Raw genomic sequence first — 144,179 nt, 5'->3', positions numbered from 1 at the left:
AGGCAATGCTTGAAGCCATGGGTGTGCACAAGGAAACAGGGAGATCATATATGGGCAATTATTAAGAACTTGCAAAATAGCAAATTCTACAATGACATGTGACAGTAAAAAGTTAATTCTTGTGAAGATGATAAGAAACTAGTCCAGTCCTTTGCCCTTTCTACCTTCATATCTTATCCACTTCACTTCCTTACCCAACAGCAACCTCCTTCACTGTTTCTTTATGAAAAGTATTCCTGCCTATTACTCTAAATCACCTCAAACAACCATTCTGTCTCATCTGGCAGCAATCCCAAATTCAGCCACAAACTGGATGCAGTTGTAGCTACAGGTCACAACCCTCAACTCTCGGTGGCTGAATTGTTGATTAAGTTAGGCATGAATCTCTCTGTGGAGTTAAAGTCTTTATTTTCCTTATGTTATACCTCTTTTGAAATGTCTGGTGACTCTTTGCTGACTTCCTGCCTTGTTGACGCATTAGCTCAGAATTGGTTTTGCAGCTATGGCAAAAGAGAGAAAAATTATTACGTCTGTGTCCTGAAATTAAGCAGACAATGACTCCTACTGGAGTATAAAAATAAAGATGAATATCCACTCAAGTCAAGAGTTTTTTATTTATTGTTCACACAGCCATACCCAGAGGACTGCAGGGAGCTGAGCTTGGGAAGAAAACAGTGGGCTCACTTAGGGCCACCTTACAAAGTGTGTACAGGCAGCAGGGATCATTTTCCTGGGAATGGAAAACATGCTGTACTTAGGGTGTGTTTTCATTACAGAAAGGAATGAACCTCAGTTAGGATACATAAAATTATCAGGAAAAAATTGTAGAGGGAGATGAAATAGCTCTGTTGAACTGCCATCTCATCTAGCAACAGCCCAGAAAAGATGCTAAATATGTTTCTTTTTTATTACTCTCATTCTTTGTGTCCTTCCTCAAAACCCAAATCACTAACTCAAAATTTCTTATCACGCTTGGGATTCTTAAGTGTCAGGATTTTAAATACTGCAGCAAAGCTCACAGCTTATCACATCCTCTTTCTTTTCATCTATTTATTCATTTTGAGAGAGGGAGAGTATGCACATGCATGCCCATACAAGCAGGGGACGGGCAGGCAGAGAAAGGGAAAGAGAGAATCCCAAGTAGGTTCTGCACTGCCAGTGCAAAGCCTGACTCAGGGCTTGAACTCACAAAACCATGAGATCATGACCTGAGCCAAAATCGAGAGTCAGATGCTTAACCGACTGTGCCACTCAAGTACCCCAGCCAAATCTTCTTAATTTATCTAAGTGGCATACTTTCCTTCTAAAAATTCCAGTTAAGTTCCCACCCATGTACTTTCCCCTGTACCAGCAGTGTATTCCCTTCCCATCTACAAGGAGAGGGGGAGAAGGGAAGAAAGGAGATGTATAGAACTCATAAGTACAATGTCAAGTGAAATAATCCAGACACACAGAAAGTGTGTGCTATATGATTCCATGTATATACAGTACAAAAGTGAGCCTGAAAGAGTCTACTCTGTTAGAATTTAGAATAATGATTTACCCTTTGTGGAGGAATGTGATTGGTAGCGGCCTAAAGGGGGCATAAGGGGTCCTCGTGACATTTCAGATATTGATCAGGATGCTGACGATGAAGGTCAGTTCCAACTGGCAGAAATTCCCTAATCTGCGCACTTAAAGCATGCCACCTTTTCTATAAACACATTATACCTCGTTAAAACTCTTTTTTTTAAATTTTTTTAATGTTTTATTTATTTTTGATACAGAGAGAGACAGAGCATGAGAGGGGGAGGGGCAGAGAGAGAAGGAGACACAGAACCGAAAGCAGGCTCCAGGCTCTGAGCTAGCTGTCAGCACAGAGCCTGACGCGGCGCTCAAACCCACGAATGTGAGATCTGACCTGAGCCGAAGTCGGAGGTTTAACCGACTGAGCCACCCAGGCGCCCCTAAAACTCTTTTTAAAAAGGGAAATAGCATTCATCTTCATGAACACTACTACATGCAAATATTGTGGGAAATATTAGCACCCAACCTTTAAGGAGCAGTCTCCACATACCAAGCACTGTTCTGAGCTCTTTGCTCATTCAGAAATTAACTCATTTTTATTCTCAATAAAGTACTCTATGAGGCAAGTACTAAGGTTGCCCCAATTTTACAGATGAAGAAAATGAAGTTTAGATAAGTCATTTGCCCAATGTCACACAGATTGAATATACTGGAGTCAGGATCTGAAAACCCAGGTTGTCTGACTTCTGGGTCTATACTTTTTTTTTAAGTTTATTTATTTATTTTGAGAGAGAGAGAGACAGCATAGGTGGAGGAGGGGTAGAAGACTCAATGCATAATCTTTATCAATAGTGATTGATGTAGTTGATGTCGAGAGGGAGACAGAGAGAATCCCAAGCAGGCTCCACACTATTACTGCAGAGCCCGTTGCAGGGCTCATGAACTATGAGATCATGATCTGAGTTAAAACCATGAGTCAGATGCTCAACCGACTGAGCCATCTGGGCACTCCAGAGCCTCCCCTTTAACCACTGCATCTTGTGTTGGAGAAATTCAGATGCTGAATCTTAGTGGGGGACCTGAATTGTCCCAGGTCACACTGTGACCACAGATGGCATCTTTCCACCTTAGGCTTTAACTCCCCTGTAAAATGAACAGGCTGAGCTAGCTGTTCCCTGCACGGGACCACAGGCACATTGCAGGAAGTCTACCATTTCTGGCTCTTAGCCACATGGCAGCTCCAGCAGGTCCAGGGCTCCCTAAAGGATGGACGGTCTCAGCGAGAGAGAGAGAGAGAGAGAGAGAGAGAGAGAGCGAGCACCTCGAGTCTCTTTCTGCTCACCAGGCAGGCATGCACTGACCAGAGAGTCAGCTTTATTTATGGAAAAAATGTATGGGGTACAAATCAGAAGTGGGAATTGCCTTAGACAATGATTTCTGATAACAAATTCTTTGGTATGTAAAAATTTCCCAGAACATAGATTGGTAGAAGACTCATGCATAAATCACTAAGTCCCACCCACTGGGCCAACCACGCTCTTGACCACAACAAGTCTCTCCACTTGTTTAGTTTACAGACTATAAAGTGCTTCACAGTTTGACTTCTAGGGGAAACTGATGTAATTTCAATCATATTTCAGTCTGTTCACTGATCCATCTATTCAGTTTTTTCCTTTTTTCTTTTCTTATTCTTGAATATAGAAAGAAAATATTTGTATTTTCCACTTTTATTAAAAGATTTTTCTTTAAATTTTTTCTATATTTTTTACTTTCTTATACGTTTTAAATTCTATTTTACTTCCATTGTTTTATTTTATTCTATTGTATTCATTTTTTCAAATTTTCAAATGTTTTCCTTTTTTCTTTCTTTTTCTTTGTTTTCCTTTTTTCTTTTTGTTTATTTATTTCTGAGACAGAGGGAGACAGAGCACAAGTGGGGGAGAGGCAGAGAGAGAGGAAGACACAGAATCTGAAGCAGGCTCCAGGCTCTGAGCTGTCAGCACAGAGCCTGATGCGGGGCTCAAACCCACAAACCATGAGATCATGATCTGAGCCAAAATCAGACGCTTAAACAACTGAGCCACCCAGGCGCCCCTTTCCTTTTCTTTTCTTATTTTTACCTTTTTTCTCTAATCTACCAAGCTCCTTTCAACAACTAATCCAAAACATTCCTAGAATCTAGCACTCTTTATCTGATTTTTTGGTGTTGTTCTTAATTTTTAATTTTCTTTTACTTTATTAATTCCTTTTCTTCCTTCAAAATAACGAAATGAAGGAATTGACCCCAAAAGAAAGAACAGGAAGGAATGACAGCCAGAGACTTAATCAACATAGATACAATCAAGAAGTTTGAATCAGAATTTAGAATCACAATAATAAGAATAGGTGGGGTTGAAAATAAATTAGAATCCCTTTTTGCAAAGATAAAAGAAGTAAAAGCTAGTCAAGATGAAATAAAAAATGCTATAACTGAGCTACAGTCTCAAATGGATTCCACAGTGACAAAGATGGATGAAGAAGAGCAGCGAATCAGTGATATACAGGACAAACTTATGAAGAGCAATGAAGAAGAAAAAAAGAGGGAGACTAAGGTAAAAGAGCACAATTTAAGAATTAGAGAACTCAGTGACTCATTAAGATGAAGAGAGAGAAAAAGGGGTAGAAGGGTTATGTGAGCAAATCATAGCAGAAAACTTTCCTAACTTGGGAAAAGACACAGACATCAAAATCCAGGAAACACAGAGGACTTTCATTATATTCAACAAAATCCAACCATCAACAAGGCATATCACGGTCAAATTCACAAAATATTCAGGCCAGAAAAGAGTCATGAAAGCAGCAAGGAAAAAAAAAAGTCCTTAAACTACAAGGACAGGCAGATCAGGCTCACAGCAGATCTATCCACAGAAACTTGGAAAGCAAGAAAGAAGTGGAAGGATATATTCAATGTGCTGATTTGGGAAAATATGCAACCGAGAATTCTTTATCCAGCAAGGCTGTCATTCAAAATAGGAGAGATAAAAAGTTTCCCAGGCAAACAAAAATTAAAGGAGTTCATGACCACTAAACCAGCCCTGCAAGAAATTTTGAGCAGGACTCTCTGAAGGTAGAAAAGATGAAAAAACAAAACAAACAAACAAACAAACAAAAAGCCAAAAGTACCAAAAGCAACAACGACTAGGACCAGAGAACACCACCAGAAACTCTAACTCTACAGGCAACATAATGGCAATAAATTCATATCTTTCAGTACTCACTCTAAACATCAATGGACTAAATACTCCAACCAAAGACATAGGGTAACAGAATGGAAAAGAAAACAAGATCTATCTATATGCTGTTTACAAGAGACCCATTTTAAACCTAAAGACACATTCAGATTGAAAGTAAGGGAGTAGAGAACCTTCTATCATACTAATGGGCAGCAAAATAAAAATGGAGTAGGCATACTTATATCAGACAGTCTAGACTTTAAAATAAAGACTATAGAAAGAAATGAAGAAGGGCATGATATCATAATTAAGGGGTCTATCCACCAAGAAAATCTAACAATTGTAAACATTTATGCTCCAAACGTGAAACATCTAAATATACAAATCAGTTAATCAAAATATAAAGAAACTCATTTATAATAATACCATAATAGTAGGGGACATCAATACCCCAATACCCCACCTACAGCAATAGACAGATCATCTAAACAGAAAATCAATGAGGAAACAGTGGCTTTGAATGACATACTGGACTGGATGGACTAAAACATACATTCAGAACATTTCATGCTAAAGCAGCAGAATGCCCATTCTTCTCCAGTGCACATGGAACATTATCCAGATAAATCACATACTGGGACACAAATCAGCCCTCAACAAGTACAAAAAGATCAAGATCATACCATGCATATTTTTAGACCACAATGCTATGAAACTTGAAATCAACCACAAGAAAAAAATGTGGAAAGATAACAATTACTTGGAGACTAAAGAACATCCTACTAAAGAATGAATGGGTTAACTAAGAAGTAACAGAGGAAATTAAAAAGTACATGGAAGCCAAAGAAAATGATAACATCACAGACAAGAATGTCTGGGACACAGACAAGGCAGTCATAAGATGATAGTATATAGCAGTCCCAGCCTTCCTAAAGAAGGAAGAAAGTTCTCAGATACACAAGTTACCCTTACACCTTAAAGAGCTAGAAAAATAACAGCAAATAAAATCCAAAACTAGCAGAACACAGGAAATAATAAAGATTAGAGCAGAAATCAGTGCTATCAAAACCAACGAATCAACCAACCAACCAACCAAACAAACAAAAAAACCCCAGTAGAACAGATCAATGAAACCAGAAGCTGGCTCTTTGAAAGAATTAACAAAATTGATAAATCCCTAAACAGTTTAACCAAAAAGAAAAAGGACCCAAATAAATAAAACCAAGAACAAAAAGGAGAGATCACAACCAACACAGCAGACATAAAAACAATAATTAAAGAATATTATGAGCAATTATACACCAATAAAATGGGCACTCTGGAGAAATGGACAAATTCCTAGAAACATATAAACTACCAAAAGTGAAACAGGAAGAAATAGAAAATTTGAATAGACCCATAATCAGTAAAGAAATAGAATTAGTAATCAAAAATCTCCCAAAAAACAAGAGTCCAGGACCAGATGGCTTTCCAGGAGAATTCTACCAAATATTTAAAGAGTTAACACCTATTCTCTTGAAACTATTCCAAAAAATAGAAATGGAAGGAAAGCTTCCACACTCTTTTTGTGAAGCCAAGATTACTTTGATTCCAAAATCAGACAAAGACCCCACTAAAGAAGAGAACTATAGCCCAAGTTCCCTAATGAACATGGATGCAAAAATCCTCAACAAGATACTAGCCAACCAGATCCAGCAATTCATTAAAAGAATTATTCACCACAACCAAGTGGGATTTATACCTGGGATGTAGGCCTGGTTTAATATCCACAAAACAATCAATGTGATACATCACATCAATAAAAGAAAGGACAAGAACCACATGATCCTCTCAATAGATGCAGAGAAAGCATTTGACAAAATATAGCATCTTTTCTTGATAAAAACCCTCATGAAAGTAGGGATGGAAGGATCATACCTCAAGACCATAAAAGCCATATATGAAAGACCCACCACTAATATCATCCTCAAGGGGAAAAACTGAAAGCTTCTCCCCACTAAGGTCAGGAACATGACAGGGATGTCCACCCTCACCATCATTATTCAACATAGTATTGGAAATCTTAGCCCCAGCAATCGGACAACAGAAATGAATAAAAAGCATCCAAATCAGCCAGGAGGAAGTCAAACTCTCACTCTTCACAGATGACACAGGATATAAAATCAATGCACAGAAATCGTTTGCATTCCTATACACCAATAATGAAGCAACAGAAAGAGAAATCAAGAAGTCTATCCTGTTTATAATTGCACCAAAACCCACAAAATACCTAGGAATAAATCTAATCAAATAGGTGAATAATCTGTACACTGAAAACTATAGAAAGGTTGTGAAAAAAATTGAAGAAGACACACACAAAAAAATTGGAAAAATACTCCACGCGCCTGGATAGGAAGAACAAATATTGTTAAAATGTCAATACTACCCAAAGCAATCTACATATTCAATGCAATCCCTATCAAAATAACAGCGGCACTCTTCACAGAGCTAGAACAAACAATCCTAAAATTTGTATGGAACCAGAAAAGATCTTGAATAGCCAAAGCAATCCTGAAAAAGAAAACCAAAGCTGGAGGCATCACAGTCCCGGACTTCAAGCTATATTACAAAGCTGTAATCATCAAGAGAGTGTGGTGCTGGCACAAAAACACTCAGATCAATGTGACAGAATAGAGAACCCAGAAATGGACCCACAAATTATGGCGAACTAATCTTTGATGAAGCAGGAAAGAATATCCAATGGAATAAAGACAGTCTCTTCAGCAAATGGTGCTGGGAAAATTGGACAGCAACATGCAGAAAAATGAACCTGGATCACTTTCTTGCACCACGCACAAAAATAAACTCAAAATGGATGAAGGACCTAAACATAAGATAGGAAGCCATCAAAATCCTCGAGGAGAAAGCAGGCAAAAATCTCTTTGACCTTCGCCACAGCAACTTCTAACTCAACACATCTCTGGGGGCAAGGGAAACCAAAGCAAAAATGAATTATTGGGACCTCATCAAAATAAAAGGATTCTGCACAGTGAAAGAAATAATCAGCAAAACTAAAAGGCAACTGATAGAATGGGAGAAGATATTTGCAAATGACATATCAGATAAAGAGTTAGTATCAAAAATCTGCAAAGAACTTATTAAACTCAACACCCCCAAAAAACAAACAACCCAATTAAGAAATGAGCAGAAGATATGAAGACACTTTTCCAAAGAAGACATCCAGATGGCTAACAGACACATAAAAAGATCAACATCACTCATCATCAGAAAAATACAAATCAAAACCATTACCACCTCACACCTCTCTGAATGGCTAAAATTAATAACATTAGAAACAATGGGTGTTGGTGAGAATGCAGAGAGAGGGGAGCGCTCTTGCACTGTTGGTGGGAATGCAAACTGGTGCAGCCACTCTGGAAAACAGTATGGAGATTCCTCAAAAAATTAAAAATAGAACTACCCTACAACCCAGCAATTGCCCTACTAGGTATTTATCCAAAGGATACAGGTGTGATGTTTCAAAGGGACACAGGCATCCCAGTGTTTACAGCAGCACTATCAACAATAGCCAAAGTATGGAAAGAGCCCAACTGTCCATGGATGGATGAGTGGATAAAGAAGATGTGGTATACACAATGGAGTATTACTCAGCAGTCAAAAAGAATGAAACCTTGCCATTTGCAACTATGTGAGGGTATTATGCTAAGCAAAATTAGTCAGTCAGAGAAAGACAAATATCATATGACTTGACTTATATGAGGACTTTGAGATACAAAACCGATGAACATAAGGGAAGGAAAGCAAAAATAATATAAAAACGGGGACAGAGACAAAACATAAGAGACTCTTAAATGTGGAGAACAAACAGGGTTGCTAGAGGGGTGGTGGGAGGGGGGATGGGCTACATGGGTAAGGGGCGTTAAGGAATCTACTCCTGAAATCACTGGTACACTATATGCTAACTAACTTGGATGTAAACTTAAAAATAAATAAATAAATAAATAAATAAATTTTACAAAAAAGAAAAAGTTAATAAAAGCCTATGCCATTAAAATGGGGCTTCACTAGAAGGTTGCTGGGATACCTCAGAAAATCAAAACAGGGCTGCAGGGACTAGGAGGTCAAGTCCAGGGAAGCTTGGGGACAGGAGCCTAGTTTTGGCTTGTATGCGGTTTTGGTGGCCATAGCGCCAGCTCTGGTTTATGACTCTAGAAAACGTTTCAATTCAAACATCTGTCGTTGATTGACTATATTCCCTGAGCCTCTTAGTGTGAAATCCTGAGTAGATACGATTGATTGCTAGTCATCCAGTGGATCATATTGGCTCCCTCTGAGTGAGCCTGTAGCTGGGATCACTGTCAATATGTCAGGACGCACCATCTCCCTCTCTCCTCCCCTTCCGTCCCTGGATTTGTGTCACTTTTGCTGACAGTTGCCAGTTCCCCAGGGCAGGCCTCCGGGCGAGCCAGCTGGCAGCCATCACCCACTATACAGCCCCATCTGTGAAGCTTTCGGCCAAAGTGCCTCCAGGTCACAGCCCACCTTTCCCCAGCTACTTGCCCAGTGTCGTGAGCCCCACCGTGACCCAAAGGCCACCTGCAGCTTCAGTTCCTAGATGTTGCTGCCTTCCTGCCCCATGTACAGGGGTCTCCCTGCCTTAAAGCATTGCACTGACCCTGGAAGTATGCTCAGCTCCCTGGTAGGACAGGTCAAAGGTGCCACAGGAGCCACCCTGGACCAGTGAGAGACGGGGTCACAGAAGCCATCCCCAGGCTCCTCATCCCACAGGGGACATTGCTCAGATGCATCTTATCTCATCTCCCAGAGGGTCCCCTTTGGAATGAAGCCCTGGTTGTCCATGGCCTTGACCCTCTTATTGACTGACCCCTTCATGGCTTTTCTCCCTTCCCACCCCCCAGCCCCAACGTGACTCCAGGAATCAGCTCTCAGAAAAGCTATTTGCACCAAAATTTGTCTCGTTTTGACATAACTCCTCCCCAAAACACACCTTTAATTCATACCAAAAAACAAGCCATCAAATAGAGAGATCACTAACACTTCATTTCACACAAACACACAAGTTCAAATATAAGAGGAAGGGCAGCCTTCAATGGCCTGACACTGAACCCAGGGGCACTGTGCCCACAGGGGGAGCCTGAGGCTGTGATGAGCCCAGGGTGCAGGGGTGGGGAGTGCAGGTTCAGTCTCTTTTCTCCAGAGTTTTCATACATTGTCCATGACTTCCTTGGATTCTTTTAAACTCCTCTAAGGCTCTCTTTGGGGGAGGGGCGCTATAGGAGTGGGGAAGGTAAGGACTATAAACTGTCCTTCCAGCGAGCCTCAGGTGCAGCACTTACTGATTTCTGGGCAAGCACACCCCTGGCTCCCAGGCTCTCTGGCCCAGTGGAACCGGAGGGTCTTACTAGCCTTCAGGGCCTTCGGGAAACCCTCTGCTTCTTCCTCCATCAAACCAACTGGCCTCACCTGCAGGACCAGCCCTCTGTTGTGCACAGACCAGTGCCGAGGCGGAAGAACAAGGGGCCTCAGCTGGGCCCGCCCGCGGAGGCCTCACTGCCCACCTGCACAGAGCTACTGAGAAAATGCGACACCACCTGCCACCTCGGTCTCCCTTCCTATTCCTCAGCATCTCGCCTTTGCACTTACCGTTCAGTCCTCCAGCTTTGCATCGTTGGTTCAACTCATCCTTTCGTATCAGCTCCACAACGCCTCTCCTGGAGAGGCCTTGGCTGCAGATGGCTTGTAAAGCGGTTCCAGCCGCCCGCCGTTCCCAGCTCCTCCTGGTTCACCTCCTTCCCGAGCACTTAGCACCACCTGAAGGGATCTGGTCGCTGCCTTTCTTCCTTTGTCGTGTGTCCCCAGCCCAGCTTCCTCCTTAGAGCTCCAAGCAGGGAGCTTGCATAGCTTATTTCTAGCACCTGAACTGTTACCTAGTGATGGGCGGAGTTCAAAAACGGCCCCCAAGATTCCCCAGCCCTGGGGTCACATGTATTCTCTCAGTTCTGCCATCAAACACGTATGTAGGTGCTGCCATGAACGGGCTTGGTAGATTTAATTAAGGTAAAATAAAAGGAGTGCAAGAGGGTGAGCCTGACCTAAGCACATGAGCCTTTAAATCCCAGTCTAGAGATCAGGTACAGAGAAGTCAGGGTGAGTCACAGGCCGAGGGTTCAACACAAGGAAGATTCTCCATGATTCTGGAGATGGAGGGGACATGTGTCAGGGAACGCAGACAGACTTTAGGAATGAAAAGCACTCCCGGCAAGACGGTCAGCAAGGAAACCAGGACCGTGAGGGTCTGAATTCTGCCACAAATATACAAGCCCAGAAGAAGACTCAGCTCTGGATGAGCAGCAGCTCTCAGGCCCCCTTGATTTTAGCCTTAGGGGACTCTGAGAAGAGAACCCGGTTCTGGCATGCACAGACTTCAGACCCATGGAAATGGATGTTGTTTTAAGCCACCAAGTTTGTGGTAATTATACGCAGCCATAGAAACCCTACAAGGAACATTTTATTAAATGCATAAAAAATGATCAAGTGTCAGCTTTTCAGACTCACTAACATTCCTCTACCACAGACACCAGGCTGACTATTAAACTATTGTCCCTGGGAGTGCCGGGGTGGCTCAGTCTGTTAAGCATCCAACTCTTGATTTGGCTCAGATCGTGATCTCACAGTTTGTGAGCTCAAGCCCTGCATCAGGCTCTGAGCCGCCTTGGGATTCTCTCTCTGCCCCTCCCTGGCTCACTCTCTCTCTCTCAGAAAAAATAAACTATTGTCTCTGAGCCCCAAAGCCACCTTTCCTTGCCTCTTCTGCGATGCTGGGCTGGATCAGATGCCCCTGTGTGGCTGTGTTGGGGAGGGGTGATTTCTAGAACAAAGTCAGGAAGGAAGAAGGGACCACGGGCACCCACCTCAATCACTGCCACCCAAATACATTCAAGTGGCTTTTTGAAAGTGTTTCTGTGCCATCCTACGACAGACACCCCAGCACGAGATGCTTTCCCTCGGAAACATATTCATCATCAACCCAGGATACTAAGTCCTGATGTTCTCAGAACATTTCTCCAGGTGAACAACAGTTCCCAGGACTGGGATGGTGGGCGGGGAGGGGGCCAACAACAGGATCCTGTTCACTCTTCTGGAAAGAAAACGTGAGCCATCCCCTTGCAAGTTGAGAATTCCCTAAGAGCAAGGAGGGTTAAAAAGTGAAACACTGCCACCTACCGGATGGAAAAAGCCTGCAGAGGAAATTCAAGCCACTCCAGCCATTCAGGTCCCCAGCAGCCCTCTGGGCTTTAAATAGAAACATCTGGGCTTTAAATAGAAACATCAGCACTTTGCTGGGGTCCTAATGCCAGCACTCCAGGGGCATGGACGGTGACTTTTCAAACACCAGCAAGAAAATAACTGAGAGATCAAGTGAAAAGAAAAGTTCAGGGGCGCCTGGATGGCTCAGTCAATTAAGCCTCCGGACTTTGGCTCAGGTCATGATCTCACTGCTTGTGAGTTCGAGCCCCGCGTTGGGCTCTGTGCTGACAGCTCAGAGCCTGGAACCTGCTTCAGATTTTGTGATTCCCTCTCTGTCTCTCCCCCACTCACACTCTTTCTCTTTCTCTTTCTAACTCAAAAAGAAACATTAAAAAATTGTTTTAATAAGAATAATATAAAAATTTTAAGCGATTGTGTAAGCCATGTCTGATGGAGATCTTAAAATATGTGTACACCCCTGACTGCTGCCACAGTAGGAATAGTCTAGGGCAGCAGTTGTCAATTGTTTTCGTCTTAGAACTCCTTTATACAATTGAATATAATATTTATATTATAACATTAAATATAATATTAAAACTTATTGAGGCCTGCAAAGGGCTTTTGCCTGAATTCATTATGTTTATATCTATTGATATTCAGTAGAAATTAGAACTGCGAAAAATTCTGAGCATTTTCAATTCCGTTAAAAATATAATAAATCATTACATTTACATAAACATATTGAATAAAAAATGACTTTATTTTCCAAAGAAAAAGTACTTTAGTGAGAAAATTAGCATTGCTGTAGCCCTTGCAAATCCCTTTAATGTCTGGTTACCAAAGGCAGGTGGAATCTCACGTGCTTCTGTATTTCATCTGTTGTGAGACGTTATTTGGTTGGAGTATATGAAGAATACCTCACGACGAATACGTATTTGGGAAAGAGAGGAAGTAATTTAATGATCTTTTCAGATAATGGCAGATATTCCTTTTTTAAAAAATTGTCTTTAAGTTTATTTTTTTCTTTGAGAGAGAGGGGCAGGGAAGGGCAGAGAGAGAAGGGGAAAGAGAATCCCAAGCAGGCTTCCCACTGGTGGCGCAGAGCCCAACGTGGGGCTCAAACTCAGGACTCGAGACCATGACCTGAGCCAAGATCAAGAGTCAGAGGCTTAACCCGCTGAGCCGCCCAGGAGCCCAGATCTCCCCGTTTTACCACACTGCTGACGGGTCCGCAGGGGACCCAGGCTCAACAAGCTCTCACCGCCTTAAATGTTACCAGTCACATCGCCACGAGGAAGAGAGGGTCCCAGAGGATCTTGCACTGACCATGACATCTCCTGTCTGGCGCTGACACAAGTCAGTCACTTCTACTCAGCACTGGCCAGACACGTCAAATGCCCCCGTCCAAGCACACAGCACGGGACCTGTAATCCCGCTGAGCCAGCAAGGGCGGCCTGGAAGTCATGGCTGATTAGCTCTGATGGCTACAACAGCTGCATTTCTAATAAATTTTAGAAATTATGTATTATTATTAATTGTTAAAAAAAACAATGAAAACTACCCAAACCAAATAGAAGGAGATATGATAAAAATTAAAGCCTTCTTAGCTAAATCAAACACTGTCTCCAGAAAGAATTCTTCTAGATTCTTTGAAATCTTTTCCTGCCTACTCCATCCATAACTATAACAAGTTTATAACCCCTTTTGGTCTCTTCAAATGAATTCAAACACAACCCTACAACTTCTTATTTCGCTTAACAATATATTATAAAAATATTTTCCTGTCAGTACTTATTTCTTGGAAATGGGTAGAGAGCACCTTTGTTTTCCCCAATGTTCTAGGGAAGAACAACTAAGTTGCTATTTTTAAATTTTGTAAATTAATTAATTTATTTTTAATGTTTATTCTTCCAAGAGACAGAGCATGAGCTGGGGAGGGGCAGAGAGAGAGGGAGACACAGAATCCAAAGCAGGCTCCAGGCTCTGAGCTGTCAGCACAGAGCCTGACGTGGGGCTCGAACCCACGAATGAGATCATGATCTGAGCCGAAGTCGGAAGCTTAACAGACTGAGCCACCCAGGCGCCCCATTTTTTTTTCTTAAAAGAGGTTTTGGGTTACAAACATAGCAGGCACAGAGATGCAGCCCCACAATCTCCCTCTGAGCTGTCCAGCTGCAAAGAGGGTGGCGGTCTGGCAGCCTCTAGCTATTGGTTCCTTCGGAGTCAGCCTCAGCTTTCCATCCCGGGTCACAGTCTTCTCAGGGCGGCCACAGCCTATGACCAACAAGAGGAAAGAACATCCAACAGAGACAGAAAGGGCAAGATGGCCGCTCCAGCCAAGTGTAAGGACAGGTACATGCCCTCATGTCCCTTTTGATCGGCCACTCCTCCCTCCACTACACCCACCACTACAGTAGATTCCTGAGGGTGGAGTTCTTTGTCCCCTTAAGTAATAAACAGAAACAAAATATAATGGGGCTGGAAGAATTTCTCATTTAAAAAAGTTAAAGAACATTCTGCCCTCCTCCTCTTGGCAACCAGCCACTAACCCACAAGGAGAATGAGAAACAGAGAAAATCACCAATAAAACAGAGGTTTGTAACCAAACCACAGCACAAGAAAATGGAAAGCAGACAGTTCGGATGGGCAGATGGCTGCAGAGCCAGACTAAGGGGAATCCAGTGGAAAATAGAGTTCATTATAAAGAGCATTGACTCCCCCAAATTGCACCTCTTTCTCATCCAACTAGGATGCTGAGGAGAAACGGAGTCAGAAAGGCTAAGGTGGGGTAAGGCACAGGACAGAAGAGTATAAACTTGACTCCACCTTCCTTCCCAGATGACAGAGCTTGGTAACTTTGTTAATAATGCCTGAGCAGGAGAACTTGAAGTCTCCTCTTGAGCCTCTCCTCAAACCAGAAAAAGCACAAGTCTCCCTACCGCACCATCATCACGGACATTTAACACTGTTCAGACCCAGAAAAAACACCTACAGATCTGGACAGCTGAAAGCAGCCTAGTAAAAAAAAAAAGTGGCTTCCTCCTTCTATGAGTCCCAGCAGCCAACACGCCCCACCCTGTGCACACGACTGCCCCAGGAATCCCGGGGGGGGGGGATGGCCACCTTCGCATATGTATGTGATCACCAGCTTCTACAGGAAAACCTCCAGTGGCACAAATGGAAAATTGGAACGCAGAAAAGAAAGAAAGACAAGGCAGAAGGCAGAAGAAAATATCAAAAGAAAACTAGAATTAATATCCTCATGGTGATAGGGACCATATGGTATCCTCTATACAATAGATGTTGGAACTTAAAGGGACACTAATAGCTATAGCTTACCCACTTTCACTTCTATATTATACGTCAGCCTGGGAATGTGACACATCATTTGTTCTTTCTTCTATTGACTTTCAGATTGTTTCTCGTCCCCTCCATTTTTTTTCTGTTAAAAATAATATAAACAATGCTGCTACTTACCTTCTAAGAGATTTTTAGGGCTAGGATTGCTGGATTTCGGGATATGTTAATTCACAACTTTGCAAGATTTTATTAAACTGTTTTCCAAGGGTGCCTAGTGACTCAGTCAGTTGAGCGTCATACTTCAGCTTAGGCCTGCTTCGGATTCTGTGTCTCTCTTTCTCTCTGCTCCTTCCCCACTCATTCCCCACCGCCCTCCCCCCACCTCTCTCTCTCTCTCAAAAATAAATATTAAAAATTTTTTAAATCGTTTTTTAAAAAGTTTGTGCCCTGTTGTACCCCAGCAGCAGTATCCGAGAGCCCCCACGGAGAGGCTCTTTTCCATATGCATATCTGGGGTGTCTTATCTTACAGGTGTCTTAAGTACTCTAAATCAGCGACCACGTCACATCATGGTGCCATCTCCTCTCTCCCATATTCAGAATACAAGGTTTCCAGAGTCGAGGAGGGGAGACAGGCATGGCTTCCTTCACTACTATGCTAATAAGCCATTTGCAGCACTTTTGCTTTCCATCTGCAGATTTTGGGCTTCCCAGGGAGGAATGCTTCCTCTAGCGAGCAATACAAAGCCTCCACGGAACTGGTAGTTGAGGCTGCCACCTGGCCACCTTGCACTTCTCATGTCCTTGAAAGAACTGGTAACCGAGGGTTGGGGGGTAGGTCATTGAACAGGTCAAATAACTCTGGTTAACCACTGAGGGGGAGCTTCTCTCCCTCAGCCAGGCTGTGCGCTGTCCTCAGAGTCTGAGTCACCGGGGACCACCTCCCTGCTCCTGGGGGGTCTCCTTAGTGGTCAGCTTCCTGACTCCCTGGGGCTCCTCCTTCATGCTTCTAGGTTCTGGTAACGCTAACCTCTTTCCAGGTTTGCTTCAGACCTGGGGGTGCTGGAGCTCCTGCAGCTATTAACTCTGTTATTTCAGTTTTCCTTCCCCCCCCCCGCATACTGTTTTACTGACTCCTTCTATTATCTCTGTTAAAATAATTAATGTGGCTCTGAGGGGTGCCTGGGTGGCTCAGTTGGTTAAGCATCCCACTTCTGCTCAGGTCATGATCTCACGGTTTGTGGGTCAGAGTCCCATGTTGGGCTCTATGCTGACAGCTTGGAGCCTGGAGCCTGTTTAGGGGTCTGTCTCCATCTCTCTCTGCCCTCCCCCCCAAATAAACATTAAAACTTTTTAATTAAAATAATTAATGTGGCTTCTACTTCCTAAATAAACTCTGATAAATAAAGTTCTCCACAGAAGTGCTGCATAAATCCATACAACCTCATTGCTAGAAACTTTTATGTTGTTGCCAGATAGTAAATATTTAATTTTTGTTTATTCCTGGTGAATATACAATTGATTTTGATCTGTGATTATACATCTACCCATGTTACGCTTATTATTTCTAATAACCTACCAGGTTAACTTGTTTTCTATATAAAAGTATACTATCTCTGGATAAAGGCTGATTCATTCTTTCCCAATCTTTTTTTCTTCACTGCTAGAACCACCCACATTTGATTTAATAAAGGTAGGAATTATAGATATCCTAATCTAGTTGCTGGATTCAAAGGGAACGCTTCTAACACTTCACCATTAAAATGATGTTTGCTGTAGGTTTCTGGTAATACATCTTATCAGATGGAGGAAGTTCCTTTCTACTCTTACTTTGCTAAAAATTTCAGTCTTTTTTTCTTCAATTGGGTGTTCCATTTTATCAAAATCATTTTCTGCATCTATTGAGATGATCATAGAGATATATTTTAACTTTAGTGAGATGAATTGCATTAATAGATTTGTTAAATGAGCCCTACATTCCTGGAAGAAGGTCAACTTGCTCTATTATATTTTGTAAATTTCACAGGGGTACAATTTGCTAAATATTTTGCTTACAATTTTGCAACTATATTCATGGGTGAGATTAGACTGTAGTTGGCCTTTCTTGGCCGGTGCTTCTCTGAATTGCCCTCAAGATAATACAAGCTTCATAGAATGAGTCTTCTCTCCTTTTTATTTAATGGAAGAATTTGCATCAATGGAAATGATCTGTTCTTTGAAAGTTTGGTAGAACATATCTATAAAACTATCTAGATTAGACGTTTTCTTCATAAGATTTTAAATTACTGATTTAACAGTTACAGGACTATTCAGGTTTTCGGTTTCTTCCTGAATCACAGTTTTACTATCATTATGTTTTTATAATTTTGTCAATGTCTTCAAAGCTACCAACATCTATTTTCATACATATGTATTTTTTTCAAGTTTTATTTATTTTGAGAGAAAGAGCAATTGGAGGGGAGCAGAGGGGAGAGGAGAAAAAGAAATCCCAAGCAAGCTCTGTGCTGTCACTGTGGAACCCAATGTGGGGCTCAAAACCATGAACCTGAGATCCTGATCTGAGCCAAAACCATGAGACGCTTAGCCAACTAAGCCACCCAGGCACCCCAATTGTCATATATTGTTATGCCTTTTGAAACTCTACCAGGTCTACGTTGATGACCCCTTTTTAATTCCTAATGCTATTTTGGATTCTTCTTTCTTAGGATTAATCTCATTTGTCTTTTGGCAGCAGGATTCCTGTTTGTATTCTTGTTTTCTAACTCATTAATATTGGGAGTTAATCCTTTTATAAGAGAATTCTCCTTAAATGGTCCTGATTTTAATGTGTCATCTGCCTCCATTTGAGGCCCTGACTGATATACTACTGTCCACAGCCAATAATGCTTTTTGTCTTAAGGTCTACTTTGTCTTATGTAAATATCAGATTTCTTTTGGTACCTAGTTTCCTTTTCTATCTTTTCCATAATTTCACTTTTAACCTTTTTGTGTTTTTAGGTTTTTAGGGTGTCTCCCATAAACACTATTTGACAGGTTTGGGAGATATGGGATGGAACTAACAATTTTTTTTTTAAAGTTTGCAAGTTTAGTCAACTTATATGTACTGTGATTCCATGAATTTGAGCTGTTTCACCATATTTTTGTTTTTTAATCGACTTGTTTTTTCTTCTCCTCCCCCAACCTTTTTGATTTCCCTATTCCATATTTCCCTTACACCTGTTTCAAAGTTATAAACTCTATTCCCTTAGTGTTACTCGTATTTTATCATGCAGAATCCAAGTAATTTCTAGCTACTTCCATGAACCATGTTCCATGGAATACATGTTCCATGGGTACTTCCATGAACCGTCTTCACAGAACCAATCAATACATCACACATTGTTGCAGATACTCAAATTCCATACTTGCCCCTTTTATTCTCAACAATTAGCCAGAGTGACCAAATAAAAGGCCAAATTGTGTGCCTTTCTGCTCAGAACCTAGTGATTTCACACTTTAGTCCAAGTGCTTACAATGGCCAGTAAGATACCAAACCTTCTGGCCTTTTCTCCTACCAGATTTATTCAGTGGTAACCCTAGCTTCTTTACCCAGTCTTACCACGTCTTGAAGCTCTCTGGACATGCTAGGCATGCTCCTACCTGAGAGCCTTTGCACCTGCAGTTTCCTCTCCTTCAAGATGCTCTGGAAAACAGTGTGGAGGCTCCTCAAAAAACTATAGAACTCCTATATGACCCAGCAATAGCAGGGATTTACCCAAAGGATACAGAAGTGCTGATGCATAGGAGCACATGCACCCCAATGTTCATAGCAGCACTGTCAATAGCCAAAACATGGAAAGAACCTAAATGTCCATCACCTGATAAATGGATCAAGAAGATGTGGTACATATATACACAATGGAGTATTACATGGCAATGAGAAAGAATGAAATATGGCCATTTGTAGGAAAGTGGATGGACCTCGAGGGTGTCTTGCTAAGCGAAATAAGTCAGGCAGAGAAGGACAGATACCGTATGTTTGCACTCATAGGTCTAACAGGAGACCAGGAGAAACCTAATGGAGGACCAGGGGGAGGGGAAGGAGGAAAGAGAGCTGGGGAGAGTGAGGGACACAAACCATGAGAGACTATTACATACTGAAGATGAACCATGGACTGAAGGGGGAGGGGGAGGGGGAGGGGGGAAGGGGGTGATGGTCATGGTGGGGGGCACTTGTGGGGAGAAGCACTGGGTGTTATATGGAAACCAATTTGAAAATAAACTATTAAAAAAAAAAGGGCTCTTCCCCAGATGCCTAGATGGCTCACATTCTCATTAAGTCTGTGTGTAAATGTCTCCCTCACTGAGGTCTTCTCTCACCAGTTACTGATGAACTAGAATCCCATTCCTTGGTGTTTCCCATCCTCTCACCATGGCTTTTTTTCCCATAGCAATTACCTTCTAATGTGCTGTTCTATTTTGTTTACTGTCTGTCCCCACTAAGCAGAATGTAAGCTCTACGACATCCAGAATTAATGCACTGACCCATCCCTAAGAATTAGGACTTTTGCCATCTGGTAAATGTACAGTTAAGTGTTGGGTGTGCAAGTGAGAGAACATTATTTACTCTTTAAAAAGTGTAACGAGCAGAGTATGAACTCTAAATACAATTTCTCCTGACTCACATGCCATTATCTTTTGGGATTATGGTCCTGTTTCCTTACTTTTCCAAATTAAACATTTTTTAATTTTTATTCAGAAAAAAATAGAGATTAATCAGCATTTTAATCAAATCTTTGCACAGTGCAGTCTTCCTCATATTGCAGGAATTCCTTCTGGAATAGTCCTTCTTTATTTGAAAAAAAATTTTTTTTGAGCTGAATCTAATGATAAACTCAGGAATTTGTATTTCAAAATATAGGTCTTTTCACCATTGTTTTTGAAAGATAGTTTTTGCTGGACTCATAATTGAAGGCTAATATTTTTTCTGATATTTTTGTGATATAATTGTTTCCTAAATTCATTATTGATACACATTGGATTCCTGTACCTCCAGATTCCTATCTTTCATCTGCTCTGGACAATTCACAAACGTTTTCTCTTTGGAGTCGACCTCACATCATCTTTTTACTTGCTTATTCTGATCCCACTGACTAAAAGAACAGTAAAGGAATGCAGGCATACCTCAGAGATACTGCAGGTTCCCTTCCAGACCACAGCAATAAAGAGAATGCAATAAAGTCAAACGGATTTTTTGGTTTCCTAGTGCGTGTAAGTTATGTTTACATTATACTGTATGTCATTACACATAATTAAGTGTGCAACAGCGTTCTCTAAAAAAGTACATATCTTAATTAAGAAATGCTTTATGGTTGAAAAATGCTGACCATCATCTGAGCTTTTAGTGACTTGTAACCACTGATCACAGATCACTATTACAAACCTAATACTAATAAAAAGGTTGAAATGTTGAGATAACCTGACAAGGGACACAAAGCAAGCAAATGCTGTTGGAAAAATGGTGTCAATGTGGTCTCAACACAGTTGCCACAAACCTTCCGTGTGTAAAAGATGCCTTGCCTGTGAAGCACAGTCACGTGGGGAGCAGTAAAACTGGCTATGCCTCTACCATGTATACTAAATGCCCAGAAGTTCAATAATTTAGATGAAACGGACCAATTCCTCAAAGGGCACAAACTTCCAAAACCCACTCAAGAAAGAAATTGCTAACTTGAATGCATCTATTAAAGAGACTTGACTTACAGTTCAAAACCTTCCAAAAACAGAGAACTTCAGGCCCAGGCAGTTTCACTAGCAAATTCTACCCAAATCATACTAAGATATTACAAAACCACAAAACAATATCCTTCAGGAATACTGATATAAAAATCCTCAATATTAGCCAATCAAATCCAGCAATAGATAGAAAGGATAATCCATTGTGACCAAGTTGAATTCATACCAAGAACATATGGCTGATTAAAGATTCAAAAATGAATCTGTGTAATTCACCATATTGAGTCTAAATAAAAACAAACCATATGATCATCTCATTGAATAGTGAATACACTATAAAATCCAACATCTATTCATGATTCAAAAAACTCCAAACATCTAAGTAGAACTCGAAAGTTAACTTCTTTAATCTAATGGTCATCTACTTAAAAATCTACAGCTAAGGGGAGCCTGGGAGGCTCAGTGGGTTGAGCATTTGGCTCTGGCTCAGGTCATGATCTCACGGTTTGTGAATTCCAAGCCCTGCCTGCATCGGGCTCTCTGCTGACAGCGCGGAGCCTGCTTTGGATCCTGTGCCGCCCCTGTCTGTCTAAAGCTCACTCTCTCTCCCTAAAATAAGTAAACATAAAAAACTTTTTTAAAATAAAAAAAACCTATAGTTAACATCATACTTAATAGCTAGAGATGCGATGCTTTCCCCTAAGATGGGCCAACAAGGCAAGGACATCTGTCCTCTCTTCCTATTCAATATCATACTGATAGTCTCACAGTGAAATATGCAAGAAAATGGTACAAAAGGCATAGAGATTAGAAAGAACAAAATGTCTTCATTCATAGACATTATTTACGAATCATCTATGTGGAAAATAAAAAATCTACTTAAAAAATATCACTGAGTTTGGCAAGACCAAAATGTACAAATCAATCATATTCCTATACAAGAGTACTGAACAATTTCAAATTGATATCTTAAAAAATTTCCAACGGCACACAAAAAAATGAAGCCCTTATGAAGAAATCTAACAGAAGATGTAGTTTTTCTGGTGAAACCTCTAAGAGTAACCAAAAAGGAAGTTCTAAATAAGTGGAGAGATGTTGATTAGGGTGTCAATTCTCCACAGCTTGATTTATAGATTCAGCAAAACTCTGAATAAACCCCTGCAAGCCTGTGTGTAGACACTGACAAGCTGAGTCTAAAATTTACATGGAAAATCAAAGAACTGAAAGAACCAGAATCAATTAAAAGAAAAAAAAAAAAGAACAAAGTTGGGAAGACGCCTACTATCCAGCTTCAGTGCGTCGCTGGAAGAACATTGATCAATGGAGCAGAAGAGGGCCCGGAAGCACACCACACAAATGTCAACTGTTTTTTGTGGTTTTTTTTAAACAGCTTTATTGAAGAACTTACATAGTTTGATAAAATTCACTCGTTTCAAGCATACAATGCAATTATTTTTTGGTAACATTTCCAGCACTCCAGAAAGATGCTGTCTGCCCGTCTGCACTCACCCCCCCATTTCCACCTGCCGCAACCACCAATCTACAAACTGACGTTTGATAAAGGTGTAAAGGTAGCTCAATGAGGAAAGGAGCGTCTTCTCCAGAAATGGCGGTCTATGAACCGGATGTTCATCTGCAAAAACAAATCCTGACATATATGTCACCCCATATATTAATATGAGCTCAACATGGGTCAAAGACCTACACATAAAATTATAAAACTTAAAAAAAATTTTCTTAATGTTTATGTATTTTGAGAGAGAGAGAGAGAGAGAGAGAGCGCAAGCAGGAGAGGGAGAGAGGGAGACACAGGATCCAAAGCAAGATCCAGGCTCCAAGCTGTCAGCACAGAGCAAGACATGGGGCTTGAACCCATGAACCGTGAGATCATGACCTAAGCCGAAGTCAGATGCTCAACCAACTGAGCCAGACTGAGCCACCCGGGTGCCCCAAGACTATAAACTTTCAAGAGTAAACAGGAGGGGCGCCTTCGGCTCAGATCATGAGCTCACGGTTTGTGGGTTTGAGCTCTGCATCCAGCTCTGTGCTGACAGCTTAGAGCCTGGAGCCTGTCTTCGGAATCTGTCTCCCTCCTCTCTGACCCTCCTCTGCTCACGCTGTCTCTCTCTCAAAACTAAAAAAAAAAAATAATAAAAGTAAACAGGAAACATCTACATGACCTAGGGTTTGTGAGGAGTTTTTAGGCAACAGCATAGAATGCACAATCCCTTAAAAAAAATAGGCCAGACTTTATCAAAACTAAAACGTTAACAGACGTTATTAAGAGAAAGAAAAGACATGCAGATTGGGAGAAAATATTTGCAAAACACATCTGACAAAGGAGTGGTATTCAAAGTAATATACTGAACTCTTAAAACTCAGCAAAACCTGATTTTTAAAATACGGACAACTCAGCAAAGAAGACATATGGCGGGTAAGCAAGCATATGGAAACGGAGATGCTCAACATCATTTTTCCTCAGGGAAACAAATTATTTCAGCCAGAGTCACCAGGCCACAGAAGCCCTCACTCACCGCTGGCGGGGTGCAAGATGGCAATCATTTCGGAAGACAGGGCGGCCATTTCTTATAAAGTCAAATGGGAACGTACCAAATGAGTCAATAAACACACTCGTGGCAACGCAGATGTGTTTATAGGAAGAACCCGCACATGACCGTTAAATGTTAAACACACCTTGATACATCCACACGGCGAAGTTCTCAGTAACAGAAAGGACAAGCTATTGATTCACATGACACCACAAATTTAAAATGCGTCTGCACTGCTCTTATGAGAGATTAAAAAAAAAACCCTACAAATGGCACAACCTATTTACCCATTTACTTGACATTTTAGAAAAACCAAAATTATAGAACAGAAAACAGAAGAGTGGCTGTGAGGGGTGGGGGCTGAGTACAAAGAGGAATTTGCGGGGTGAGGGGACTGTTCTGGATGGTGCAGACATGCTGGTGGGCGCATAACCATGCACTTGTCAAAGGCCACGAAGAGTGGATTTCACCGTATGAAAAACTCAACAGGGATGTCAAGAGTCCCCAGGTGGAGTGCACAGTGTGACAGGTAATCTGTTTTACGAACGTATCACATAACCTCAACAAAGGAACCGGGAAATAAAGGGAGCTGAACTAAGTTACTGTGGGAAACGGTAATGTGAGCACACACTGTAAAGCCAAGGACAAAACAAGGACTTGAACACTGAATTCCGTTTGCTGGTCCATTTTTCTCACGGGTACAACTTAACTATTCTGAAACCACTTTTTAAGTATGCTAAGGTTCAACAAAAAGCAAGTAAATTGGAGATAAAGAAGTCAGGATTCTCACTCTCAGAGAAAGAAGTTACAAATAAACATGGAGGCAAAACCTTGCAGTGCCGGCTGAGAGTCGGTATACCTGAACGTTTACTATATATACAGACAGATCTAGAAATAATTACGGACGCGTACTACACATTGGTTAGTGGGCATATTTGTTATCTCGTAGCACGTTTCACTGAAAAACCATGGCAGCAGTAGCAGGGAGCACATCCAACACCCAGATCTTTGTTTCTAATACCATTCTCCAGAGGTGCCTGGGTGGCTCAGTCAGTTAAGCGACCGACTTCGGCTCAGGGCATGATCTCACGGTTTGTGGGTTCGAGTCCCGCATCAGGCTCTGTGCTGACAGCTCAGAGCCTGGAGCCTGCTTTGGATTCTGTGTGTGTGTCTCTCTCTCTGCTCCTCCCCAGCTCACATTCTGTCTCTCAAAAATAAACAAACATTAAAAAAAAAAATACCATTCTCCAATGAAGGAAACCAGGGCTCCTTCAAGAAATAGCTAATTGTAAGGGTTGGCAGTCAGATAATACTTGGCAGTGCCAGAAAGTAAAAATATGGTCTTAAACAAAATGAGCGCATGTCACTAGAATTCAGGAGCCAACCTCAAAGAGTTCCCAAAGCTGAAATAATTTACACAGTAAATAACAACAGAACTAGATTTTAACCTAAAGTATAAAACAAACAGCCACACTCACATACTAATATACACAATATAGCCTGGGGGCTAGACTTAGTAATTGATTCCAAAGGAAAAACAAGTATGGAAAGGGAAAAAATAAAGTGGAAAGACCTAGTAGATACCAACCTAGTGAATGAAGGAACACCACCAGTAATGCTCACTGACACCGTGTACCCGGTATTATGCACTGCAGAAGGCACATCACCTCTGTGCTGTCCTTGCTGATAGAACATAACCTCAAATCTCCTCACAAGAAAACGCCCGACAAACCCACATTAGGGATCACTGTACAAAATAACCAATCAGTACTCTTCATGGTGTCCAGGTCGTGAAAGACTGAGAAACTGTCACAGACTGGAAGACACAAAGGAGGCATTAGTGACTAACTAAATGCAATGTGGTGCTCTGGACCGCTCCTGGAGCCGCGGAACGACATTAGCGGAAAACAGATAGAAACCAAATCAAGTCTGTGCTACATGCAGTCAACAGAACTGTCCTAAGGTTAATTTCTGAGTTCTGACAGATACATGCCAGTTTACGTAAGGTGTTAACAACAGGGGAAGCTTGGGGAAGGGTACGGGAAACCTCTCTGGACTATCTGCAGCTTTCCTGTAAACCTGAAACTATTCTCAAGTGAACAGGTCATTAAAAAACATGAGGGAAAGCCACAGCACGGAGAGCATTTAGTACTGAGGTGCTGTATTTAATACTGAGAAAGGGACTTACAGATTATATACACATTTTCACAGTAATGTGATCAACACGACAGTTTATTTGTAAACATATTATGTGTCAATAATCAAATTGACAACACTTTATACATTTTGTTGTATAATATTAACATCATACCAGAAAACAGTCCACTGTACTCACTTACAGTTTTGGTTCTTTAAAATCTTTAAATACAAACTGTGTTTGAAACACTGAACATAAAATAGAAACATGAATGGCAGAGAAGATTGAATATACATCAAGTAAAAGAAAAGTGATATTCCCCCCAAAAAACAAATACAAAATCATCTGATCACATACTTAAAATGAAGGAAAGAAAGGAATCAAGAAAACCTGGTATGTTTGTAAATGACATAAAGTTGTATTTCTTTAGACCCACCTGACAGGTGAAACTGAACCGTGCTAAATTCTATGTCCTCTGTGATTTTTCATTTTCTCTTGGTTTCCAAAGAATGTTTTCCATGGTTTAAGCTACATTAAAGGGGAAATCGAATAGGGAGGTAGCACAAAGCCAAATGAAATTACTTTAGAATTCCTTCGTAGGTCTTCTTTGGCAAATAATAAAGTCTGTATTTAAAATTTAACATGTCGCTGAACTGAATCAAAACTCATAAGATTTAGGAGATGAATCTTTACATGAGTTAACACATGAATGAAACAAAGCCAAGTTCATAAAGCAAAACACAAAAATGGCTTTTCCATTTTACTAACAGCCTACGAAGCAGATTCTCCCTCCTTAAACATAATGAGAGCTTTTCAGCTGGGAATCGGAACCTTTCCCCATTCACAGCAGAGACCAGAGTTGTCCACATGTTTTCCAGTAATTTCCCTAAAATTCATGATCACTGTTAGGTTCTATTTCTTCCTCCATTATCTCTCAAAGGTGATACAGCAGCAAATCACTCTCATATTTTAAGTTTTCAATTCACCACCAGCTGCGTTCACTGCCAACAACTACAAGTTATCGGATTCTTTATTAGTGTACATGTCATTACAGTAGGCTGAGACTGTTAATACAGGAATAAATAAAATAACTACAGTTACTATAAACAAAGCAAATGAAAATGAGACTAAAGAGCCCTGATCAAATAAAACACTTACAACGTTCAGTTGAAAAACTGTAAAAGTTATATACATACCTAAGAGCACTAGGAATGTACAATATCAATTACTGGAAAAATAAATGAGTGATTCACAGTCGTAAGAAATTATTTTAATATTAGTATGTATTTTCCTTTTATAGACAAACATTTATAACATACACTTGATTTCTACCTCATGTAAGACAAAGTAGAAAACTAAACGTTACTGCACTTACCCCAAACACAGCACTGACTGTGTGCCACAGGGAACCTGTTCCAAGAGAATTCAGTTCTATAGGTAGGCCGTGATACTGAATGCAGGGTTATGTTAACAGTTTTAAGAAAGGCATATATTTCCAGAAGTATGTTAAATACACAAATATCAGTTCTATAAATAACAAAAAATTATCAGCAAAATGTTTAGGTTATAACATTCCCAAATTTTCTAATGCCTTAAGTGTTTTAGATCTATGTTGTTTGACCAGTTAGTTTGGTTACAGTTTTAACAAGCAAACCGTTATCCTAGGAGAAGAGCTACACTAAACTAGAACACTGCACAGATTTCCCAAGGAAGGTAACTTAAAAAAATCTGGAAAGTGATTCCAATTATTCTAATTAACATTTGAGATCTAAGAGAATTAATGATTCAAGAAACATTTTGAAATTACTCAATTTTTCTTTATCAGTCCCTCCAAAGCTATTCACATAAATCTAAGGTCCAGGTTGCCTAAGAATGTCTTCAAAGTAGGTTTATCACCAGAGTGTTTTGATCAGAAGACAGCCTTAATTCCTCTAAATATGTAATTCTAACCTAAAATCACAATCCTTGGTTTTTAAACACCAAATTCGATTTCATAACAATTCATTGGTAAAGCTACTCAACAAAAAATGAGGGTGAAAACGTGCAGCAGCCACAGTTACAAGAGTGGAAAATAAATTCTATTTTTCCATAAAGACTCTATGAAAATATAAAGCCCAAAGTGAGTGACGACGGAAGTCCACATATAAACGTTGTTTAAAAATAGAATGTTTTCCAAAGCTTCTCATGAGATGTCAATGTATACTCATAGTCAGAGTTAAGACCTTATAAATCAAGGTTAAGTTATACATAACTATGCTGATTTACATACTTCAACAACGTTAACTCATATACATAATTTACAGACATCCACGGAAATTCTTAATGCCCCATCAGATCATCTCTCAAAACTGATGTTTATTGTTTTATAGTCTTGCTACTTTTAAGTACCAAGAAGCCTTTTCAGAGGAAGAGTTCCACCTCTTCCCATGATCCCCTAAAGAGTAGGTAACAAAATATAAAATTAAACAAGATTTATGTTTGATAAACTAACATATAAAATTACCACCGCAATATTCATAGTGACTGCTTAGAAACGTAACAGTCATCATAAAGCCTATAAAGTATACCCTCAGTTTTATAAAAGAAATGCAGATTGTCTCAAGGTAAAAAATACAGTGCAGGCTGCTAAAAAGCTCTTTGTTGCATTAGGAGGTGCAGTGCTGAGGAAAACTTGAGAAAACATGAACATGTTCCCCAATCTTTTCACGTCAGTTAACATGAAGTGCACTGTAGCAGCAGGGTGCTTTTTAGTGGCTGGCACTATAAAGCTAACGTTAAGAAAAAAAAGGCAGAAAGTGTGAGCAACGCATGGTGGAACCAAATTATTGCAAATGGAGATTAGCAACAAGAAGCGAGGAAGGTGACCGTCCACTCCATTCTGATAGGACGCCATCTTTAAATATTAAGTTCTTTGCAGGAAGCGGAACGCCCGTGTCAGCACAGGACGACGGTGAAGGCACACTGGACAAGCTGGCCTCCGTGTGAACATCCAGTGTGGAAGCACCTTCCTACGAGACCAAGGACAAGAGAAAAAAACCCCATATTCAACACTTTACCAAACCACGGAACATAGCGAGTTATAAATACAGACTTTGCTTGCCCGACAAATGTTTCTGGGAGGCAAAGCACTGTTGGTGATGCAAAGACCTACCCCACAACCCCCAAATAATCAATGATGGGTATTACTGGATGCAATAATGGCTGACCCAAGTCACACCATGATAAGTGCTCACAAATAATAACAGGCTAGGAGACTAGAGGATAAGAAAAAAGTTAATCCTTAAACAATCTCTAAAAACCCCTCCCGTAACATTAAGAACATCAGAACACTCTGTAAGTCCCACATGTAGCACTGAGCACAGACCTCTCCCCAGGACTCCAGGCTCAAAAACATCCACCGATCTGACATCGCTCTTGGATGTTTCCCCATATACTCCCCACTTACCATGTCCGTGACCTTAATTCTCCAGTTCCTGCCAGCCTTCCCCACTCCACACGTGAAGCTAGTCCAGAAACAGGAGACTCATTCTTGAGTCTTTCCTTCCTCACCACACCCTCAATCTTCTCCTCACACTGAATTAATCGGGTTAATCCATCTACATCCAACATGTATCCCAAACTGCTTGATTCATTCACGATAGCCCGCTACCACAGTCCAGGCCAGCGGTCTCCAAAGTGGGGAACTCACTCCAATGTAGGCCATGGGACTGTAAAAATCTTACAAATCCTATATCGACTATTACATCCTGACACAATTTCTATTTTTGTGTATATTTTATAAAATATGTAGTTTGATGATGTAACAGTATATGTATGTGCAATCAACTTTTATTATGGATACATGCAAACTTTTGGGGTATTTTTAATGAAAAGGGGAGCTCAGTTACCCAAATTCTCACCTCAGCGATTTTTAAAAAAAATTTATTTTTGAGAGACAGAGCATGAGCAGAGGAGGGTAGAGAGTGAGGGAGACACAGAACCTGAAGCAGGCTCCAGGCTCTGAGCGATCAGCCCAGAGTCTGATGCGGGGCTCGAACTCATGAACCACGAGATCATGACCTGAGCCAAAGTCAGCCATTTAACTGACTGAGCCACCCATGCGCCCCTCACCTGGGCTATTATTATAACAGTCTCCAAACTACTCTTGCTTCGACCCTTATCCCTTTTTCATCTGCTCTCTACACAGGAACTAATTTTTTAAAACAATAAAAAATAATGTCATTTCTATTTAAAAGTCCTTACCAACTGGGGTGCCTGGGTGGCTCGGTCCATTGAGTATCTGACTTCGGCTCAGGTCATGATCTCACAGCTCATGGGTTCAAGCCCCACCTCCAGCTGACTACTGCCAGCACAGAGCCTGCTCTGGATCCTCTGCCCCCCGCCCCCACCCCTCCCCTGCTCACATGCCCTATCAGTTCAAAGTCTTTAAGTAACTTCTCTTCACACATTTTGCACCTGAGCATAAAATTGAACTGCTCTGCATCCTATAAAGCTCTATGCAAATACCATCTGGATTTTTGGAGTTTTGTTACCTGGAATGAGTGAACAAAGTTAAGGACTTGTAGAGAGAGTTTTCTACTGGAATGTAAGAGGTTCTGAAGGCTGAAAAAAAGGGAGGACATTTTAAAACAATTATAATTTTAATGGCAAGAACAAATATCTCACAATAATTTCAGCAATTTAAATGCATTTATATATGTAAATACATTCTAATCATATAAAAATTTTAAAACATTTTTCAATGGTTCTCATCAATGAAATTTCTGCCAGTTTTAAGAGTAGGGAGTTACCAGTGCATAAAAAGACCATTCTGAAATAAAAAGCCATGTATAAAACTAAAACTGAGAAGTTTTTGTTAGGAAGAGTTTAAACTATTAGCAAATATCAATGTTAAACAAAAGAGAACTTTTAAAATGAAAATTCAGGCAGATACAAATAGCCAAACTAATTTTAAAATACCTGACATTTCATATGCATTAACCCACCTAAACATGTAAACTGGTGACAATTCTGGTGGCAATCTTTAAAGCTGTTACAATGTTTCTACTTTTTTTATTCATGTATTTTACGATCAGAGAATTGTTTAAATTATTTGTTGATTAAGCACTTTTAGTCTTCTGATACTATATTAAGCCAATTAAATGAATTACTTATAATCCAATTTTGTTTTCTAAAAGAAGTCCAGGGGACCTGTGGACATGAGTTCTCCCAGGAACCCTACCATGACAATGGGCTTCAGGAATGTCCCCTTGTGCTCAAAAAGTCACAGAACTTTTATAACACTGCCTCTTAGCAACTGCTCCCGACGGATCAGGGTAGGCATAGGAGACAAAATCTACGTGCCGTTCTCTGAGAAGTAATACATACTCATTTTAGAAAACATGGAAATTGAAGAAAATTTAGAAATTCGGCTCTCATTCCACCTTAAGAGACAACCACTACTTACATAACATAACTCAAGTGTGGTGTGTACAGAGAGTGACAGTAGTGAGGAATGTTCTAGACACGTACATACTACAAACACTAGGTTTATCATCTCATCTGAGCATGCAAATTTTACCATGCCTTCACCAGAGTGGGTAATTAAGTCAACATAACTAAAATTAACCAAAACACATGTCCCAGAGGTTTGCATCCGTCAGATTTCTGAGGTGCTGAAGTTTAATTTTGAAAAACAGAGCAAAACCCTTAAACTAGCAATCTTTATTCAATCAACAAATACACTCAAGGCAATTACCATGCTCATGTGTGAAATGAAAGAAAATACAACGTAGCAAATGAGAGCCTAGAAGTCTCACAGCTGAAAAGATGACAATGAATACAAACCCTCACCTCTCTTTTCTGCAAAGGCCATGTGTGGCAATTTTCCTACAGACTTTCCGGTTTAATTCAGAACTGAACAGTGGAATTCCAAAGCACAGCTCGAGAGGAACCCAATCCACTTCTGCCGTGGCAGCTACAAAAGGGCAGACAGTTGTTACCGACAGAGGTATTCACATATATTATGACTGACCAGCGTCTCTTAACCGAGGTCCATACATTTTCAGGTTCCTCCCACCCCCGCAGTATCCAGCAATGGGCTTAGCAGGGAAGAGGATTCAGAGGGGTCAGTGAATCTCTGAAACAGGAAAGAAATCTTTATTGAGTACGGACATGCTATTGGGGAGAAGGTACGAAGTTTTCATTAGATGCTCAAAATTGTCTCCCCCCCCCAAAAAAAGACTTTCTAAGACATCTACAGAATGAAAGAATTTAACATAGGAAAAACAAAACTGAAGTCCCTCTCAGGTCATATTTTTATAACGCCTTATTTGTTATTCTAGACATACAAAAATGTTTCCTGGTAAATACTTACTAAAAGGTCCACTGTGGACAAACAGAGCAGACAAACGACATCCGAATGATTTAACAGAAGATTTAAACATCACAAACTAGTCTAAAACTGCAAATGATTCTTAAAGCCTTACCAGAGTTGTGTTTTGTTGCCGAATCTAGAGTTGCTTCCTCAATGACCATTTCAAATGACTCTGTGCTCCCATTTACATCTGAGCCAGAAGCCAAATCAGGTTCTCCTTGTAATTACAGGACATACACAATATTAGGATTTAGTAGTTGGCACAAGTGGTCCGTAAATCGTTCCTAACAGAAGAGAAGACTTCAACAGCAGGAATGACAATGGAGAACAATCAACAGTCTTCAGCCTAAAGCAGTTCCCAACTAGGGGGCACTTTTGTCCCCCAAGAGACCTCTGACAACGTCTGGAGACCTATGCGGTTGTCGTGAATGGGGACAGGGATGTTACTGGTATCTAGGGATGCTAAACGTCCTACAATGTGTAGGACAGTCCCCACAACAAGCAATTATCCGGCTCAAAATATAAATGGGGCTGAGGTTGTAAAACCCTGGCCAAAGGAAACAAGGACTCAAAGGGCAGAACACTTTCACTTAGATCTTTACCGAAGTCGCTTCTATCCCCATGGAAATATGCAGTGTGATCCTGTCATTCCTCTTCAAAGTTGTTTGACTCTTCGTATCTTCCAGCACAGAAGATCCTCCAAGATCTCCTGATGTGACCAACTTCTCTACTCTCATTTTCTACTACTTTCCAACAAATTCTTTCTTTCTGCCAAGATGAGCTACTCTACTGCCTGATTCCCTCTGCCTGAAAGACTGCTACCCTCCAAATACACAACAATCATCTTTCATGTGCCCAAATCCTCACTTTTCAAGACTGACTTCAAGCTTTACCTGCTCTAAGAGGCCTTTTTTGATAGCGCAGGTGGGCTGAGATCTGCCTTCTCTATCCCACAGCAGCACACTGAGCTGAGGCCAAGCCCTACCACACACTTAACACTACACAGCTGGCTGGCTTGCTGGTCTCCCTTTCTAGGGTTTTATTCCTTAGGTCTTGCTAATTCCAATCTCTCCAGCACCTCAGTAGGTACTCCATAAATGTCAATGGAATGACAGAAAACAGGACTGTAGCAGACATGCTTCAAATGACTGCCTAACCCAGACCCCTGTTTGGAATATGCCCCTGTGATACGTGACAGTCAACTGTTAAAATTTACTCAAATCCTCTGGCTTAGGTAAAGGACCAGGGGTGGGTATTTAACTCAGAGGGAGCCAATATGATCCACTGGATGACTAGCAATCAATCGTATCTACTCAGGATTTCACACTAAGAGGCTCAGGGAATACAGTCAATCAATGACAGATGTTTGAATTGAAACGTTTTCTAGAGTCATAAACCAGAGCTGGCGCTATGGCCACCAAAACCACATACAAGCCCAAACTAGGCCAGAACAGAAACAATTAGCAGGCGAAGGTGACTTGTAAATGCATTTTTTAATTAAAAAGAAAAAGGAGGGGCGCTTGGGTGGCTCAGTCAGTTAAGCATCTGACTTCGGCTCAGGTCATAATCTCACAGTTTGTGGGTTCAAGCCCCACGTTGGGCTATGCGCTAACTGCTAGCTCAGAGCCTGGAGCCTGTCTTCAGATTCTGTTGTCTCCCTCTCTCTCTGACTCTCCCCTGCTCACACTGTCTCTCCCTCTCTCTCAAAAATAAATAAAAATATTAAAAAAAAAAAGAAAAAGAAAAAGGAAAACTAACTGTTGTCAATGTGCAGGACAGGTTGGAGACAGAAGGAGAAATGAGGTCAGGAAGGCTAAGCAGGAAATGGCTATAGTAATTCACGACTACAGTATTGAGATGCACACTAGAATGACAGTTACAGAGAATTTAAAAAGAAACAAGAAGAGAAGAAAGGATATGAGAGACATTTCTGCAGACTAATTCCCAGAACATGGAAACGAAGTGGGCAGTGTGGAAAAAGAAGGGAGAGACAAAGATTTTAAGCCTGGGTAATTGAGACAGTGGTGCCTTTGACCAAAAAAAAAAAAAAAAAAAACCAGAAAGAAAAGAAAAAGAAAAAGAAAGGTTGAATGGGAAAAGTTGTTCATTCTACTTTGGAAACCCTTTTACAAAGAGACTAAAGTTATGAAGCCATCACTTCATAGAGGAACTTAATTTAAAGCCTATAAACACAAGAGACGACAGTAAAGGGCTAAAACACAATAACCACTCTGTATCAATCCCAGGTCAGTACTTCTGTATTTTCTCCATTTGAACAACTGCTACTAGTCCAAATGATATCACAGAATATTTTCTCACTTTAGTGAAAAAACACTAAGTATTAAATAATCCAACAGCCCCACAAAGGTCTCCCCGCTTCTTAAATACGAAGATCGTGATAAACTCAGTAGAGCCACCTTAATTCAAAAAACCCCACCGCTGGCTGACCTCTCTCATCAGAAGCGTCACTGAGTTTCCTGCTTGCAAGCTGGCTTGAAGCATTCAACATGGTGACATAGCCACAAAAATGCTGCAGGTCCACTTTGTTCCTTAATATCTGCAAGGCTTTGTGGACACTCATATTGACACGAGTGAACTCTAAGAGCAAAGAGATGATTGCACTGTAAGTAAATAGTTTTATAACATAAAACAACATAAAAAAGGTAAATACACTTTTACTGAACAATTCTTGGAACTACATTTTTTTTTCTTTTATAGTTTATTGTCAAGTTGGTAGAACTACTTTTATACTTGAATCTATCAACACTGATTCCGACAAAAAACTACTTGTGAATGTAAAAGGCTGGTGTACACATAGATTTATTTATAGCCTTCAGGAGGCATTTACTGATCAGAACAAACTCTGTGCTAAGCAAGCAAAGAGGGCTGGTCAGTGGCAAATTCTCTAGGCTTCTCTTTGTGGTTCTGTTCTGCCTCAAACACTTACTTGTTGGGCTTCTATGTACTATCTACGCATTTTATTTTTGAAATGTATTAAATACATATTAGATTTTTGAAAAAAAAATTTTTAGGTTATTTTTAAAAAATATAATTTATTGTCAAATCAGCTTCCATACAACACCCAGTGCTCATCCCAAAAAGTGCCCACCTCAATGCCCATCACCCGCTTACCCCTCTTCCCCACCCCCCATTAACCCTCAGTTTGTTCACTGTATTTAAGAGTCTCTTGTGGTTTGCCTCCCTCCCTCTAGTTTATAACTATTTTTTCTCTTTCCCTTCTTCCCCTTTGGTCTTCTGTTAAGTTTCTCAGGATTCACATAGGAGTAAAAACATGGTATCTGTCTTTCTCTGACTTATTTCACTCGGCATAATACTTTCCAGTTCCATCCATGTTGTTGCAAACGGCATCACTTCATTCTTTCTCATTGCCGAGTAGTATTCCATTGTATATATAAACCACATCTTCTTTATCCATTCATATCCATTCATGAATGCTGATGGACATTTAGGCTCTTTCCATAAACTGGCTATCGCTGAAAGCGCTGCTGTGAACACTGGGGTACACCTGCCCCTATGCATCAGTACTCTTGTGTCCCCTGGGTAAATTCCCAGTAGTGCTATTGCCGGGTCATAGGGTAGTTCTATTTTTAATTTTTTGAGGAACTTCCACACTGTTTTCCAGAGTAGCTGCACCAGTTTACATTCCCACCAATGGTGTAGGAGGGCGCCCGTTTCTCCACATCCTCGCCAGCATCTATAGTCTCCTGATTTGTTCATTTTAGCTGCTCTGACCAGTGTGAGGTGGCATCTCAGTGTGACTTTGACTGGTATTTCCCTGATGATGAGTGACACTGAGCATCGTTTCGTGCGTCTGTTAGCCATCTGGATGTCTTCTTTGGAAAAGTGTCTATTCATGTCTTCTGCCATTTCTTCACTACTTGTTTTCCAGGTATTGAGTTTGGTAAGTTCTTTATAGATTTTGGATACTAGCCCTTTATCTGATATGTCATTTACAAATATCTTTTCCCATTCTTCTGTTGCCTTTTGTTTTGTTGTTTCCTTTGCAGTGCAGAAACTTTTATCTTGAGGAGGTCCCAACAGTTCAGTTTTGCTTTTAATTCTCTTGTCTTTGGAGATGTGTCAAGTAAGAAACCGCTGCGGCTGAGGTCAAAGAGGCTGTTGCCTACTTTCTCCTCTAGGGTTTTGATGGTTTCCTGTCTCACAATTAGGTCTTTCATCCATTTTTGTGTATGGTGTAAGAAAGTGGTCCAGTTTCACTCTTCTGCAGGTTGCTGTCCAGTTCTCCCAGCATCACCTGCTGAAGAGACTTTTTTCCATTGGAAGCACTTTCCTGCTTTGTCAAATATTAAATTGTCCGTACATTTGTGGGTCAAATTCTGGGTTCTCTATTCTATTTCATTGGTCTATGTGTCTATTTTTTGCCAATACCATACTGTCTTGATGATGACAGCTTTGTAGTAGAGGCTAAAGTCTGGGATTGTGATACCTTCTGCTTTGGTTTTCTTCTTCAGTATTACTTTGGCTATTTGGGGTCTTCTGTGGTTCTATACGAATTTTAGGATTGTTTGTTCACTTTGAGAAGAATGCCAGTGCAATTCTGATTGGGATTGCACTGAATGTATAGACTGCTTTAGGAAATATTGACATTTTAACAATATTTATTCTTCCAATCCATGAGTATGGAATGTTTTTCCATTTGTGTCTTCTTCAATTTCCTTCATAAGCTTTCTATAGTGTTCAGCACATAGATCTGTTACAACTTTGGTTAGGTTTATTCCTAGGTATTTTATGGTTTTTAGTGCAATTGTGAATGGGATCAGTTTCTTTATTTCTCTTTCTTTTGCTTCATTATTGATGTATAAAAATTGAAAAAAATTTTAAAGTAAAATTATTCCTATTGAAACTAAAGTTAAAAATCTACTTGAAATTACATCCTTAATAAATGATTTAAATATCAGTGGAAGTCCTCATAAATATGTGAACTTCTATAACAGAAATATGCTGTATACTCAGATATGAAGATCCCTTTCTTTTATAATTCACACAATAGTCTCCCCCAAGGCAAGAGAGCTATTAATCAGTTAGCTATTAATCAGAGCGTGCGTGCTCACTCTCTCAAAAATAAACATCAAAAAAATTTTTTTTAAAGACCCTAGAACTTAAAGTTTTAAGAATTCAGTTCCTGCTGTTTTCTACCAAACTGTTGTCAAAGATTAACGATAAAGAAGTCAGATACAATTCAAAAGCAAGATACCTCCTTGTAGTTCTGTTTCATCAAATGGAAAAGGTATGTGGACAGTTTCTCCTATTCCATGCAAACCATGTCCCTGAACATGAAGAAACACAGTTGAAAGTCATACAAGAAATCTGTATTTCCAAGAACAGTCAAACAGTAAATAAGACTGTGCCATGTGATGGCATGTTCTACATTCATATTCTATCAAAAAAGCTTTCAACAATTTTTGATTTTCTTCTAGCAAGCAAACCAACCTTAAGCGTGTATTATCTTATAAGGCAATGTGTCTCCAAGTGAGTGCACTGCTAACAACAGAGAGAGGCCCACTGAACAGGCACCTCAGGCGTGAGGCAAGTGAAGGCTGAAATCGGGTTCGCTCACGTAAGGCTTAGCTGTAGTTCCGAGAGAGGAACGTGGGGAAGGAATCCCATCATTAATCTCTTGGCGTATTATAAACCAGGAATGCAAAACTCAGTAACCTGTACTTAGTACATATATTCAAAATTATGTGATTATAAATGCCCCCATTAGGGGTTAACTAAATTAATGTATGTATTTTCAACACAGCTTCAAAAAAAAAAAAAAAAGAAAGAAAAAGCTCCCTATGACCTGAAATGGAACGGAAAGGTCTCCAGTTGTTAAGTGAAAAAGGCACGGGGGTACAGCACTGTGGGGTGGCTTGCATCTGCATAAAGAAATTCTAGACGGGTACAGCACAAACTAATAAATGGATCTGATTAGAAAAAGAAATGGGGAGAACTGGGCAGACCACGTTAGAAGTGGAGTGATACTTTCCTCTGTGCACCTTTTAATAGTGATTTACTGGATCATGGGAAGGTTCTATCAATTCAAAAATTGAATTAAAAAAAATCTGAGTCTCACCACCCCACTCCTATGCTACGAATAATAGTTTTAACCATTACTTTCAATTAATGTTCATTTTGTTTGTTGGTTTTAAAAAAAGGGTTTTTTTAATTAAAGGTCTTTTTTTTTAATTTACACCCCCAAGTTTATTTTGGTTTTACAACTGTGTAAGAATGCTAAAAATGAAGAACTTAATTCACGTTTATGTGTATTTAGTATCATTACAAAAGAAAATTTAACACTAGGGATCTATACATTTTTCCATTAATAAAAACCTTTGCATTATTTAAATTCAAAGTACTCTGATATATAAGAAAAAAATCATTTCAGAGCAAAATGCACTCATTTCAATGGTTCACAGAAAAACCTGAAAGTATTTCTTCTGGCAGCTCGCTTCTACTTTATGGGTACAGTTATGATTTACACCCTAATCAAGGCTGTTACAATGAAAGCATGGTTTTAATCAAAATCTTAATTTTGTTCAGCAAGATGAGTTTCTTCCACAAAACTTAAAAGAAAGGAGGCATTCTTTTTAGCAAAAACAAAACTCCGTAACAAACACGTTAAAACTCTGCTGCGTCTGCTACCGTTACCGCTACACAGCTAACACCTTCTGGGACCGTCCTGTGGGCTAGGCACAAGTGTAGGCATTTTATGTAGATTGTGCGATTCGGCCATTCATTTCAACAAACTTAGGAACCATTATTATCTTTGGTTTGCAAGTGAAGAAATTCAAGATTACTGAACTCACCCAAGATTCCTAACAAGTGGTGGAATCAAGATTTGAATTTAGGCAGACTGACTGGAAGCCACGTCTAACCCGTCCCATGAGGTCATCTGCCACCACTGCCCTGCCAGGTGTCCTCCCCGCTGGCGATCACGTCGGCCCTCATGCTTTCAACTACCCTGACACGCTGACGCGGACAGTCAAGTCCGCGTCTCCTGTTCAACTCATCTGGATTTCAAAATACGTTCCACTACCGACTAGAAAGCTGTACCACCCAAATGCCCCACAGGCGCCTTACACTCAGCACGCGCCAAACACAACACACATCATCTGACCCCCGTACGCTGGCCCTTGCTCCTCTGGTCGCTCAGCAGGGATATCGCCATCCTTCCACCTTCACAAGCCAATTCCCCAGGAACCTGCTCTTCCTCTTCTCGTATCCTTCTCAGACATCTGATCGATTCTATTAACTTTAATTTGCAATAATTCTTGAATCCAGTTTCTCCTTTCAACACTTATTTTTCCTGATGCAGGCTGTCTTCCCCTCTTATCGGAACCCCTCCACCAACTCCTAATTGGTCCTGTTGCTTCAGGTAGCTTACTCTACCCTACCCCACCGTGCTCAGCACACTCTCCAAGCTGATCTTCCCAAAACACACTGACCACGGACGTCCCCTGCTCCGCACCCTCTGCTCTCCGTCATCAGTCTATAGGGTACAAAGCTCTACAGCAGAACAGTCAAGGCACACTACACTCCAGGCCCTGCCTACACACATCCAAACACTCATGAGTAGCTACTCCGGGCCAGGTGCTGTTCTAGACAGTAGGAACACAGCAGTGGAGAAAAAGAAAAAAGAAAAAAAATCTCTACCCAGACAATTATTCATGCTAACCCCTCTGCCGGGCCTGGCTCTCTTCTGTATCATCTTTCTGTACTCAGCCTGAGTCTCATTTTCTCTAACAAGTGTCCGCTCCGCCTTTCTCCTCGCCTCAGGGCTGAACTGGGTACTCCTCTCTAACGCTTGCACCAGATAGAATTCTCTTCAGCACTCAGCAAAAAACTGAAACTGGCTGCTTATGCATCTTCTCCCACCAGACTTAACTCCCTTCAACGCAGGGACTGTGTCTTATTTGTATATCCACATTAATTAGCACAGAATATGGCACATACGATTGTTAGTTGAATAAATCAATGAAATCTTTATTGAGAACCTAGTATGAAGCACAAAGTGTGCTGCACGCTTTACACACATTCTTATTTCATTCTCTCAACAATCCTATGAACATAAACTGCTTATCTCGTCATTAGCTGCTACTATTATTTTTTGTTGCCATACAGTAAACATCGCCATCTTCATTACATGGGTGGGAAACTACGTATAAGAGAAGTATCTTCAAAACATCACACTGCTCATGAGTGTGTGAAAAGAGGCCCCCAGCACTAGGCATCAGGAAAATACATATCAAACCACCAAGAGATACCACTTCACACCCACCAGGTGGGTTCTAACTTAAGAAGGCCGATACTACCAGGTGCTGGTGGGAATGCAGAGTGACACGGCCACTCTGGCAAACAGCCCGGAAGTTCCTTCAACAGTTACACACAGAACTGCCTCATGATCCCGCATGTCCACTCCTAGCCACATATCTAAGAGAAATGACAACACGGCCACACAAAAGCCTAGAAATGAACATTTATAACAATGATTACTATTATTCATAATAGCCAAAAGGTGGAAGCAGCCCAAGCGTCCATCAACAATGAATGGAAAAAACAGAATGTGGCATATTTGCACAAGGGACTTATTATTTGGCCATAAAAAGGAACGCAGCAGTGAGTCATGAAGGACTGATGCAGGCTGCAACACGACGAACCTCGAGCACATCCTGCCAAGTGAAAGAGGCCAGTGACAAAAGTCCACCTATTACATGATTTTGTGTGTGTGAAATGCCCAGAATAAGCATTCTAGAGACAGCAAACAGATTAGTGCTGTTTGGAACTGGGGAACAGGGGACTGAGCCTGATGAAGGCTTGTGGACACGTGCGGCTACCCTAAGAAACACTGACCTGTACACCGTAAACCGGTGGATTGTGCGCTGTGTGAAATGACGCCTCGACAGAGCCTCCACACGTAGCAAACAATTACGGCCACACAGGCAGCAAAAGGTGAAGCCGGAATCCAAGCCTGGGTCTAACTACAGAACCCACGCTGTTTCTGGGATTCCCACACGGCCAGGCGAAGGCCGGGGCAAAATCCCACATCTCACCTCTTACGTTTCAGTTTTACGTACTTCAAATCACTGACATCTGTCTGTGACTCAGCAAATTATACTCTTTAAAAATAAAAATCCAAAACTGGTTGTTTCAAATAAAGCAACTGTACCTGAATCAGAACCGCCGAATGTGTTAAAGCATCATTCAACATCGTGAGCACATTGGATGTAGGGACTACCCCAGGGTCATGACCCCAAGACGTTATTAGTAATCGATCGTAACCCTATGGAAAAGAAAAGAAAGATAAAACGGCGTTTAGAAATTTAACAAAACAAACGATAACTAAGAAGATCTTAGTTTATATATAACGCTATAATGCTGCTTAGCAATCTCTAGCCTCCTCAAAAACAACTAAAGAAGCAAACCGCACACAACATACCTGGAATATATCTGGCAGTTTTCGAAGTCTTGTACCTTTGGACAGTAAGAGAGATGGTGGTCCTTGCCCAGTGATATAATAAATGTATAGTTTAAACCAGACAGAACTGACTTCCGGGATAGCTGGTCCAATATGCTGTAATCGTAAAACAGGTAAGAGAAAGTTGTCATACTTCTCTACAGCAGCCAACTTTCACAAGGGTCCAAGGCTGGTCTTACGAACACCTAATGCCTCACGTAAGTGTTCACTGCTATGACCCTTAGGAAAATAAAATTTAAATGCTCCATCCAAACGGTTTCCATTGTACCCCAGAAGTGAGAACGCACGTCGTGGTGCTGTAACCGGGAGAACCGACCTTGGAGCAGAGCACCAAGGTCTGAACCTTGGCTTCATCCCCTCAGCTGTGTCATCTTAGGAGGTTACTTCTTTGTCTTTCCGTGATGTGGTGACAAAATATCTACCTTGTAAAGACATTGTGCGCTTGCTCAAAAGGGTTTAATACAGTACCTGCCAAATAATAAGCCCTGTTTCAAAGTGTTATTGTCATTAGTCACATGCAATTTCTCACAAAAGGGACTATCTAACCTTCCATCCGTCTACGATTCCTTCAGTTCATGCATTCCTATGTGCCTAGAAGTCATGTCACAGAACAGGAGAACATGTGTTTAGGGGAGAGGGTTGGGTGGGGCACACAAAGAACTATTAAAAAAAAAGAGTTGGTCAATGTAAGTCTATAAACCACTCCTACTGAACAGAGGGCAAATCTGGAGGTGGGGGAGGTGTGCTCACTAGGGCAGCTGGACCAGCACGGCAATGAGGTCAACCCTGTCCAAGGACCCTTCCTTTCTCCCACGCCATGAACCTCGCACATCTAGGAAACCAGGCAGGACGCGGCACTGCGGAACAGCTGCGTGACCCCCGCCCTCTGAAAACAGTATCCTTGCAAAGGATTTATATTCAGAAAGTAAACTGATTTATATTTAGAAAGTAGAAGACCAGCAGTAATTTTCACAAGTCAGTTTTCTAAAGTTCTAGCTTCCAGTGCAATCTTTCCTTTCCAATTTATTTTCCATCATAGCCCTACTTCTATACCATTTTCTTTTTCCTACTTGACTTGATCCCTCAAGGCTTCCTTCCTAGAGCATCTGAAACATTCTCTTTAAAATACTGCACTCATCAAGAAAACTTCAATGTGGCACAAATCACAAGATGATACACGAATAAAATGCACCAACTCTACCCTACAAACTGGGTATCTTACAGGAGCATAAAATGCAAACTGCTTACTGAATCTATGATCTTAACATCTGGTATCAGCAGAATGAGAAATAACACAATCAAACTGGAAAACCTCTTCTTCAGATCACCACGAGCAAGTGTGAAATGCCATTGCTGGCAACGTTCCCCGTGGCTCTTTACCTGAGGAGTGCAGCTGCTCACGGGCCGGATTTCGTTGGTGAGAGGGGCCATGGAGACGAGTAGTGTGTAATTTTTGTTCAGAACTCTGCTACAAGTTGCAGGGTCCAAACCCAGAAGGCTTTCACAGCGTAAGAGATCCAGAGGAAAACCTGAATTATGATCAAGCATACACATAGAATGAAAGACTGACAATGGGAAGCAAAAATGTCTAAGACAAAATACTGGTAAAATACTTAAATGTTGTAAATGTCTAAGACAAAATATCACCTTGATATTTAAACGTCATTTTAACAGAGTATTGCTATTAAAAGTTCCCAATTTCCTTGGAGACCACCGAGACACTTTAAGATTGAAAACGAATGGTCTTTACTCCCTGGTCTAAAAAGACCACTGTCAAACTGGTGTTTTGTGAGGCCCCCTGTTAACGTTAAAACTGCAGGCTTGTTCCACCTTACTTCCTCTCCATCCCCCGCCACTCCAGGTACTAGGAAGACCTAAGTGCCACAAAAATCTCTGTCCTTGCCTCCCCCGATTTCTGATTTCTACAAAGAGCTTCAAGACCAAGTTCTGGGTCTGGCATAGGAATGAGTTCCTCATCTAACAATATGTACCCATGACCGTTGGTCCATAAAGCATGAACTCACTCAGCATGCAACAGATTAAGTGTCCCCATTCTTATCCTTTCGGAAAATCTCAGTCCTGTTTGTTCTCTAAAAAGATATTTAAGGCTGAAAGAAACCTTAGAAGGTGAAGTTAGCCCATCTCCCACTCAAACAGGACTGACTCAAAAAACGTATGACCTGCTAGAAGGGCATGGAAGCACTAAGCACAGCTAACACCAGGACCTTGGTTTTTAATACCACATTCCAGTATGAGAAACCAGGCTCCTAGGAGAAAAGGTTGATTCCAGGACTGGGACAGAAGTACAAGAGTAGATAAGATTGTTTTGCAACAAAGTAAAGAACTGCTCCAAAAATGAAAAAAAAAATTTTTTTAAGATGGAGGCATGACACGAGGAAAGAGTCAGCTTGAAGGGAAACCCACTGGCAAGATCCAAGACAACCGTAGCGCACACAGTAAGAGAGCAACGACTAATTATAAGCCATTGAAAAAAATAGGAATTCATCAATCCACACTGAGAGTATAAAAGAATGCTTAGTCCTGGCTGTTACTGGAAGAAGTGCTGGAGTTGGGAAGAATGATCGATCTGCAGCCATCGCAGTAAAGAATGGTTCAGATGGACATCACTGGATGCCCGATCTCAGAGCATCCTGATGAGGAGGATATGTGCACGGTCTTCAAGTGCCTGCGCACAGACTACTTAGCAGTTGAGGGTGGGCAGAATAATTAACTACACAGTGGAAGAATCAGAAAACACATTAACTGGGTGAGCAAAGTTACCATCGCAATGGGGCACAGATGGAAATCACATGCCCCCGGATGTCACACCCTTGGAAGAACATGACATCACTAGCGTGAGTGCACAACCTGAATCTACTAACCACAGGGAAACATCACACACACCCCAGGTGAGAAACTTTCTAGTAACACCAACAAAAAGGGACTATATTCTTAAAAAAGAATGTCAGAAAGGACAAAAAAGGTTACAGATTTGTTCCAGAATAAAGGAGATAAAGGAGACATGACAATTTCATGCAGATCTGATCTTAAACCAGATCCAGCACTTGAGGGGGATAAATGCTGTGCAGGACATTCTTGGGTCAACTGCTAAAGTGGAATACAAATGGGAGATTACTGTAGCAATACTACATCTCTGAAGGTGATGTGAGGGAGAGCCCTATTCTTAAGGAACATACCCTGAGCGGCGCCTGGGTGACTCGGTTATGCTTCCGACTTCGGCTCAGGTCATGATCTCACGGTTCCTGAGTTTAAGCCCTACGTCGGGCTCTGTACTGACAGCTCAGAGCCTGGAGCCTGCTTCGGATTCTGTGTCTCCCTCTCTCTCTGCCCCTCCCCTGCTCACGCTCTCTCTCTGTCCCAAAAATAAACAAACACAAAACAAACCAAAACACACCCTGAAAAATTTAGTGGAGAAACACCATGATACTTAACTTATTCCCAAATTCTGGGTTAAAAGTAATTATCCGATTCTTATTCTTTTCTTTTCAGTAAATTTAAAATATTTCCAAATAGAATGTTAAAAAAAAAAACAACAACTCAGAGTCTGTGATATAATGTTAACAGAGGAGAGAGGGTCCCCCAGACGTCAGGAAGAGCATCTGGTCCACACTCTGGCAGACAAGATGGAGGAAGAGAACCGGAAGCAGCTGTAAGTCTGGCTGGAGCCAGATGTGATGTCCATTTTGAAGTAAAATGAGAGGTGTGTAGTTGGTTCCAGAAAAGGAGAGAAGGGAAAAAGTTCTTTAAAGAGTATAGAAATTTATGCTTAAATGCAACAAATCAAGAACAAATTTAATAAAATGAAGAAATCACAGCTATAAGTGAAAAATTGTCCAGCAAAAAAAATCTGAGTGAGGAGAGACTAAACAACAAAAGCTTTAACTGGCACCCAGAAGCCATCAACTATCAAGTCAACCTCCAAGGTTAGAAAAATACTTAACTACTTTCATACAGATAAGGTTTAGATCTTCCCTTGAAGATACTTAAATGACTAATGGTGAAAAAGTCCAGACTACTAAGTGAGAGACTGTTTATGAATCAATCAATAAAAAGCATAGTGCTCGGGGCGCCTGGGTGGCTCAGTCGGTTGAGCATCCGACTTCAGCTCAGGTCATGATCGCGTGTTTGTTGAGTTTGAGCCCCTCGTCAGGCTCTGTGCTGGCAGCTCAAAGCCTGGAGCCTGCTTTGGATTCTGGGCCTCCCTCTCTCTTTGTCCCTCCCCTCCTGTCTCTGCCTCAAAAATGAATAACATTAAAGAAAAAAAAAAGCTTACTGCTCAAGAGAAGACAATAAAAAGGACAGAGCAAAAACAAAAAAATCTCAAGAGACATGGATTTAAGTCCCATTTCTTCCACTGACTGGTGATACCGGCCATAATATTTACATGGGCATGAAATCTGGCTGAGACAAGCTTCAGTTTCTTTACAACAAAATGGGAAGGACTCGCCTGGCCACTGGCACTAACATCCCTGGCTTCTGGCACGGGGGTGACTGATTTCAAGACGGTTATAACAGTATTTCGAATATTCTAACCTATTATCTCCGTAAGGCACTAAGAAGTCCCAGTAATTTCAGGATTTTTACGTCCAAAAATATCTTCGAGATTGTGCCGCTTACTGCTTAGGTCACATGATCTAGTATTTGGTAACCAAAAAATGGTTACTATTAACAAATGCTTATGAGTAAGTGATGTGGCCTCCTGGCATTTGCTGATTTAATATTCTGGTTTAATTATTCATGAACTACCTCAAAAAGAGCCCCACGTGGAATCATTCCTATTTCTGCTCGTCTGTCTCTGCACTTGACCCACGAAGGTAGCAGAAGCAAGTCACAGTAAACCGAGTGTGTCCAGCCACATTTAGCTCACCCGTCCGGCAGCTCTGCTGTCCCCTCTGCAGCCACTTCTGTGAAGTGACAACTGATTCTGTCCTTAAATTACTTCTTTCTTAACTTTTATTTTTTATCTTGTTTCATTAAAAAAATTTTTTTAACATTTATTTATTTTTGGGAGACAGACAGAGCAGGAGCAGGGAAGGGTAAAGAGAGAGGAAGACACAGAATTCGAAGCAGAATCGAGGCTCCCAGTGGTCAGACCAGAGCCTGATGCAGGGCTTGAACTCACGAAGTGTGAGATCATGACCTGAGCCGAAGTCGGCCGCTTAACCGACTCAGCCACCGAAGTGCCCGCCTCGTCCTTAGTTTTAAATTGAGCTGAAAAGAAAGCCAGATGCTGGTGAAAGAAGTAGAATGGAAATGGATATGACTGAGAAACCTGATGATTCTTGGCCAGAAAACAGAACTTTCAAGTGAGTGCAAGAAGGAGGAAGAATAAGTGTTATCGTGGTGCTACGATTTCACGGACTTCCGAGATGCGGCTCCGGAGAATGTCCGAGGACTTGCGCCAAATGCCCTTCACTGGTGCCCGAGCCACGTCATCTTCTTAGAAACACACGTCCCTGGGTGGCGCCGCACAGCCCAGGGCTTCTGACCGCTCATCCCCAGCCGGGAACCCCTGTCTCTCCTGACCGTGACACTGCACGCCGAGCGGTCGCCACACTAGAGCTCCTCGTGGACCGCACGTGCTGCTGCCTCTCTGACTCTCTAAAAAGAGGTTCTGTGTCATCTTTTTTATTTTTTACAGTAAAATACTTAGTAAATATTACAGCAGCATTTCAACAGGAAGCTCCTGTTTATTATTTTTATACAATGGAATCACTCACTTAAGAAATTTTGTGCCTCTTAAAACAACTACATTTTGGCACCTGTTAACCCCTCAAACTGGGGCCTGTTCTAAATTCCGTCCACAAGTGAACACTCCAACCCTTCTTATAGGTACCAAACAGACTTAAATACTGTAAGTGTCAGTGGCACGTAAGAAAGGAGAAAAAGTAAAATGAGGTAAGAAAGAGTTCACAAGCAAGGAAATTCACAAAACAAGCCTCTAGTTACAAATTCAACATGCCGTCTACACAAAATGTATTAAATAAATGAGCGTGACCTGTTTAATTTCTTAAAGAAGTTCCATAGGATCATGTCTTCAAAATCAAGTACATTTATCATACCATAATTGGGCTGGTCTGGCTGTGCAGTTTGTGCAACTAGATCTTTATTATGACGCAGAAACAATATTGTGTTTCTCAGAGTAAGTGCGTGATCAAAGTATCTCTGTGCTTCTCCTTCGCCAGTGCTCTGAACCTGAACCAAGAGAAAATAAATTTTGCAATACCACTCTCAAACCATTCATCCCAATATGTAACCAGACAGTAGAGATATTAAGACATTATTAAGAAGCAATAAACCACAAATTTGCCCAGGCGATACCGAAACAAATATTAACCTAAATTTCGGTTGAGTTTCTATTTGAATACATCCTTGAAGATGATAGAAATTATCCCAGCAAGTAAAACTAACAAGTTTAAGCAACCAAACAATGTTAAGTTACACCATTATATGTTATATGTCCCACATGATTCAAATGGGGTGTTTAAAAAAATTCCAAGATCTACATTCTACATTCTGCTTCATTCAGAAAAGTTCTCCAATCCACAGTCACCAATCACCCCCTAATTCTCACCACCATGTCCATAGTTCTGTATCACTGGCTGCACGGGGCAATGGAGTATGTGATTCAACGTGGCTGCTTCACACGACTGGATGTCCAGCTTAGATTCACGCAGCAAGAATTCACTAAGTCCTTATTAGGTGCTATGGCTGACCTGCCTAGGATGTATGGATTCAACAGTGGACAAAACCCCTGTGCTCGCTGGGCTGCATTTTAACGCATGCTCTTCTGACACTGAGCCAGATACTTGTTTAATATGTAAAAACACATATATCCCAGAAACAACACAGGAAACGGAAAGACAGGTCCACAGGGGAAAATTACTAAATTAGATCTGCACTAAAAAGTAAGATCAACCAATGAAGCTTAATCAAGATGAAGCTTCTTAAAACATAGCTAAGAAACTATTTTTAAAAACTAAAAGACTTTTCCCAAGAATAACTATGTGATATGAGAGAATATAGATATATAAAAAACAAAGTGGTCTTCCAATTTGCTAAACGTGGGAAAAGACTAGTTGAGGTAAGAAAAATGAGAATCAGGAAAACAATTTAGAATGTGCTAGAAAAGAAAAAATTTATTGGCAAATTTGCCAAGATGATACACAATAAGAAAGGGGGTTAACAAGGTATTAAAAGTATTAACGGAATAATGGATGTATAAAGGTAAAAATAAGAGACCAATTAACATCAAGGATTATCCCAAATATATTTCTGCATTAAAAAACCTAAAACCCTACAGAGAAGGAAGAGTGAAAAAATGTTATGGTGTTTTTCTTAAGATATAAAGGAATGAATGGAATCATCAAAAATCCTGTAAGTAGCACATTTAATACACAGAGTTCACCACTAAAACACAAAAGGTACCAACATTATTACTCAGGTAACAGATTCAGCATACAAACTATCTGCACAGAGAACAGAGGACAAAACTGAACACGCGCACACACACACACACACACACACACACACACAAACACCCCCATACCACACCACCACCACCACCACCACCACCACCACCAAAACCCCAAAAAATCTAAGAAATGGAAAAGCCCAGGAAATGGAAAACCCCAAAAGGGCGATCCACATTTCGAGCAAAGGACAAGCAGGGCTGTCCTCATAGGGGGAAAGGTGGCCAAGAGCACTGGCTGAAATCTTCTAGACGCTGAAGAGGACCGTGAGACTGGCCATAAAGAGGACACCTGAGGACACTGTTCCAGATTCAAGATAAAGGAAACAAACACTTCACATAAAATGGTTGAAAGGAGATCTTAGAGAATCATACTAAAAAAATTAAAAGCTGTTCCAGAAAAATGCAATTTAAAAAGTTACATAGACTAATTATTTCTATACCCCAGTTCATTACACCAAATCATGCTAAGTGGTAGGTAAGGTCCACAAACCACTTTTTAAATCACAAAAATCTGTGCATCCATTCAGTATTCTTAAGTCTAAGTGACTGTTGCAGAAGTAAGGTGAGGAGGGAGGCAGGAATGAGCAAGAGTATATGAAAACCCGACACGATCAACAGCTGACGCCGTGTCCAGAGACGGCTCCAAAAGCCCGGACGTCCCGTACTGAGCCGTGCAGATCTACCTTCTCTAGTTCTGTAAGAAAGCTGTCCAGGGACTCATCGGACAGTTTGCCAACTTCGAACATTGTGACAGCATGGCTTTTCAAGTTCTGCAAGAAAGAAACAAAAACAAAAAAAACTTAAAATGGATCTTAAAAACCTTACATAAGTCTCTTATTCATAAGTCTTAGTTTTCTCTTTTTATACGAACCATAACATCTCATATTTATATAATGCTTTCCAATATAATTAAACTTAAAAGTGCGTGAGGTGTGAAGCTGAGTCTTCTGATTACAAAAGTAACCCTCCCTAAAAAGTTACTACGCTCCTGTAAGGATTATAAAACAAAGAAGGTGGCATTTTGCATTTTCAGAAATAAATCTAGTACTTAAAAAAGGATCTAAAAGCATGAACTATTTTAATTCTAATTTTTAAATGCTGTCATATTTAAACAAGAATTTGACTTACTGGTGAAAGATTTCCCATCATTAAAAAGGCAGTGAGAGTTGAGTCAAAGAGAAAAGCAATACGCTTTGTATATCCTGTGGACAAACTCAAACTGCTTACGCTGGCTGTGTCAGCTAGGAAAAGAATCATAATTTAAAGTCAAGTAAGTGAAAATTATTCTTGGCTTATCATTTAGAATGAGAAAGTATTTCATTTTAATTTAAAAACTGAAAAGCACATCCCTAAATGTGAGCAAGACAGTAGTCCCGAGGGGCCCCTGTCCTACTTCTCTCAAACTAGAGAAAATTCCAAAAAATAATTTATAAGGTACTTTTGTAGTAAATTTCTATTGTTGTTGTTGTTGTTTGTTAGAAAGCAAGCACATGTGTGAGCAGGGAAGGGGCAGAGGGAGAGGGAATCCCAAGCAGGCCTCACACTCAGTGCAGAGCCCAAAGCAGAATTCAATCTCAAATTGTGAGATCATTACTTGAGCCAAAATCAGGAGTCGGGGCACTTGACCAACTGAACCACGTAGGCACATCTATAATAAACTTCTTGGTTTTTTTAAGTTTATTTATTTTGAGAGAGAGAGTGAGCAGGGGAGGGACAGAGGGAGGGAGAGAGAATCCCAAGCAGGCTCTGTGCTGCCAGTGCAGAGCCCGATGTGGGGCCAGAACTCACAAAACTGCAAGATCACAACCTAAGCCGAAATCCAAAGTCGGACGTTTAATCAACTAAAGCCATCCAGGGGCCTCTATAATAAATTTCTTAAAACCCAGAAATAAACCAAGGCTTGATGACTGTCAGAACATTAAGACTAGCGAGCCTGCCCTCTTCAGACAAGTCACCTGGCTCAGGCAAGAGGCCGGGGAAAGAATGAGAGCTACGCTGTGCTCCCCGCCCCACGCCCCAACACGAGCCACACGCAGCTGTGCCTCCCCCGCACGCACCAGCTGGCGAGCCGAAACTCATCTGTAGCCCAAGTGTCCTCTCCTCCGTGACAGCTGCCCGCAGCTCTCCAGGCAACAAGGGAGCTCCTGCCCTGTGCTCTCCAGAAGCACAAAGCACTTCTCACACTGCTGTGGGTTCTCTGGGTTCCTGCCTTCTCTCTCCCTAGACTTAATTTTCAGAAGGTGCCATATTCTTGTCAGCTTTATACCCTTAAGCCCTAGCACAGTGCCCAGCATATGGGTAATACTCAGTAACTGCGTATCAAAGGAATAATACAGAGAACAAAGCCGGAAGGGTCCACTCTGTGAGTGCCGGTACAGACACGTGCCGTATCTACAAACGCGCCCTAAATTAAACTGAGCGAGTGCTAACCTGGATCTTCCTGACTGTTAGTGTCCGTGTCAGTAGCCGATGAAGCTTCCTGGACAGGACTCCTACTTTCCCCACCGTCCCATGAGAGCAGCATCTTCTGTGGATCTAAAGTACTCCTATTGACGAAGAATACATCCACATTTTAAGTCATATAAATCGCCTTATATAAAAATAGCTACTAAAGTCAGTACTCAAATTATGAATATCCACCTAAATCCAGTCTTATGTTCAAGCCTAGAACATTGAGACATAGCCCCAAAATGCTCTGCCCACATCCAGCAATGGTTCTTTTTTTTTCCTTTTTCCCATTTTATTTTATTTTTAAATAGTTTATTGTCAAATTGGTTTCCATACAACACCCAGTGCTCTTCCCCACAAGGGCCCTCCTCCATCACCACCACCTCTTTTCTCCCCTCCCCCTTCCCCTTCCACCCTCAATTCATTTTCAGTATTCAACAGTCTCGAGTTTTGCGTCCCTCTCTCTCCCCAACTCTCCCCTCTCCCTGGTCCTCCATGAGGTTTCTCCTGTTTTCCTGTTAGACCTATGAGTGCAAATATATGGTATCTGTCCTTCTCCGCCTGACTTATTTCGCTTAGCAGGACACCCTCAAGGTCCATCCACTTTCCTACAAATGGCCATATGTCATTCTTCCTCATTGCCATGTAGTACTCCATTGTGTATATATACCACATCTTCTTGATCCACTCATCAGGTGATGGACATTTAGGCTCTTTCCATGTTTTGGCTATTGTTGACACCAGCAATGGTTCTTAACTAAGACCCACAGACAGGCTTCAGGGAATTTGAGAACTCTTTAAAACTGTATGTAAAATACTAAAAACAAAAACAAAACTAAAAACAACTATATGTAAAATACTGTATTTACTTTTCTCTGGGGGAAAAGGTTCTTGTTCTCATCATCCTAAAAAAAGATTCATCACACAAAAAAGATTAAAAACCACTAATACTGGGTTCACCTCAACTGAGAGGTTGATAAGTAAAATTTCTGTACATAAAACAATTATTTTTTTCCAAAAGTAAACTCTAGTATCTCATACTGAATAAATGACTTACTTTAATCTGTTTACAGATGGAACATTCCTCCACGATGAATGAAGCTGGTCCAAATTTATAACTTGTCCCTTCTTATGGGCAAAGCCCAATCGGCAATACATTGAAACAGCATTCTGAAAGAAAAGGAAAGGAAAGTAGCATTTGCAATGAACCGGACATCAGAGTGTTTGTGGAGATAAAATATCGTCACAGACTACGCTTACAGTGGTCCTCAGGCATTTTCATCCCATAACTAGAAAAAAACCATTTTTCTAGGCCTGCTCTTCCGCTAAAGTCTTCACATGTGTAGAAGAGAGAATGCTTCCAACTCTCGGGCCCGTCGCTCTCTAGGAAGCAGAGGCCGAAGTGGCGCAGTGAAACAGACGCTGGTGCTTTCACTGACCTCCTTACTCCTTACAAGGCACTGATCAGTCTGCCTCCTGTGAGCACAGGAATGTGAGTTATCGGCTTTCACGCCATGGGGTGACACACTGATTCAGGGCCCTCACCTTGTCCCTTTCTGTCTTTGCAAGGACCTCTTTACTGTCCTCACTCCCTTGGAGAGCCAATAAGAATCTCACCGTCTCTATTTCTGGGTAGCTTATCAGTGGCTTATAATAAAAGCCATTCAGTACTTACATTATAAAGAGTATAAAAATTACATACCTTAACCAAAGACAAGTCTATTTCAAGGACATTTGCAAGCTGGAAGATAAAAAAATTATTTACATTCCTAGAATTTTCAATATTACACAGCTGTAATAACTGAACCATAAAGAGCAAAATTTTAAACTATGAATAACTGAAACACTGAATAAATCAGAACTTTCTTCTTTCCTTCTGTCTAGGATGCTTAGAGTAGTATGAATCCAGACAGTGACCAAAACAATGGAAGATTCTTTTCAATTTAGTCTCATTTAAAATAAGAACATGCCTACATCAATCAATAGCCTACAATCCTTTTATCAATAAGTCATATAAAAAGCTATTTACCAAATTATGTTATTCACTAAAAAAATTCAGTATGTATATAAAAAAGTAACTTAAGAAGTGACTTAAGTACATTAATGGTCAATGATCTACCATGTACAGATTCTGAAAACATTTTAAACATATCATTAAATAACTTTACTTCACACAAAGATTAGTTTATAATCTTGAAGCTAAGCCTTTCATAAGACACTATTCATACTTACCTCCGCAACATTGGTATGCTCATCTATTGAAACGAATATCTTATAAAGTAGAGTTTCAAAATAATCACCTTGCACTCGATTCATTACAAAACCTTCAAGAGGAGGAACTAAAACAAAATAGACTTAGGTTAGTGATACAATTTTATAAAATAAGAAAGCATAATTCAAATACCTATTCAGAACGAAAAATCTCTACCTTACGGACTGAACTCAGCTTTCGATTTTATCCACTTCACAGCAAGCTTTTTCTAAAACCCCCAAAGTTAAGAACATTTACATCCCCGGTCTATACTGAGGACTCTGATAGTAGAGCCCAAATCCTACAGAGTTAATTTAATCCCATGGAACTCTCAGATTGCTGAGGCAGAGGAAGTACTGGAGGACATGAACTCGGTAGAAAGGCAGGGGCACTGGGTTGCCTCCGGAAGGGGAAGGCTGCGATGGGTGTGTTTTACTGCCTGAGAGATGGCAGGGGTGAGGAGGCTGAGACAGAAAAGCTCAGGACTGAGACGATCCAGAGACGGGCTGCCTTCTCCCGCCATCTCGCTCCGTGCTGAGAAGAGAAGAAATCCCCTCGCACGACGGCCACTTTAACCAGCAGTCACTGATGGGCTCTCCAAGGCTTCCTATTCTATGCCCTCCTCAGTGCGAAGAAGGGCAAGATCTTCAGCACGGGAGGCCGCCCGGCAGGAGCTGCCCACCTAAAAGTGGATTCATACTCATTTCTCTCCATCCCTTTTGTCCAGAAACTCTAATTTAATTTACTAGCGTGTTCTGGCCAGCAGATAATAAAGAGGCACTATGCTTCCCTTTACTGTTCTCTACTGTGCATGTGTCCCTTGAAAATACCCTGGGAAGGAAGAGTATTTAGGCCATCAAAGGATTTGGGTGTCCTGTGTCTCCTGGACCTAATGCCATCTAATTGCACCCAAAGTCTAAATTATTCTTAACAAAGAGAAGACAAAACTTAAGTGGTCAAAATGAAGACATTGTGAAAAATCACAATGTACATTTCAAGATGGATTATTCACTTTCTAGATCTGGCTCATGTCACTTTCTAAATTTAATATTGCCTATGGCTCCAGTCATCCAAGAACTTTTAAGAATCATAGGTTTCTCTTTTGAAATATTTTAGAAACCCCATATTTGATCTCCTACCCTATCAGCTGTGTGGATAACAGCAAACATTCACTGAGCACATACTAAGTGCCAGACGACTTCTGGGTACTTGACATACACAATTTCATCTAATCCTCTTAACCTCATGAGTTGTTCAACACTATACCCCTATATTTTAGAGATAAATAAACCAAGACACTTAGGAGGTTACAAATACACAATTTACATCTATGCGAAGAGACACTGAATACATACTAAGTTAAAAAAGCAAAGTGTGAATTACAACACACCATCAGCATAAAACTAACACCACACAACAAAGAATACATTCACACATGCCTCTCTGCTCAGCATACTTCAGGAAGGATAAGTGAGAAACTTAAGAGAGCTACCAAGAGAGTGGCCACCGAGAGAGACCCTGGGCTGCCGACACAGGGGTCAGAGGAAGATGTTCTTATAATCTTTTGTAAATTTAGAGTTTATACCGTAATATTGCCTATTCCAAAATATACTGGAAAAAAAATCAAGCTCACATATACAGGGAACAAACTGGTGGTTGCCAGAAATGGGAAATGGGGGATGGGCAAACGGGGGTAAAAAAGGAAGAGGGTTCAAACTTCCAATTGTGAAATAAATACGTCAGGGAGACGGACTGTGCAGCAACAAGAGTTAATGATGCCACACTGCACATCTCACAGCTGCTGAAAGCATAGCTCTTAAAAGTTCTCATCACACGAAAAAAATTTCTACTAACTTTTACGTGTGGTGACGGATGTTAACTAGATTCGTGATGATCAATTCACAATATATATAACTATCAACGTTATAATTTATATCTTTTTTATTACAAATTTCTTTCTTTTTATTTTTTTAATGTTTATTTTTGAGAGAGAGAGAGAGCAAGCGAGTGAGCAGGGAGGGGCAGAGAGAGGGAGACACAGGATCTGAAGCAGGGTCCAGGCTCTGAGCTGTCAGCACAGAGCCCAACACAGGGCTCGAACCCATGAACTGTGCGATCATGATTTGAACCAAAGTCAATGTTTAACCAACTGAGCCACCTAGGCGGCTGAAACTATAATTTATAATTATGTCTGAAACTAACACAGTTTGTATGTCAATTATAGCTCAATAACAAAATAAAAATTTTAAACATGTTAATAAAAATTATTAAATATAAAGAATAAATACCTGGGAATAGCCTAGAAAGTTATTAAAAAAAAAAAACTCACAAGGAAGGCCTGGACATAACTAATATATTTTTAAAAATTTTTTTAAGTTTATTATTTTTGAGAGAGAAACAGTGCAAGTAGGGGAGGGGCACAGAAAGAGAGAGAGAGAGAGAGAGAGAGAGAGAGAGAGAGAGAATTCCAAGCAGGCTCCACATTGTCAGCACAGAGTCTGACACGGGGCTTGAACTCACAAACCATAAGATCATGACCTAAGCTGAAACCAAGAGTCGGATGCTTAACCAACTGAGCCACTCAGTGCCCCTGGCCATTGCTAACATTAAAGATTTTGAGTCTATAATCAAAACAATATTGTATAAAAATAAAAATAAATCCATGAAGAAAAAAGGCTATCAGAACCAGCTCCAGTGGAGAGGGGAATTCAATGTACGACAAAGTTACATTCCCACTCAGTGGTAATGGGTTACTGAAAAAGCAGTCCTAGCATTGACCCAAATGCTACTGGTTTTCCAAATAGAAAAAAACCAAGTTGGACCCTTACTTTATCCAACACAAAAATAAGTTCCAGGTACAGGTTTCAATTTTATGACAAAAGTTTTTAAGAATTTTTAGACTATCTATCTATCTATCTATCTATCTATCTATATATATATATATATCCTAAAAGTACTCTATTCAAGCAAAACAGAAATCTAGAAGCTATAAACAAAAGGAGAGACATAAATTGATCAAGTATACAATTTGATGAATGATGGACTAAATGTATTTTTTTTAATTTTTTTCTATGTTTTTATTTTTGAGACACAGAGAAAGACAGCACAAGCAGAGGAGGGTCAGAGAGAGAGGGAGACACAGAATCCGAAGCAGGCTCCAGGCTCTGAGCTAGCTGTCAGCACAGAGCCTGACACGAAGCTCGAATCCACGAACTGTGAGATCATGACCTGAGCCAGAAGCAGACGCTTAACCAACTGAGCCCCCCAGGCGCCCCTAAATGTATTTTAACAATAGACCCTTTAAGGCACCTGAGTGGCTTAGTTGGTTAAGCAGCCAACTTCCATGCAGGTCATGATCTCATGGTTAGTAGTTCAAGCCCCATGTTAGGCTCTGTGCTGACAGCTTAGAGCCTAGAGCCTGCTTCGGATTCTGTATCTCCCCTATCTTTCTGCCCTGCAACAACCCCCCCAGCTGTCTCTCTCTTTTACAAAAACAAATAAACATTAAAAAAATTAACAAAACAAAACAACAGACCCTTTAGTGACTATTCAAAGTATTTCTCCCCAATGTATTTGTTCCACCATCCATCCACAGCGCTTGTTTTGTTGAAACACAGCTGAAATGCTTTCTCTGAAATCAACTTCAGGTGCCTTCTGTGCTGAATCTGATGGCTTCCATGTTGTCAAACTGCTTGTCATGGGTTATTCCAATTTGGTGAACATCCCACGTTCCACAGTGATAAGGAAGGTAAATTCAGCAGTTGTGAAAACCCCGAGTCTGTCCGTACCAGCAAAACTTGCTAGATACGAAGTAAAGCAGGGCAGAGCCCATCACCGTGATGGATCAGCCCTTGGCCCTTCTCGGTCTACACCTTTCAAATGCACTTAGTGCTAATGTAAGTCGATGTTCAAACTATCAGTCAACAGAGACTGAAATGAACTAATCAAAAACCTATCTTTTCAGGGGATTCTCAAATGAGTCAACATCAGTTGACCGATGACAGTAAAGATTAGAATGATGCATTCATATTTTCCCATAGTGATAGGAAACCTCTACCAGCCCTGTTCTCCAGAAATCTCTTCCTTGTCAAAACCTTTCAAATTGTAAAACTAGTATTTCATTTATTATAGCATCAATTATATAAACAGGAATTAGTATCTCATTACTTTTTGATTTTCTTTCCAAATTTAAAGTAGGATTCATGTTATGTACATAGTTCAAAATCCATTATTAAAGAATTGCAAACACATGCGAACACAAATAAAGGTCAGGACACAATACAGCATGATAACCTGTCAAGATTCAACACTGACATGAGGGAGGATTTCTCCAAGAAGCCCCTCCCATCGCTCAACTGTTAATAGCAAAGTCATTCCATGGAAACTTTTGACACTTCAAATTTGATTACACAAATATTAAATACTTTAGTATGGTAAAAGGTACCAACAAATAAGAACAAAGAATAGCTCTGGGGTGCTTGAGTGGCTCAGTTGGTTAAGCCTCCGACTCTGGATTTTGGCTCAGGTCATGATCTCATGGGTTTGTGAGTTTGAGCCCCACATCAGGCTCTGTGCTGACAGTGAGAAGCCTTCTTGGGATTCTCTCTTTCCTCTGTCTGCCCCTCCTGCATTCTCTCTCTTTCAAAATAGATAAATAAACTTAAAAAAAAAAAGAACAATACCTCAAAGATATACTGGGAAACAAAAACACACCTGTAACACACAACCTAAATTTGGTAAGAAATCTCACCTACAGAAAAAAAGCCCCACTGTGTTCAAGGATGTTAACCACATTACTACTACAGCAAAAAAAAGAAAAAGAAAAAAAGAAAAACTATAAGCGATTTAAATAACCAACAATAGGGAAAGTTCTAATAAACTGATACATCCATAAGGGAACACACAAGGGCTTAAATATTGGTTTAAGTTAGGGAATGGGTGAAAGACAGAGGGAGGAGTAGATGACAAAGAAAGATGACTTCAACATGAAAAAATAAGCAGGTATGTGGAGTGAAAACATTAGCTATGATAGGACTGAGCAAGTGTGAAAACAGTTATGCACTGAACAAAGACTAAAAGGACATAAATTTATAACATTAATTTGATTTAGGACATGAGAGATTTATTTCAGACTTCTGTTATTTTAACATAGTGTAAATAACATGAAGAAAAAATAAAGAATTTAAGTTAAACCACCACAATGTATTACAACATAACAAAAGAGAAATGTCTTTCTTTGAAAAATTCTAACATCATAGATCCTAGACTATGTGTCTAATTAGGGTTATGTTTACAATGCCTACTACCTAGTAACCATTTCAAAAAACGCTGAAAAGTGTTAGCACATACTTACCTGCTATACAGCTGTCATCAGATATTGGTACATCCAGATAAATAAATCCTTTGTTGTATAAGCCTACAGAAGCAAAAGGACCTGTTTTAATGGACACTAATCAACAGTAAATTTAAAAAGAAAACAAAACTGATTCCTGATTTTCTATAAAGATTCTTACAACTGGATACTAGGTAAAGGAGGAAAAAAAAGTAAACCAAAGAGGAAAAGAATTAATTAAAGTATCAAATCTGTTTCCCTCATATGCTCAGAACTATAAAATTAAAAAAAAAATTTTTACTTATGATTCATCTGTATAAATGTCTAGAGTATGTGAATAAAAGATTGATAAAAGTTGCTCTTAATTGTTGATGGTTCAAAATAAGTTTTTATGTTGACAAAAGACCTACTAACCACTTACTATGTACTACATTGTAATCTAGTGATCCAGACAGCTGAGGGCCTGCATCGATGATCTTATCAATAGCACATTTCTCAGGCAAAGTACATATCTAAGAAAAACAAAATATTTTCAATTAAGTTGTGTCCAAATTAATTTATGTCTCCTGAAATCTCTTCATGTTGAAGTCAATAATTATTATGACTATGACTATTAGATACGATTATATATGATTATATTATACGTTATCTATTATATATGATTACAAATATTATGTGCTACATTAGCTAAATGTACTACATACTTTTTCTTTTATCGCTCTGGAATTCAAAGGAAAAATCTATGCACATAACCGTCAAGTAAGGTACCACATATGCTACTAACAGAATTGAGGACAAATTGTAAGTACCAATATTTGCTAAGTAATCAGGGTTACCTAATAAATACCAATATTTAATCATCATCTTTGAATAGGAATCAGATCCATTTGCTGATTCGGAATCGCTCCGATCAGAAGTTTATTCAAACTCCACATGGATATTATCAGCACAGGAAGTGTATGACACAGCGTGACTGAAGCAAAATTTCTAAGCCTTTCACTCACTGGATTTAATCTGTTCTCTGAAGTAAAATACAACATAAGCTGAAAGAAAGTCCCATGACGACTTCCGTTCCTTCAACCACACGGAGACATGACCTAGTCTCTAGGCCCCCGGCCCACTGCCCTGCCCCTTTGCCTCTAGATGAGCATCTCTTCCACGGTGCGGAAGGCTTATCTCAAGTGCGGTCTGACCGGTGGGAGGATCGCTTCCCTCCACCTTGACGCCGTCCCCGCCCACAGCACCCACTTCTCGGCACAGCCTGTCAGCAGGGATTAAGAGCACAACTTGCACAGCAAACCGCCTGAGTTAAAATCCTGGCCCTTCGCTACCGCTGTGACGTGGGCCGTTACCTTCTCTCTCCACGCTCACGTTCCGCAGACGTGAGATGGAGTGTGAATAGCACACCGCTCTGGGGCTGTTACAGGAACCAAACGAGACGGTGCACAAGTGCGCGGAGGCGAGCCCGGCGTGTCCAGCACACCCAGCGCTCAAGAAGTGCTGGCCGGTGTCACGGCTGCAGCATCGCGTCCCCTCAGATCTAATTAAAGTCCCCAGATTACTGCGCGTGGACCAAGGCTTCCTCGTTATTCAAGAGTAACTCTGAAACCCACCGATGTGCTAGCCTACTATTATCACTTAAAATTTTTGAACTTAAGTTTAATCTTCTTCAGGAAAACCAAATAGTGTTACTTTTTAGAAAAATTACCGAACTATAATGAAGAATTATAATTTAAAGCCTAAAAATCACATGTTTAATTTCCGAAGGGACCTACCTTTATGTCATCTTCTGTGATATACCCAGCCTGCACCACCCACCACGCCTCGATGGCAATCTCCACCGGCTTCACTGGCAGAAGATCACGAGCTGTTTTCCTTCGGAAAAATTTCTGCAACGGGACAAACGTTTAAGAATTTGCAATCAGCCTGAAATCACTACTTTCTTTTTTATTGATCACAGCATAAGCCGGCTTCTAAGAGGCTAAATAAGTATCTTTTCAAATTCCCATGTTTTAAAATCTGAAGTACTCTAGGTATACTGAAGAGAAAAATTCATCCTTAAATTATTTCAAAGTAAACTACTTCAAAACACTAATCATTAAGTCTAGATCTAAATCCAGAAACTCAAAGGGAATCTAGGAAGTGAACGCAAATTTGGAAAATGTGCACTCATTTCAACCATTAAGTGAACCCTGGGAGTGGAATAAGCAAGTAAAAAGGCCAGCAGAGCAAAATTAATTTTTAAGAATGTTTTATTCCTTAAATATTTTAATTCAGTAATCGCATAAGCATAAACTAGAGAACACTGAGGAGTTGTTTTGGTATTATTTCTGTATTATACATACTTTACTTGATCAAAGAAATTAAATTCATTATTTCTATCACTTAAAACCATTAAAAATTTTTTTTAATGTTTATTTATTATTGAGACAGAGAAAAACAGACCACGAGTGGGGGAGGGGCAGAGAGAGAGGGAGACACAGAATCCGAAACAGGTTCCAGGCTCTAAGCTGTCAGCAGAGAGCCTGACACAGGGCTCGAACCCACGAACTGTGAGATCATGACCTGAGCCGAAGTCAGACGCTAAACTGACTGAGCCACCCAGGTGCCCCGTACCACCTAAAACAATCAGACTGGGTGATGAGGAAGAAATGAGAAAGGAAGGGAAATGAGAACTCACTTTTGATGACCGACACTGATTCATCAGATCAATGTACTGGTTTCTTCCTATGCCAAGGAGCCTCAGACCTGAAAGAAAGAGCCTTTCCTTTAAAAGCATTTAACGCATCTTAAAATGTCAGGACACTCATGTCTTTTAGGAAAAAAACCCTGGCTTTTGTTCACCTTTTGATTACTGACTGACAATCAATAGCAAATTAAAAGGAATTCGCAAATGAAATATAAAAGAAAACCAAACTGGGAAAGATGGACACAGCGGATACTTCTGACCATGTCACATGGGTCAATTTTTACAGAGCAGAGGCCCTGCCAATTTCAGGAAGTCAGAACACACTTATCAGCAAAAGTTTCTTCTTACACAATAGAACTGTGTCACATGTCAGACACACACTTCCTCAAAATAAGCACAATAAAGCAAATTATATTAATAACGACCAAGTACCATGCCACACAACTATCGTGCACAAATTTCTTCCCTCATTTGGCTCACAACACTGCCCAAACATCAGAAAGAATGTCACTTTCTGGAAATATACAGACTTCTCATTTTTCTCCTTCTACCACTCCAAGATATTCCTCTCTCAGACATTTAGACCACATCTTACACTTGACTTGGTGCACCTGATAAAACTCCTTACCAACAGTGTTGTTTTCTGTTTCCACGTTTTAATTAAAAACACATATGATGATGCGGACTAGAGCATGCATGCAGAAAGATGGACTCTAATCATTATCTTTAGCATAATTAAATACTTACAGTCAGCAGCAGTAAAATTGGGCAGTGAATCATAACTTTTCTCGCTGTTCATAATGTCCTTTCAAAAAGAAAACAATTAAAAATTCTAAATGCAATATATCCTTAGATAAAATTTGTGTCTACGTATTACTATAGCCAAACAGAATAATTAATTCCTGCACGAAGCGCTGAGATGAGGTTTGCAAACTAAAGCACGCCCGCCACATTGCGGTACTTACCACGTGGTCCCAACCTAGAAACTGCAGACTGGACGGGCAGGTCTGGATTTCCCACAGCACTCTCTGTGAATCCCAAACATCCGCCCCGTAACCTCTGCCCTGTGAGGCTGTGCCAGGAATAGCTGGCAGGGCTCTGAGTTCCAGCCTCTCCACACCTCACACCTGATCCTGGACGGGTCCCAGCTCCATCAACATGCATGAGACATGTGCTACCAACGAAGGTTTTATCCACTTAGTCATCTTTGCTCCTACGAGACCCAACTGGCAGCAGAGTTAAACTCCGTATCCAGCTTCTTTCAACCCCCATGTGTTCCTCCAACAACAGACCAACTGTTTACTGCGGGGATAGGCTCATTTTCCATCCAGCAGCCTCACCCAATGATGAAGAACAGAAACCAGAGAGCAGCGAGCATGTGGACCTAACTGAAGGCTGGTAAATGGGGAAAAACCTCCCTCTGTTATCTCTCCTAAACCTTGTGGTCAATATCAGCCAAGTAATCAGACACAGCCACAATGATGAGCTGCCGCCTTAACTTCACTGCCTTGGCTCTAGTGACAACGGACTGACAGAACGTGGGCTGCCAGGCCTTGAGTTTTACTTCTATTTCCTCCCAAACAGGGACGCGGGAGACGCAGGACCGCACAAGTGCCCGTGAAGAAGGGGCTCAGGGAGAAAAGCAAAGGGAGCTCTTGCAAAGGAAGCCGCATTGGAAAGGAACCTCACGGCTACTCGAAGGTTCCCAGCTCCTTCGGTTCTAGGCCTCTCTCTGCTGGGGAAGGGGCCAGTGGGCCCACAACAGCAGCACTCAAATGAAATTAAGTAGCAAATGGATACTAGATAAACACAGCTCACATAAAAACAGTATGTAACTGGTATTTAAAATTACTCAACACAGGCCCAAAAACTGCTTTTGGGAAAAGGCTAACACCTAAGAGTTAATAATAATGGAAAGAAATTAGAGGCCGGGACTACAAATATATTTCTGTTTCTGACACACGTATTGCATCATTAATTCTTTCTGTAATCAGTGGAGAGTTAATTGCATTGTTTTTTCTGAGCCCAGTGGTCAGTTCCGTTTCCCGCATTTTCAACCTTCATCACGTGTTAAAAGCAGTCTGTTTTCTAGAGCTCTGCTACCATAAAAAACTAACGCTACGACAGCACCAAGGGTCAGCGATGCCGTAAGGAGCACAGAAGAAAAACAGATACTCTCCCACCATGATCACCTGGAACTTGCGGCAGCTGCTCAGAGGAGTGTGGTGGAAACAGTCCACTTGCAGCCAACACCCCCCCCCCCCCACGCTCTCCCCTCCGCTGGAAAACTCAAGAAGGATGCCCAGCGGGGCTCAGATTTGCAGAGCCTGGTCAGTGTTGGCAGAGTGCCTGACAGGCAGCCCGGAACGGCCCATGCGCACGGTCAACTCACCTCCATGATGCCGGTGTAATATGAAAAGGGGGTTACCCGCAGGCCCTTTACCATGATGTCCGACAGATGGTATGGGTACAGCATGAGGTGCTCGCGGCTGTACCTGAGGAGCTCCTCATAGTATCTGCGCTCGTCCTTCTTGACATGTTTAACTGGGCGGAGAGAGAAATTGTCCAGTTTCTTTCAGGTGACTTACAGTTACATACGATTACAGATGCAGTAAGAACTACTTCCTAAACCAACCTTAATAAAAAATAAAAGCACAGTAGTTGGAAGAGAGCAAATGAAACACTCTAAGTTGGAACAAAGAAACAATGAGGTCACAAGAAGCCTGCGTCAGAGGACACAAGCAAAATCTGTAACACAGATGAGCAGAGGACTGATTCTTACCGAAGCAGAAAGCACACGAAGTAGTGTCCCCTCCAAAAGATACAAAAAGCAACCTTAGAATTCATCAAATCCCTTACTCTGTGACTTTACAAGAGAAGCAAATTGAATGGTATTTTCAATGAAGTCTATTCCAGAAAGTTACTGGATAGTTTGTTTTTAAAATGTAAAAAACACCTCCCGTTTTCATGAAATGCATTTAAATAAAAAGACCCTCTCTGAAATCCTGTGTTTAATAGGAGAGTAACACATGGAAGGGAAGACCGGCAGGGAAATAGACCAGGCTAATCAAAGTCCTCGGACAAATAAAAAGCAAACAGTTAAAAAGAAAGTTAAACAAAACAAAAACAAAAACGTGGAACCAGTTCTGCTTAAAATGTTTCAACGATTATAGAAAGAGTTTTCATTAAACTTATATTTGGAAAATTTATGGAAAAAAATCCATAAAACTAAAACCAAATATATTAAGAACGAATGTGTTTCTCTTCAAGCTATATTCTCACCTAAAAGGAAAAAACTACATCTGAATTGAGATTAATGCTGTAAAGGTAAAATGAATCTATAAAAGATACTCTAAAAAATAATTTTAGGGGCGCCTGGGTGGCTCAGTCAGTTAAGTGTCCGACTTCAGCTCAGGTCATGATCTCACGGTTTGTGGGTTCGAGCCCTGCATGGGGCTCTGTGCTATCAGCTCAGAGCCTGAAGCCTGTCTTCAGATTCTGTGTCTCCCTCTCTCTCTGACCCTCTCTCAAAAATAAAACAAAACATTAAAAAAAATTTTTTTAATAATTTTAATCAGAATTAGAAAAAAAATCTACTTCCTAATACAAATTGTTGTTAAGTGGGATGGGTCAATACAGACCTTCTTAATTGATTTTAATGTTTGTTTATTTTTAGAGAGAGAGAGAGTGTGTGTGAGTGGGAGAGCAACAGAGAGAGGGGAGACACAGAATGTGAAGCAGGCTCCAGGCTCTGAGTTGTCAGCAGAGTCCAATGTGGGGCCCGAACCTGCAAACCGCAAGATCATGACCTGAGTCGAAGTTGAACACTCAACCAAAGGAGCTGTCCAGGGGCCCCAGTACAGAGCTTCTTTAAGTCTGTACATAGAACACCTTCAGTACTACGAAATATGTACTGAAAACATAGGATAGGGGCGCGTGGGTGGCTCCATTGGTTGAGCGCCCAACTTTGGCTCAGGTCATGATCTCCCAGCTCCGCACATGGTTCTCTGTCAGGGCAGAGCCCACTTTGGATCCTCTGTCCCCCCATCTTCGTGCCTCCCCAACTCGTGTGTGCTCTCTCTTTCAGAAATAAGTAAACATTCACTTTTTATTTTAAAAAGATAGCGCAGATTAATGGAAATGATAAGTCAGCAATAGTCGTTTCCACTTCAATGTAAAAACGTCTCTACTTACCTAAGTTATTTCTGTATCGTAACTGGTTGCGGATACTGTACAGAACAACCTGCTTTTCATATTCTCTCTGTGAATTTCCAAGACTCTAAAAAAGTAAAATCCAAATAGTTTTAAAAATAGCTTCTAAACTAAACAGCAGTACTTTTTCCTCATACAATTTCAAAACCAAGCCCTCCAATTTTATCCTAATACCTCTAATTTCCAGAAGTGAATACAAAACATTTTCTTAAACATTATTTTACTAATTTTCATGTATGATAGTAGAGCAAAAATTCATTGTGTTTAGTTTTAGTTTGCCTTCCTAAAGGGCTTACTGAAATTACCTAAAGTGTCTAATATCACATAAAAGAGCAGTCTGAGAGCACAACCTCATTAAAAGAAAACTAAGTTCTACTTACAAAGCCTTCATTCGGTGACTGTTCCTAATTTGTGTGTTGGATGGACAGATGGATGAATGGCTTCATGCACCGACATTTTTTAAAATGTAAGAGTGGCAATGAAAGACCCTGTCTGCTCATTGTCTATAGCTGATGGCTATCATAATCAAAAATTAACATTTCTGGAGAATGTACATTTCAAATGTACCTCGAAATGATAACCTCTTAAAAACATCATCTCCTTATGGCCTCATTAAAAAATATTTAGGGGCGCCTGGGTGGCTCAGTCAGCTGAGTGACCAACTCGACTTCGGCTCGGGTCATGATCCTGGGGTTTGTGAGATTGGGCCCTGTGTTGGCCTCGGTGCTGAAAGCATGGAGCGGAGCCTGCTTGCGATTCTCTCTCTCTGCCCCTCCCCACCCCAAGCTGCATGCACCTGTATGGGTGTCTCTCTCAAAATAAATAAATATAAAAAGAAAATTCAGACTACGTAAGAATTTTGATGCATTTTGTTTTAACGAGCAAAAACTGTCTCGCTGTGCTTTAGTGTTTTAAGTTCAAAGATGGGTTCTCATGAAAGCAAAGAATAAGTGTGTCTGATTATAGTCAACATTATATTCAGTGTGTGACCATAAACTTAATTTAATTTAATATATGACTGCTATCCCCCTTCTAATTACTGGGTATGATCTTCCCAACACGCTGTGAAATAAAATTAGACATCACAGGAGACTAATGACAGAAAGATCAGAGGATTCAATTATTATACTTCCTGCCCACAGGTCTGAAAGCTGAGCTAAATGTCCATACATGTCTTTCACTAAAGGCATTCTTATGAGACAGGTAACGCTCACATTTAAATAAACCAGCACCTAAATGGACCCAGTGGTGGGATGTATTTTAAGAAAAAAGTGATGTGAGAACACTAAAATCTTTCTTCCTCCATCTAAATTGGTTAGTTTATCACAGACTAAACTGTGACTCATTACTGCCTAAATATATGTGCTTAAATTTTTTCATTCTTTTTTAAAGTTGCAGGTGGTTAGAAACAAAGTTTCTTATAGAAAAACCGCTCCACATAACCGTGCAGCACCGAAGCCACGGTCAGTGGGGAAGACGTTGAGGGGGTTGAAATACTGGGCTTGCTGTAAGACCTGTAGAGGCTCCTCCAGCCCCGCAGCCACGCTGTCTCCTCGGGGAACACAAAGCGCTCACACAGCACACAATTTTGCGAAAATTTCATCAACTCTGACGTGAGGTTTTGCTCTTGTGTTTTAAAATAAATGTCTTAATTTAGCATGACTTACAACCATTTTCTCCCTTTCTAACTTCATTCCTGGTAACTCCAGAACAGAAAATGTAATCACGCCACTTACCATGGAAGAGTCTGTTATTTCTAAGCTAGTTGAGAATATGGTCTTTTAACACCTGACTCTGCCAGGCATTCAAAGTAATGACTGGTCCTGATCAATCAATACATATGTCTACCCACAAATATCTAAACGAAGTTGATTTTACTCTTCACTACCCATATACATAAAACATAATCGCTTTGTTCACAGAGATTCTTTGGCTTCTCTCCCACTCGGACCACACATTTCCCACCGTTGGCTTACTAAACCACTGTTACCACTACAGGAGGTGAACTTTTAAAAAGAAAGACCATTTTACTCTGAGACGCGCTGACCCTGCAGAAATAATGACCAGATCTGACAAATGAAGTTGAGCTGCATACAACAGGAACTGTAACAGATGAAAGAGTGACACAGGTGCAGATATAAAATCCCCACTGTGCATCAGATTATGCTAAGAGCATAAAGAATGTTTTTCTACGGATATACACACCAATCACACCACGCCCCAAAAATATACCAAATCGTTAGCTGACCTTTCTTACATGACACAGAACCTCATCACAAGACTTCCCTTAAAACAACTATAAATTGTTTTTGAATCATGAATGCAAAATACTGATGAACCACAGAAATATCCTGAAATAATGGCCTCATCTGTAACTTTTTAATGTACTTTTAATTTTTTTTCTTTATAGTTTATTGTCAAGTTGGTTTCTTTAACGTACTTTTTAAAGCTGTGCCTAGCCATAGCACATAAAAACATTTCATCCTATCCATATAAAAACTACTGGCTTTACACACATTTCTTAAAAATCTGAAATCACTTTCTGGCTTGACATACATTTTTTTAAAAAATCTGAAATCACCTACCCCCAGCTTTCAGAGGTGGGAAATGAGTCATTTACAAATTAAACTCATCAAAGTTTACTGGAAACACTATCAAAGTACTTAGTATTACAATGGCAAAAAACAGTTCTTTCCATACAAGGACTATTTCCCACTTTGAAAGTGACAGAGCTTTCGCTCCTGCAAAAAAAAAAAAAAAAATCTCAGACTGATACCATCGCTCATTCACTCCAAAAATATTTGCTAAAAGCCAACCATGTAATAGGTGCTCAAAATGTTCAAAAGCAAAACAAGTAATGTAAGCAGCAAATGCAGGGTCAGTAGTGCCCGTGGGTGGGAAAGGGGTCAGAGGACCAACTACTCCAGATGCAGAAAGTCAGGGAAGCCTTCCTGGAGAAGTTCTGACACTCAAGAAGCTACATGTAATCTCTAGGAGACAGGTAGGGCAGGATTGAGTTGGCATTTAGGAATCTCGCTCCAGTGCAGTGTGAGGAATAAATGGGAGAGAGCCCTCCCCTGTGGACAAGAGACCAGATAGAAAGGAGATGTAGTAATCAAAGGCGGAGCCTGACCAACAGTAGCAAAGCGAGGTGAAGTCCAAGGAAGCAATTTGTACAGATGGGTTTTCCAACATCTTCTACAAACAGAAGCTCATCCTAAACTAAAATAGCTATTATTTTAAGTGATCTTACCAAAACTAATTTTAATTTAATGTCATATTTGTACCTAATTATAACTCTGATCTGTGATTATTTATAACAGTCATGACTAAGTATTAGGTTTGCGTTTGCCAATACGAATTTAGATCAATTATTCATGCTGAACATAATCGAATCATCCATCATTCTTCTATTATGCTACATTTACTTCTGTGAAAGGAAGAGTCAAGAAGAGATGGAAACAAAGAAAAAGCTTGTTGGTTCCTCCAGTTGTCTTTGGATACACCACAAAACCCTAAAGAACAAAAGTACCAAAGCCCTTATTCAAGCTTAACAAGAGAAACTTATTCTTTCAAGTTTAGAGCTTTGTTCTTTCAAGTCAAGATAAATGCCACAGGGGCAGCCACTGACAGCCAAGAATTCTGAGTTTCTCTGTCTTTCTACCTTCTTGTTTTTTGGGTATCCCACAGTGAAAGCACTTTCCCTGCCACATGACCGAATCACCAGAACTGTAAATTATTCATTTCTTAGAACTAAGCCCCCAAACTGAGGGGAGAAGCAAATAATCCTTATACCATCGCCGCCACCACCGGAAACTCCAATTAAAACTGCCCAGCACCGATGGAAAACAGAATTTCACTCTCAACCAAGTGGAAAGGGAGGAACTTGAAGGTCAACCTATGATCTGAGAAAACAGTGCTTTATATGCAGCACGTATCACTACCTTCCTAAGATTCAACACTACCTGCCATACTAGGTGCTTGTTTATTCATTTGTTTACTGTCTTTCTTTACTAAAATGTAAGATCCATGAAAACAGGGTCTCTGTCTTGTTGGTAGGTACAAATCACCCACCCACACCTAAAACAAGGCATTGCGTGCAGGTGTTCAATTACTATCTGTTGAGCAACTGAGTAGAAAGGACACTCAAGCAGTTGAGAATTAACCCTCAGGGAAAAAAAACCTCCTGTCAGTCTCCTGTTGAAACATCTCTAATAAACCTATCTTGCCTAGAGGATAAAGTCCCCCAAAACAAAGTACAAAAGCCCCTTCCAAATCCGGCCCTGCCTGCTTTTCCAGCCTCATCTGCTACAACCCCCCTCCACGCACTCACAAAACCCCACCTCCAAACCCCAATATACCCACACCTCCACCTCCCATAATGCCAAGTTGCTCGCTACTCTCAGAACACGCTTTTTCACTCGTCGAAGCCCTGTAAAACAACTTCCCACTTCCCGGAAAATCTTACTTCCTCTTATCGCTCATTCGTCCTTTATGGCCCAATTTCAATGCCTCCACCACACAGCCTCCAGACACTCCCTGGACAATCTCTTACTCCCTCCTCTGTGTGTCCACGTATACTATAAGGCAAGTACGTATGAGCTGCTATCATCCTGTAACGTAGTCACTTCTTTCTCTTCTGTTCCCCATCATCCTAAAGTTCTGGAGGTCAAGGACCGTGTTATGTAGGTTTCGCAAGCATCTAGCCCAGTGCCTGGTTTAAAGGAAGGCGGCTGCAGGCAAAGGTGCCAGGAGAGTCCATCCCTTTTAGCAACGACCCCATCCTGCCCCCGTGACACCAGAGCCGTCCCTTCCTAACCCTTGACCTGCGGGTCCATTTCCCCGAGGCCGTGGCGGGGGGGAGGGCGGGATTCGGCAGCGAGCAGCAGCGCCGGCCCCGCGGACACCGCAAGCAGGTGACGGCAGGGCGGGGCCCAGGCCCCAGGTTCCGGCCGTACCTGCCTCACGTTGGCCGGCAACTTGCTCCAGGGGTAGTTGTGCCGGATGTGGAACTCCACGTCTATATTCATGATGCCTGGAGCCCGGGCCGGCAGCGGCGACCGCAGCTGGAACGACGCCTCCCGCCTGCCCGCCCTCGGCCTGTCGGGGAGCCCGCGGGAGGCCTCGCGCTTCACGCTGCGGAAGGCCGGGGCTGCCCCATGGCCAGGGCTCCCGACAGCTCCGCGCTGCCGGGCCACGGGGCACAGGAGCAGCGGAGACCCGTGGCAGGACCCCTCTGCAGCTCCAAGTTTCTTCCTAGTTTCAGCCCGCCGGAAATGGCTTTGGGCGTGCGTCACTTCCGCCCGCTGGCTCTAGGCCGGAGGGGCGGGCCGCCTACCGGGCTCCTGCCCCGCCCCCTGCATTCTGTAGGTCCGGGCACGGAGGCGGTGAGAAGGGGTATCTGCCCCCTACCCACGTGCTTGGCTGGGGCTGTCAGTCTCTGGATGAATTGAGATACATTCTTGGGTCTGCATTGCCATTGTTGGATGTCTCAGTTTCCCCGATATGTGAACCCACGTAGCTCCAGTTTAAGGTCACTGGGGTAAATTGTCCGAGAATGATGGGCTTCGGGAAGGAGTCATAGCTGGCTTCAAATAGTGAAAGAGCCGTGAGCACCTCCCCATCCCCCTGCCAACACTGAGGAATCTCTTCAATCAATGGTGTTGGGAAAACTGGACGACTGCTTGCAAAAGAATGAAACTGGACCACTAGCTTACACCATTCACAAAAATAAATCCAAAGTTGATTAAAGACTGCTAGACCTGAAACCATAAAACATAGGCAGTAACGTTTTTTGACATTAGACTTAGCAGTACTTTTTTGGATCAGTCTCTTCAAGCAAGGGCAGCAAAAGTTCAAATAAACGGGATTACATCAAACTAAAAGCTTCTGCCCAGCAAAGGAAACCATCAACAAAATGAAAAGGCAGCCTACTGAATAGGAGAAGATATTTGCAAATCATACATTCAATAAAGGGTCAATATCCAAAATATTAAAGGAACTTATACAACTTTGTATTTTTTAAAAACCTGATTAAAAAATGGGCAGCGGACTTGAATAGACGTTTTTCCAAAGACATACAGATGGCCAACGGGCACATGAAAAAATGCCCAGCACCAGTAATCAACAGGGAAATTCAAATCAAAACCACAATAAGATATCAACGCACAGCTATCAGACTGGCGCTTACCAAAAGGACAAAAAATAACAAGTGTTGGTGAGGTTGTAGAGCACCTAGCACGCTATTGGTGGAATGTAAATTGGTGCAGCCACAGTGAAAAACAATATGGAGATTCCTCAAAGAATTAAAAATGGAACTACCACGCAATTCAGCAATTCCACTTTGGGGTATTTATCTGAAGAAAATAACCAACACTAATTCAAAGAGATATATACACCCCAATGTTCATTGCAGCATTATTTACAACAGCCCAGATATGGAATATTACTCAGTCAGAAAAAGAAGGAAATCTTGCCATTCATGACAACATGTATGGAGTTAGAGGGTATTATAATCCCCTAATTATAAGTTAGAGAAAGACAAATGCCATATGATTTCACTTACATGTGAAATCTAAAAACAAAACAAATGAACAAATTAGACAAAAGAAACAGACTTCTAGGCATAGGTAACTGTTGGTTACCAGAAGGAGGAAGTTGGGGAGGGGGGGGGGCAGGCAAACAGATGAAGGAGATTAAGAGGTACAAACTTCCAGTAAGAAAATGAGTAAATCAGCGGGTTGTAATGTACAGCATGTGAAATATTATCAACAATATCATAATAACTTTGTATTGTGACAGATGGTAACTAGATTTATGAAGGGGGTCATTTTGTAATGTATAAAAATACTGAATCACTATGATGTACCCCTGAAATTCATCAGCTATTTCATGTCATTTATGCTTCAATAGAAAAATGTAATCTAATTATAATTGCATTAAAACTTCTTAACTTTCTATTCTTATAGTGCACAACCAGTGTTAGAAACATGTAAAATAAAGAGAGAGAGAGAGGGAGGGAGGAATTAGCTATTCTTAAAATCTTCTAAAATGTCCAGATTTCTTTTTGTGCATATTACTGGGAACACCTCATGGGTATGACAAGTGATGCTAAACATAAATCCCATATTCTTTAGTTATGAAATTTAAATTATAACATAGCACATGTAATCAGTATTTTTAAATGATATAAACCTTATTTAAGTCTGCTGAGTAATTTGATCTCTTGCAGTTAGTGGAAAAATATTTTAAGAAAACAAGAGTACAGAAATAAAACATTTATTTTGAAACAAACCCAGATCTGTTCCCTATTTTAAAATACAAACCTGAAAAAGCCCACAGCATCAGGTCCTCTTCCCCCACCAGTCAGTGACGCAGAGGACAGGTAATCTGGCTCAGAAGGCACATGGGCTCAGAAGGACCACACTCTTCACGCCTTCCTGCCTCCTCTGTTGTAGAGACACTCGGTTGTGAAAACTATCCCACTTGCACTGTATTTATTTTGAAGTGGAGACTTTTTTCTGTATTATTATATGTTGGAAGTTGAAAAGAAAAGAAAAACACAGAAAGACTCAGCTGCCCATCTTCTCTTGCATTTTACACTTTAGAAATAAATATGAAGACATTTGCAATTGCCTCAATGTGCCAAATACAATAACCCCTCTCTTGAATGCTTTCCCCTACTTATCTACATTGAAAATTTATCATCTTGAAACTGTGAATAGAGTACTAAAGAATCAAGAGGCAAGGTTGGAGAAGTGGGAAGAGACAAGGAAATAGTGGGACCATTTGTCTGGAGGAGTTCCTAGGATTTTCCTCTGCCAGTGTGGACAGCAACGGAGAGGTACAAGTCTGTTTTAGAGAGAGGCAGAGTCATCCTCTGCCATAGAGCCTGTGAAAGGTTGATATTCCATATTTATCTATAATATTGAAAATGACGTATTTCTGCCATCTGAAGTCAGTCTGTGTTTAGAACATTTCTGGTGTGGAAATAAACATTCCCACACAATTAAAATGCTGAACCATTGTAATAGTGAAAGTGCCCACTAGGGGCTGATCTCACACAACATTTCTATACCTAAAACCTGCAAATTCTTCACTTTCTCATTTTTATTGACTTCTATCCAAACTGATCTCTCAGGCCTTAAAGGCCTTTAAGTTCTTGATTTACTGGAGCTTTGTGTCCCATATCTGATAGCACCAAATACTGTCAGTTCTTCCTTGGAAATTGATGCAGGGAGGACTGCAGGGCAGTGGTCCTACTGAGGTTTGCACAATCCAAAGGGCACCCCTGGACCTAAAGTTTTCTGCTTCTTAGTAGACCAGGTAGACAAGTCCATCAGCTACAAAGCATGGTTTATCTTTAGTTGAAAGTATTTTCATGGTATCCATGCTGAGGAGTAAAATTACAGTTTGAGTGAATGGGATTTGTGAATTCTACCATTGGTATTCAATTATTTGTTTGTTTAAATAAATTTAAATAAATAAATAAATAAAGACAAGGGGAGGGGCAGAGAAAGAGGGCGAGAAAGAATCCCAGGCAGTCTCCATGCTGTTGGCGAAGAGACCAACACAGGCACAAACTCACAAACTGTGAGATCATGACCTGAGCTGAAATCAAGAGTCTGGCGCTTAACTGACCGAGACACCCAGGTGCCCCTCAGTTGTATTTTTTTAAAAAGGTGGGACCAGCTGGAAAAATAAAGAGGTCAAAGGGAAGAGGTTATGAAAGCCTATGCAAATGAGAAGCCATCTGGAGAGCTCTTTCCATTTTTTTGTCCCCTTTACTTCATTAAGTAAGTTCATTTACGTATGTGGGTTAGATAAGGAATAAAAGTAAGATAATTTAAGGTACGCTAAGATACAGAATACAAGTTTGTAATGCCAGATTCTTTTTTGTAATGGAAGGAAGGGGGTAGTCTTCAGAGCATGAAAATGACCTGAGAAGTGTTTAAGATTACCAACGTCCAGGCCTCACACGAGATCATGTATATCAGAATTCCTCGGTTGGAGCCCAAGTGACTCAATGCACAGCAAGGGTTGATAACCACTTACAAGGCCTGTTCAGGCCTTAGGTAATCAATAAACAATTTGTTGAATTTGTAAAATGAGATTGAACAAAGACGATGTCCAAAGTGCATTCTAACTCTACAACACAATCATCCCATGACCAACCAAAGTAATTTATTTTGCATATGCAAAAAAAATTCTCCAGGTCTGCCCCACACTTTTTTGTAAAGAAATACACAAGCATCTATTCCATATTCATATAGACTAAAGACATAATTTCTCTACCCCTTAAAAATGTTGGGAGAGCCCTGAGAGACATAAAAAATTATACACTCTTGGACTAATGGAAATTATCTGAGTTTGGGTTACACCTGGGTCCATCTTAGATCATTTTATCTTATTTGAGTGTATTGTCACAGTGGCTTAGAACTTGGCTAGAATGAAGCATTTTTTTGTTTATTTTTACATTATGTCATCCAAATTTTGCACCTTTAGCAGCACATAATCTCTTGGCTGTCTATCAAGAAATAAGAGTTTACGTACTAGTGTAAACTATGATCAGGGATTAAATTCACTGATAGTGGGACTGCTTCATGACCCCTATTAATGAGATTTCAGTGAGAGATAGAATACCTTCTTGGCTACAACCACAACTGATCCCAGAACAATGTAAATCATCTATTTCTTGAACCCAAGTCTTTGTAAACATTTGTTCTCTCACTTTGCAGAAATGTGGAATTCTCTTTTCTTTTATAATCTGTGAAGATATATTTAAATGTGGTTAGTGACATATCTTCTTAGACTTGGTATGGCCTTAATGCACAGTGATGTTCTTTTTCTTTGCCTTTGTTTCTTTTTATTTTTTCTTCTTCTTTTAAATAGGAAGCCAACTGAGCCATGTACCCGGTGAAAGGTAGGCCAGGGAAAGCAAACGTCAGGAAAAAAATCAATTAAAAAGCCAACATCATCCATTTGCCTTTGAGAAGATAAGGATTATTACAAAGAAAGGCAAAGAGAAAGTCAAGGTTCACCACTGGAAATAATAAATGGGATTTTTGAGTGAGCAAGACAGTAGTCTTGAAAGCTAGGCTTGGATGAGAAAGGTTTCTAAATTACGTTAGTTCCCACTGGCATATCTTGAGGAGAAGCAGAAGGGGAAAATGAAATCTTCAAGGTATAGTATTTGCTGAATAGTCATCCACCAGGGAGATGACTTGATTTAAACAGGAAGAAGCTGATTTAAGAGCATCTTAATTAGTAGACTTAAGGGTCCACTCCCCTCTCCCAACACTACCCAGTGGGCTGAGGGTGTGAAGATAATAAAGTCCACCTTCGAAAATATAACAGCCACACTTTCTTTGTCTATATAATCACATATGAACTATTTTTACCTCCTAATCTTTTTAAAAACATTTTATTTTTTGAGAGACAGAAAGAGCATGAGTGGGGGAGGGTAAGAGAGAGAGGGAGATAGAATCCCAAGCAGGTCCAAGCTCTGAGCTGTCAGCACAGAGCCTGACACGGGGCTTGAACCCATGAGCTATGAGATCATGACCTGAGCCGAAGTCAGACACTTAACCAGCTCAGCCACTCAGGCGCCCCCCAACAAAGTCCTTTTAATCTTCAAAAGAGTTAAGATCATGAAAAATCAAAAGACTATTCTAGAGTGAAGGAAACTATAAAGACATGATAACTATTTGCAATGCATGACTCCTGATTGGATTCTTTTGCTAAAAGTGCCAGCTTTAATCTGAGCCATTTTATTTTCGCACATGGAGGATAAGAAGGAGCAAGACTGACTGGGGGACTGTCCCTCACTATCTACCTTCCAAGACAGTATCAATACCCACATATTAGGATCCTGGGTAGCAAACAACAGCAGAGTCTGTCAAAAGGGGAAGCATGGCAGGTTCCATGGGCCACCGAGAAAGTGGAGTAACTAAGAAGACCCAAACTGTGACTTACCAAGGGCCTATATCTAAGGGAACTGAGAGTCCTTTGAGGGATTAAGTTCCTGTGGCAGACAGGTTGTCTAGGCAGACAACCCTGACAGAGGCCAGAAGAGGATAGGGGGCAAGATTGCTTCATGGATTCAATCAATGATATTAACATGAAAGATTGCAATTAATTCCCAAGCAGGTAACAATTGGGACTAAAGAAAATCCCAGAGGAAAAATCAGTCCGTAAATCAGGGAAGAAGACAGGAAGATTCTCCACCTGGGTCTCACCACTCCCCGAATTCTTGCAGCCCAACGACAGAAATAGAGTTAGCAATTGATTTTGTCTCACTGCCAAATATTGATTTCCGATCCTGGAGAAATATTAATTTAACAAAAGGACACATTCCTTCAAGAAAAAATCTGCTAAGTGCTTTATTTTTTATTTTTTTATTTTTAAGAGACAGAGAGCCCGCGAGCAGAGGAGGATCAGAGAGAAAGAGAGGTACAGAATCTGAAGCAGGCTCCAGGCTCTGAGCTAGCTGTCAGCACAGAGCCTGACTTGGGGCTTAAACCCACAAACTGTGAGATCATGACCTGAGCTGAAGTCAGACACTTAACCGACTGAGCCACCCAGGCGCCCCCCACTAAGTGCTTTTTATGTGTGAAGAACTATGATAAGTATTTGGGGATAGAGATGAATAAAGCATGATCCCTTCCCTTAAGTAATTTACAGTTTTATAGGGATGAGACTCCAGGTTCTTAATCTGATGGAACCAGAGAACACAATGATGAGTACAAGATGATGAAGGGTCTAGTGGAAGGAAGTGGCTCTTCTGATTAAGGACCCTGGAGGCAATCACAAAGGAGGTAGGGTTTTGTTTTGTTTTGTTTTGTTTTGTTTTGTTTCTGCCTAATTAGATCCTAAGGGATTGGAGGGGAAGGTGTCTGGGCTGGCAAGAAATGGTGTGGAAATGCCATAGAGACTGAAACACGCTAAAATGAAAAGGATTGAGGGACGCTCTTGCTAGACCCTGGTGTCAGTGATCTAATGACCAGAAAACCCCACTTGAGAGAAGAGCTGTCTTTCTTTAGCTCTTCAGTGTTTTATGCTATATTAATATATCACAATCATAATATTGATCCTTGTATTTAAAATACTAAGAAACAAAAAAGATACAAACCCCCAGTAAATAAATAAGATACTAATAAACAAATGAACCTAGTTTATAATCTTATTTTTACAGAGACTCCCCCTCCAAGAATTTCTAACACCCAGTCTAGGAAAGACACGTTTAAAGAGATTGAGATCATTTGTAGTTTCCTGCCAAGTATACAGCCACTGGTTCTAGAAAAATAAGAAGGTGGTTGTTCATTTTGTAAGTAAAACACAAAGGTTTATCACATATTGCCGGTACTGCATATTTCTGATATGAGAAACTAGACACACCTGCAAATGACAAAGAATGACATGATATTGCGCAAGAATACCCAGGAGAAGACACCAGAGCTGCTTAGTCACCTCATTTCGTCCCATGGGTATTACCTCCTCACTGGGAGACTTCACAATTCTCCAGACCAGAAGTTCTCAACAGGGGGCAATTTTGCCCCCAGTGAACATCTGGCAGTTTTTGGACACATTTTTGGTTGTCACAACTGGAGAAGATACTACTGGTATCCGGTGGGTAGAAGCCAGGAATGCTGTCCTAAAATCCATAGGACAGCCCCTCCCCCATACACACAAAGAATTATCTGGCCCAGAAAGTCAATAACGTCAACGTTGAGAACTGTCCCCTAGACTACAAACTACTTGGAACAAAAATGAGTACTCTAGGGGCGCCCGGGGGGCTCAAGTCAGTTGAATGTCAAACTTTGGCTCAGGCCGTGACATCACAGTTCGTGAGTTCAAGCCCCATGTTGCGCTCTGTGCTGGCAGCTTGGATCCTGGAGCCTGCTTCAGAGTCTATGTCTCCGTCTCTCTCTCTCTCTTTGCCCTTCCCCTGCTCTCTCTCTCTCTCTTCCAAAAATAAAAATATAATAAAATTAAATTAAAAAACGAGTACTCTAAAAGCATCCGAATTTCAGACGGTATATCTCAAATCAGTTCCGAAGGGTTTTGGTGCAATAATTGTACAGGAATCCGCATCCACCCTGATGACACAGTTGTCAGGTAGAGGGTCTTCAAGTTCTCACTTGCTATTTACTGAGTGACATCTGGTTGTTTGACTACTTTGTGCCTTAAGTTCCCCATCTGTAAAATGGGGAAAATCATAGGACTATCTCATAAAGTTGATGCGATGTGTAAGTAAACAAACTAAAGTGCTTAGGATAGGGTTTGGCCCACAGCCCTAAATACATGTAAACTTTTGTATTCTTATTATTATTACTATTATTGTCATTGTTATGATTATTTGGCACAAAAAGAAATGTAAAGATTTGCATTTAGACTGATTTCCAAGAATTCAGTCCTTTGAATAATAATTTTATTATTTCCAAGTATCATCTAAACTACCACTGGAGATTTTTTTTCTAAATTGTCACACTTCAAACCATCATCTTTTTGTGTCATTCACAGGTGTGACGTCTTCATTTATTGTCCTAACACACGTAAAACAACTCAGCACTATCAAAGCAGTAAGATCATCCACTTAAGATCATCTTGGATACTCCAGTGGGAGACACTCCATGCTTAGAGAGCCAACCCCTCTCTAGTTGACTTTTATCATTCATTTGGCTGCTCAATGTCTAAACACCTTACGGATCTTAGTAGGAGGCAGAGCCCACCTCCCATCAGAGACGCCATAAATGCCAACTATTCTCCTTCTCAGCTGCCTTTGCAGCCAAGGTGTGAGCATGCGCCTTCAGCTTCAGCATTCAGACTTGCTCCTGTCTGGGTCTCCATCAGCAGCTGAGGATCAAAAGAAGCAGGCACGGTGTCCATGGGCTCAGTCTCAACAACATGAGCTCTCATGGCTCCAGGCACATCCGGTCCTGGGAGGCTAAGGTGGCAGAAATGTTCTCAATAATTCAAATGACCCTGAAGCAAGTGAATGCTCAGAATTGCAGACTCAAATGCTAGAGGAACTTCCAGAGGAAGGTGGAAGAGAAACATGAACCCAGTCAGGGGATGGTGAGGACCCTGCCAGCCTGAACATCCATACTCCACCTGCCGAGGGCACCTGCTGCTCAAATCCATGTGAGGATACAAGTCCTGTGCTACCTGGTCTGATTTCTCAAGAGAAACAGGAATTTAGAGTTTTGTGTGAATCTGATGGGCAATCCATTCAAGTTACACAGTAACTCATGATGTGGGCAATACTGATGGGTGCATGCCTGTGAGTCAGTTTCATTTGTCCAGCCACCATATGCAAATTCCAGGGTATTCCTAAATGCTCTCACCTCTTACTGGCTCCTCAGTGGAAGGTTCAACTGAGAGAGAAGTTAAAGCAGCCTGTCTCTACCCCTTCAAGATTAGTAATAATACTATTACTTATAAACATTATTAAGTAGCAGTAACAATAATAAGTAACCAGTATTAGTAAGATTTCAGAACTCCAGGCTGGGGTTGGAGCTGGACCTGGGTCTGGGGCTGGGGCTGGGGCTGGAGCGGAGGCTAGCGCTGGGCCTTCCCAGGGGCCCTGGGGCTGCAGTGAGCACCGTGCATGCTGTCCACTTCCTAGCAGGCTGCAGGCACCATGGGCCAGCACGACATCACCTCCTCCAAGATCCTGCTGGTGTTTCTCAACCTCATCTTCTGTGGGGCAGCAGGCGTTTCATGCTATGCGGGAGCCTATGTGTTTATCACTTCTGAGGACTATGTGAACTCTCCTATCCTCACTGTAGCAATCATAGCTGTAAGAGCTCTGCTTTTCGTTACTGGGCTAAGTGGCTCCCATGCCACAATCTGAGAAAGAAAGCTGTGCAGACTTGCCATGCTTGTCATCAAGTGACTCCTGGTTTTGTCACTGAAGTTGTTGTAGGGGTTTGGGGATACGGTTGCAGAACAAAGGTGGAAAATGAGGTTGATCGCAGCATTCAGATAGCGTATAATACCGACCCCCAATGACGCAGAGATAGTTGCACTGTTGTGAAATTTACAACTATTCAGACAGGGAAAATCCAGACCAGTTCAAGGAAACCAAAAACCAGAGTGTTCTTCTTGGCTGTGCAGAGAGACCTCCTGCAGCTGTAAGGGTCTGGCCCACCGCTCCGACCTCCACGCCAAGGGATGTGAGGCTCTAGTTGTGAAGGAGCCATGAGAAATCGTGGTGCATGTCACCTGGGTAGTGTGGGTGTTTGCAGCTATTCAGCTGCTGAGCATGCTGTGTGCATGCATCCGATTGTGCAGAAGGAGTAGAGATCCTGCTTCTGAGCTCCCCGTCACTGGCGGAACCTCTGCATAGTGCAAAACGCAGGCCTGAGCTTTTCAGTCTTGTTCTGATTTGGAAGGTGAATTGAGCAGGTCTACTGCTGTTGGCCTCCTGAGTTCATTTAGTTAAAGCGCGCACACACACAGGTGTTGGGCAGACAGCATGGTTCTGCATGTGCCCACCTACTCCCCCACCATGACTTTCTTTCCCCCTATTCTAGCTGACTCTCCATGCCCCTAAGTGTTTAAATATGGTGGTTTATGTTCCAATTTCAGAACCATTTGCAGGTTGCAAAGGGTGGAAGAATCAAAGGAGTGCCCGGGCCTGCTTCTTTACCACCATGCTACCAGAGCATCACTGGGCCCTTTCAGTCTCTACGACGGAGAACTCTTGGCCCAAGGTTTGTAAGGGGAGAGGGCCCTGCTGTGGTTAAAGTTAACACCAGATGCTGCTCCTTGTCAGTGTCCTTTAAAATATATATACTGTAATCCAATAAGATAACAACTGTATAAAACGGCTAACATAGATTTTAGAATCATACACTGTGCATCTTGTTTCATCTTCAAGATCAGACTAATCTTTGAAACTAGATGTTTTTAATCAAAGCTGGCTTTATAGGAGTCTAATGTATGCCTTCTGTTTTAAGGTAGTGTGTGTTTTTGTATGATTGAGCCCAATCATAGTAAGTCTAAACTCATTTGGATTAACGTACCCGTGTAGACTAGCAAAATAGGATGTAGATGTTAACTAAGTTGTAAATAGAAAACTCTAATTCGGGGCACCTGGGTGGTTCAGTCGGTTGAGTGTTCAACTTTTGATTTCAGATCTTGTCATGATCCTAGGGTGGTGGGGTTGAGCCCCATGTCTGTCTCTGTGCTTAGCGTGGAGCCTGCTTAAGATTCTCTTTCTTTTTCTTTCTGCCCCTCTCTTCCACTCGTGCTCTCTCTCTCAAATAATAATGGGGAAAAAAAGATTAAAACAAAGATAAATCTAATGTAATACACTTGGTATTGCCCCTCAAAAAAAGAAGAAGAAGAAGAAGAAGAAGAAGAAGAAGAAGCAGAAGTGTCTAGATGCACACAGGCCTCACAACAAGCCAGTCTCCACACCACAGTCTCCACATCATGTAAAATGTTGCTTACGTGTCTCTTCAGCAACCGAGTGATGTCACCAGTAACGTCTTTACCACTTTCATCTTTAGCATTCACACAGTGCTCAGCACATAGTAGGGAGAGAGGTGCGGTTGCTTTGGTCCGGCAGACACTTATGAAACATCTAGTGCTGTCAAGCTGAAGGAAACCTGGTGGTGGGTGATAATTCCTCTAAAAACCAAACCATGAGTCAACCCAGTACTGTGTGCTTTAATGAAACTTTCCGTAAGAGTTCTCCAGAAACTAAAACAAAACTCTTAGTGAGAGTTCTTCAGAAAAACAGAACCAATAGAAGATATACATATCACGGACTAATACGTGCAAGCACACTACTATATTATATTATGTTATATTATATTATGCTATATTATAATATATTATATTATATTAATTGGTTCCCACAGTTATGGAGGCCAGCATGCCCCACAATTTGCCCTCTTAAGCTAGAGACTCAGGAAGCCAGTGGTGTAATTCAGGCCAAATCCAAAGGCCTGAAGATGGAGAGCACCACTGTCCAAGGGCAGGAGAAGATGAACATCCCAGCTCAAGACGAAAGAGCAGAAATTGGCCCTTCCTTTGCCTTTTCTATCTGGGGGGTGGGGGGAGGGCATTCAATGGATGGGATGATACGTACCCCCCTCAGTGAGGGCAGAACTTTACTCAAGTCTACTGAGTCAAATGCTAATCTCTTCCAGAACCACCCTTTCAGACACACCTAGAAATAATGTTTTGCTAGCCATCTGTGCTTCCCTAAGCCCAGTCAAGTTGACACATAAAATTAACCAGCGTACTTTCCAACCCCAGGTACACTGACTTCTGGCCTTCCTCTCCGTTCCAGTCCTCTTTGGCCTCTTAGGTACCTAGATTGTCTTCAGGTACCACAGTATAATCTTGCCTTGGGTGGTTGCTGTAGACAAAATTCTACCAAATTAAAAAAAAGTCTGCAGTGTATACTGTATCTATAATTAGCTACCTGGGGTTTCACTGTAGTTGACCTTGAGTCATGTCCACATGCCTATACAATGCAGTTGACTTTTCTACAAGGTTTTTGGGTATCTTTTCAGCCAAATAAAAATGCTCCTTTTAATTGTCTTTATTGTAGTTAATTCGCTTTAAACACTTGCCTCAGTAGGACTCCCTCCAACCACCCCAGAATTCCCCTGATGACACTGAATAAACAACATATGAATATTATTATATAGAAAAGAGTTAGAAAAAATCTGTATGGGATTTTTATATTTGCCAGCCAGGGGAGGGGCGGGGCAGAGGGAAAGAGGAGTGTTTTTTCCAATTCTTACCACTGTTCATTTGTGTATCTACTGAGCACAAATTATTTTGTCTGTGTGTTTGTTTTCTCAGCTAGCTATTAAACATCTCTAGGTGATTAGCATCTGGCTAGATATCTTCACCCACTAATAATTTAAAAGGTTTCGTGTTTTCTAGCCACTTACCATGCACCCCAGAAATGATACACAAAATTTCAACTTGCTCTTTTCAGGGGGCTGATAAATGTGAGTGGAATGAAAAGGGGAAATTTTAAAAACCATATTGTGGAAAACAAAAATATGTCTCTGCACCTAACTACTAATTAAATTCCTCATAACACTTGATTCCATTGTTACTTTGAGGATTCTATCGCTATAAGTAGTCTTGACTCTCAGGAAAGGTTATGAAGCCTTAGTTATCCATTAAAAAGTGATGTGTAACCTTTATCACTCCACCCCTTGGCAATTATGTTTTCTATGGCATATTGGTCAGCAGGTGATTTATTAGCTTCCTGTTCTATTAATTATTTATCTGCTATTGCTATGCATAACTTGTATCACAATTTCCTACAGCCTTTAGTTAAAGATAGTTCAGGAATATTCGTGAGATCTGAAATGCAGGCTGAAAACAATTTTTATGGCGCTGCAGCAATCTCCCTCTGCCATATGTACATCATCAGACAAAGCTTATAAAGCTCCTGAGGGAGCCCACACATGCTGTGGTCCTTGAGAGAGCAAAGGGCCTCAGAACAAATAACTTTCAGTATGTACCTTCTTGATAAAAAGTTCACGTCTTGAAGTTAGCCAGGAAAATAGAGCCAAAATGTCGGGGGAAGGGGGCAGGGGTGGAGCAAAGACATCTTATCTTAGGTATCTTAGTCACTGTGTAACCTTATAAAGCAAAATTTGATTTCTAACACGGAACAGGCTTTAAGATGCCACAAAAGTAATGGGAGTCTGAAAACGTGAATCTTGCATCTTGCTACTGACAGTGCTTTGCCCAAGATCATGAAACACAAAGTCAGAAATAAAAAGACTCTCTTTTGCACATTAACGCAGGCAATGCTAAGAAACTAGCTATCTTTGGGACGACAACAATAAAAAGGTTTTACTGATGCTAATACATTTCAGTAAGAAAGGACTAAAAGAATTGTCCTACCTGAAATCTTAGAATCAAAGAGAGAAGGGAACTTGGGCCACCTGGGTGGCTGAATTCGGCGAAGTGTCTGTCTTTGGCTCAAGTCGTGATCTCACGGTTCATGGGTTTGGGCCCCACATCAGGCTCCATGCTGACAGCTCAGAGCCTGGAGCCTGCTTTGGATTCTGTGTCACCTCAACCCCCCCCACCCCCATTCTCTCTCTCTCTCTCTCTCTCTCTCAAAAATAAACATTTTTTTAAAATTGAAGAAAAAGATAGAAGGGATCTTACAAGGTACTGGTCTAACTCCTTCACTTTACAGTTATAAAAATGGAAGGCCATAAAGACAAAAGATTTGCTCACAGTCATCATCTTATTACAGAGAAGCAACGTGGTGCAGAGTGCCTTGAGGGTGAGGTGGCCGGGGAGACTTCTATGTCTTTCCATGACCTTGTGAGCAAGTATCCCCTCTACCTGAACCCAACTAGGCCAACTCGGACTGTAATCAAATCTCTTTACACAAATTAAAGTAAATTTACTAATCTTTAAAAGTTAAATTAATTCAATAAGAATCTGTTTATTGTTAATTAGTAATTAAAAAATAAAACAATCTGAGGAAAGAGTGCTTCCAGTCAGGTGATAGTTATGTTCTTGAAAATCCATAAGGTTAATTTGTACAATTAAAATGTATTTGAGACACTTTGTTTGCTTTGGATTTCTCTCAGGTGCATTTAGTATCATTAACTACTTTCCCTCTTGGAACACTCTTGCCTTTTGAGGCATCACACTCTTCCAACCTTTGTCTGCTCTGCTTTTAGTCTCTGCTCCTTCTGTTTCTGTTTGACTTCTTTGGTGGCCTCTTTCTTCTCACCACCCTCCAAATACGCTTTCCACATCCTGACCTCAGTCTTCTTTTTCCGCTTCCTTTGCCCACACACATCTCAAGACCCTACCATCACTCCGTGTGGATGGATCAAATGGCTCCATCCCTGACTTCTCAGCCAAATGCAGTGCCTCTTCCTCCTCCTGCCCTCCAAACTCTTCCCTCTGCAGGCGCTCTGGTACTTGGGTGCCCACATTTCCTCCTAGAGCAGCTCCATCCTACACAGTTCCATAGCTGAAGATGGCAGCACTGAACACCAGCCACTCGCAGAAACCTTGGGTTTTCTTCCATCGCTTCCCCTTTGCAGGGAATTCAAGGGCAGGCATCCCCATCTAGATGAACTTTCCAAGCTTCTCAGCTTGGCCTTGCCCCTCAACACAGTCTGCTCTGGCCGCCTCCTGCTCATGCCCTAACGGCATTCACCACTTCGAACGCCACTCCCTCCATGCCCTTCCTCTAGAGGCCCTTCCAGCTCCTGCCACTCCACATTCCCAGAATGAGGCCAATGCTCCCATGAAGCCTCCTTCATTCCTGTGGGCCGCCATTTCTTCTTCCCCAACTCCTGTAACTTAGTGGTTACAGAATAACCTATAATAGTCTATATTAGTCTAGAACAGTCTACATTATAGTCTGTAGTAGTCATTCCATACATCCATTAAATCCTGGTTTCCTACTGTTCTCGTTATATCTTATTCCCTACAAAGAGGAAATGTTAAGTTCTTGGAGTGCAAGTACCCTGTTTTCTACCTTCCTTTCTTCCACTCCATGGAGCTTAGCAAAGTGTTATAACACTCCCAATGTGGTGAATGATACGTGTGTTAATGAATGAATGTGGAGTTCTGAAATTCTGCAGTGTAGGCCAAAAGTGGTGGCTCACCTTCGTGAAAGGATGGACAGTGGAGCTCTGTCCACCAGCCAGCACCGAAGCAAAGCTCACAGGACAAAATCCACAGGACAGAGCCATCAGAAAGAAGACATTGCACGGGTGCCTGGGCAGTTGTTGGCCATGTCCCTAGAAGTGGCCAACCACAGGCAGGCTGTCTGAATGGATGCACAGAAAGTGGTACCAGGAGTGACAGCTCCAAGGGAAGGGCACTTTGCTACTCTTTTGGACACTCCAGTATTGGTTCTCATGCTCTCATTGGGTTCAGCGCACTCTGGGCTACTATTTCCATCTCTCTTCCCATCCTCAGGATCTCTCCTTTTTCCCTTCCATTGCTCCATTTGCCCTCTGCAGTGGACATTGCTTGTTTTGAGCAACCTACCATCCATTCACCCTTCCTTTATTAAGAGCAGCCCAATTTTCTCTGGGTGCCCACCTCTTCTTCCGCTCTTGGACCACATGGTCTGGGTGGGGTTAACTCCTCTCTCAGCTCTAGCAATGACATGAAGTCCAGTCCTCACTACATCATCCGAGCTGTGGGGGCCAGCTCAGAGAGAGTATGAGTTCCAATTGGCACCAAGGATTCAGATTGGGATGTGTATTTGAATCTGGAGGAAAGGAAGGATCTTATTTTCTTTACACTGGATTTGGAATTGTGAGGTTGAAAATGTGGAACTGCCAGCAGCCATCTTGTCCTTGAGAAGGGGGTTCCCTTTGAGAGGGGAGAAAGCAGAACTGAGAAGTGAAGAGAGATCATGGATCCTGGGGATATATTTTGAGTAGCTGGATCCTGCTACACCTGAAACTAACTTTTCCAATTGTGTGAGCCGATAGATCCTTTGTTTGTTAAGTTATTATGAGCCAAGTTTTGAGTCACTTGTAACCTAAAGAGTCCCAATATGTCTTCTGAAATCCAAATTTTTGGCAGTAGTTTAGGTCTGAAGTAAATGTAGAGATGAAGTTCAACTCTTACATTTATATAATAGAAACCGAAGAACCGGAGAGAGTGTGACTCTAATGTGAGTATCCTCCTCAGATGTAGCAGAGACCACCCTAAACCCAGGTCTTTGCTCTCCCAGGGCCTCTGCCACAAAATGCTCTATCAAACTGAGGCATTTTTTTTCTTATACGGATGTTTTATTTCCCCTACTAGAACATAAGCACCTCACAGAGCAGGGGCTGGAGCCATGTCCTACATTTTCCATATGCCTTTAGCTTAGCACGGTATCCTGCGTGGGCAAATGTGCAAGTACAGGTTAACCAACCACTGAGTTAAGAAGGCTTTTTGTACCTTGAGATGTTTGTTTTTATGCTTGCAAGACGATGTGTTATTTTTAGGGTCTTTACTATTAGAAAAGTCGAAGAGTGTGGAAACAGAGCTGTAGTCAGCAGCTGTCATCATTTCATCATTTCCTGCAGATGCCAGTCGTTTTGCTCAGTTGAGTAACCATGTTTATTATGTAGCCATTGTACACAGACACTGCGAAGACTTACCAAGCAACAGGCCTGTCTCTGCACTTGAAAATTTATGAACTAACGTGGAGGGTATAACAACTATAAGCAAACATGCCAAAAAGACAAACATTTTGTGCCTTTTTTACGTAGAGGAAAATATGAGTCCAAAAAATCAACAATAATGTTTGGGCTCTTTCTAAGTGACACTACATAAATAAAATACTATTAATCATCTCTGCAGAAATGTTCAACTCGACTGCTATATTTAGAAAAGCAGCATCTATGTTTTTGTTATTTTAATGACTACTGCACAAAGTACTGTACAGTACAGAGTATCTGAAATACTTGAAGTCTGATGATCACATAATATGAAATTTTCCCCCAAATATTTCTAGATGGAAATTTTATTAAATACAAATTATACAGCACAATGTGTTGTGATAATCACAGCAGCTGGTGAGTTTTGTTTCTGTGTTTGTTCTTTTGGAGGTTTTATTAGTTTCCCAAGTCCACTATAACAAAGTACCACAAACTGGGTGGCTTAAAATAACAGAAACTTACTGTCTCACAGTTCTGGAGATTAGAAGTCTAAATTCAATGGGTTGGCAGGGCTGTGCTCCCTCTGAAACCTGTAGGGAAGTACCCTTCCCGGCCTATTCCTGGTTCCTGGTGTTGGCTGGCAGTTTCCAGTCTCCCTTGCCTTACACCTAAATCGTGCCGATCTCTGCCTCCATCATCCCATGGCCTTCTCCCTGGGTGTCTGTGTCTTCCCGTGGTGTGTTCCTCTTCTTACAAGGATGCTGTTATGATGGGTTCAGGCCCACTCTAATGACTTCATCTTAACTTGGTTACATCAGCCAAGACCCTATCTCCAAATAAAGTTATAGGTACTGAGGATTAGGTTCTCAAGTTGTCTTTTGGGGGATACAATTAAACTTATAACAGATATATAAATGACATTTTAAAAATATGCTCATTTATTTATTTATTTTAAGGCAGGAGGGGCAGAGAGAGAGAGAAAGATTGAGAGAGAGAATCCCAAGCAGACGTTGTCTGCGCTATCAACACAGATCCTCATGCAGGGCTCAATCTCATGAACTGTGAGATCATGACCTGAGCTGAAATCAAGAGTCAGACACTTAACTGACTGAACCACCAGGCATCCCATAAATGACATTTTTAAGAAGTGTTAGAAACTTAACCTTGGTGGGTGGTACAGAAGGAGAGACTGTCTTTGAGAAGATTGATCTGTGACCTGCTATTGAGACTCATAAGGTTAGAAGGAGATTAGAACTTTGGCTGACATCACCACTTTGAGAACCACCAAAGTTTAAGAGATGTAAAGGAACAGATCCAGTCTAGTAGAGAAAACTATGAGGCACCTGTAATAATTTGGAATCACTAAATATTTTAAGATGATAGTAAAAACAAAACACAATGAAAAACCAAAACAACAAACAAACCCTCCCCTTACTGTCCTGTGCCCTCTCTCCTAAAACATCTGCTTACGCTTCTCCTGTCCCGCTGGGCCACCAACCATGACAACCTCCCAGAAATGACCTGGGGTCACAGGAATTCCCCATCCTTCCTCCTGCTGCTATTCCTGGGAATTATTCCAGCCACCTTCCTGTAGACTCATCCAGCTGGAGGAGCAGAAAGGAGGAGATGACACTAGAAACAGCTTTGTTCCAGTCAGATCCAAACTTAAGCATGGGCAAAGTGAAATGATCAAGAGTTGGCTATAGTGGTGGTGTTCTAGAAAAATAAAAAAGGGGTGTCAATTTCTCACTTGGCTTCTCAGCTTTCTATTTCACCTCCCTGGGGCCATAAACTGTATCTCTTCTGTACCAGTTCCTGTGAGACCTTAAACAGGACTTATCTCCACTTCAATCCTTGGACATCAAATTGCCGTGTTCCTCATGAACTTTGAGCTTCAACAGCCTGGGTGAGGGAGGAAGGGAGGGAAGGAGACTTCACTGATCAAGCATTCTAGAAAGGGTTAGAGGTGCAGAGGGTGGTTCCAAGCCAGCAGAGACGTGGAGCAGGAGAACTTGGACCTGAGAAGTCTGGGGATGGGAGAAGGAGGCAGGGACCTATAGAGCCCAAATTAGACACTTAAGGGCCAAAATCATAAGAATGGTCAAAGTATTAGTTGCTAATTTATGTCTTCCTCCGTTCCCCTCCCCCACATTCACTGCAAATTCCTGGAGGAGGTTTTGTCTTGTTTGCCTCCTGCGCCTGTCCTCCCACCGGGCACATTATGGATCCCAGCCTCTTTCACCATCTTTCTTCTCCTGCCATTAGCAAAGTGCTTTCTTATTTTTGATCCTCAGCATAAACTAAGAGCCTCTGATTTGGAACATTTTCTCTTTTGAAATGATGGGCTACTTCTCATTCTTTTGTTCACAGCTTAAATGCTATCTCCTTGAAAAGCTTAACCTCTTTTTAAAGTAAATCTCTCTCTCTCTCTCTCTCTCTCACACACACACACACACACACACACACACACACACACACACACATACTAGCCTATATCATAGCATCCTGTTGATTTTCTTCACAGGCTGTACAATATGTTGTAATGGTTTGTTTCTCGCATAGCTCCTCCACTGAACTATATTCTAGGAAGAGAAAATTCAAATCTATCTTGCTCACTATTATAGTCCTACCAGTTAGCACATCCAAAGTACCCAGTAGATAAGGGTGAAAGAACAAAAGTACAAATACATACAATCAGAATTTAATAAATCTACCAGAATTTTAACACTACGTTACATGGGAATTTAGCAGAAAATAAAGATGGAATCTTGAAAAAAATAAATAAAATGGAATCTTGGCATAGATGAGGAGGGATGATTATTTAATAACTGTCTAGGCTCTATTTAACAACCAAAACTAAATCTGAAGCCATTACTTCCTTATTCTATACCAAATCAATTACATTGATCAAAGATGTAAGCCTTTAAAAAAGAAGGCATTAAGAAACTTGAAAAAATGTACAAGAAGTTTTGATCATTTTAATGTAGAGATGTTTTTCCAAACAAGCCAATACACCCATAAAAACTTACACTTCTTGCACTCACAAATATATGCTCAAAACACACTCAAACAGAAATAAATAACAAATTGGGGGGAAACAATTGTTACATTTGACAAAGGCCTAGATCTTATTATAAAGTGTTATAAATAAAGAATGAAAAGACTAATAACTCAAAATAAAAATAAAGGACATAAGAAGACCACAGAAAAAATTCATGCAAATGACTTTTAAGGGAAATGATACATAATTTTAAGAATATCAAAAGAATGTAAGTGATGAATCACTAAATCCTGCTCCTGAAAACAATATTACACTATATGCTAACAAAGTAACTAGAATTTAGGTAAAAATTTGCAAACAAAATTAACATGATGTTATACAAGAAAAAAAAGTCAAAGAAAGGAATGTACAATAAACACGGAAATAACCATTTTTCATCTTTGGTATTGGAAGAAATGAAAAACTCTCATAATATTTAGCGTGGCCAGTATGCAGGGGGAAAAATGGACACTGGCATATTATTTCAGGGGGATATAAAGGGACATTTTGTCTTCAGAAAGTCTCAAAAAATTAATTAATTAATTAGTTAATTAAAAAGAAAGTCAGACTCATGGGTTCGCTGGACTTTGAGAGTAGTTCAAAGTTTGGATCCCCGTGCAGAGAGCAGCTGGCCAGATCTATCAGAATTGTTAATGCATATACTCTTTGTCCAGCAATTACATCCTTAGATTTTATTCTGCAGATAAACACACACACACACAGGCAAAGATGTATAAATGAAGATACTCACACAAAAACCCCAAAATGACCTTGAACAATGGACTGATGACATAAGGTTTGGTTCCTATTCATAGTAGACTACTATGTGGCCACTAAAAAAGAAATGTGTGAGTGTCATATCTCTTTAATATATGAAGCATACAAGGCATGGAGAAGAGTGCATTGTCCAAACACATTTGTTGACAACAAAGCAAAACAAAAAACAAACAAAAAATACAGGCCAGGGAAAGAAACAGAGGTAAATAGAGAGACAGGCAGACATGGCTGTATATGCAAACAAGTTCTGGAAGGACTCACAAGAAACCACCAGGAGGAGGGCCGGGAAGTCAGTAGGTTTACTTTTCACAGTACCTGTTCACACTATTAGAAAAACAAATTATCATCTGCACATATTACTTTTTAAATTTAAAAACCAGCTAGATTATAAAGATGATGTTAACATAACTCAACATGGCCCTCAAAAAGGTTCTGTTTAATAATAGTGATATTTATAAAAACAGTAAGATTTTTCAGTCTTGTTTGGTTAATGCTTTTTGATTACAAGTTATAAAATTTTAAATAAACACCAAAGACAAACAAATTATGACTCTCTCAATAATCCAGAAGTGAGACAGGTTTAGCCCTTTCATTGAAAATCAGCTTTCTGTTCAACTTAAAAAGCCTACCCTTGGTGTATTAATAAATATTTTATTTTATAAAAGATGGTCTATAAAGGCAGCTTGGGAAGCTTTAGCTCATTTGTAGCTATCACCACTCCCTACCCATCCCCAACAATGTATTCAAATTCAATGCCAAAAGTTACTTATTAAACACAAGAGCTATTACACCCTGGGAAAAACTATTATAAACTTGGCTTGTAGGAGACCTGATCTCTTAATGAAATACAGAACAACTATCTTAGAAAAAGGAAAATGGGCAATCGTCATGTAAGTATTTATTGCCTTTGGGAATCAAAGTTTTCATGTTAGTTAGCATGTGGAGAAATTTAAGCTATGAAATCATGATTAATACTTTTGCACTTTACGATTGTGATTACTCCTTATTGTTGGTTTTTACAACAGCATACCATGCTTTTAAAATGCATTTGGAATATATTTTTTCTCCATTAGCCAAAAATCTCCTAGGAGGGGCTAAAGAGAAGTATTTTAAAACAAGATAGTAAACAGTGCCCCACAGAGAGTAAATGGTTAATACGTATTCGTGGAATGTATGATTAAAGCTGTTAGATGTAGCAAAGTTGCATAAAACCTGGTAGGCTATGCCCAGAAGGGTTTTGTGAGGAAGACAGGTTCATGTTGCAAATATCCAAAAACCAAGGTAAAAGTACTCCTATGAGGCCAAGGCCGTATAACTTGGACTGAAAGGTGAAAATATTATTTCTAAGCAGTATTATTTCTAAACAGCATCAAATATTCACATACTTAATGGACTTAATGGACTTAATATATGGGTTTTTATTCTGAAATGTCTAGACTCATATGAATACTATGTCTCCAAAGTATTAATGACTAAAAATTGACTAAAGTACTACCATTTGGAGCCAATGGTGTACAAGGCAGGTCAGAGTTAAATGGTGATTTTTTTTACTTTGAAAAATGTATATCTAAAAACTGTTGCAATTTAAATTAAAAATTTTAATAAGATCTTACTGTAACAACTATAGGTTCCCATGGCAAGAAATGACTTATTGTATGTAAACTAGAAACAGAGAAAAAATTCAAAAATGTTCGGTAACCTATCACTTTGTTTATGGAGGTTTTTTTTCCTTTGCTATAAACTAAATTTGCACTCAATGGTTGCAAGCCTACACATATTTTCTTTGGGGAGGTGCTCTATTTAAAATCTTCTGTAGATAGCATTTTTTTTTTTTTTTGCTAGCCAGGACTTTGAGCCTTACATTCAGTCTATCTTTCAGAGAAACCGAAGCCTACTTTTTTTTAAGTTTATTAATTTATTTGGGGAGAGACTAAGACAGTGTGAGTGGGAGAGGGGCAGAGAAAGAGAGAGAGGGAGAAAGAGAATCCCAAGCAGGCTCTGCGCTGTCAGCAGGAGCCCAATGTGGGGCTCAAACTCACAAAACCGTGAGATCATGACCTGAGCTGAAACCAAGAGTTGACGGTCGGGCACGTAACCACTGAGCTACCCAGGCGCCCCTGAAGCCTACTTTTAAGATACTCCCGAAAGCTGCAGAGGTCCCCACCATAGCGGTTCAGGAGGACAATTTCATCTTTTGAATGTCAACCTCATGGGGTGGCAGGCTTGTGTGAGTGGTCTAGCATTTTTATGTATCTCTTTTTTGAATCTTCAGAGCCAGTCTTACTCCCTCACAGAAGGCAGTCATCAGTTGCCTAAAGGGGACACTCAACCCTCAGCAGCAACGGTAGCGGTGCAGCCTCTCAGCCACCCGCGGAGTGCAGAACCAGAGGTCCAACAGCCTGTAAGCACTTGCTTTTCCCTCTACATCCTAGGTAGGACTGGGCTCTCTCCTGGGCCCAGTATTATTCACCAATGACTTGTCATCGTGGATCCTCCACGATCCTCCAGCCTGAAAATGTCATCATCAGGCATGACTTCCAAGCAGAGAAATCTTCCCCCTCCGCCCACAGAAACGTCTGTTACAATGTTTGTAGCTGATGTAAAAATGTGATCTCGGAGTCCACTTTCCAATCCCAGCAGTGTCCTGTTAGTAGTGCCTTACAGTGGAGAGCATGATGCCATAGTATGGCCATTGGGACATTTTAGAAAATACTAATGGAATTTAACACTGCACAAGGAATGAATATGTTCTAAGACTGTGTTTCAAAATAAGTAAATGCAAAACCTTTTTGAAGGACAGAAATCTGTCCTACTAATGACTTGAATTACTTGCATTAGAAAGTGACTTAAATATGTGCAAGCTTCAAACTATAATGCTTGTAGTTTTGAAGCAATTACGCAGCCAAAAGAATATATAAAATTAAATACTAGTAAGATACAAGCTGCTAATGTGCAAATAAATGCATGTTATTGATTTAGCATAATAGACAGTGTTATTTTGCTGGGATTAAATGGCCACACTCAACGTTAAAATGGTCCTGATGGCTATAATGTGGTTTCTTTTGTGTTACAGCACGTCTAAAATATGATGTGGTACATGACTTCTTACTTCTACCATGTTTCTCTATCCAAAACTAAGAAACTTTTGTTTGTAAGACTTCCTTTGAAACAATTGGGCCTTCTCTTGGTTAAAATATGTGATTTTTGTATTAACCTCCCCACTCCCGTTCTCCGCTCTTTTATCATTTGTTTCAACAACTAAAATATGGCTATTAGGCATATACAAAATCCGAAATAGAAACACAGATGCAGGCGTTGAAATCATGTGCTAGCCCTTGGTCATCCTAATGATTCAATATGCTTTCTATTTAGTTTTTAAGTTATTACCAGCAGTAAGTACATATTTTCAAAGCCTACTAAGAAAGCTACAAAGTCCCAAGGATACATCCACAGACCAGGATTCACGGGCAACTGCTTGACAAACAATACTCCAAAGCCAGTAGGATATTGGCCAGGAAATTACATTTTCCAAGGTGCTCTGATACAGAGGGCTTCCTAGCCAATTCTGAGAATTGAAAATTTACTTTTTTGTTTTTATGCTTTCCCCCAATACCTTTGCCATCATTAATGATGTTTTTCAACTGAAGACATCATGTTTGTAACTAACCTATTGGGAGGAGTAATAACCACGATTACTATCATTTGCTAATCACGCAACATTCAAAGAGTTTGCTTAGCCTAGAGGACATGTCCTTGTGCTCAGTGAGCTTCGTGCATAGACAGAAATAAAAGATCCACAGGAAAATCTACTCAGATTTAGCTAGATGAAGCTTGTCTTCTCTTGTGTGGATTGTTTTCAGGAGAATCGTTATCTGGAGGAAAATAGAGAATTGAGATCAATAGTGAAATCCCTTCATCATCGGAGTGTGATTGTGGGGTATGGGCAGGGCAACAGGGAGGGAGCCATGGACAAATTCAAGAGGACTAATGATTTCTGGAAAATTATTTCCAAGCCACTAGCAATGACTTGCTTTGCTACTCAGTGTGGTCTCTGGACTAGTAGCAGCATCTACATGACCTGGGTGCTTGGTAGAAATGCAGAACCCCAATCCCCTGAAGACCTACTGAATCAGATCTGCATTTTAGCAAGATCCTCAAGTGATTCTTGGTGCCAGTACAGTCTGAGAAGCACTAGACTGGGGAATGAGTGCTTACAGTTGGCCACATATTGGAATCACCGGGGGAGTTTTCAATACTACTGAAGCCTAAGTTCCACCCCCAGAGAGACTGAATTAATTGGTCTGATGGTTGATCTGAGCGTTGAGATTTGCAAACACTCCCCAGGTGGTTCTAAATGTGCAGCTGAGTTTGAGAAATGCCAAACTGGAGCATAACACTATTCTTACAAGAACAGATCAGCATACCACCGATGAAAGCAGGTGTCATTGCCCATACGTGAAAACCAACTTGTAAATGTTAGAACATCTGCTCAGCGATCTGCCGCGGTGTTTGTGAACATGACACATTTATGGCTTGTGCCAATATTTAGCCAACATAAATATTGTCTAAAATGAAAAACAGTTTGGGACTTGGAGCAGGTGAACAGGCAAGCTCAGAGGCAGGTGGATTAGGAACACCCAGGAGCCACACACAAGGTGGGAATAGGTACAGATGCCTGGGAAAAGACGTTGGCTCTGGAGGCAAGTCAAAATGTGACTGGGAATTTGGAATAAAGTAAGTATGGCTTTAACTGAGAGTGTGCGTTGAAGTGTGATTCCCAAACCCTAAAGAATCCAAGAGAGAAACCAAGACCACAAAGTCTTACCTCTCTTATCAGGAAATCATTTATCTCAGAAAATTAGTCCTTAACACCACTGTGAGTATAGAAGGAAACAAAAAGAGCCCCTGATATCAAAACAGGACATGCACTAAAGCATACCATCTTCATTTAAAAACAAGCCTCCCACTCAAAGTTGGCTGCATTTTAGACATAATCACACAATTTTGGCTTTAGACATTTCTTTTCTCTGGTAGATAAAAAGCAGTCATTTTAAAGTCATTTAAAGGTGGGGAACAAGGCTGCCAAGGACAAATACATCAATGGAAGGAAGAACTTGCAAACCAAAAAACTGACACAAGAACTTTAAAGCTATAGGAGCCTGCGGGGGGCGGGGGGCCACTTGGTGTAGGGGATGGAATCTGGTGGATATTTGCTCAGGTATAGCAACCAGACCCCAAATTCCCAGGGATGGTGGGCATCACCGGAGACTTCAAGGGGACCTTCTGGAAGGATGATGATGATAACTGACATTTCTCAAGCACTTGCTAGATTGTGAGCTGCTCTGTGGGCATGAGCTGTGGGCATGAGATTTGAACCTTCACTCTACCAAGCCTTCCGTGTACATGTGTCCTTTGGTACTCACAGAACTCTGTGAGGGAGACAGCATTATTATTCCCCTTTGCAACCTGGGGAAAGTGAGGCAGGGAGAGATTAGGTAATTTGACCGATAAAAGGTGAAACAGATTTGGATTTGGGTAGAAGTTCTTCACGTTACACCAACTAGAAGCTAATCTACTGGGATTTCTAAATCTATTGAACTGAATCATTATCTCCTCTTCACCTCCATTCCTGAGCTTCCTCCCCTTCCCCTAGATCTGATGGTCTCCTTTAGTGCCCCCATGCTACTCTGCGTATAATGCCATCACTCCCCTCCCACAGGATTCTAGAACTATCTGTTCACACAGCTTCCCTGGACTGGACTGGTGGCTCACTGGGGCTAGGACGGTGTCTTGTTTATCTCTGTATTCCCATTACTGACACAAAACCTGACACATAGCAAATGCTCAATAAAAGTGTGATGAATTCATCAATTCACTACATTTTATAGGTGAGCTTTACTCAAACCAATGTTTTGCTCAGTTGGAGTCCAAATCCCTATGACCAGTTACACCCCCCCCCAACCAATGTATGAGTAAGGTTCCCCTGTATTTGTATTTTTACAAACCCCACAACTGATTCTAATATGCCCAAAGTTGAGAACAAGGGGTCTCATGTCACATGTTCCTCTAGTGCAGGAATGTGCCCAAATGTGGCTCCTTGACCATCACTGGATCACCTAGAATCTTGTTAGGAATTCAAATTATTGGACCCTACTCCAGATCTATGGAATCAGAAATTCAGGGCAAGGGCCTAGCAACTGTAGCTGAAAAGCCCTCTGGGTGATTCTGATGTACACTCAAGTTTGGAAATCAATGTTGAGGGGCACCTGGGTGGCTCAGTCAGTTAAGCGTCTGACTCTTGATTTCGGTTCAGGTCATGATCTCATGGTTCATGAAATCTAGCCCCACACTGTGCTCTGTGCTGACAGTGTGGGGCCTGCTAAGGGTTTCTCTCTCTCTCTCTCTCTCTCTCTCTCTCTCTCTCTCTCTGTTCCTCCCCGACTCCTCCCTCCCTCTCAAAAAAAAAAATACATAAATTTTGAAAAAAAAAAAAAGAAAGAAAATCAATGTTGAAGCAAAAGCCTCTCATAGGTCGAGGCTGGAACTGTGCCCCAGCTTTGACTATGAACCGTTCCCATCACTCAGCCTGCAGAGGTGCCCAGATGACAGCCTTTAAAGTCTACTTAGTCCCACACCCTCCTCCGGGGCTTTTGACACCAAATGCAGCCCCCAAGAACTGCCCCATTCTGCTCCTTCCACTGACCCCAGGCTGCAGTCTCTCCCACGACTCATCCTACCACTGCATAGAGAAAAGTAAGGTCAAGAGCCCCTCTGCCAACAGAAGAAGGAAGCCACTCTTCATCCGTTCTGTCCATTCAACATATTTTTTTTTTAAAGAAACTCCCATGAGTCAGGGGCTGTTTGAGGCTCTACTGATAAAAAGAGGAATCAAAGAACACAGTCCATGCCCTCAGAATAGCTCACAGTCTAATGAGGGAGGCAAACAAATAAATAATTATAACGATGTGCAATGGATGCACTAATAGAAACACATCTAAAATGAAGACAGAGAGAGTGATTCTGTGGAGAGGAACAAGTGGAGAGGCTTCCTAAGTGCAGAAGGGCATTCTCTGCAGTGCTGGAGCCCATGCAGAGAGGTACAGGAAGACCCGTGCTGTCACCAGTGCACCTCTTGGCCTGCAAAGCACTGAATCCATCCAACACCACCCGCCTGTGCAGCTGCTAGCCACCCCCTCAGGCCGGGAGCTTCTGCAGGGCACATGCTGCCTCTCACTCACAGCCCCATTTCTGGGGCTTGACACATAACAGGCGTGCCTCGAATATTTTCACTAGAAAGATCACTGATCAGGGAGCAGTGACACTGATGCGCAGGGGTGAGACCTAAAGGCCCTTGTTTGCTATGCAAAGTGTACTGATATCCTAGGGCTAATATGGAAAAGACCACAAACTGGGCGACTTAAAGCGATGGAAATATATTCTCTCAAATTTCTGGTGTCTAGAGATTTAAAATCAAGGTGTTAACAGGACCACTGTTTCCTCGGAAGACCGTAGGGAAGAATTATTTCTTGCCCCCGGGCACTGCATTCCTTGGCCTAGGACAGGAGATTCCCCAATCTTATGTTCCTATGTTCCCATGGCCTCTTCCCATGGCCTTCTCCTCTACTTCTCTTCTTCTTCTAAGGACCCCAGTCACTGGATTTAGGACCCACTCTAAATCCAGGATGATCTCTTCCATGATCCTTAACTGATTACATCAGCAAAGACTCTATTTCTAAGTAAGGTCACATTCTGAGGTTCCAAGTAGACATGAATTCAGGGGGCATATGATTCAACTTACTATGCCAAGGAAATAGAGTTTTATTGCTTTAGGCCAGTAGTGGTTTCTAAACTTTGTACATCAGATTCCTTTGAAATGCTTGTTTAAACAGAGAGCTGGGCCCTATCTGTAGTGTCTGATTCAGTAGAGGGGGGCACCAACATTTGCATTTCTCACAAGTTCCCTGGTGATGCTAATGCTGCTGGTCCAGGGACCACATTCTGAGAACTAGCATCTTAGGTAATAGAGGGGCCATAACTAATCTCAGACAAGGGAATGACAAGGTCAGAGCTGTACTTTGGGTGAACGATGCTAGAAGCTAGTAGAGAAAGTTTTGGAGAGATTCATGACCAAAGGCAAGTAAAACACTTGGGAGGCAATGGCCCTGGAGAAAGATGATGAACCTGTGTTCCCAACTTAAACAGTGGCAGTGGGTTCAGAGAGAAGGTCAAACAGGTGTCACTGGCTAAGTGGACAGGGAGGTGAGGGCCAAGGAAGACTGCAGGGTGATTCAGGTACCTGGCTTATGTACCCAGATGAATGGGGTGCATGCTGGGAATGGGACAAAGTAGAGGTTTGCTTGGTGCGAGGATGGATTTGGTTTTCATATCTGCTGAGTTTGAGATATCTGTGGGACACCTGGGTTTAACACCTAGCAGGTAGCTAGATCTGAAACTCAAGAGAGAAATCTGCACTTGAAGTAATTTGGGGAGTAAAAAGTCATAGTTCTTTGTTTTCAGGTCAGTATATGAGTACAAACAGTAGACTACGAGACTAAGAGTGCCTTAAATAACAAAAACATTTACTTATTAGCCTTCACACGAAGTCTGAAGGGAGGGATTGCTGGGTTGGTTGAGTGGTTCAGTCACATCATTAAGGACCCAGGCCATGTCTGCCTTTCCATTCTGCCACCCTTGATGTGTTGGCAACAGTTCCCCTTGTGGGCACAAGATAATCTCTAAGTTCATGATCTCACATGATAGGATCATAAGTAAGAAGGAAGGGGACAGAGAAAAAAGTGCTTTTCTTCTTACCACTCCCCTATCACTGAGAAAAATCTTTTTGGAAAGCCCCAAACAGGCATCCCATTCCATCTCATTAGTCAGAATTGGTCAAAAGCCCATCCCTATCACTGGCCAAGGGGAAGAAGACAGCCATGAACCATGGTTCATCCCTAGGGCTGGGGATATCATCTTGTCAACTAGCATGCTCTCTCTCGATCTCACTCTCTCCTTCTTTCTACATCATTCTTTCCCGCTGAAAATTAACTGTTTCTTTTTCCCCAGTGGTGTGGGAGGCAGAAGTTGGTGGGAGGGACACATGGCCACAGATAGTTCAGGCACCACAGAGAGGCCATGACCTCACGTATCTCCACATTATCAACATCTAGGAAAAGGGTTTTTTTTTTTTCCCACTAAAATTCTATAACATGTTAGGGGAAAATTCTAATTGGCTTGGGTCATGTACCTACCCCTTGGACTGTCACTGTGGCAGAGGTTGGCTTTACTAATCCTTGGGGCTTCAAGATATTGCTTTATCATATTGTTTTCTTATAACTATGATTTTTATTAATAAAAATATGTTGCTGCTGCTGTATTGGATGGACTGAAATAGAAAGGGAATGATGACTCAAAGATGAGATAGAAAGGCAGCCAAATAATTCACCCTTCCTACAATGGGGGTTTAGATGGTTGTGGTGGGAATGAAAAGGAAGATTAAAATGTTTAAAAGAATTTTAAAGAAATAATTAATAGGATTAGATCCAATGCATATTTAAATTCTTGCCAGGGGAAAGAATAGCATTCATTGTTTTGATTCTGATGGAGACAGAAAAATGCTTAAAGCAAATTTAGCTATTTCACCTTGTTTCCTTTTTAGCAAATCAAAACTTGTCCACATACTGTTGGCTATGCCTTCTACACAGCACCATTCAGTGTTGTAATGACCCAGCTCAGCCCCCAGGATTTTCTCTTTTCAATTCTGGCTATCCACTTATCATTGACCCTTGAGGATCCCAGAGTACACTTTCTTCTTTTCTCCCTGCAAGCAATGAATCCCAAGTTTATACTCTCATTGAATTGGCAGAAAAACACCCTTTGGCAATAGAAGAAGGAAATCGATAATTCTTTTCCAATGAGAAAAGTGCTTCATTTTTCATAACTCTTGAAGGCATGGTTCCTTTCATGGTTGAAGAATAACCATCATCTCCCCACCATCACCTTATCCTCTAAGTTCACTTTCATTGATGCAATATGGCAGTAATTGGATATCTGGAGGTTCAACACTCTTCAGAGGTCTCTGACTCCCGAAACAATCTGTGGACAGCCTCAAAGCAGTCACTTTCCTTAGGATACAATCTTGTTTCCAGGCCAGGCATGTAATTCTACCTCTGGTAGAAACTCAGAGTTGTCCAGCCCACCACAGTACTAACGGGCCCCTAAGAATGGGTCAACTGAGGCCGCTTGTTGAGGCTCCTGCCAGCCAAGGCCGTGATGCCTACAATTGTGTTGCCAACAAAGAACAGAGGGTGATGACAGGCTTCTCACTTCGGACCAATTTTAACTCAGATTCTTCCTCCTAGTTATCTTGTCCCAGCACTCATCTTTCAGATTTGTCATCTGAGTTTCTTTGAAATAAAATTAAAGAAAGACATCATGGTCCACTTCTAATCCTCCCTTTTATGTAACCACAGCAATTTGCTCTTTGTCACTGGGTACCTTGCTTTCATCAGTACCTATGTGCCATTTGCACCAGAAGCCCAGCTTTCTCAAGACTTTCTAAAGAAACATGGTTATAGAATTGTTACAATCATTAGGCCAGGGTGGTAGACCCTCATCATGTTAGATCTTGGCACTATTGACATTGGAACCAGATAATTCTTTGTTGTGAGGGGATGTTCTGTGCCTTATAGGATGGTTTAAAAGAATCACTGATCTCTAGGACTAGATTCAAGTAGAACTCTCTTACTTATGACTACAAAAAATGTGTCTAGATATTGCCAAATGTTCCCAGAGAGACGAAATTACTTCTGAGACATAGACCTTAGGGAAAGCAAGGCAATAGGGCAGGAGATGCCCCCATAATGTCTTTATCTGCTGAACTTCTGCCAGCAACCATATATTCCTGCCCCTCTAGCCCAGATATTCCCTCACACTGATTGTTTTTCTTATCACAGAGTGTAACCAACCCATCTTCAACATTGACCCTTGTCCCCCTGATGGTGACAACAGCAGGTGAGAGGCAGCAGTTTCCCCTCAAAAGGCTCTTAACCCATGAGTAACTCTGATGGACAGAATGAGAAGGGCTTCTCTACAGAAATATCCAGTACTGAGGCTTCTGAGCTGACCTGAGTTTTCCTGCCCAGATGAGCAGTGCTAAATGTAAAGTCATTGATTGAAACATGAGTCCACTTGCTCACCTGTCCTCTGAGTGTAGCCCCTGAAAGTCTGCCCCATTAGTCTCCCTATACCAGAGCTCAGTACATGGTGGGCCAGTCACATTGTATACTACTGAATATATTGTCAGTACCTTCAGAAATGATGGTGCCTGCCACCTTAGGGCACTAAATGTTGGAGAGTCTTAAAGTTAGATCTCCTTAAGGTCAAGTCTCAAACTTCTAGTCACTTTTTGATAGGTAAATATCACACCAGCTCAATGTATAACCCTGACAGCATAGCCTGAGAAAGTTTGTCTTTCTGGAAAATGACCTAACAATGTCAATCTTCATTAAAAGGTATTCTCAAAATTCCAACATATAAATAATCCCAAATTTAGAAGGTCATTTTTTTAATCTGAAAAGTTTCACTCATTTTTCAAGAATATACAATCAGCATACATGTGTAAATCATATGATGATCTGATTCAAGTGGATGTTTTTTCTATTTTCAGCCTTATTTGCCAAATGATGCAAATATTCCTACCCATTTAGAGTGATGGCCAAACATATTTCATACATGTCACTTTATTTTTATTTTATTTTTTAAATGTTTATTTATTTTGAGAGAGAGGCAGAGAGCATGAGCAAAGGAGGGACAGAAAGAGAGACACAGAATCCAAAGCAGATTCCAGGCTCTGAACTGTCAGCACAGAGCCTGATACGGAGCTTGAACCCACAACTATGAGATCAAGACCTGAGTCAAAGTCAGATGCTTAACTGACTGAGCCATCCAGGTGCCCCTCATACATGTCACTTTAAAATTGTGTCTCTGAGAGGTGCCTGGGTGGCTCAGTCTGTTGAACGTCCAACTTCAGCTTGGGTTATGATCTCATGGTTCCTAGGTTTGAGCCCTACATCAGGCTCTGTGCTGACACCTCACAGCCTGGAGCCTGCTTTGGTTCCCATGTCTCCCTCCTCTACTTGTGCTCTCTCTTTCTCTCTCTCAAAAGTAAATAAACATTAAAAAAAATTTAATTGCATCTCTGAAAGGATAAATCAAAAGCCAAACAGTTCTATGTGTTCTTAGCACTTTTTAAGTTTAGCTAGAACTCAGGCTTCTTACACATTGCCTGGCTATCTTGTCGACCTCCTTGATTAACAGATCTCTGAAAGGGTCCAAGCAGGAAGAAGATCTAAGAATGGAGGAACCAGCTTTGCTATTAGTGTGAGCATGAAGAATACTAATAGAACAATAACTACATGGTGAAATACCAAATATCCTTACAAGATTGAAACTGTGTTTAAATAGGCCCAACAGAGTACAATGAAATATTCATATTTTTCTAACTAGTAGTCTTCCTTTTTGCTCTGACAAGCATTTAAGTAGATTTTGATTTAAACAAAAAAGTAAGACTTTTTAAAAAATCAAGTGTATTGTTCTAAGTAAACCATGCCCAAGAAACAATCAAGGTAATGTAACAATATGCCACTATCACCCAAGATTCATGTTTAAAGATGTGAATGGCTCCTCTGTTCTGTTTCAAATTGCCCATCAATGTCTACAAAACATGCCTGTGGAAATGTTGCCAGAGCCTTTCTGGTTCTGAATTCATGAATAGTACAATACTTTGCAGTCATGCTAATTAGTTTCAAAGTACAAATGAGTAACCTGTTAGAGGTAAAAGAATATTTTCCTGAGAGAAAGGGCTCCAGATTTTTCCATAAGCAAGCAAGTGACCCTGGGCAGATGACTTAACAGCTAGGCCCTGGTATATCTACAAAATGATGGTACTGGGATACATACAACGTTTCCCAAACTTCGGACTTCACTATGACTTTCATGAATGTTGCAAAACACGTGTGCCACCTGTGCTACTAATAGCTCTATTAACTCTTTTCTTTAAATTCACTCATCTTTTTGACATAAAAAATTATCTTAAAAAGAAACTTTATATACTATAATAAATGGAAAATCAATATCATTTGATATAAATATGGATAACTAAGTGAAAGCAAAATAACTATATTAAATTCTAACTAAATACTATTGCCAGCTGAAGGCTCACATTCTGTCATCCATTTTCTGATAAAAAGATCTATTTGCATAAGGAAGAGAAGGGGTTGGCAAAATAATTATGTCAGCCTTTGTGGGCCACACAACCTCTGTTACAACTATTCAACTCTGCCACTGAAGTGTTAAAGCAGCCATTGACTGAATGTATATGAGTAGGTTGGCTATGTTCCAATAAAACTTTATTTATAAAAACATATGATAGGCCAGAATTTGACCATAGCCCATAGTTTGCCAATCCCTGGGCTGAAAGAGTGTGAAAGACATACTGTCACCAAGCAAAGAATGACTCAATCAGAAGAACCAAGAGAGAATTTTAAAAAGAATTCCTCTTTTAGTTGAAAGTCCAACAGGCTTTAATACATTCAGTGTTCCATGTCATCCATTTTGAAAACCCTGGGTTGAATTTCTATCCTCAGAATCTATGGTAAACCTCTTCCCTTTATCTTTTTATTCTTGAATAAAGTCTAAGATTTCTTATTTGTGTAAAGCCTCAGCACATTTTTAAGTTGTCTTTCTGATTCATTGGGATGTCAATGGGAAAGTTTCTAATTTCCGTCAGACTAGTGTGTCTTAACCCTGGCTTCACATTAGAATTATCTGGTAAGTTTTGAAAACACTTATATCAGAGATTCTGATTTAATAGGATCAGGTTGGGACTCAGTCATTTGTCTATTTTAAAACATCTCAGGGTGCCTGAGTGCAGGTTATGATCCTAAGGTCATGGAATTGAACCCCACATCAGACTGCATACTGAGCGTGGAGTCTCTTTCCCTCTCTCTCTCTCTCTCTCTCTCTCTCTCTCTCTCTCTCTCTCTCTCTCTCAAATAATTTAAAAAACCCATCTCAAATGATCCTGATGTATATCCAGGGTTGAAAAGCTATCCATCTATTGTGGCATCTTCCGCAGAGTCCACTATTTTCCTCCATAGGTCTTAAGTCTAAGAGCACCAAGCTCTATTTAGCTCTAATTGTTCCAGACCTGAAAGTCTTAGGGGTTCACTTTCATTTGTGTTTCCTGTTAAGCCTCCAGATGAGGTCCAGGTGAGCTCTCCAAGTGTCCTGGTTAAGTTTACTGTTCCTTTTATCATTCTCTCTGCTTCATTACCCTAGAAGGCTTGACATCATTACCAGTTCAAGATGTCTAACTGGATGACTCCATTCTCCCCCTCTTCTGTCCCCATTATTGTCACTGACCCCTGACATTGATACAAACTAGAGTAAGGCCAGGATGTAAAAGAAGAGATGTGGCATATTCTGTAACATTCAAAGGAAGAAGATTCTTCCTCCTTGAAAGGGAAGAGAAATGCCCCATTAGCTGAAGAGAATTCAAATGAGCTTCCATCAATAAGTAAACATTTACCAAGTGCCTATAATGTGCCAGGCATTATGATAGGTGCTGGCTACGATAAGGAATATGAAATGGGTCTTGGTCCCAAGAGGTTTACAGTCTAGGGAGGGAGATAAACTAGTGAATAAATATAATGTATCCTAAGGAGATCTGATAGAAGTATCTAGAATGGAGTATAAGCACAAAGGAGAAACTGGTGTGCCAGAAAATGTTTCACAACCAGCTCTTTGGGGGGAGGGGGACATAAAAACCCAATTTGTGCCATGAGCCAATTTCCATAGTATAAATATGAAATCACAGCTGATTTCAAGTTACCAACATGACCTCACTGAACATGGTTGGGAAGAGATGCACACAATTGGCTCTTAAAAGCATGCAAAGTCAGCTCCAGCTTGGGTGACCAACCATCCTGATTTACCTGGAACCGTCACAGTCTTAGCAGTGAAAATCTCACGTCCTAGGAAACCCTCAGTTGGCCACCTTAGGCCCAACTGGCAGCAAGTCCTCAATCTTTCCCAAGAGGGCCATAAATGGTTCGAGAGAGGAGATACAGCTTCAGAAAACTCCCTTAAGTAGATACATTCTCCACTGTTGCCAGTGGACTCAATAGTGGGCAACCAGGTGTTTAAGAAATGGAGGAGCATGAGGCCCATGCTGTCAACCCCCAAACCCCTTGGCCCTCTGAGGACTTGGGAAGTTACAGTGATGAGCCTGCTGGTAGTACTCCCCCTTTTCGTCCCCCACTGAACATTCATGGACCTTTCCTAATAAGACAAATCAGCAGTTTGCCTAGATTCCTGAAGGTGGGGAGAAATTAGATTTTATCTATGAAAATGTTTGACAGTTTATCAGGCTGGAAAGAAGTCACCCCTAAGAATAAACACACTGGAAACCTTGATCATCCTGCTGGACTCATGATTTTCTGCCTTCAAACTGCCTCTGCTAAATTTCAACCCCCTTGCACACCACAGCCCCTTAGCTATGATCTCTCCACTAAGGTAAACAATGTGTTGATATGGTACATTTACATGTTGCAAAATGATTATCACTATAACCTTAGCTAATGCCTGCATTATGCATAATTACCATTTCTTTTTGTGATAAGGACATTTAAGATCTACTCCCTTAGCAAGTTTCAAGTATACAGTACAGTATCATTACTATAATCATTATCCTGTACATTATACTCCCATTATTCATTTTATAACTGGAAGTTTGTACTCTTTGCTCAACATCTCCCATTTCCCCCACCCCCATTCTAGTCTCTGTTTCTGTAAGTTTGCTTAGATTTCAGCTATATGTGATATTCAATTTGTAAGTATAAGTGCGTGTGTATCTGTGTGTGTGTGTGTGTGTGTGTGTGTACCACATCCTCTTTATTCATTCATCTGTTGATAGACACTTAAGTTGTTTCTCTATATTGTCTATTGTGAATAAGGCTGTAATGAACCACATTGTCTTATTTCATCTCCCCAAGATTTTGCTACATAGGGCAGGAATTAGTTTACAGATGAAAAGCAGAAAACACGATTCCATTGGACTCAAAAAGGATACTGAGAGCAGAATTTGAAAATACCTTTCCTGCACATATACTTTGCCCAAAGGGAGAGGCTATCCATTTTGCCTTGCAAATAATGGTAGCTGATTTTACACTCCACTTCCTATTGTCTCATCAAGAACAGTTCTCGATCTCACACAGCTCTGCAAGGGGTCCTTGACTTCCCTGATCAATGGACAAATCACAGGTCTCAGCTGGTGTGTCTATAAAACACTAGCATTCTAAGTGTTGGACTGAGTTTTTCTATCATTAAATTTAAAAATGATAATTTTGAAAGGGACAACAAAATGTGGTTAATGAGAAGTCAATGGTAGAGTTTCTGGATCTAGATTGTGTAGGCTTGAATTCTATCCATTAATAACTGTGTAACTTCAGACAACTTATTAACCTTTCTGTTTCTTGGTTTTCTCAACTGCAAAATCGGAGATAATAATACTTACCTCATAGGGCTTTTGTGAGGATTAAGCTGTTTGGGTCAATGCCCGGCACACAGTAAGTGCTTTGTATTTTGCTGTCATTCTCAATATTAAGTGTTAATCCCTTAAATTTCTCTTCGATTCTTGGCCCAGCTTACTACTTATCTATTAAGTACTAAATGGTTTCTGATTTGTGACAAAATTATGTAATCAGTTATTTTAAAGTTGCCACACAAAGCAACATGTCAGGGGCTCATTCAACACTCCATAGGAATCAGGTCAAGATGGAAGGAAGTAATAAAAATAACACTGAGCACTGAACACGTGTCTAGCTTCCTGCCAAGCGTGTTTGATGCATATCCTTGTAACAATCCCCAAGACCTTGTTATCTTTCAGATGGAGAAGAGAGTCTTAGAAAGGGGAAGGAGAGAAAAACAGCATCATGCCTAAGGGTAGACATCCTTGGGGGGATGGATACCAATGTGACCACAAAGAAATCTCTTTCCCAAAGTGGACCTCAGTTTCCCTAACTCTGTAATGACTTTAAAATCTATGCAAGTTTAGCCCAGATCGTCAGCACTGGCTCAAGGTACCGTAACTAGCAGTGGTCATGGTCACTGCTTACAGTGGGGAGAATTCAGGCATGGCTGACGCTCTCCCCAGCACAACCCTTGCCTGCCTCCACCTTGTTCCCGCATGAAATGCCCAGGCCACCACCTGGTTCTAATTCTGGCCCTCATTTCTAATCTCCTCAGCCTCCTCCTGATTTCATGTTGGCTCCGACAGGAGCCCCATTGGGAACAGGGCGCTCTGCTCTCCAGCACTTCCTGGGAGCCCTCCTGTCTCAGTGCCTGGATACCAAACAACCACTTTCAAATATTTACCGAGCAAATTGCAACAAGCCAGGGCTTCTGGGGAACTGCGCTGGAAAGAACAAACAAAATGCCACTCCCATTACATTTTGATAATACTTCAGGGCTTACTAATGACCCCTACATCCTTATGTCACTGAGCACCTCCTACGTGCCACCAAGCAAGTGCTCACTGTAACCTGGCACTGCATCCCAAACACGACTGCATCCAAACCTCAAGAAACCCGTGAGCAGGTGCACCTCGACTTTAAACCCGAGACAACAAAGGCTCAGAGAGATGGGTCAGCTGGCCTGGGGCGGGGGAGGGTCGTACAACCAGAGAGGGGCAAAGCATAACTGAACTCTGCAGGTCCTTCTCCCAAGTCCACATTATGTCATTGTGGATTGTTGGGATCAATCGCGTCTGTTGCGCAGTAGTTCAGTGGCAGGTCATAGTAGGCACGCACGTGCCAGAGAGCATCTTGCGGTAGTCTCTCCCCGAGGTGCCCTTCCCCCACCTTCACCCTTCCTTATTTGCGTACGTACTTACGTATGTGTGTGTACGTACATAGGTACGTATTTTGCTTGCCTAATTCTTACTCATGGTTCAAGAACCAGCACAAATGTCAACTCCTCCCTAAAAAGCCGTTTTCCTCCTCTCAGCTATTTGCACCCATCGTGCGCCCTATTGGAGACATCGGGTGTGCCCCATTGTAAACGCAATTGTCATTAATCTGCTTGCGTTTTTTACTTCCTTGGCAACAAGACCTGCGCTTTGTCAATCAAGTCCCCCTCACCAGGGTCAGTGCTGGCCCCACAGCAGACCTTCACTACTTGTCTGTTGGAAGGAAAGGGAGGGAAGGAGGAAAAACGCGGAGGAAAGAAGAAGGAAGCGGGCAGAGAGGAGGAGCCAGTCAAGAGACTGTACTTTGCCTGCGGCATACTGCTTTTTAATTAATTCGCATGTCGTTCCGGAGAAGTGTATTCCTATTTCCCAGTCTTGATGATCTCCAAATACATCAGGTCATGCGAGTGTCCTTAAATAGGAGTGCGCTTAAGGCTGGGTCCTGGAACTTCCTGGTTACCACATAATACATAGCAACAGTCTGCCAATCATAGCCCTCAGCTAAATTTTCACAAACTCCAACCCCAGAGTTTGCTGCAAGCTGGAGGAAGATTTTCTTAAAATGGTCCCTTTGATCCTAAGAGTTAAGCTTCCCTCTAATTGCACCAGGACAGAAGCCTTTGGTCAGGAGTCTGTTTCTCCTCTCTGGCCCTGCTGGCTGGTGGGGCAGGGTAGGGGCTGTGGTATCTGAACTTGGTACAAGACCCCAGCCTCCCTCTGAGGCACCAGATGTGCTGAAGTTGGCCTGTCTCTGAGTCATATCACAGAGTGGGTGTTTTTTGCATTGATTCTGCCCAGGTGACACTGCTTCCAAGGTCATAGCATCTCAGTTGGTTTTGTATGACTCCTTCCAGAAAAATGGATCATTCGTTTCCTTGTTTAAAGAAGCAGGCACACGGAGGTGCAGATAAGTGACGTGTAGATGTGCTGGAAGGAAGTACAAACAAGACTGAAAGTTCCCAGCTCAGTTTTGCACCAGGCAGCGCCTCTTGTAGAGTGAATGGTATTTGCTTCCATTGTGAGCCTGACTGGCACATTGGCAAGTGCCCCACCAGGGCTGTATCTCAGTGAGATCCTCACACTCTGTGAGGTGCCAATCATCACACTAGTCAAATGAGGCAGTGAACAAAATGTGGTGTTGGGTGCCATCCTGGTCACTGACTTCATGCAGCCTGAATCGCGAACCACTTTACTGCCTGGTGTGAACTGTGTGTCTGGAGATCTAGAGCCAAACTGCAGGTGATCAATGAAAACAGATCCTCAGAGTGTCATTTACAAGGTGGAAACCCTGTGAGCAGAGCTGTTTAAAATATTCTAGAAGGTTCTTTGCTGACCTTTCTTCCGTTATTAATCCTTTACATTTTTGTAAGCACATGCTCTCTGCTGCTTCATTTTAGATGCTTTGTATAAATGACTTCACTTAAATTCTCGTAAGAGACTATAAGCAGAAACTATTATTGTCCACATTTTGCCAGGAGGAAACCACGGCACAGAGGGGCTCCCAAACTGGCCAGAGGTCGCATGAGTAATAGCAGTTGTTCTAGGATTCAAATCCAGTTTGGGGCATTGGAGATATATCTATATCTCACAATTTCAAGTTTGGAAGAGATCTCTTAGATAGATGATAGATAGATAGATAGATAATGGATAGACAGATGTAAGTCTTTCAAATTTGTCAAGTGGAAATATGCAGAATGGAAAACCTAACATCACTGTAAGACAAAAAAACCGAGAGATGGACCAAAGAAGCAGAGGAAAAGATTAGTAGTTCTGTGGCTCCTTATCTCTCTGGCCTTTGAAATGTTATCTCACATACGCCTCCAATCTTACAAGGCAGACATTGCCCCCATTTCACAGGTGAGGAAATGATGGCTTAGAGGTTAATGGCTCAAGTTCACATGGCTGCTAAGGGATAGACCCACATCCAAACTTGGACTCATGTGGGCTCAAAGCCCAGACTTCTGTAATCATTTTTATTAACATCTGACATCTTGTCTTTTTAATGTGTCCCTTGAGTGTCAGTGTAAATGCTGTTAAACAACAAACCAAAGGAAACAAAAAAGGAATGTTGATCTGCCTCTATTTTGCCTGTAGTTGAAAGCAAGTGGAATTTTGTGTATTAACCCACATCCTCACAGTCCTGTCTGTCCTCATATTGGGGTCCCCTGTACCCCCAGTTTGTGTCTGGCTCATCTTCCTGCAGACCTGCTCTATGTGAAAATTCCACTCAGTGGCCTCAGGTTTCAAAAATTAAATCTGATGGGCAGATGGGCCTGAGGTCCCAAAGTCAGCTAACAATGAACAATGAACGGTAGAATGTCCGCTCTGTATACATTCCAGAGAAGGTGGCTGCCCAGCTCATCAGAACAAGCCAAGGACACCCCTTGCATCAACACTGGGTGGGACTGATGAATAATATGTCCTTTGTGGAGGCCCAGCCACGTGGGGGGGGGGGAATTCCTAAAAGCCTGTTTTCTCGCCTCCCTCTCTGCCCTTAGATAAGTCCCATCACGTGATCTCTCCATTCTGACATCAAATAACCTTCTGTCATGATGAATAAGACTCTTTGCATCAGGGAAGACAACCAACATGGCTAAGAGTGGTCCTTAGAAGGAACCTGGGAACTGTTGACTTCCACCTGCCTGATGGCAGATGGATGTGTGTCTGATGTAGACTTTAAGGCTGCATTTTTTTAGAGACAACATGAATGTATTGCCTTATAGTTCTATAGGTCAGAGGTCTAACAGGGTCTCACTAGCGAAACGCTGCATGTTCAATTAAGCAAAAAGGAACAAGTTGTCTCAATGTCATCTTTGCTCCTAACGTGGTTCAACATTCTCCCACTGCCCTCCCCTCCCCCCACCCCCCACGTATCTCTGTTATTTTGGGATTAAACGACACTTCATCTTTTGACCTTGGATAAACGAGACACATTCATAGGGTTTTCCCCCTTTTTTCTGCTCCTTCAATTCCGTATTTATTATAAGGACCCACCTTACTAAAATAGTAAGGGAACAAAGGACAGGAATGTCTTTTCATACTTGACAGAACCAGTCTGCCCCTGACTCCCACGCAGCCATCACCTGGCTTGGGGAGCTTGAGCAAGTCTCCACGGGGCTCCTGCGAGTCCCAGCTGCATCTCTGTGCAGCTGGGGAAAACATGTGCCGCTCTTGGGGAGAAGCAGGCCTGCTGGCTTGGCAAACGTGACCCGAGCTGGACTCCAGCCCTCCTGTCCCCCAGCCAGGGCGCAACACCTCTAGCTATTCTCAGAGTCCTGTGTTTCTGTTTCAGTTTATGTGAAGTGGGGCGGATATAAGTGTGCCACCAGATTCTCTGCAGTGATGAGGCTCGAGTGATGTACCGAACAATTTATGAATCAGCTTGTTAATTGGAGATGTCTGCCGCTCGGGTTCAATCCCACCTCACTACCCGAACCCTCCACAAAATCCTTTTCCTGAAAAGCAAAGACGCCATTCACTCTTCTGAGATTGCCATTTGCCACGTTCCCACACTCAGAGAACTTGATCAACAGGCAGGACGGGCTTCATAGTATCAGCCTGTGTGGTTGCACAGGCCCAGCACTCAGAAAGGCCTCGCACTTGCTTTGATGTTCTGATGTCACCATCTCCAAGTTCTAAATCCGTTTGGAACAAGGACCCTACATTTTTCTTTTGCACTGAGCCCTGCAAATTATGTTGCTCGTCCTGCCAACAAGCCTGCAGCAGCACCAGGTGGCTTTCTCACACCACACAAGAAATTTGGGAAGAAAAAATGCTGAATATAAAGGCCCCAATCCTACAAAGACTAGCACAGGGCAGGATTGTGCCTGGGACTAACGGCATGGACGTTAGGAGGCAAACCATGCCCGGTGCAGTCCTCTGTCCCGCGAGCCTTCAGTAACCTGCTCTACTTAACGTGCCCGAACCCAGATGTCCTTCGCGGTAAGGTTAGACTCCTAATGGCTACTCTTCTGGGTTAATAATGAAGGAAGGTCTGTAAACAAGGAAATTGTCTGCCATGTGGCAGGCGCTCAATAGATGTAAGTCCCCTTCCCAGCATGCTTCCGAAAGAGATACTTCAAGATGGGCCACGCAATAGAGTGATCCCAGAAGGCAGAGAGGTGACTGGTGGCCCTAGGAGGTCCCTTTGGCTCTGGGATTACATGATTCTCTATTAAGAAAGGCCTAGAAGCCAGCCCTCCTCTATTCCATGGATATTAGTCAGAACCCTTTTGTTTGCAAGGGTGAAAACCCAACTTACTAACTTTGAGAACATAGTAGTTTATTAATGAAAATGGGAAGTGCTAGGAGACAGGCATTGCTGTGTCCGAGGATTTATACAATGGTATTCGGTCCCTCTTTCACTCTCCATATTTTCATTCTTTTTGTCTCTGCCTTGCTTCGCTCTGAACTCACTTCCCTTCATGTAGAGGATAAAATGGCAACCAGCAGGTCTAGACTCACTCTCTCTGCTTAACAAACCCGGTCAGAAGACAGTTCTTTCTCTCGCTATCTCAATATCAATCAAAGAAAAGACTCTGATACTGCTTGGATTATACTCCCACTCCTGAACCAGTCACAACTGCAAGAGTGACAGGGTTTATTCCCCACCAAGGGCAGAACAAGGAGGCTCAAGCCTCATGACTGACAACCCCAATGAAGACACATAAAATGAGAGAAAAGGAACTCCCCCCCCGGAAAGGAATAGCAATGCCAGACAAATAAGTGCAACGTGTCTACTGTGCCTCATGTGGTTATTATTCCTTCCCGATGGGGGCCATAGGAAATGACAGGCGGGAGACGGGAATCAGGTAGGTGGTGCAGATGGCAACATGATCACTCCTTCATTGAAAAATGGGAAATAAGTGACACATGTCATCAAAGAGAATCTCTGTGAGGAAAGGAAAAGAACTGAGAAAACACAGGGTAGGTTCAAAGCGACTAGTCATGTCACTGCAATTAACCTCACATCTTTAAATTTTTAATAGTGATGCATTTATTTTTATGTTGCTTTTGTTTAGGTAACCAATATTGTTTTTCCATTTAGTGCTAATAGAAATTTTTCTTCTAAAAATAACTGTAAGTAAAACCCAGTTAGGTCTGCTGAAAGAAAAATTATAAGCAGACAATAATAACATAGACTTAGGTAGCTATGGACAAATTAGTGCATGTATTATACCAATGACTGAAGTATAAGGAAAAACCCTAACTTAGTGTATGAACAGAACCTTCTCTCCTCACGGAACAGTAAACACCAGTAACTCTGTCTGCTGTTTCTGGTCCATAGGCATCTCTGGCAAGCTAAATGTTATATCTCTCATTGTGTGGATGGCAAAGCTTTAGCCCAGGTCACCAAATGGATGGATCTGTAATAAAATCTTAGAACCTCAGTTTCTGCCTAGCAGCACTTATTCCCTAGACACACTTGTGCCTCATGACAAGAGGGTACAACCAGCATTCCAGGACATTGGCCCGCTGTATTATTTTCTGTTTCAGGGGCAATTGCACAAAGGTAGGATTGATGTCAAAATGTCTCACCCCAGAGACAGCTAGGCTGATTGTCCTTACAAACAGAGGGGCCCATTCTCAGTGCTCATCCAAGGCCAGCTGGCTCAAAGGAGTACCAGTCGTTTCTCTGGGGCCAGAGCTTCCCCAGATGATTTCCACATGTACCTATGTATAAAGTGGCAGCTGGCCCCTCGTTTGAATGACTTCTTCATCTTCTAAATAGCTGCCAACGTCATCCAGAGATAATGCAAGAATGCCCATATTGTCCACTCACCTTTTCAATTATTTTCTCCAGGCCAAAGCAAGAAGTCACCAAGGTTTTGATATGGATCAGGATGCCAAAATGCTGAACAAAGCCTGCAAAGGAATGGGTATGAAATACATTTTGTTTTTAAATTTACTTTTGAAGTTGATTAAATTTGATCTCTTGTCCAACTTTCCCATGATCTTAGGAAGATGACCTCCCTCTGATCTTGTACATTCCAAGCTAACCCAAGCTAATTACCTCTAGGGTTCTCTTCGTAAAAGATATTCAAACTATAATCAGATCCTAATGCTTTTCAAGATCCAATATGATAGTTAAAAATTGGATACTATGACATTGAATTTGACCTTAAGGTGAAAGAAACTTCATGAGAAGTGTAGTCATGCAATCCTAATGTCATCCAAGTCTCTCTGGTCCCTCTCATGACAGGTGGTGGGGAATTGGGTCTGATGAGAGCTGGAATTAGGGATCTGGGAATGGCATCTAGAAGTAATTAAGTAAACATAAAATAGTGGTTGAAGTCAAGAATCAAGGGTGAAGGCCAGAGAAGCTATTTACATTAATGCCTCAGGTAAGTGCATGGCCAAAAATAGGAGACTAAGAAAAAGATCAGGAATAAGATAACCCCAGTAACAAGGGAAGATGAAGGAGAGAGCATCTAGGAATAAGGCCATGAAGAAAGACTCTGAGACCCAAGGAGATCACTGATAAAAAAAAGTTCCTAGTCTCAGAAATCTGAGTTTTAGTATATTCACAGGACTGATAACCATAATTATTAATTCTATTTTCACTGCCCCCAAAACAAACCCTATTTCTATTAGCATCCACTCTCCATTTCTCTCCCACCCTCAGGCCCAGGAAATCATAATCTACTTTCTGTCCTTATGGATTTCCCTATTCTGGAAATTTCATCTAAATGGAATCATGCAGTATGTGACGTTTTGTGTCTGGCTTCCTTCACTTGGCGTATTGTTTTGCAAAAACAAGTGCTAGATTTTTACTTAGAAGGACTACTGAATACTGAAAAGGAACCATGCACTGAAGGGGGAGGGGTGAGAGAGAGGGGGTGATGGTCATGGTTGGGGGGCATTTGTGGGGAGAAGCACTGGGTGTTATATGGAAATTAATTTGACAATAAAGTATTAAAAAATTGCAATGAAATTAAAAAAAAAAGAAGTAAATCAGTGAAGATTTACTTTCCTAGGAATAAATACTTGTGGTAGAACAAATATGGCCATAACTTCTTTGAGACTCCAGAGAAAGAACTAAGTTCTGGGAAGACATATTTTGCTTCAACTTAAGGAACTATCTGAATATAGAATAGTCTTCTTGCCCAAGAAATGTTGCAAAAGTCCCAAGGGAGTTGGGGCTAGAGACGACCTGGTAGGAGAGTGATAAAAGAGATTTCTACATAGTAGGTGTTCTTGAATAAATCAGAGAGAGAGGGAGCTAGAAATGAAGGGTGCCACCTAGCTTTCTTGCTGGGATGGGGGGTGGGGGTGTGCATCAGAGAACAGCTCAGCAGAGAGGAAGTGCTTCTCGCTCATATCCTGACCTGGCTCACGCTGTATCTGGACAACAGCTGCCGGGAGCCATGTTTGCCTGTAAGTGGCAGGATGTTTATAGTTCTGAGTTTTACTGAGTGGCTGAGCCAGCCTCACAGGTGCTTCCCTACTGCCTCTCGAGTGAGGTCCTGACACCTGGATGTGGGTTGGAGCCAGGAGCAAAGTGGGTGTGGGAATAACTCAGCTGCAGTTAATGATACATCCCCATGGCTAAAATGCCACTCAGTGAGTTCAATGCAGATGGAGTACCTACTGAATGCCAAAGTCACCCAGTGTTTTCTTCTCCCTTTTGGATGTGGCTTCAAGGTGGGACCACTGTTGTGCTGATTACTGCTGTAGAGCACCTTTTACGTGTCAAGTGCTAAGCTGGGCACTGCACACACGTCCTCTTGTATAACCTTTTCAACAACCCTGTAAAGTTGTATTATAACAACTTAACAGAGAGAATGCTGAAGCTCGGAGGTTATTCTCTGAAGAGAATGCCTTACACTTGAGAGTGTATGGACCCATTATCCTTTCTGAAATGTGAAAGAATGCTTGTCATTCTCCCTCAAAGAAACACAGAAACAGTCTCTCTGAAGGAAAAGCTGCCTTGAAGATCACCCTAGTTCTAGATCATGACTTCTTAAAATGTAATGTGCTTTAGAGTCGCCAGGATGTTAACACGCAGATTCCGACTGGTAGCTCCGAGCGGTTTCTGAGATCCTGCATTTCCAAAACGTTCCCAGGTGAAGCCGATACTGTTGATCCCGGACCACACTTTGGGGAGCAAGGTCTGGTCCACCTGAGAGCCACAGAAGTTAACTGTGGGTTCTCAAGTCACATTAGAGGGGAACCAGACCTAGAACTCGCACCTGGTGACCCCGAGCCCAGTTCCCTTTCCCCTTACCAGGCATGAGAATGAACTTTGGACCTGGGTTTGAGCCCCTGCTCTGCTACCTACTGGCCTTTGTTCTTCGTCACTGAGGATGTACCAGGGTGAATGGTGCTCCCCCCAAAGATATGTCCACCCAGAACCTATGAATGTGACCTTAACTGAGAAAAGGATCTTTGCATATGTAACTAAGTTCAAGACCTGGAGAAAGGATCAAGCTGGATTACCTGGGTGGGCCCTAAATCCATTGACAAATGTCCTTAAAAGAGACAGGAGAGGAGTGTCTGTTTCAGTCAGTGGAACACACAACTCTTGATCTCAGGGTTGTGAGTTCAAACCCCACATTGGGCACAGGGCTGGGTCTAGGGATTACTTAAACAAATAAGCAAGAGAGGCAGAAGCAAACCCTCAGGAAGAGGCCGTGTGAAGCAGAGCAGAGAGTGGAGCGATGTTCCAGACGCTGAGCTTCCGTGGCCTCCGGAAGTTAGAACAGGCAAGGAACAGATTTGACCCCAGAGACTCTGGTGGGAGTGTGGCCTTGCTGACATCATGACTTCAGACGTTTGGCCTCCGAATTGTGAGGGAATATATTGCTGCTTTAAGTCACACAGTTTGTGGTAATTTTTACAGGAGCCTCAGGAAACTAACACAGTAGACAAGTAAAAGGCAATGACTCTCTGGCAGGCAAGATTCTCCCCACCCGTTGCTTCCTCTGCCTTCCCTGCACTCCCATTTTCAAAGGAGACGCTGAGGGACTGGCAAGCCCACAGCCTGCCCCCCTCCCTAGCTCATCCGGGTCCCTGGGGCTGGCATGGGGGGCCCGTGGGGAGAGTGGAGACCCCATGTGCCCACACACCGCTCAGATCACTCACATGGCACATGGGCCCCTGGTGTGAAGCGGAGGGCACTTCAAACCCAGAAGCCTCTGTCCTGCTGACACTCAGCTCAGTCTCCTCCCAGAAAATTGCTGGGAGAGCAAAAGCGAGGAGGCCCTCTGGCACTCCCAAGGCTGATCCTCACCCTGGGCCTGACCTCTACTGTATAATTACTCTGCAGTGTCCGATGTACAGTCAGGGCTGAGATTCCTTCTTGTTTTCTAAAAAGTCTTTCCCAGAACCACTGGAGACTGACCCCAGTGCCTCAAACCATTGTAAATGTTTACAGGAAACTATTCAGCAGCACAGACTGCTTATATGACACACATATTGTGAAATGTAAAATGAGATCATTGTTCAGTAAATCACTTCTCGGTTGGGTAGTGGGAAAGGCTCCCAGGATAAACCTGAGACCAGATTCAAAGGGCTTGAGGGAAATCTAGTCATTTCCAGGCTCTCCCCCCAACCTCCAGGGCGATGCTGAGCTATCCCAGGACTGCGTGGGTCTCCGGTCTCACTTTCTAATGTGTTCCAGGGAGGAAAATCTGAAAAAACATTACTTTTAAAGTTTTAACTCAATTTTCCTGAATTATCCTGATTTGGGTTGACTCTAGCCTCAGAGTAGATTTTCTACTGATCCAAGTGGCAAGCATAGCCTACACCGAATGCAGAGACAAGGTCCTGTCACGATGCTATGCAAATGTCTCTGCTCATTCATTCATTCATTCACACATGTATGCATGCATTTAAACATCCATCCATTCAACAAGTCATCTGATGAATTTAGAGAGGCTTCAATGTGGCCATAGCAGCCAGCGAATCCCCCGCTCCATCCCGTGGGATTTGCAGTGTGGCATGGCAGTGACAGAACAGAGAACAGGCCATATGAGGGACACAGAAAGTGGAGTGCCTCCTCTGATCCAGGAAAGACCAGTGAGTTGAGTCCTGAACAAGGAATGGAGTGAAGGTGAGGATCAAAGATAAAGGTGTTCCGGGTAGAGGGAAGAGCCAGAGGTGAAAAAGAAAAGTGTTGCCTATTCCAGGGGCTGCACGTGGTTTATGGAGAACCTGGAAGAGTATGAGTGGGAGGGACATGACTTTGAGAGGCAAGTAGGAGCTACTCCATAAGGCCTCATATGCCCCACTGAAGAGTTGAGACTCTGTTCTGGATTTGTAGGACCCTATATTACAGCTTCGATACAGAAGAATGAGCAGGTGAGCTGCCCAAAGCAAACACGTTCTAGGGACAGTGGATGCTGGCTGTAAAAGGTGGGTGCAGGAAACTCACTTGAGTATTAGTGGTTCTGCTGAGGAATGTGACAGAGGTGAGTGTGGAGAGAAGTAGGTGCATCTGTGAGATATCTAGGAAGTGGAATAGTGAGGTTTCAGTGGTACCTAATTAGAGTGGGATACGGGGAAAGAGGGAGCCAGGGATGAGCCCCAGATTCCTGGTGGGCACAATATAGCAAATAGGCCACCTGGGAAGCAGGAAGGCTCCTTCCAGGGATGACACTGTAAGGATCCAGGCCTGAAATGTGGAGATCCTGGGCAGGGGCAGCCCTCAAAGAAAGAAAGGGACCGATTCAAGAGATTTTTACCAGAAAAAGAAATCCCTTCTGAAATGAGATTTCTAGCACTCAAAAGTTAAAAAAAAATAATGTCACAGAGGAAGTAATTGGATACCCCTTCCAAAGCTGAAACTGCAAGAAAAAATTAAGAGGAACAATATAAATAACAGTGTAAATGAACCAGAACGAGGCAGGCAATTAATCACTGCTGTTCTTGTAGGTGAGCTCATCCTAGAATTTTCTACTCCTCCATTTGGAATCAAACAGCTAGGTCTTCCCAGAATTGTAAAGGTAGAACTAATCCCTGAGACTGAGTGAATAGTCTGAGGACAAAAACTCGCGGCTGCGCCCGGACAGGCACACAGCTCTCCTATCCCCGCCTCCCCAAATACTGCTGTGAGGACTGATGTCAGAGTCAAGGCAGTGGTAGAACACCCCAAGTCTTCACCAGCAAAAAATTAAGGAGAGTCTCTTTGTTCCTGTCCCCCTCTCTGGAGTCAAGTCCCCCTTCCACAGCTTCCCCACATCCATGACCCAGAGTTTTCTTCCTCCCAACTCTTCTATCAAAAAGCATCAAATGTGTCTACCATTTCTTGTTCCTTGGGGATTGTGAGCTCTCAGCTGGGTAGGAGCGATCACGCAAGTTCAACTAAGTCAGTTCCAATCAAAAGTGACCAAGCCCGTGTTCGTTAGTCACAGGGAGCAGCCATTAGGAGTAGGGCCGGGAAAAGGCCAATACAGGATTCTCCAGACTCTGGCTGTGCTGAAGGCTTGGGGTTTCTTTCTTGAAGTCTCGAGACACTGCCAAAGATGGTGGGTGCCTTTGTTTCCTAGAGCTGCCGTAATGAAGTACCACAAACCAGGTGTCTAAAAACAGCAGAAAGTTATTGTCTCCCAGTTCTGAAAGCCAGAGTCTGAAGTCAGGGAGCCAGAAGGCTACACTCCCCCTGAAGGCATCAGGAAGGACCTGTTCCAGGTCCTCTAACCTACTTCCGGTGGCCTCAGGCATTCCTTGGTTTATAGATGCATCTCTCCACTTCTCTGTCCTCACATGGACTCTCCCTGTGCCTTTGTTGCCAAAGGTCTACATTCTGTAGCAGGCTTTCAAACCCCAACCATTCAGCCACCACCGTCCATGACTGTTGTCACCCTGAGTCCTACTGACATAACATATTTCTTTTAACCAGCTCATTCAGCCCCTGCCCTTTACAAAACATCAGCAAAACCACGGGTGTGATGACTCAGTGATATCTATTTATAGTTGACCCTTGAACAACACAGATTTGAACTGAATGGACCCACTTATATGCAGAATTTTACAGTACAGTACTGTAAATGTATTTTCTCTTCCTTATGATTTTCTCAGTAACATTTGCTTTTCCCTAGTTTATTGTAAGAATACAATATATGATACACAAACACACAAAAATGTGTTAATTGACTATGTTACCAGTAAAGCTTCTGGTAAATAGTAGATTATTACTTGAGTACTACAGTTTTGGAGGACTCAAAAGTTATACGTGATTTTTCTGCTGCAAAAATTGGTACCCCAAACCTAGTATTATTCAAGGGTCCGTGGTATATACAGTCAATGCCATACAGTCAATAAGGGTGGAGGCATTACTTGAATCCAGGCTGAAGAATCTAATTCAGGGTTTGCTGGTTAAATAGACTTTCTCATTCCCACACCTGCAATCCTGGATCATCTTGCCAATCCTGTCTCCATGTTCTTAAAAGGATATTCTCCCTTTATGTCTTATTCATTACAGTTTTTGGTACTGATCAAATTGCCTACAATGATCATGTATTACTTTTGGAGTATCAGGGAGGAAACCTTTTTAGAAAGAGGTAATCTAGGGGGGTCTGGGTGGCTCAGTTGGTTGAGTTGTCTGACTTTGGCTCAGGTCACGATCTTGTGGCTCATGGGTTTGACTCCTGCATAAGGCTTTGCACTAACAGTATGGAGTCCGCTTTGAATTCTCTCTCTCTCTTTCCCCTACTCCTGTTCATGCTCTCTCTCAAAAATAAACACTAAAAAATTTTTAATGGTCAGGAGTTTAAAGAGGCAACTGCCCAGAATGGTCCCAATTAGGACTTCTCTCTTGAGATTCACAAGTTTATGAGTGGGCTTGATATTGTAGCAACATGGGCCTATATTTTCATCTCTTCTACTCAGTTTTAAGTACCTGGAGGCCAAGGAACAGACCATACTTTTTTTTTTAGATTTTTCGGTTTTATTTAGGTATAAATTCACATCCCATACAATTCACCCATTTAAAATGTACAATTCAATGGTTTTTAATATACTCACAGATATGTGAAACCATCATTGCAGTCAACTTTGAGTATTTTCATCACCTCAAAAGAAACCTCCTACTCTTTTGCTGTCACCTCCCTACCCAACCCATCCCCAGACACTAATCTCCTTTCTGTCTCTGTAGATTTCTCTATTCTGGACTTTCATATGAATGGAATAATAAAATCTGTGTTCTTCTGTGACTGGCTTCTCTCCTTCAGCCTACTGTTTCAAGGTTCATTCCAATTGTATCAGGACTTCATTAATTTTTCTAGACAAATAATATTCCATTGTATGGATATACCACATTTGTTCATCCATTTGTTCACCGATGGACAGTCAGGTTGTTTCTACCTTTCAGCTATTATGAATGATGCAGCAATGAACTTTTGTGTGCAAGTTGTATGTGGCCATTTGTTTTCATTTCTCTTGAGTACATACCTAGGAGTGAAATTAAGGCCATACTTGTTCCTCTTTCTGCTACAATGCCTAGCATGCAGTGTGAGGCTTCCACAGATATTTGTCAAGTGAGTGAAAAGAATACACTTCTCCACGAGACATTAAAGCTAAGAGATCCATCTAGGCTCACCAAAGCTTCTAACCAATGCCCCAGCTTCCTTGGAATTGACCAAAATCAACCTCCATCTTCTTTCTTATTCACTCTTGGCCTTGTCTCTTTCTCTTGCACTTTAGGAACCGATGAAGCAACCATCATTGAAATCTTATCCAACAGGACATCGGATGAGAGGCAACAAATAAAGCAAAAGTACAAGGCAACATATGGCGAGGTGATTCCAAGGGTCCCTGCGAACGGGAACAGAGCCTTGGCCTTGGAGGTCTCTGCTTTCTCTACCTTCCCAAGGCAGTGGAGAATATATTTAAAACTTTACTGAGTTAGCTCAAGAGCAAACAAAATGAAACTACTCTTTATAATTTTAATTGACTTCAGAAAAAGTTGAACGTGCCTTGTTAACTTAAGAGCCTATACAATCAGTATTCTTTAACTCCTTTTGAAAACTGATTTCCTTTTTCTAGTAATCCCTCTGTCATTTTCTCACTCATCTGGACTAATTCTACATATTAACTTACAGACAGGCCAATGACTTGAAAATCAGTTTTCACTGTTGAGTCTTCAGACAAGAATTCTTTGTTTATCCATCAGTCTTTAAGAATGATATGTTCTTCACAAGTGATTGTTATAGAACACTGGGGGAAAAACCTCCATTTCACTAACAATGACCACTTTTTTCTTTCTTTATGTGACTTTTCTTTTATTTGTTTTGTTGTTGTTGATGTTGTTATGTATAGATAGTTTTAAGTATACATTAGACTTTCTATTTTATTTATTAACATAAAATGAACAAAATTTAACCTTTTCTTGTTTTTAGGTTTTTTTTTTTCCGACACAGAGAGACAGAGCGAGAGAGCAGGGGAGGGACAGAAAGAAAAGGAGAAAGATCCCAAGCAGGCTCCACACTGTCAATGCAGAGCCCGATGCAGAGCTCAAACTCATGAACCATGAGACCATGACCTGAGCTGAAATTAAGAGTCAGATACTTAATGGACTGAGCTACCCAGGTGCCCCTACAATTTAACCATTTTTTTTTACTGTCATTAGAATTATTAGCATGCAAAATGGTAGTTAATAACATATTAACTCTCATGCTGTATTCTAATCTGTATTTATAAAATCTTTATAGTTTCAGTCCCTCCATGTGTAAATAGACACAGAGACGGGTTTTCTTACTTATTTGACGTTGGTCAGGCAATAATCTCTTTAGGCCTTGGTGTCCTCACATACAGATTGAAATGTAATCTACCTCCCTGCTCAGGTTGCTAAGAGAATCAGGCAGGCTAAAGGCAGAATATCTCAGTAAAGGGAAGCCATCTAGGTACGATGGTTCCATTTTACAAAGAAAAAACCTGGATCTCCTCTGTTTCCATGATTCAAGCAAAATCACACACTTAGTAAGAAAAAGAACCAACACTCCAATCCTAGTCTTCTGACTCCAGGGCCAGCGTCCACTCCCGAAGAATGAATTTTCATGAGAGGAGTTATTTCTTTCTACACTAAATGGCCCAGATGGCTATACTTTTATAGTTTTTCTGCTTCTCTCTTCACAATCAGGCTTGTCAATGTCATTTCTTGATGACATTGATGAAAGTCAGCGAATCTTCAGCTCAGCTGCATGGAATTGAATTGAATGACATTGAACATTTATTCTTGTCGGCATGCCTAACTGTAGCAGCCTCTCAAGTGCTGTCTACCCGCACCCTAAAACATGGAAAGTCAGATACAGACTTCTTGAGCTTGAGTGTAAAGCAGAGTAAATGAGTTTGTGGTGAACTTAGGCGCTCTGCTAAAGATAGAGTAGGCATGCTCTAGCACCAAACTTTGCAATACCAACACGTGCCAATCATTTGCTTACTTTCCAGTTTGTGGCTGTTTCAGACAGTTGAGACTGCCAAGGGAGTGGTCTGGAATCACAACATCTGAAGCTCAAAGATGTTGGAAAGAGACAGATCAAAGTCCCCATGCCAACCGAGCTCCAAAGAGAACATGCATCCCAAGGTGACACTGCTAGTGAGCAGGAAAACCAGGATTAGAGCTGAGCTGTCCTGAGCAGGCTTCTGTTTCCAAACAGAATGTAAACACACAAGGATCTGTTTTCATGGCTGTGGCTTGTAAGAGTAGGCAGCTGAGGTTTCTCTTCTCCACACTTCTACATCATGCCCATCTGACCTGAAAAAAGACACTTCCAGTCTTTGGATGGATCCACACCATAGAGTACTGACCAAAGGCCTGCCTTTACAAAATGCAGCGTTAGATGGGGCAGCTGCCTGAAGACAGAGGCAGTGATACCACGGCCCCCACATAAGACTGTAGACTCCACTCATTAGGCAAAATCTTCTGGGTTTTTTTCCCCAGGCTCAGAGCTCAGAGGTTCATAAAAGAAACAGTTGATTAGCCTTCTCTTAGAAAGGTCCTTTCATGGTGGAATAATGGTAATACCCACTTCCTGAACTTTTAAAGTGTTCCAGGCACTGTGCTCAGACTTTACATGGATGTCTCAGTTAATTCTCCTAACAACCCTAAGAGGTGAGTCTTACTGGGGCTCCTGGGCGGTTCAGTCCGTTGAGCGTCTGACTTCACCTCAGGTCATGATCTCACGGTTTGTGAGTTCAAGTCCAGCATCAGGCTCTGTGCTGACAGCTGACGGAGCTGTCCTTCTCTCTCTGCCCCTCCCCTGCTCATGCTCTGTCTCTCTCTTTCTATCAAAAAGTAAATAAACATTAAGAGGTGAGTTTCATTAGACCCCCATTTTTCAGAGGAAACTGACAATTAGTGGAAGTACACTTCCAAGGTCAAACGGCTGCTGTGACCTTGTCTTTAGCCATCATGCTGCATTGCTGAATGGCTAGACCCACTCTGTGCTGTAATTTGAGTTCTTAAGATACTAGCTGCTCCATGAATTCCCCAGTCGGACCCACATGGAGCTGCCTGGACATGAAGTTCCTTCTTCAAGGTCCTTCACTGAAGTTGGGACATTGGCAACTCTAGTTAGACTGAACACCAATTTTCGTCCCTTTTGTCACTAATCCATCATGTCAGAGAAACACAGGTAGGAACAGGCAGTTTACCTATAAGACAGCACCTTCCAAAAAACATCCATGAACATGGACACTTGCTAAAAACAGGCACCAGTGGGCATTTCATATACTTCATTTCTTCCTTCATGTATTTCATTTCTTCTCCCTACCTGAGTGCTTTCCCACGTGTGTCCCTGTACAGATTTAACAAGTTAACCAAAGTGACTACACATTTGGCTTGCCCAGGGTGGTCCCCATTTATCCGTCTTGTGCTGCTGCAATTACTGCGAGTTTCTTATTGCCCCCTTTCACTCTCAAAATCACTTCAGGGGCGCCTGGCTGGCTCAGTCAGCTGAGCACTCAACTCTTGATTTCGGCTCAGGTCATGATCTCAGGGTGCGGGATTGAGCCCTATGTTGGGCTCCATGCTGAATGCAGAGCCTGCTTGAGATTCTCTCTCATTCTGCCCCTCTCCTCCACTCACTCTCTCTCTAAAACCAAACCAAACCAAACCAAACCATTTAAATTTGAATGACAAGTGATCTGATCCCCCAGAGACAACAAACCCATGTTTCAGTCCTTTCTAGTCTAGCAAGGGGAGGGTTTGGGGGAGAGTCCTTCATTTTTTTTGAAGTCAGTAAATAGGAAAAATGCCAATACTTCTCCTGCCGGGGCCATTCTGGAGATCACTGAGAAGGCTCTCTGAGCCCTAAACTATCCAGCAAATGCTGTTTGTTATTGTGATTCATCTTTGGGGTCTCCAGCCTTGAGCAAAAGATCTTCTCTGCCTCTCTGCCAGTCCCAGGGGAAGTCACAGTGATGACTGTCCACCATAGCAGGTCACTCATGTCACTAGAGCTCTGTCTAGCTCACTCTCCCCTCCTCATGTGTCTTCCTATTGACCCTGAGGCCATGTAGCGGGGAGCCTGTCCTCTGCTTTGGGCCATTCCCTAGTCAGGGCTCTCACTATCTTCCTACAGGATCTGGAGGAGGTGTTCAAGAGTGAACTGAGTGGAAACTTCGAGAAGACAGTTTTGGCCCTCCTGGACCGCCCCAGTGAGTACGATGCCCACCAGCTGCAAAAGGCCCTGAAGGGTCTGGGCACAGATGAGGCAGTACTCATCGAGGTCCTGTGCACAAGAACCAATAAGGTGAGTTCCAGCCAAGCCCTGAGCCCCAGCCCCTGAAGAAGCAACCAGTTGCCCATCAGAGAGGGTTGCAGCAGCCAGAAGGAAAACTGCGCCTCACATTCCACTCATGGGGTGAGCAAGCCTCTGCACAGAAATGTGTCTGTTTGGCATGTGCCAGGAGAGATCCCTCTTCCAATCCTCTGGCTGTCAGTTGTGGTGTTGCTGCCTCTGGCTTGACAGGATAGATCCTTCCAGAACAGCTGTGTCAATGCGCCTTTTGTTTTTCTAAAAGGAATGCATAGTTTTATATGCAGGAGGCAAGATTCTGCTTTCCTCCACCCAACCTGACTTTGCAGGTCTTGGGACACAAATAATGCAATAAATGGTCTAAGCGTATTTGTGCAGCTGCCTTGTCTGTGGCTGTCATCTAGCATGGAGTACAAAGAGGACCGTCCAGAGGCAAGGACGCAGGTGGTGCTGAGGGGATTCCTGTGCACACCCCTCGTGGCTGCCAGCACCTTCCTGGAAGTTTCCACCTGCTTCTATTAGCAGACCTCCCCCGCGTCCCTTGGGCATGTGCTGCTATTTCAGGAACTGAAAAGAGCCTTTGTTGAGGCCTTGGTGGGAGCCCATTCGTCTTTGGTTCCAGACGTCATGAGGGCCAAGGAATTCATCAAGAGTAGAGAGGGCCCACAAGTCATTATTTGGAGACCCCCACCCTCTGCTGCACCCACTCATCATGTAGAATGGGGAAATACAGCAAGGAAAATGCCAGAAAGTCCCAACATTCTTGAGGCCTCCAGGTAGGAAACAGAAACAGTGTTTGGAGCCGACAGCACGGAAAAACTTCAACAGAGCTCTGATGTAAAAGAGCACCTTAAAAGCCTTGGGTATACCTGACCCTGGGCTGGTTCCTTCTGCCCAGCCTTTGCAGTCCAGCCCCTTTCTCCAAGCCACAACTCAAGCTCTTAAACTCCTTTCCTGAGCATCCCCGGACTTCTTTTCTTCCCACAAGATAATAAAACCCCTCCATTTCAAGGAGTTCAGGAAGAGTCAGTGAAGGAGGATGGTATTAATTTAGTCCTGCATTTATACAGTGTTCCCTAATCAAGTTCTCCCACCTTCCAGAAGCTCCACAGTCCCAGCCAGGAGGTGTCCAAGGCCAGGGTAATCAGCAGCCTGCCTTGGCAAGAAGATTCAGATCATTATTTTTCTTTAAAATTTTTTAATATTTTATTTATTTTTGAGAAGGGGGGCAGCATGAACAGGGGAGGGTCAGAGTGAGCGGGAGACACAAATCTGAAGCAGGCTCCAGGCTCTGAGCTAGCTGTCAGCACAGAGCCTGACGTGGGGCTTGAACCCACAAACCACGAAATCATGACCTGAGCTGAAGCTGGACACTCAAGCGACCGAGCCACCCAGACACCCCCAGATCATTATTTTTCTAATCTTATTTGACCACATGCGGTTCCCCCTCAGCCTCCTGTCTTTCAAGCACTGCTCTCAAACAACAAACAAGCTCTTTTTCTCCCCCACAATCAAATCGGTCTGACAGTAAAAAGAAGAAAAGTAGGGAGAGAGCAGGCCTTGGGTTCAGGCACATCCTGGCAGTGGGTTGGAAGGAGAAGAACAGAAAGAGCTACATGGACACAAGTGGTCAGGCCCCACCAGCTCCTCCCCTCCCATGGTCCTCACCACTTTCTCCCTGGCCTGCCGCTGACTCTCTTCAACAGATTGCTGGTGAATATCTGGGGAAACGCCTGCTCGTAGACACTGCTGGCTTAAATGTAAACTGAGGCAGCTCCTGAGGGGGCCACTCAGCCTGAGTCATTGAAACACAAAGCGCTTCTTCTCAGTATACACCCCAGAGAGAGGCTGGCAGTCCTGCACATGGCACGTTGTTTAGTGAATGAAGCCTTGTGTCAAGTAGAGAAAAAACTGGAGGCGACCTAAATGCACATCCATCAGAGGCTGGCTAAATACGCTGCGGCCTGCTGTGGGCTGGGACATTTTGTATCCACCTAAAAACCACTAGGGGACTATGGAGAGGCACAGCTGGATTCCCAAGACACGTAATTGAGTGAAGAAATAAGTCTAAGGACAACACATATGCTTGTATGTATTTTCCGTAGCACACCTATCTGCCTACAAATGCAAGGACAAATGCTTGGGAAGATACTCACTGAACCGGTGATGCTGGCCACCTGAGTGGTGATGGGGGCATGGGACGGGGGAGGAGGCAGCAAAGCTCAGCTGTGGTGGTTTCACTTTTAACTAGGGAGAGTGTGTGTGTGTGTGTGTGTGTGTGTGTGTGTGTGTGTGTGTGGTGTACTGTTGAGATGTTTGCACAGAGGGCCTTCCGCACACCTCTAGGGGGACCTGCCCCAGGCCTAGCCCCTGAGCCACAGGAGGGGCTCTCTTTGGAGGAAGCCGAGGAGGCGTCCTGTGTCTGGAGACAGGTTCTGGCCACTTCCCTGTGTGTCTCTGTGTCGCCTACTGATGGACCCCACCTTGGAGTATTGATTTTTGTTTTATGACCCTTCCTAGGAGATCATGGCCATTAAAGAAGCCTACCAAAGGTGTAAGTGACCTTTTGTTATGACTTTGGGTAAAGAATGCTCCTTTCAAAATACCTCTGGGAAATGAAATCATCTGCTTTCTCTCCTCCCTTTTTCTTCTTCGAAAGTATTTGACAGGAGCCTTGAATCAGATATCAAAGCTGATACAAGTGGAAACCTACAGAAAATTCTGGTGTCCCTGCTACAGGTAATATCAGGCCCACCAAGGGGAATATCTCTTTTGATCAACTCAACTAATTACAGACCTTAATTTTATCTGGAAAATCTCCTTTGTATTTTAACATAACATAACCTCATGGGAGTGACAACTTATATTCACAGGTCTTGGCCACACTCATGGGAAGGGGGTCATACAAGGGCTGGACCACTCAGGATTCTACCTGCCACAAAGGGCTTACGTTAGAATCCAGAACCTTCCATGACCAGGGTTCTTGAGCACTGGGAACCCCTGAGAGGTGAAATATGATATATATGTATATTTTTTTAATGTTTATTTATTTTTGAGAGATAGAGAGACAGAGCGTGAGCAGAAGGGCAGAAAAGAAGGAGACACAGAATCTGAAGCAACTTCAGGCTCTGAGTTGTCAACACAGAGCCCAATGCGGGGCTCGAACTCACCAACTGCGAGATTATGACCTGAGCTGAAGTTGGCCGCTTAATTGACTGAGCCACCCAGGCACCCCAAAATATGATATTTTGAAAGGAAGACTATTAGCTTTCCAATGGTGTCACTCTAGGGAACATCATGAGGTTGTTTTCAGCCTGTTTAGAGGTCAGTGGGGTTTGTGAGTGACCCCAGTTTCTACAAGAAAAACTCAAGATCTGTTACAGAAGCTACCTCATTTATCAGTTGTGCCCTAAAGATGGCAGCAAAGAGCAGCACTGCCACTTTGCCAGGCTCCATCTCCTCCATCCAGACCACCCTACTGAAATCACCCCAGCTTTCCAGGACTTTCTCTTTTTGTTTTCTGTGGTCAAGCAGGAACTCAAGTTAATAACAACGTGTCAATTTTTCTAGGCCAATCGTGATGAAGGAGATGAGGTGGACGAAGACCTAGCGGGTCAGGATGCCAAGGATCTGTATGATGTAAGTGAGCAGATGTGCCAGCCTCTGCAAATTCCTTTTCCATTTTAAAGTTTCTTAGCACTATTTTCAACAAATGTTTCTCTATTTCATACAAATGGGAGTTGCTTGAGAAATAAGTATGATCTTTAAAATATTTTCAATATATAGAGTCTTTGTCAACCTATAAGAATTGTTCCTATTCTTGGGGTGCCTGGTTGGTTCAGTAGGTTAAGCATCCGACTTCAGCTCGGGTCATGATCTCACAGTTCGTAGGTTCTAGCTCTGTGATTGGCTCTGTGCTGATAGTCTGGAGCCTGGAGCCTGCTCCAGGTTCTGTCTTCCTCTCTCTGCCCAACCCTGGCGCTCGCTCGCATGTGCTCTCTCTCAAAAACAAATAAACATTAAAAAAAAAGAATTGTTCTTATTCTTTCTTGCATTTCAGAGTTTACTGCTTCAGATCCATTTTGGAACAAGGGAGGGTATAAATATTATGAATAGATGTGTGAAGTAGACTTGCACATATAGTGCTTAGTTGATCAACTTGACTTCTTTTCAGTGCCTAATTTATAATTGCCTGTAAGTGAGGCCTGGTCATAGAACAGTATATTCAGTTTTTTTTGTAAAAGCCTTTCTCAAAATGTTTGCCTTTGTCCTGCAGGCAGGGGAGGGCCGCTGGGGCACTGATGAGCTTGCCTTCAATGAAGTCTTGGCCAAGAGGAGCCACAAGCAATTACGCGCCACCTTTCAAGCCTACCAGATTGTAAGTAAACAAAGCACCAGGGCAACGGCGCTCACACTGCAACTGCTTATTTCCAAAAGAAGTCCAGATCGGAGATAAGGAACCATGGGTTTTTTTCTTACTAGAGCGGCTCTTAATCAGAGGTGATTTTGCTTCTCCCCCACCTCAAGGAATATTTGGTAATGTCTAGAAACATTTGGGGTTGTCACCTTGGGTGTTGGGGAGGCAATGCTAAGAGTATCTAGTAGGTCAAGGCTGCTAAGCAGCCTACAATGCACAGGACGGCCCCGCAACAAAGACTTATCCAGCCCCAAATGTAGTGCCGAGGTTGGGAAACGCTGCTCAACAGCAGAGGCTAGGAACACAGGGGAGTGTCAAGCTGAAGAGCAAAGCCCTAGGGTCAACATCCAGGTTCAAATCCATGTCTTATCACTGGCGGGTCACCTAACCTCTGTCCTCATTTGTAAGACAGGACAATAATCTTCATCATCACACCCTCTTGAGCTTCTTTCAAGAGTTAAATAATATAGGGGCACCTGGATGGCTCAGTCGGGTAAGAATCCAACTTTGGCTCAGGTCAAGATCTCGTGATTTGTGAGTTCAAGCCCTGTGTCAGTCTCTGTGCTGACAGCTCAGAGCCTGGAGCCTGCTTTGGGTTCTGTGTCTCCTTCTCTCTCTTTCCCCCTCCCCTGCTCATGCTCTGCCTCTCTCTGTCTCTCTCTCAAAAATAAAAATTAAAAGACAGAGTTAAGTAATAAATATAAAAAGCTCCAAATAGTACCTGGCATGTGGTAAGCACACAAATGTTCTCTCTTATTATTATTATTCCAATTTACAGTTGGGTTAACAGAGTGCCTACCACTCCCAAGACAGATGGGATATACCTCAGAGATATCCTCCTGAAAAGATGAGCATAAATTACTGTTATGCAACTATTTTTTTATCTGATGATAATGTTAAGCCAACAAGATGAGTTACTTCAAGGCATTTAGTGGTGAGCCCTTTCCCAAAAATCGGTCTTTGATTACAGGAAACCTTTTATAGAGTATCAGATGTTTTTGTCTCCTAATTTATATGTGTAGAGTGCTTTTGACTATACAAAGCACTTCTGTGCCCTGTATCTCATTCCAATTTCACAACAATCCGGTAACAGTAATGTCGGCTGAGCAGCCATTGTCACCTACAACCGCTGGACAAGGAAAGCCTGTTATGAGTAAGGCGCCATCTGTAACTTATCAGGACCACACAGCAAGCCAGTAGCGGAGAGTGGATGAGAAAAGCAAGATTCCCCAGCCCGAGCTTCTACCTCGGCTGGAGCTGGCCACCCCTCACTCGAAATAGCGTCTCCTATGTGTTGCCAGCAGATGAAAAGACAATAAAGCTTAGGAATTTTATCATTACTGTACATAAGCCTGGAGGGCCTTTTGCTTTCAAATCGTGCCCAGAGACATGATCAAAGCCAGCTGACCCTGCGCTCCTCTAGCCTCTTCTCCTGGAACAGTGTTGACTTGGAGCTGGAAGCCTTCTCCCTGACCTATACCCTCTTCCCAGGTGGCTAGGGCCACGATGGAGTTTCTGGGGATGGCTGCCTTTGGTGATCACTGTGGAAATACACATGCATGTTAGCGTGCGCGCGTGTGTGTGCACGCGCGTGTGTATGAACTACTAACCACCTGCAAGGATATTCTCCTGGCCAATTGTTCGCAAAATTAATCCCCAAATAGCAGCATCAGTATCACTTGCGAACATGTTAAAAATGAGAATTCTCTTATTTAGAGAGAGAGAGAGAGAGAGAGAGAGAGAGAGAGGCACCTGTGTGGCTCAGTCAGTTGAGTGCCCAATTCTGATTTCGGCTCAGGTCATGATCTCACGGTTGGTGGGTTTGAGCCCCACATCAGGCTCCATGCTGACAATGCAGAGCCTGTTTGGGATTCTTTCTTCCTCTCTCTCTGCCCCTCCCCTGCTCTCTCTCTCTTTCAGAATAAATAAACTTTAAAAAAAGAGAGAGGGAATTCTCAGCCCCCTTTCTGGACCTACTGAATCAGATGGAGTCCTATACTGTATGTTTCAACACGTCTTTCAGGTGATTCTGGTGCCTGAATTAATGTTAAAATCGCAAAGGTCTGCTCTAGACTACTATCTGTATTATCCTGGGCAAGTCATTAAGGATTCTGCACCTCAGTTTCCCCAACTGTAAAACAGGGATAATAATGGTACTTACTTCATAGGGTTAGTAACGATTAATGAATTAACAGAAATAAAGTGCTTAGTATCTGGGATGCAGTAGGTGTTCAATAAACACCAGCAACTGTTAGTTGTCTCCTTATGTGAACCAATAAAGCCCAAAAGGACAATAAGATAATTTAATGATTTAATGATTCTTTACATGAAACTAGCTCTAAAATACTACTTATTCCTCTATTCTCAAAATTTTCCCAGAACATCATTTGTTTTGATTTTTTTTTTGTGAGTGTACCCTGATCTCAAGACTTTGCTTCATAAGTTTTCACATGGGTCTCTGACTAAAAGCAATAAACTGCTAGCATAAGATCATGGGAGTCTACTATATTGTATAGGTTGCCCTAGCATAGAGTTGAATTTTTATTTTTGGCATGAAAACTTTAGGGTTTTGCCTGCTAAGCCTGAGTCTTAACTACTGACATTCCCAGACATCCTCACCAAGAAACAGAGCATCCCCAGCTCTGCTACACCAGGCAGGAATATCACAGTCCCAAAGGTGACCAAACATGAAAGGCTTGTACAGCTATAAAAATGAAGGAAGTTCCCTATACAGGGCTCAGTATACATTGTAGGTACACATACCCACAGCACGGGCACACGGCGTCCCCACCACACCAGTCACCACTTCTCTCCTATCCTTTATGTGTTCCAGAGGTTGTCCCAGAGCCTCTAGCCCTGTACCTGCTGCGATCAAATCCAGAAAGCAGAGGGTTGTGCTGTGGGAATGCTGTCACTATGAGTAAAGAGGTTTTAAAATAAAGAAATGTCTCTCCTATTCTTCTAGTAATCTCCCTATAGCCAGTGCTACCTGGTAACTAGAAACCTTTGAGGCTTGTCTGGAATCTACCCCAGTGATGCTTTTTGTACTAAAATCAGAAAACCTGATCTGTCTAAAGAGCCCCCTAAGAATTAAGTGTTCCGGGAACTGGAGTGAAAAGCCTGCCATTTGCAAAGGAGATTCACAATAGCTTGGGCCAGTCGATTGTTTTCCATTTGTGTTCCCTGGAGCCCCTGGAGATGCCTTGGTAGCTACCAGGAGGAGAATGTGGGCAGAAGGCTAATAGAGAAGAGGGGTCAATGTGAGCAGTGCCCCCTGGAGTTGTGTGGCAAAAAGACTCCGGAAAGCAGAAACTTGGCAAAACTGTCCCAGCATTAACAATAGAAACAGAAAGTGGTTTAACATGAGGATTATTTTTTTAGTAAACGCAGACCCGTGTGAACAAGATGTCCTCTTGAAATGCAATCTCAGCCCACAGAACAAGAGGGTTGTTCATGGGAAAGTGGTACCAGTCCCTTTCAAAACACCAGCACCCACATCAAACCCAAGAGAGGCTAGGAGCAGCTAAGGAAGGGACAGGACTGAAAGCCCCCAGCCAATCCCCATCCTCTATGTCCCTTACCCACAGCAGACCTCTGGTGTCCAACCATAACAAGGAGATCAAGCAACTTCATTACATCTTGACCCCCCGCCGCACATCAATTCTTCTTGCATCATAAAGCATATTTTGTTTACTAGTATTTTCAGAATAACTACATACACTCCAAGTGGTGTGGCCTCAAAGGCCCCAACTATTTATGGAACCACCATTGTGTCATAGCCTCAAAAACTAACTTCTAAGAAAGAAGTTTCAGTATTCTTAATGTTTAACTGCACTCCCCCAAATCTGATAAAGAGCTCTCCTTTCTCTTTATTTACCTGTCCTGAGTTTGGTCCAGGTGGTACTTGCATTAAGCATCATCACAATCTACTCTGAGCTTCAGCTTCTGTAAATATTTGGAAAGAAACGTAGTGTGAAATGCTATGCAGAGTGATATGTGATCTGGTAGTGAATAAAGGACCATTTAGAATGGTCCAGAGCAAAGGACCCCCTCGCCTCCCGACTCCCAGAGCGAAGGACAGTTACATGTTGACATGGTCAGCCCCCTGGCTTCCAGCCCACACAGCCCCACTCAATCAAAAACATTGGACCAAGTCCTTACTGTGAACTTCACAGCCTCTACTACTTATGTCACCCAAACTGTGGGTGGCGGAGTCCCCAGTCCCAGGGCATGGGCCATGAGAAAAGTATGGATAAGATGATTAATAACCACAGTCTCCTAGAGAATTGGAAATGAGAAAAATTTTAAGAACATATTGGAAACTAAACTATTATAGAGATGTAAAGAATTATTGTTACAGTGTATATTCATTGTTCTTCCACTCCCAATTTTACAGGGGAGGAAACAGGCCAAGGGAGTGGTCCGGAGGCCAAGGGAGGGATCAAATCCAATAGGGGTCAAATCTGACCCCTTGGGGTCAAAAGTCATCAGCCATCAGAGCCCCCACTCAAATGTAAGGCACAAGCCATGATGGGTACTTTAAAGCTGCATGACCAAATCTGGAAGAGTTTAGTGCTTTTCGTAGAGAAGTGACCCCAAGAGTGTCAAAGCAAAAAGGAAGACCGGTGATAATGGCTGGACTTTGGTTGTCCTCCCAGTTCATCAACAAAGACATCGAAGAAGCCATTGAAGCAGAAACGTCAGGAGACGTGCAGAAGGTCTACTTAACTCTTGGTAAAGTAAACCCACAGAGTCTCTGACTTAGGGTGGGGTCCCTGGAATCAGGCTTGGAGTCAGAGGTTTGCATGTGGGAAGATTTTAGGGACTAGTTTAGGAAAAACACATCTCAGCAATATTGGGTAAAGGAGAGAGTGAGCATGATGCAGCTGTAATTGGGGCTTTGCTCGTTCCACATGGAGCCCTGGAGTCGGGAGGCGAGGGGGCCAGGTGTTTGCACCACACACGAAGCAACTGGTGAACGCTGGCAGCACCCCAGGAACATTTGCAATGGTGGGTAAGGCAGGTCCTTGGAGGGACATTCCTGGGGAGGGACTCAGCCGTAAGCAGCCAGGAGGCCGAAGTTGGAATGAGTGCATTGGTCCCGAAGAGGGCATCTGGGAGATGCACCACGGCATCCACTACAGTCTAATTAAGATCGTGGGTCGAGGAGATCTGCCAACAGCCTGCACCATTGTCTAGTCTCAGGGAGCAATATGTGGTTCAGCCAGGTTTCCAGTCCATGAACAAGTTTTTGCATATGCCTGATGGCTCGAGGGTGTTCTTTTCTACTTGGTTCCTTTTGACATTTATAATGAATGAAGTCTCTTTAGAAAGAGTAGGGAGGGGGACCAGATCTTTCCTGTGCCAAGCAAACACCAGCACCTTCTCTCCAAGTGTTGCCCATAGGCAGGAAATAGCAGAGTGATGGGCATGGGGCTGTGTCTGACAGGCTCCCTTTTTCCTTTCTGCGAGCCCCGGAGTGAAGGCATTGTCCATTGTCCACACTCTCTATGCTGAAGAGTCGAGGGCACCATTTCAAATAACACAAGAAATGGAAAGACAGGTCCCCGGAAGAGGAAGAACAGAAAAAGCAGTCCTGGAGGTTAAAAAATGTGCTGTATCTGCCAAACTTTTTGTTTTGTTTTTCTGTGGGAGCTTTAAAAAAATTTTTTGAAATAATGTCAGCAATTGATTTTTTTTAATTCATCCTCATTTTGCATTTAAATTAGCAGGACCTCTACTAATTTGACCTCTACTATGATGTACAGAAGCCTAAACATCCCTAGTGTCACTACTCCTGACCCCAACTGGCCATACATGGAGGACTGTCCTTGGGGCTTAAAAGATGAGTCTCTTAAGTAAATGGAGAGGTCCACTAACGGCCTGACTCAGAGGCTCCAAATTCTTCCTTTCTGTGCTTGCAGTTCAGAGAATCAGGAAAATACCAGAGTTCAGTCAGATTACATCAGTGATGATAAACCACTATTAATATTACAAATCGTAATAAAACCATTCAACTCTTTAACATTTAGTTAGCACCTACCCAGGCTGGGGGTGGTGTCTGGTGAGGGGATCAGAGGTCAATAGGTCCAGTTCCTGCTCTTAGGAACCTTCAAGTCCATGGTGGAAACAGACAAGTCAAAAGATTAGGTTACAGTAAAGATAAAAACAAAAACAACCAGAGTGAGGAGGATAGAGAGGAAGGAAGGGCCGCATCCCTGGAGATGGGGACCATGAAATGCAGGACTTAGATGTGCTCTGGGTGGTAGGAAACTTCAAAGTGATTAGAAATGATCTTAAGTATAAACCTCACAAAGTGTAGGACATGACTTCACAGTTATATTTTCGAGACGCTTCCCACCCCACTCATACCTGACTCATAAAGATGCCAGTTTACGGCTAAATTTGAGTCCAAATGACTCCTTGCACTTGGATGCTCTGGGGAAGCACTTTTCCAGTGGGTTCCAGGGCCCACCTGCACCAGAATCACCTATGGGGCAGCATGTGATAATACAGATTTCTGGGCCCCATCCCAGGCTCCCTGTTAGAATCTCCAAGAATGGAGCCCAGAAGCCACAGTTCTAAAAGCTCCCACAAGGGACTGTCTTCTCCTGATGGCTGGGTACCCTGCCTTCCAGATCCCACAGCTGCATGCCGGCAGTTTCCCTGGCTCGCCCCATCCAGACTCCAGGGATTCCTTCAGCAGCTAACCACAGATATTATTCACCAGGCATATTTGCATACAATAGAAAAGCTAAGAATTCTCTGCCCGGAATATCAAGAAGAAGGAGGGTCAGGGACAAGACACCTATGAAAGGTTGGAACACACTGACATTAGGCATTTCAGCATCGATGAGTCCTGGCTGGGAGAGGGTCTTAAGTGAGTCTCAAGTGTGCTACTCCCGGCAACCCCCACCAACCACCACCAACCAAGCAGCTTTTCGGATTGTTCTCAGGATTAAGAGGTCAGACATCTGGGGCTGGGCTTTTCTGGTCCACTGAAACTCTGGTGGCTTCCACATGGCCTACAAAAGAAGAGAAAGACCGCCCCCCCTCCAACCTAGATGCTGCTTCCCTAAACCTGTTCCTTTCCAATTCTCAGGAGCATCAACCATTTAGCAATTACATAGAAAATGAGAGTTCCCATCACAGGACAAGTCAAGGATGCACAGCCCATGCTCACGCTGGATGTATTATTTGTAATCAATCATTAACATCAAAAATGTTAAGTGTTCTAGGTAAAGGTCAACACCTAAGAGTAAATGATTCATTTCCCCAAAGTGTCTGTCCCAAGGGCCCCCTATACATGGGAAGAGGGGGGAGGAACAATGATTTCCCCCCAGGAGTAGAGAGGCACTGTGCTTCACTAATCGGTGGGTTGAATCAAAGCCGGCAGGCAAGGGGAGGACCAGAAAAGAACAGCTCACAGAAACCCAGGAAGGTGGTCTGTAGATGGCATCAAATATTTCCTGAGGCTGCATGCCAGATGGAGGGCTAAGAAGACTGTGGGGCACTAGGAAAAGATTCCAAGATGAAACTCGCCAAGCAAACGCAGTGAGGAAAAGCAAAGGGCGGGAAGGATGTTTAGCACAAGGAAAGTAGGCCACAGTCCAGCGGAGGGAGTCTTCGAGATTACGAAGTTTTATTACAGCAGAGTCCCCAGCCAATCTGTATTTCCCATCTGCACCCAATTCCAGCATCAGAGATTTCATTTAGATAAGCAAAGTTAACTCCTGCTGGTAAGACTCATGAACTTGGCAGGGAGAGCTTGAGGGTGGCCACAGTGTTCCTCCTCCCCTGAAGGGAACAGCAGAGAGGTCTTGACTCAGTTCTTGGTTGAAGACCCAGGGGAATCTTCCAGATCCCACTAGAGTGGGAAGCCTGCTCCTTTCAAACATCTGTCTCACAACTGAGTCAGCTCCAAGGACAGCCAGGTGACAGTGTGGGCCAGCTCTGCTCCTTCGGGGGCTCTCCACGTTATTCAACAACATGTAAAAGCCTCACCTTCTCTTGTCCCTCGCCCAGTGAGGTGTGCCCGTGACCAGGAGGGCTATTTTGCTGACCGTCTGTACCAGTCCATGAAGGGCGCAGGCACAGATGAGGAGACACTCATTCACATCATCGTGACCAGGGCTGAGGTAAGACACAGCCCACTTCTAAGCTGCGGGCTGTCCTTTCTCTTTTGGCCACTGCTGATGTTGTCCACAAACAGGTTTTCTTAAGGGCTTCTTTACAGAAAAAGTGAAACAAGACAGCCCTTGCCTTCCCAGACTTTGTGGAAGACCTTGTGCCATGCTTCAATCAGTTTCTTTTTATAAAAATACAGTAACGACCGTTGCTTCTGTTTCTGCCATCTGTGGCTCCAGAGAGTGTGGGGACTTGCAGGGGGACCCAGGGTGGTACAGCCCACGCACGGCTTCCCGGAAGGAAGACAAAACAGACACACTGAAAGGATGGGGCCAGACGAGGTCAGCCAGCGGCAGAGATAATCAGCAAATGACCGCCTAACTCCCCAGCCAGGCCTTTCATTAAACACCACAGAAGCACAGTTTTGCACAAGAGACACATCAGTACAAGACAGTATTTCTCAACCTTTTTAAAAAATTATTATTAGCAATCATCCCACTAAGGAGTCTTTTGAGACCTAGTTTTTTCCTAATTGCCACTCCCCCAAAACATGAACACCACACGGAGACTTTATATCTGTTGATGTTTTGTTTATATATATTCTGTTATATTCTGTATGTATATATTGTGTTCTATAAATACATCTATAGATTCTGTTATGTTCTGTATGTGTATGTGTGTGTCTATATATGTGTGCTTTTACATAAAAAGATGAAGGTTCTTTTCACCCTCTAAGAATGCGTTTTTGCCCTGTTGGGAGCAGTATCACCCGCCTTCGAGAACGCATGAGTGTAAGAAAGAGGGAAATGAGCGCCCACGCCTGTGAGCAGCTGTCAAGATTCACGCCAACGCTCTGGGTTGGGGCCCGGGGTGGGGGGCGGGATGCAGAGAGAAGGGGGGACAAATGAAGGGGAAATGGCATCTTCACCGCAGTAGGAGAGGCCTTGGAGAATGAAGTGTAACTGAGCACTTGAAAAACCACAGATATCTTTCCTTAAAAAAAATTGTTAAATGAAGGGGGACAGATCCCAACCCAAATCCTGGCCCATGGCTTTGACAAATAATACTTAACATCTGACACCGTTTTTAAATATAACTTAGCAACAAGACCGTTCTTTCGTTTTTATTTCTATTCCAGGAATTTCTCCTCCCCTCCACTGTTCATAGTTTTCTTCTGGCTTAAAGTCCATTTGTCTTGCTCTCCCTTCCTTCCCTTCCCCATCTCCCTGCCAGTCTCCTGAATTCTCTCCTCTCTCCTCCACTGTCTCTCCAGATCTCCACCATCTCTGTCTCTCTGTCTCTTAACTACTTATCCCCATAGCCCCCTCCACTCCTGCCAAAGTCTCGAGAGAATCTGAGGCTCTAAGAAGAATGTGCGATCTGGAGCAGGGAGGGGATTCTGAAAGATCCCAGGGGATTGGAAGACTCTGGAGGACCCACCAGAGCTCCCTGTTCACTCCACTGTGTGATGGAGTGTTCATTCTAGGAGGCTCTGTCTTATCTTAGTATTGGCTACATGTCCTAGGACATCTTAGGAGACTCTAAGCATCTCTTTAGAATGCTTCAGGCCCAGCCAGATATATTAGCCATACCCTAATTCCCTCTGCAAAGCCCCATGAAACTAGAACAGAGCCCCGAGGTGCCCCATCCCACCCCTGCACTGACCCACACCGTCCCCCCCCCCCCCCCCCCCCCCCCCCCCCCCCAGCCAAGTAGTGGCAAGTCAGGGGAGCGGGAGGGGGCACACACAGCATCCTGCCGGAGCCTCTCTCCTGCTCAGCCTCCGCTTTGCACAATCCTTCATTCTCCCGCCTTCTGCTCTCATCTTTCTGAGTTCAACCCTCCAATTGGGCCAGGAGGAAAAAGAACCAGAAGGCTGAGTGACGGTTTGTGGATCTGTCTGGAATGCACGATAGAGTCTAAAGTTTTAAAAATTATAAAAAGAACACAGCTCTTGGTTAAAGAGAGCTCTCTGCTTCTTTTATGAGACACACTGTGTTCTCTCTGTACTGACAGCTTTTCTGTTGCGAGTATTGTCTCTCTTACTAGGTTCTAAGAATGCCTGAAGTGGAACCATCTTTTTATTTGTTTTTTTTTTTTCTGAGTCCTCTGCCCATCTCCAGCACCCAGGTTTTTTAAGCTTTCGATGAATTCAATCGAAAATAAGTCCTACAAATTGACATTGATTTGAAGTTTGTTGATTGGCATCAATGGCCTTGCTGATCAGGCTACAAGAGGAAAAGAAAAAAGCTTCTTTTCAAATCTCTGTGTTGATAATTTTCTTAACCCTATACCAAGAGTTAGCAAATTGTGGCCTGCAGGTGGGCCTGCTTGCTACCTAAGAACAATTCATTTTAAATGACTGCAAAAAACTCAAAGGAAAAATATTTTGTAATACATAAAAATCATATGACATTCAAGCTACACATCCATAAATAAATTTGTACAGAGGGAACCTCTGTAACCTTTAGGGACCTGGACTCTGCTGTCCTTTTCCCATCCATCAAATAATAGTAATAATAATGATAGTCCCTACCGCAAAGGGTTGTGTTGAGGCATCCATGAGCAAATGAGTGTAAGGTATTCAGACCAGTACCCCACCTGCATCCATAGTGAACACTCTGCAGATGTGCTTGTCCTCACTGCTGTTGTCATTTCTCCTACAGGTGGACCTTCAGGGGATAAAGGCAAAGTTCCAAGAAAAGTATCAGAAGTCTCTGTCTGACACAGTTCTCTCGGACACGTCTGGGGACTTCCAGAAACTGCTGGTGGCCCTCTTGCACTGAGGCAAGCCAGAGCAGTGGAAAGGACAGGGGAGAGCCACCTTTGTCAAGAGCCCTTTTCAAACCAGATTTGCGAATGTGACTGCAGCACAGAAAGTACTGAAGAGTTCTCGCTTACTTTCTTGGCAGCTTGAATACTGTCAAGGTCAAGCTGCTTAGGTGAAGGGCAGCAGCCTTAAGACACTTGGGCAGGTCACCCTGAACGCTGGCTTAGCAAGTATCTGAGCTGCCTTTCAGCTTTCCTTTAGCATGGCAACCTGAATGCTTTCTGAGCACAAATGAAAGTAGCAGTTGATGAAAATACTACCCTTGTAATAAAGCATCCAGAAGAATATGTATCCCATAGAGCTGGGTAAAGACTGAATGGTTAAAGTACAGGGAAGACAAAATTAACTAATTCATCAGTGTTCCTTCTGTGTGTTCAATCTCAAATCCCCAATGTTAATTAAAATGGATTATGCCCCCATCAGCTGCTTTTCCAAAGACTGGGTTGATTGGTTTTGGCTCTTGTCCTGGAAGCATATGACTTGTGAAATTCAAACATATGTGGGAAATGCATATAATACCTTTTATTAAGAACTGCCAAAGATAGCAATCAATGCGACAAGTAAGGAAACAATTGAGGTGCTCATGTGGAATGCAACTAGGGGTAACATTCACTGCTACCTGGTATAAATGGTTCTTCTTCTCTAGACATTTGACCCACTTGGGTCTTACATCTGATCTTCAAATACAATTAGGCTGGGCATGGTGCCAACAAGATCAAGGTCAATGGTCTGACTCAAACGGATTGGTTCCACACCAATAGAGTCTCTGTTCAAGATGTTTGTCTCATAGCCATTAGTTACTAGACATAGAGGGTCTGTCAAGAGAACATGGACACTTTGATCCAATAATTACAGTTATCATTCATTGGGTGATTATTTGTGTCTGGCACTGCTCAGTAGCACACTTTCATGTTTAATCCTCTCAACAGCCCTATAAGGTTAATATTACTCCCATTTATCAGTTGAAGAAACTGGAAAGTTCATTCCCAGGCCAGTAATGTAGACGGAGGCTGCTGTATTCAACAGAATGCTGTAACTAAGTCAATATAGGCATGTAAAGCTCTCTGCCCATTAGCAAAACACAGGTACACACAGGTCTGCCTGGAGGAATTGGGGAATAATTCACAGAGATATGTTAATGCTGGATGGTGAAAAATGTATGA

The 144,179-nt window shown here is 42.1% G+C and overlaps 2 protein-coding genes and 1 pseudogene across 4 annotated transcripts; 2 read left to right on the top strand and 1 right to left on the bottom strand.

Annotated features, from left to right (window-relative positions):
- Positions 1 to 25,752: 25,752 nt before the first annotated feature.
- Positions 25,753 to 71,238, bottom strand: FAM91A1 (family with sequence similarity 91 member A1). 3 transcript variants are annotated; one of them, XM_029923397.1, is made up of 24 exons: positions 70,930 to 71,238; positions 65,954 to 66,038; positions 64,152 to 64,303; positions 62,507 to 62,564; positions 61,751 to 61,818; positions 60,846 to 60,959; positions 59,492 to 59,582; positions 59,092 to 59,154; positions 53,720 to 53,826; positions 53,190 to 53,228; positions 52,545 to 52,657; positions 51,470 to 51,585; positions 50,168 to 50,280; positions 49,723 to 49,809; positions 47,628 to 47,760; positions 42,925 to 43,073; positions 41,506 to 41,640; positions 41,236 to 41,349; positions 37,279 to 37,351; positions 34,491 to 34,640; positions 32,155 to 32,259; positions 31,520 to 31,643; positions 30,220 to 30,289; positions 25,753 to 28,695 (listed from the first exon to the last, which is right to left on the bottom strand). In XM_029923397.1, exons 1-24 carry the CDS (start codon positions 70,999 to 71,001, stop codon positions 28,510 to 28,512), a joined length of 2,517 nt encoding a protein of 838 aa, XP_029779257.1. In that variant the 5' UTR covers positions 71,002 to 71,238; the 3' UTR covers positions 25,753 to 28,509. The 3 variants fall into 3 exon arrangements, with proteins under 3 accessions (XP_029779257.1, XP_029779258.1, XP_029779259.1); XM_029923398.1 differs by lacking the exons at positions 25,753 to 28,695; positions 30,220 to 30,289; positions 31,520 to 31,643 and adding an exon at positions 31,655 to 31,805; XM_029923399.1 differs by lacking the exons at positions 25,753 to 28,695; positions 30,220 to 30,289; positions 31,520 to 31,643 and having other exon boundaries at positions 32,241 to 32,326.
- Positions 71,239 to 80,612: 9,374 nt separating this feature from the next.
- On the top strand, positions 80,613 to 81,320 carry LOC115279454 (annotated as a pseudogene).
- Positions 81,321 to 92,752: 11,432 nt separating this feature from the next.
- On the top strand, positions 92,753 to 143,438 carry ANXA13 (annexin A13). Its single transcript, XM_029923450.1, has 12 exons — positions 92,753 to 92,808; positions 94,191 to 94,319; positions 115,747 to 115,822; positions 123,588 to 123,682; positions 127,466 to 127,636; positions 130,163 to 130,196; positions 130,302 to 130,381; positions 131,213 to 131,281; positions 131,919 to 132,020; positions 136,718 to 136,793; positions 140,085 to 140,197; positions 142,853 to 143,438. Exons 1-12 carry the CDS (start codon positions 92,794 to 92,796, stop codon positions 142,970 to 142,972), a joined length of 1,080 nt encoding a protein of 359 aa, XP_029779310.1. The 5' UTR covers positions 92,753 to 92,793; the 3' UTR covers positions 142,973 to 143,438.
- Positions 143,439 to 144,179: the final 741 nt, after the last annotated feature.

This window comes from Suricata suricatta, chromosome 15, assembly GCF_006229205.1.
Source record: "Suricata suricatta isolate VVHF042 chromosome 15, meerkat_22Aug2017_6uvM2_HiC, whole genome shotgun sequence".
NCBI classification, from domain to species: domain Eukaryota; kingdom Metazoa; phylum Chordata; class Mammalia; order Carnivora; family Herpestidae; genus Suricata; species Suricata suricatta.
The sequence above is the reverse complement of the archived record's forward strand: the minus strand, read 5'-3'. Positions and strand labels throughout refer to the sequence as shown.

Bases quoted from the DNA above. Each gene is read 5' to 3' on its own strand.
- FAM91A1 (XM_029923397.1), bottom strand. From the start codon at position 71,001: ATGAATATAGACGTGGAGTTCCACATCCGGCACAACTACCCCTGGAGC. The intron at 60,960-61,750 runs GTGAGTTCTCAT...GTCCCGTTGCAG, and splicing joins ATCAGTGTCGGTCATCAAAA to AAATTTTTCCGAAGGAAAAC. The intron at 59,155-59,491 runs GTAAGTGGTTAG...TTGCTTCTGTAG, and splicing joins AGATTACAATGTAGTACATA to GCTTATACAACAAAGGATTT.
- ANXA13 (XM_029923450.1), top strand. The intron at 131,282-131,918 runs GTAAGTGAGCAG...TTTGTCCTGCAG, and splicing joins ATGCCAAGGATCTGTATGAT to GCAGGGGAGGGCCGCTGGGG. The intron at 132,021-136,717 runs GTAAGTAAACAA...TTGTCCTCCCAG, and splicing joins CCTTTCAAGCCTACCAGATT to TTCATCAACAAAGACATCGA.